This window comes from Sciurus carolinensis, chromosome 5 (genome assembly GCF_902686445.1).
Source record: "Sciurus carolinensis chromosome 5, mSciCar1.2, whole genome shotgun sequence".
In the NCBI taxonomy this organism is placed as follows: domain Eukaryota; kingdom Metazoa; phylum Chordata; class Mammalia; order Rodentia; family Sciuridae; genus Sciurus; species Sciurus carolinensis.
The window spans coordinates 61,384,547-61,528,725 of record NC_062217.1 but is presented as its reverse complement, the minus strand read 5'-3'; the positions used below and the strand labels follow the sequence as shown (position 1 = coordinate 61,528,725).

General features: G+C 33.5%; 1 long non-coding RNA gene and 1 pseudogene across 1 annotated transcript; both read right to left on the bottom strand.

Moving 5' to 3' along the window:
* Positions 1-42,215: 42,215 nt before the first annotated feature.
* LOC124985038 (WD repeat-containing protein 20-like) lies at positions 42,216-43,977 on the bottom strand (annotated as a pseudogene).
* Positions 43,978-48,320: 4,343 nt separating this feature from the next.
* On the bottom strand, positions 48,321-123,842 carry LOC124985039 (uncharacterized). The gene is made up of 5 exons (XR_007108787.1): positions 123,440-123,842; positions 68,981-69,092; positions 68,451-68,624; positions 51,271-51,383; positions 48,321-48,706 (listed from the first exon to the last, which is right to left on the bottom strand). It is a non-coding gene; the product is annotated as an uncharacterized LOC124985039 (long non-coding RNA).
* Between the last annotated feature and the right edge of the window lie 20,337 nt (positions 123,843-144,179).

The following is a 144,179-nucleotide window of genomic DNA, read 5'->3' as shown; positions in this document are numbered from 1 at the left end:
TCATGCTGCACTTTTAGTCTTCAGAACTTTGAAAACAACTTTCTCTTGTTTATACCACTCATTCTGTGGTATTTTGTTATGGCAACCTGAGCAGACTAATACAATGTTTTAAGGTTACTTCTTCACTTGTGTTTACAGGGAATGGGAAGAAGCCAGGCTCAAAGTAAAGCACAGATTATTTATTTTGAACATAGTGAACACAGAGGCAATCACCCATTACCTCTATAGCTGATAGTCAAAAACAAGGAGAGAGAGAATGAACATGTACAATGAAAAATCCTAGCATGGAATATTACTCCAAATACCTTGCATGAATAATGAGCTGTCTGCAGTGATTTATTCAACAATAATTAATTTAAAAAATTGATATCATGATGTCTCTGTGCTAACTTTGTAAGTTCCTATAAATAAAAACAACAGAAAAACAATGTGGTCACGGTATTAAAACAAAGTAACACCAAAAATGCTGCAAAGTGCAGCACTATTATTAGAGAAAGATGATCAGTTGACTTTGAGGCAATTAATGATTTGGCATTCATTTTCAGGTCAGCAAATGAACCTTAAAAATTTCACTACTGAGAGGGTAACACAATTTATGGTGTAATTTTTTAGGATACATTTATTTCTAGTATAGTTAAGATTTTTCATTTTCTGACAGAGTAAGATAAAGAAATAATCTGCTCTATTTCATGGCAGAAGGAAAAGAAATAGGTAATTATTATTTATAGAGCACCTTATATCAGGCTAAACAATGTGCTAAAAATTTTATGTTTCAGAGTCAGTGTAATCTTACAAGCTAATATAGGTCATTACTGCTACTAATAACTCAGAAAAAAACTTAAAATTATTAAGAATCTTTTTAAAAAGCAGAAACAAATAAAAACCAAATGGAAATTCAGAAATTTTGAGCCTAAATCTTATAAATAATGTTGTGTATTGACCATACCAAATCAGTTCAACATAATTGTATATGTGTATCTAATTTAATGTGGAGGTCAGGTAAGTTGTTTCCAGCAATATAATGAACTAGCTACACCTAAAACAAAGGCAATAATAAATGTCTCATTTATAAACACCTGGAATGTTGCATGACAGCTAGCATTTTGAAGGAAAATGATTTTGTCTGTTTTAGTTAATAATGTGTACCTCGTTTCAAGAATTAATGACTGGCACAGGGTAAGTGCTCAGTAAATTGTTGTTGACTGAATAAATACATACCCTTGCTTTCTAGAAAGCAACAAAAATCTCATTAAATAAGGAGGAAACAAAAGTAGAGCAGAAGACTTGAGATGCAACAACCCAACCTTTGTGGTGGTGAATGGTGGGGAAAAAGTGTCAAGTTCTCAAGAACAGATAGGGTAAAAATGACAGCTCTTGGAGTGGAAATGAACAGTTCATAAAGAGATGCAGAGTTTTTGCTGAGACCATGCAGAAGGTGACAAGGCCAAAGGCCTACAGACTCAGCAATAGATGAGCTGGAATAAAGGAACTAATGAACAACAAAACAACAACACAAAAACTCTCAACCCAAAAGGAAAGAACAAGGCTGGAGATGTAGTTCAGTGGTAGAGTTCTTGCCTTGGGCCCTGGTTCAAATTCAGTACCACAGGGGAGAGAGAGAGAGAAGAAACAAAAGAGGAGAGAGAAGAGAAAAGACAACAAAATTTGTATGTTTTTGCCTGAGTTGCATGTACACTGAGGCAGGTTACAGACTAAGTGGGTGTTAGGGCCAGGAGATGTCCCTTCCATAACTCTTTAATTTTTGAGAAATCAAAGATAAATGTTAAATAATTTAACTTTTACTAATTCAAGAATTCATGTTATATTTTCAGGAAAACCCTACAAAAAAATAGAAATATAATTTAAAAATTCTCAAAACAAAAATGAAAGAATGAAGAATTAAGAAAAATTATTAAATCAATAAAACAAGTGAATTCATATAATAGACTCTCCAAAATATACCTATAAAATAATATGGAGTAAATAACAGGTGAAAGAACATGTACTTTAAATGACTATTAAATTCATTCAATTAATATGATAAGCGTGCATGTATGAACATGCAGATGCACAATAAATGAAAATTGGGATAGTAGCTACCTCTGGAGGGAAAAGATAAACAAAAAATATGCTTCTATTTTAATTGTAGGTACTAAAATTTTTAGCAGGGTTGGAACTTTAAAAATTCTGATTATATTATTTGTTAGAAATTTAATATAGTTGAAGTATGTCAGACAAAACCTTGATAATGAGAAACACAGGATATATTAATTGCATAGGTGAGGCTGCAAGGCTTTAAATTAAACACCTATGGCAGCATCTTTCAATCCTCAGTAAATATTATTTCCCAACTTCTTTTGTGTTATTACTCTTAATGAGAAATCCCTTCATTTTTCTTCCTTTCCTTTCTGCTTACATACTTTTCCCAATCCCAGTCTCCTTCAACAGGTTCTCTGAAATTCCCACTCTTAAGTTATGCAGAGGTGTTCAGCTTTGGCTCTGTGCCTGCTTGAACATGGGTGCACCCAAATCCACCACAGACCTCAGCAAACAGCCCCCTAAATTGGCAGGTCCTTGTTTCTACCAATACACACATGCATGCACACATGCTGTTATAGTTTGGATGTGAGGTATCTCCCAAAAGTTCATGTGTGAGATAATGCAAGAAGGTTCAGAGGAGAAATGATTGGGTTATGAGAGCCCTACCCCATTAAGTGAATTAATCCCCTGTGGGTAAATGAGTGGAAACTGAAGATAGGGAGGGTGTGGTTAGGGGAGTTGGGTCATTGGGTACCTTAGGGGTATATATTTTGTATCTGGTGAGTGGAGTCTCTCTCACTCTCTGCTTTCTGATTATCATGTGAGCTGCTTCCCTCTGCCACACTCTTCTGCCATGATGTTCTCCCTTACCTGGATCCCTGAGGAATGGAGCCTTCTATCTATGGACGGAGAGTTCTGAAACAGTGAGCTTCTCAAATGAACTTTGCCTCCTCAAAATTGTTCTGGTCAGGTCTTTCTGTCACAGCATCGAAAAAAACTGATGAAAACACATGCCCACACACACATTGGCAGACACATCTGCACTTGCACACAAACTATCTAAAAACAAATGCATATAAGAAATTTCTGCACTCATATATGAGTATATGTATATATACTGTACATATGTATAAATAGAAAATGAATCTGCAAAACAGAGGGATTTTGTTTTATTTTTATATTGTTCTTGGCTCCCCAGAATCAAGGGCATGCTTGATACATGGCAAGGCCTATCAAGTAATTGATCACTTGATGCTACCACTATAATCTGAATGACCAACAACTTGACATGCCTTCCCTCCCAGGTCCATATGCATAAGTACATCTGCAAGTCCTTTTGAAATATATGTACAGAGAATAGTGTCAGAGGAGGGAAAAACATTACAAATCATGGTAAAACTATAAAGGACAGGAAAAGTGCATAGATAAAATTTGTTAATTTCCACAGAGAGCAGGCTTCTTTAAATTTTGTTCAAAACAGTACTAAAATGATTTATGATTGAATCTTAAAATAAAGAGATTTGCATAATATGCTGAAGCCATGAATAAGGAGAGAAGCAGTCCATACATAAAGCAGGCTGTCGTAATGATGTTTGCTTTTTGATGTACATTCCTACTGAGCAATAATCATGTGGAGGTTTATGCCTTTGGCTGTTTTCCTGATTCTGGAACTCCAACCCTTACACTGATTGCCACAAACCAAGTACAGACCACCTACTGCTCTTATGTTATAGCAGTTTATTGCCATGTGGCCCTCGGATATCATTTTTGGTATTCTTTTGTTTGTTTTTGTGTTTGTTTTTCTCTGAACCTCAACCCCCAATTATCTAGTATAGGATTAGGCAAGTCGTTGTTACTAAATAGATGATGGTTGGATTGAGACGCATTTGCTAAACCTGTTGGCTTCCTTTGCCCAAAGGCTATCTACTCTGAGCACCATCTCTGAGAGGGGAAATACTTGCACAGTACATGTTGTCATTGAAGTAGCCCAGCCTGGTCATACTCTTCCAGCAGACCAAAGTTTTGAGCATTATTGGGTCTCCTTAATTTCCTCTAGAAAGTTAGTTTAATCTAATTTAGAATGTGAATAGTTTTATGAATTCTTTTCATCACATTTCCATCATTGCCTGTTTTTGAGGTTTGTTTTTATTATAGTTATTTCAAAAGATTAATAATCAGGTTTCATACAGAGGAACTATTTTTCCCTAGATAATTTTTACAAGTATGTAACAAAAAATTAAGAAATGCCAGCTGAATTTTAAGGTGTTTTGAAAAAGTAACACACAATATTCTTATCCATCAGGGATATGTTGCTAATCTATGAAGGTCAAAAAAAAAAATTTGGCTACAAAGCCTGGGAATATATTTTTGTATGATTTGAGAATATTGAGGAAAGTCAATAGTAAATGCACAAATTGACTTTTGGATGATGTACTTCAATTTTCTAGGTTTTTGCTCTTCATGTTCTTTGAGAAATGCCATTTTATGAACTGAATTTGAACTCAGAAGTTCAGATCATTAAAGGTTAGATCCTTACCCAAAGGAGTTTAAGAAAATATAAAACCTCTCTATTGCATATATCATAACTCAAAATAATAGGAAAATATTGCAATTTAAAGAAACTTCAATATCTCATGTCTTTTTACAAACTGCTCTTTTTATTTGGTATTTGTGTCTGTTAACTCACTTGAAGTATATTCAGAATTAGATTTAAAAATCTCAAGTAGTTTTTGGTAATTCCAACAGTCTCATATACCACTGTAATGAGGCCAAATAATGCAAAATAAATTTCATTATAACTCCATCTCTAACCACTATTTTGGGAGAAATGTAAGATGTGGGTCTTGCATACCATCAAAGACAGACATATTAATAGCTTTTGGAACTCAAAAATATATGATTTGTCTTTAAAATATAAATGCTAATGATTAACTTTACCTTGAGATTGTATATCTATGGTCTATTTTTCTTCAGCTAGGATGTCATCAATACATGTTCCTGTGCCCTACACCAAAATATGCAGGATTGTAAGTTGTCCTTAACATTTTCTAGCATAATAATATGTAAACCTTTTACGGTGTTGTGTCCTACATTTTGCCATGTGAAATATGGAACACCAGTGGATGGATCTGTCTTGACACACAGCAGCCTCTCAGTGGCAAAATAAGAAGCAATTTCTATTTCAATAATGGTGAAATTAATAATTGATACACACTAGAAGAAATGTTACAAAAATATATAGGAAATATAGGAATGGATAAACTAAGCATGAAGTTGAAAATAAATACTAAATACAGAATTTCTTCATTATGTTTAATAAGGCTCTCAGGATCCTTTGACTTCTCTATTTTAACCTCATGTCTTTTTCCCAGATCTCTCTTCCAAACATCCTATTTTTGTTCTGTGCATTTTTCAGTCTTCATTATTATCATTATTAATTTACAATTTATATATTTTGAAGATATAACAAGTCTTCTCTATATAATAACTTGTTATTGTGACCATAGATTTTAAAGTCTTAGTTCTTCCAGAGACATCCTAGATTGGAACAAATTTGTGAGTTGTTCCTATTTCTACATATGCAGCTGTACTATAAACTATAAGCTCATCAGTTACTATAGCAATTTTTCTCATTATTAGTTGAATTTCAGCTAACCTCTTAGTGCTGTGCTAATTATGACTTCTTTGTATTTTTTATATTTATCTTAACGGCATATTCCTTTAATATGGACATTCCATCTCACCCCAATTAGAATGGCGATTATCAAGAATACAAGCAACAACAGGTGTTGGCGAGGATGTGGGGAAAAAAGTACACTCATACATTGATGGTGGGGCTGCAAATTAGTGCAGCCACTCTGGAAAGCCATATGGAGATTCCTTAGAAAACTTGGAATGGACCCACCATTTGACCCAGCTATCCCACTCCTTGGCCTATACCCAAAGGACTTAAAATCAGCATACTACAGAGATACAGCCATCTTAAGTGTTTTGAGACACTGAGTAGGAAAAGTGATACATATACAGGTTCATGAAATAGTTGTGAGAAACCTGGAGAATGAGAACTTGTTGACCTTCTAAAATTATTCAAACTCAAAATCACAAAATGATTAAAATAGTCAAATCAAACATGAAGTGCCATGATCAGTTATATAACCCAGTTTGCAGATAAACAAATACAACATATGCAACTAGAAATAGGTGAAGAAACAAACATTAGTTTTCTTACATTAATAATGAAATCTTTACTTGAAAATTATCTTAAATTTTATGTTAAGAACTTTTTCATCAGTGTTAAGACAAATCGTCCTATATGACTATATATAGTTTAAAAATACTAAATATTAATTATGGAATTTCAATTTACTTACATTGTATATAAAAACAATAAAAACCAAAAAATTACTGGAAAAATTAAGAAAGAAAACATTTTAAGTGAAAAGAGTATTTTTTTCACAAAATAGCGAAACATTAACTTCATACTTACAAAAGAATATTATTGAGGCTGAACAAAAACAAAGCACTATGAAAAAGGAGGGAATGCTAACTTAGTGGTTGCATTCAAAGATAGGGCATCTGCTTTGAATGAAAGTACTAAAGATTTAAAAGCTTAAGCTGAGACTTCTGTGTATGCATAACATTGCCTGACTTTGGGTCAGATTTGTCTTAGGCAATATTTGCACAATGGAGAAGAGATTATCAGCAGTAGTACCTGACCATAAGAAGAAAAGGGAAAGGAAAAAATATATATATAAGAAAAACTGTGGTTTCTTATCAAGTTTATAATCTAAAGGCACCCTTCTCTGGGGAAGAGGGAAGGAATGTCAGAAACACAGGGGAGCTTTCTCATACTGTAGAAAGAGAGAAGATATTCAGCTGATAATCATCTGCAGATGGTTGAACAGAGAATCTATTCAGTGCTAACATATTGAACAGTAACTGCATGCATGTAGAGGGCTTCGTTCTAACCCCACAAGTGCCTGATCATAGGCATACACAGGCTCACACTTACGCCTGTGTAAACTCACTCACTCATACCTTCCTTTTTTTTTTGTAAATGGACACAATACCTTTATTTTATTTATTTTTATGTGGTGCTGAGGATCAAACCCAGTGCCTCACACGTGTTAGGCAAGTGCTGTACCTCTGAGCCACAAGCCCAGCCCCACTCATACATTCTTATGCATGCACAGTGTCATTCATAAATACTCATCCCATCCTCACATTCACACCCATTTCAGTTGTACTCCCATTTCTACACTGGTAGAAACACTGATCTAAATCTTACAGAAAGTCAAAATACTTGCTCAAAATTCCCCTTTTAAGAAAAAAAATCAATTATTAACATATGGATATTTAGTATTTACATTTGGAGAGGTTTTCAATTACAATATTTAACAGCAAACATTTTAGTCCATGTTGAGCCATCCCCATTTATTTAGAACACAATTCTATTTTCAAATTTGGCCAAACTTAATATTTTTAAGAATACAACTATTTATCAAAATAAGGTAGCTTTAACATTGGGAAAAAATACAATGTGTGCCTATTTTTCCCTCTGAGTCTATCATCCTCATGATAAAAACTTTTTCCCTTCTTTCTTTGCAAATTACTCACCTGATATACTACCACTGCCCATATGGAAAGTGCTAGATCTCTGACTTTTAAGAGAAGAAGAAACAAATGGAATAAGAGTGTTATGGGTCAGGCTATATGGGCAATGACCAAACAGACTCCATTTTACCCTGAGACTTCATGTCATGTAAGAAATACTTCTCCCACGATCCTGCTTAGCACATCCTGCCTAGAAACACAAATGTTTCTGTCCTTATACAATGTAACATTGTTCTCTTTTTGGTTCCCATTTTTCTTGTACAGTGCACCCATCAGAAAATGATATCTAGATGTTAGTAACCATTCTTTAACTTGTACTCAACTAGGGTCGTTTTGACCCACTTCCCCTTCTGCTTATGATTTTAGATCTCATGATGTTTGTTTGTAGTTTTGAATCATAGTAAGAGCCACTTATGATTAATGTGGTTTTGGACTATAAAGGTGTACTCTAACCCTTGGAGGGGGTCAAGAAGGTCTGCCCTTGTCCCACCACCTGGGGACCCACCAGCTGGTGAATAAGGATGGTTCCATCTCCTGCTTTAAGACTGACTCGGTGATTTATTGCGATCTCACCATAACAAGAGTATTCTAATTTCAAAATTGAAGAAGGAAGAAAGCACACTAAGGCTTACTGAGATCTATGCATTGTGAATGACCTTACTATAAATGTGATATATAAAGACCCTCATTTAGGAAGTTCTGCATTCTATTTTTGGTTCTGGCACAAGTAGCACTGCAACTTCGGATGCCTGTTAATTGCTCTGGCAATTACCTATTTCTTTAAGATTAGGTCTTGAACAAATTCATTAAATTGCCATTTCCAGATTTAAATATATATCAGGGCCTAGGAGTAACAGAACCTTATTTATATCTATTATGACTTCACTGTCAAAATGATATTACTGTAAACATTGTAATTTACAAGAGTGCCTGCTCACATGTTCTTTCTTAAGCACATTTAACATAGTTCAACATTTATTTTTCTTATATTTCAGTTTAAAAATAATTCTCTTTCTTTTCTTTGAACAAATGAAGACTACATGTCATTATTTCTAAGTACCTATCTCCCACTCAAATTCAAAACAAAATAGCTATAAATTTTAAGTCATTAAGTCCTACTTATAAAGTGTTTTCAACAACATTTAATTGATTTATCTTTATGTAGCAATATTTTTAGATCCCATGAAGATCTTCTATGTTTAGATTTGCCTGGTTAAAAAAGGATTGAAAATTTTTAGAGGTTTAGAGAGCCCATAGTGCCTTCCCCAGTTTCTGAACTGACAGAAGTGTCACACAGCTGGTGATCAAAATAGTAGCTACATTTTTGGTAAAAACTATACTGGACATTCTGTTAGGGATCAAGATCCAAGAGGGGATCATAAAACTTCTCAGCTGTTGGTACTCAGATGCTTGAGTCACTGGCATAGCCAGAATTGCACACCTCCCCTTTAGTAAAGCCCAGAACTGCATCATATAAGACCTTGCATTTATAGAAAAAGGAGTCACTCCAAAGAAACAGCACTCAGAACACCTGCATTACTTCTCCCTTGCTCATCAGTTAACCAAGGTGTACCACCAAGGGCAGTCATGTGACACAAGGCCTACCAGAAGAGAGCTTTAGGATATTCCAATATTCTCCGTTGAGAAGAGTTTCTTCTGAAGAAGCATGACCAATAAGTATCCACACATCTTGATTCAGGGGTCATGCCTAAAGTTAAAAACAAACAGCCTGAGTTTCCATTTAGTCACAAAAGGGAGAAAAGATTTCTCAACTTGAAGACCTAATAATATAAATATAATACTTTCCTCAACAATAAAGAAGAAAAAATGCCCAGTTTTCTGTGTTGTTGTGAGAAGTAATCATTTATTATCAACTAATTTAATCTACTTGATATCAAGGATGTAAATTTTACCCATGAAATGGCAATTAATTTTGAACAGGCATTTTGGCCTTGGTAGGTAGGGTCAGTCTTTGGTCAGAAGTACATTTTTAACTCTGGACTTTCTCTTTTCTAGTATTCAAATCATGAGCAAGTCACAGGACTTCTTAAAATGTTTTCATTGCTAAAATTGGTAAAGATTGAAAAACAAGCAAAAAATAATAATAAAAATCTAAACCATTGAAACCACTGAACAGCCTGATAAATATTAATGAAATTGTACTAATTATTTTCATGAGAAATGTCTTCAGATTCAGAAATCCACTTGTTGGGCTAGATATCATTTGTTCATTCAGCAAAATTCTCATACATTCTTAGATCAACTACTACACAAAAGGCACTATTCTAGGCATTCGAAGTACATCATGGAAATAAACATTGAACTTCCCCAGTGCTAGAGGAACTCAGATATCAAAGAGGCAGTTTTAGTTGTTAGCTGTTATAAGTACGAATGGAAATTGATGAAATGATCTTATTCCATTTTTCATATAATAGTGAAGATTACTTTGTGATAGTTTTATATTGACAGTTGCATTCTTTTCCTCAAATACATACCGGGTAGACAACATACACACACACACACACACTTATACACACACATACGTATAACTGAAGAATAAGACAAAAATAAAAGACCCTCCTTATTGTTTTGCTCACATATGAGTGATTTTGGGGAAAATTTTTTTAAAAATTAGAAAAATATTAGAAAAATTAGACCTGGCTAATACTTAGGTGAAAAGCTGTATTATGATTTGATCACAGGAAGATAATAGAGGTAAAAGACCTCCCTCACCCAAAGTGAAATTCATAGAATTAAAGTACTACTCAGACAATAGCAATGGCATTCATGCCCAGTAGAGATGCTCAGCTTGAGAGATCTCAAAAGAATTTAAGAGAATAAGAAGAATAGTGGAATGGATATCACCATGTAGAGAAAAAAAATAACATGGGGTATTGAAAAAAGGTCGTATCTGACAATAGCTAGATTGTATAGTACATATACACAATGGAATATTATTCACCATAAAGAAGAATAAAATGATGGCATTTGCAGGTGAATGGATGGAGTTGGAGAATATCATGTTAAGTAAAATAAGCCAATCCCAAAAAATCAAAGGCCAAATGATTTCTCTGATAAGTGGTTGATGATACATTATGGCATTGAGGGGCAGTAAGGGAAGAATGAAAGAAGGATGGATTGTGTAGACTTAAATGAGGGGTAGGGAAGAGGTGGAAGAAGGAAAGAGAATAGAATGAGACAAGCATCATTACCCTAGTAGGTGTATGAATACACAAATGGTATGACTCTTCTTCTTGTATAACCAGAGAAATGATAGTTGTACTCCATTTGTGTACAACGAATCAAAATTTAAAAAAAAAAATGTTTTCCCCTAAACTATGAATTTTATGTCTTCTAATTCTAGATTTAACTATCTATATGATCTTAAATAATTTCTAATATTAAAAAAAGGTTGTAGCTACAGGCAATAAGGAATTTTAAGAGTTGCAATGTGTTCTCAATTTTTACTAACTGTGTGCAATCCACAAACATCTGTTTCTATTCAATATCCTTTGCTTTTCCTATTTTACTAAGTTTTTAACAATAAGGGCAGTGGTTTCTAGATATGTTTCTTGAATACGGGATACCTCTTTTAGAAAATGCATTAAAATATACATTTCTCTTTACACATTGTACCTTGCTTACTAAATGTATTCTCAATAATTAAACAAATTTTAGTTATTAAATTTTTTATTTCTGGTTTTAGTTGGTTATTGTTTGTGTATTTGTTTAATATTCACAATTTTCTATTTTCATTTATTTTTTATTAGAGCTTTATAGTTACACATAGTAGTTGGGTTCTTCTGGACAAAATCATACATGCCTGAAAATCGATTTTAGTTCATGATCCCCACTTTTTCCCTCTCCCTTATTCCTCCCATCCTCCCTCCTCTCTCTCATTCTCCTTCCTCTACTCTACTAGACTTCCTTTCACTCATCTATTTGTTTATATTTTATTGGTTCTTTCCACCTATGCATAAAAGTGAAGTTTCCTGTGGTATATTTATATATCCACATAACATAATTTTTTAAAGAATTCATGCTGCATTGCCTCCCCTTACCCAACCCTCTATTCTACCTCTCAATAGCCTTCTTTTACATCACTCATCTTCCCTTTATCTTTATGTTATTCCTATCCTTCTCTCTGCCTTTCCTTTATTTTACTCTACCTTCCACATAAAAGGGAAAACATTCAATCTTTGAGTTTCTGAGTTTGGCTTTCACTTAGCATGATATTCTCTATTTCCATCCATTTACCAGGATATGTCATAATTTCATTATTTTTTAATGGCTGAGTAGAACTGCATTCACATATTTATGTATACATATATACATATATATACACACACACACATATGTGTGTGTGTATATGTGTGTATATATATATCACAGTGTCTTAATCCAATCATCTGTTGATGGACAACTGGGTTGATTACACAATTTAGCTATTGTGAATTGTGCTTCAATTAACATTGAGGTGGATGTATCATTATAGGATGCAAATTTTAGGTATTATTTAAATAATAATATCTAAAGATATTGGGAAAACACCAAGGGGTGGGATGAATGGGTTTTTGAGGAAACTCCATAATGCTTTCCCAAATGGTTATTCTAGTCTATAATCCCACTAACATTTATCAGTGTACCTTTTCCCCCACAACCTTGCCAGCATTTATTATTGTTTGAATTCTTGATGACTGACATTCTGACTGGAGTGAGATAATTCTTAATGTATTTTGATTTACATTTCCTTGCTTGCTAGAGATGTTGAAATTTTTTTCATATTTGTTAGCCATTTGTATTCTTTCTTTTGAGAAGTTTCTGTGTTATTTCTTTTGCCCATTTATTGATTGGTTTTTTCGGTGAGTGTGTGTGTATGTGTGTGTGTGTGTGTGTGTGTGTGTGTGTGTGCGTGTGTTAAGCTTTTTGAGTTCTTTGTATTTTGAGTTCTGGATATTAATCCCCTATCAGAGGAAGCACTGGCCAAGATTTTCTCCAATTCTTCAGGCTTTCTCTTCAAGCCTCAATCATTTCTTTTGCTCTGCAGAAGCTTTTCGTTTAATAGCATCCCACTTACTGATTCTGACTCATCAGTCAGTAGGTAATGTACCAATCTCCACTGCACTGAGAATTTCCTACTTCTCTCAGATTCTCTTCCAGTCAACTCCTCATTCTTCCCATCAAATTACTTGCTTATTTCTTATCAATCAGAAATGAAACTCATCTATGCCATATATAGGTTCAAGTCCATATCTATTTTTGATTTAACCTCGGAAGTGGAAGGGTTTATTTTCAATTTTCAATTTTATTTTATTTTAAAATTTTTATTGATGCATTAAAGTTATACATAACAGTGGAAGCAAATGTTACATATCTGTACATGCAAAAAATATAACAATATAATTTGATCAATTTCATTCCCCAGGTTCTCCCCTTTCCCTTTCCTCCTCCTTTCTTCCTCGGTCCCCTATTCCTTAATTTTGTTCATCTTCCTTTTATTTTCATGAGATCCCCTCCCATGTTTTTTAGACCCCTTTCTCTCTCTAGATTAAAAACATGAGAGAAAATATCCAACACTTGACTTTCTGAGTCTAGCTTAGTTTGCTTAACATAATGTTGTCAAGCTCCACTCATTCTCCTGCAAATGACATAATTTCATTTTTTATGGTTGAGTAAAATCCCACTGTGCTTGTACATCTAATTTTCTTTATCCATTTATTCATGGACAGAAAGTCTGGTTCCATAACTTGACTACTGTGAATTTTGCTGTTAAAACCATGGGTATAAATGTATGCTGACATTAATTTCTTAGGATAAATACCAAGGAGAGGTATAGCTGAGTCATATGGTAGTTCCAAGCCTGGTATTTTGAGACACCTGATTACCATAGTGGTTATACTAATTTTCAGTTCTACCAACTGTGTAAATGTGCTCCCCCCTTCCTCACCAGCATTTGTTATTTCATTCTTATGATTGCCAATCCATCTGAAGTGAGTGAGATAAAAATTTCAATGTAGTTTTGATTTGTATTTTCCTAAAAGTCAAAAATGTTGAACATTTTTTTCATTTATTTGTTAGCCAATTGTATTACTTCCTCTGAGAAGTGCCTGACTAGTTCATTTGCTCATTTATTGATTAGGTTACTTGATTTTTTCTTTTCTGCTGGTAAGTTTTTTTGTGTTCTTTATGTATTGCAGATATTAATCCTCTATCAAAAGAGATTATTTCTTATTCTGGAGTTTTTCTCTATACACTTCTAATTGTCTTGATTGCTGTCTCTGCTTCTGTCTACCTTTTTTAACCAATATGATCTCTATAATTATAATGTCCAAAGAGACAGTCCCAGGAAGAGATAGAATTCTGTACACCTAGAGATGTCATTGAGTATGAACAAAAACCTGGATTTTGAATGGAAGCTGATGTTAGTTAGCTTTCCATTGCTGTGAGAAAATATTTGAGAAAAGCATCTCAAAGGAAATAAAGATATTTTGTTTATATTTTCAATGCTGTATATACATGGTCACTTGGTTCAATTGTTTCTGGGTCTATGTGAGGCAGAACATCATGGCAGGGAGTGTGTACCAGAGCAAAGAGGATTACTTAGTGGAAGCCAGAAACAAGTGGAGAGGGAGGTACAGCCAAAATAAACCCTTCCCAGTGACTTTCTCAAAGAAGGTTCGTCATTCTAAAGCTTCTATCACCTCCTAAAAACAGTACCAGCTGGTATCAAATCCTTCAACACGTGAACCTTTGGAAGACATACCAGATTCAAACTATAACATTCTAACCCTGGACCCTACAGGCTCTTACCTATCTCATAATGCAAAATGCACTGTGCCCATCTCCAAGAGTCCTCATAGTCCTTATCAGGTTCAGTGCTGCTCGAATTTCTAAGTCCAAAGTCTCCTCTGACACGCAAGGCAAACTCTTAGCTGTGATGTCCTATGGTTTTAAAATAATAATAAAACAAAATAAAAACAACAAGTTGCATACTCTGAACATAAAATGTTACAGGATAAACATTCCCTTTCCAAATGGAAGGAACAGAATTCAAGAAAGGATTGAATAAAAACAAGACCAAACCGCAGCAGGGAAAACATGATATTGCTGCCTAGTATTTGATTTGTGTGTTTGCATTATTGGAGCTACAAATGCCTTTCTCTGTCCCACCCATGTGACCTTGTGACTGCAGTCCTAAAGACAACTCTCTTGGACTGACTGATTATTTCTGTGGCTTTTCTCAACACATTTCATATTCCTGGCATCTCAAACTTCTTGCAGATTCAACTTCACTATCTTGACTTTAGGCATCACCCTTTCAGGAGTGATCTTAAGGGACTCCGAACCTCCCACATAATGACTGGCCCTCCAGATCTTCCTTTGAAATCTGAATTGAAGCCTCTATGACTCCATGGCTCTCACATTTACATGCAGCAGATGATGCCCATGTCTTCCATCATCTTGAGCTGGACCCACTCGGATCATGACTATAATGGCACTTAAAAACAAATAAAAAAAGGTATATAGTATTTATCCATCTTCCTATCTATATTTTAGTTATAAACATCATCTACTTGACTTTGTTATATTTTCTAAATTTGAATTTTAAATGAGACTCTGCTGGATGACATCAGGTATAGCACTACACATTCTCATAGTAGAAGTTCAGTAAAACCTGACTGATTTGCTTTGCTTGAACTGCCCATCACTAACCACTCACTTTGGCCAAGATAATGTCCAGCTTATAAGCCCCTTCCCAGAGCCTGTGGTGGAGTCAATTCATCAGAATCATAGATACTACCAAGGCAGGAGGGTATAGATTACAATAAAACACCCTTTCTATAATATCATGTAAAAAAAAATTTTGAAAAAAATTGATATAAAATTATCCTGACAGCTTAACATAATTAAAATGCCAAAACTAAATACAATGATAAAAGGATATATTACATAGGATTTTGTTTTTAATTTGATTAAATATTTTCAATGTTTATGTGGAAAATAAAGTAGACAAAAAAATCTTGAAAAAAAGAGAAAATAAATAAAAAATATCAATATTGGACATTACAATTCAGCACAAAACATAATAGGAGATAATATTACAAATGAAGTTTTGATTAGTCATGAAAATTAAATGGGTGAGTAGATTTCTTCATCTGCAAGAATATCCATTCTTTTCAAAGTCCTATACTATAAAATAAATCTAGTATGATTAAAATAATATATATGAGACAATAGTGGTAGTAATTAATACTACTGGTATTGCTAATGATTATTTGTTGATTACATTCATGTTGTTCCAGGCTCTGTTTTAAGCATGTAGAAATCACAACAAGTATTCATCCAACCATTTTATTTTACAGATGAGAGAACAAGATACTGAGAAGTTAAATAACTTGTAAATATGAAGCTAGAATAGATATTGTACACTCATGACTTTTATGCTAATTAATATTTATTATTAGTCTATACAAATAAATGAAAATGTGATAACGTTTTAAAGTCTTAGACACATTAGGAATGTATATTATTCTAGAATTAGCATTAAAGGAAAACTGAATTTCTTCATTTTTATGAATTAAATTTAACTTGATTTGAAACCACACTTGAAGAAGTGATAGGATATTCATTGCCAGTGATTGTATAAAAGGGACATTTCTTTTACTAAGCTCAAAGTGAAAAGTGATGATCTCTGTATTAATTTTAATTATGGTGTAACAAATTATCAAAAGTTTATTTGGTTTATTAAGCAAAACACATTTCTCAGTCTTCTGAGGTATAAAGGATCATGGCTGTAGAGAATCCTCTGCTCACCATCTCATCAGGTTACACTCAAAATTTCATTTTAATTCTGTTCTTGTATTTGAGCTCAGGTACTCTTCCACACTTCCTCAGATAATTGACAGACTTCAGCTGATTGAGACTGTAGAAAAGAGGCCAATATTCTCTTCTGGGTGTCAGATGTTCCTGATGTCTGCCCTCATGTCCTAAATATGTGGCTCTGAAAACATTGTATCTCCTTTCCTTGACACCAGAAGGAGAATCTCTGGTGCTCTAATAAGATGGAATCTTATAATATCTTAATAACATAGTCTTAACTCACGTCATTTCTCAACAACCTGCTGACTACAACTATAACAGATGGATGCATAAAAAATCTGAATGAGATCGGTTGCTGTGTCCCAGGACATTACAACTCTTGGTGCTATACCTTGAAATTCATTTATAGCACAAGCAAGAAAACATATAAAGGTTTAGCTACAACTCTGAGATAGCAAAGTGGTATTGTCTCTTATTTTCTCTACTTTGTGACAAATAAAAGCCATTGCAAATTATTGAACCCCAGATTATCTTTCCAGGTAAGAAGGATATATAACCAAAAACATATACAGAAATAAAGTCAACAAACTTAATTACAATATAAGTATTCATATGGTAAAAGACACCATAAATCCTATTTTTTTGGGGGGTTGGGTACGAGGGATTGAACTCAGGGGCACTCAACCACCAAGCCACGTCCCCAGCCCCAATTTTTGTATTTTATTTAGAGAGGGTTTCACTAAGTTGCTTAGTGCCTCACTTTTGCTGAGGCTGGCTTTGAACTGACAAACCTCCTGCCTCAGCCTCCCAAGCTGCTGAGAGTAAAAACCGCTGGGATTACAGACATGGGCCATCACACCCAGCTCTATAAATACTGTCAAAATACAAATGGTATGCCATAGAATGAAAATATTATTAATGTACATGACAAAGAAATACAATGCAAGATATTAATGTAATGCAAACAGCTCTTATAAGTTAATAAATGCAACTCAATTGTAAAATAGTAAAGAACATAAACAAATAATTTAACAAATAATTGAGACAACAGAAAATGCAAAACAGCAATAAACATGTTGTTAAGATATTTAGCATTATTGCAAGTCGGGAAAATGCAAATTAAACCAGCAATGAAATATCATGTATCGCCTTTTCAGGGAAAACTTTGAAAAAACAGATATTCTTCTATACTGTTGGTAAAACTGTAAACTTCTGGTAAACCTGTAAATTATAATATTTTAGAAAATAATCTGGCAGAAATTACTGAAAATTAAAATGGGTACACTTTGGAACAGGTATATTTTTCTGTGAATTTTTCTGTACAACTGAGAGATATAAACATTCCTTACAATTAATAGAAAAAAATTAGTAACAATGTTGAAAACCCAAGTACATAAAATGGTTCATTATATATTAAATTCATTATTTATAACTGCAAACCATTAAAACATGACAAATTATATTTATATCTATATACTCTGATTTGGAAGGATGTCCATGACATATTTTAAGTCAAATTAATTCAGTTAAATTGTTTTAAATACAATCCCATATTTTTAAAATGAAACATATCAAAACAAAGCAAAATTTAATGTGTATGTGTTCCAGTGAAGGCACTACCAAGATATACAATAAAATGAATGATTTTCTTTCTCTTTGTCCATATTCAATCAAAATAAGTGCTGTTTTTTTTTTTTTCAGGAACATATTACTATAATCTAAATGTCACATATTGAAAGGTCAATATGACCTTAACCTAGGGAAATGTAGTCTTTAACTTACCCTTGAAACTCTAACTTCCATAGTATTTAATTTTTCCCTTCTTTCTCCCAAACAACAGTCTGATCACAATGTTGTTGGTTCCAAATTGATACCTAATTCTCTTTCTGCATTTCCAAGTTCATATTTTAGTTCTTTCATTGCTATCTAGTAAGTAGGTGTTGACTGTTTCAAAGATTACTAACTTTTGAAGGATACAAACCACATATATTTGAGAATGAAGATGAGACCAATAAATGCTGAGAATATTTTGTGAGACACAACTTGCTACTCCCTTTTTGTGTTTATAAACTTGAAGTTTATTTGAAGAAAATTTATTTGTACAGCAATGAGAAGAATTCCAGTAATTAGTACAAACACACACATAAGAAATATACTGCAAGATATGGGTACAAAAAGAATAGAGAAAAATCTTTTTAGTTTGAATCCATCCCATTCATTGATTCTTGCTTTGATTTCTTGTGCTTTGAGTCTTGTTAAGGAAGTCTGATCCTAAGCCAACATGATGAAGATTTGGGCCTACTTTGTCTTCTATTTGGTGCTAGGTCTCTGGTCTAAGCCCTAAGTCCTTGATCCATTTTGAGTTGAGTTTTGTGCAGTGTGAGAGACAGAGGTTTAATTTCATTTTACTGCATATGGATTTCCAGTTTTCCCAGCACCCTTTGTTGAACAGGCTATCTTTTCTCCATTGTGTGTTTTTGGCTCCTTTGTCTAGAATGAGGTAACTGTATTTGTGTAGGTTTGTCTCCGTGTCTTCCACTCTGTATCATTGGTCTGCCTGTTTATTCTGGTGCCAATATCAAGCCATTTTTGTTACTATTGCTCTGTAGTATAGTTTAAGGTCTGGTATTGTGATAACTCCTGCTCCACTTAATGCAGCCACATCAATATTTATAGCAGCTCAATTCACAATAGCTAGATTGTGGAACCAACCTAGATGCCCTTCAACAGATGAATGGATAAAGAAATTGTAGTATATATACACAATGGAAAATTATTCAGCCACAAAGAAGAATAATATTATGGCATTTGCAGATAAATGGATAGAACTGGATAATACCATGCTAAGTGAAATAAGTCAGTCCCAAAAAACCAAAGGCTGAATGTTTTCCCTGATAAATGGGTGATGATATATAATGGGGATGGGCGATAGTGGGGTGAGAGAAGAATGAAGGAACTTTAGATTACATAGAGGGAAATGAGAGGGGGTATGAAAAATGGTGGAACTGAGTCAGACATCAGTACCCTATGTACATGTATGATTATACAAACGGTATGAATCTACACTGCGCACAACCATAGAAACAAAAAGATGTACTCCATTTGTGTGCAATGAATCAAAATGCAGTCTGTAAAAATTTTTTAAAAATTAATTAAAAGAAAAAAAAAAAAAAGAATAGAGAGAATGATTTTGATTCAAAACACTGTCAAGGCAAAGACCCAGGACAGCATTAAGGGGCCAAAACCTCGATTCTTACTTTTTATATTTCAAGTGGTCCATTCTTTCCCTAGTAATCTGTGTTTAATCTGTATTTTCAAATAGTATTGAAATAAGAGTTGATCATGATGACATTATAATTCTGAAAGCAGTTTTCAGAACAGCCATTTAGGGAAACAAAATAAAACTTTGATTTTTCAGTCTTCTGTTTTTACAACACTGTTTTAAAATCTAGCTTCTTTTGCCAGGACACATTACGCTCCTATTCACAAGTTTCTTGTTACTGTTCTTCAGTTTTCAACACTATATTATCATCAATGTAAACCTAACAGTCAGATACATATTTTTCTTTTGCTCTTTTCATACTGCCCTAATCTACGCAGGCTGCCATAATGAAATACCATAGACTGAGTGGCTTGAATAGCATAAATTTATTTCCTCAAAACTTTGGAGGTTGGAAAGTCCAAGATCAAGTTTCAGGCAAGGTTTGGGTTTAGTTAGGGCTCTCTTCCTAGCATGCAGATAGCCTGCTTTCCCCAAGCTGTCTGCATGTGGAGAGAGAGAAAGGGGTGGGGGAGATCATCCTCTTCTTATAAGACACCCAATCTCTTAGATTAGAATCATACTCTTTCCATCTCATTCAGCTTTATTTTCTTCCTCAAAGTCTTATTCCCAAATGCAATCACATGGAATTAAGACCTTATCATGTTCATTCTGGGGGGACACTATTAAGAATTACTTGAGTAAATATTTTCAGAGGTCAACCAAAATAACCTGGAAGGAACATAAAACCTAAAGAATTGAGTAAATAATAGCAACTCTTAAAATTTGAAGAAAATTTGAAACAGTTCTGTTTTCACATCACATCATTGCTAATAAATTTGCTGCTCTATATTTACCATCCTAGGACCTGTTCGAGAGAATAAAAAATGGTAGTATATAGCATAGGCCTAGTTCTTGAAGTCATAGCATGCTTATAAATCCCTTAACTTCATAGGAATTCTTTGGTTAATTTAATTTAAAGTACCAACTTGATTGGGTTAAGGGACTCCTCCAGATGGTTGGCAACATGAGAATACATTTGGAAAGATTATCATTTGAAGCAGTAGACTGAGTAAAGGAGATCTGCCTTCCTCAATGTGGGCAGGCATCAAATTGAACATAAAAGCAGAGGAAAAGACAAACACATTCTGTTTTCTGGAACTGGAATTTTCATCTTCTCTGCTCTTGGACATCAGAGCTCAAGGGTTTTTGAACCTACAGGGGCCCTATAGGCTACGGGACAGATTCCAGGGGTCTCTCAGGTTGTCAGGTCTTTGGCCTCAAACTAAGAATTACAATATCAACTTCCCCTGCCTCACGGGACTTTGCACACATTCTGAATTCATTTTTGTATAGAGAATCACATTACAGACTTTCCTGCTTCTCTGGCTTTTGGAAGACATTGGAGGAACTTCTCAGCCTCTTAAATTGTATAAATTCCCACTTTCTATACCCTCATTATCTATCTATCTATCTATCTATCTATCTATCTATCTATCTATATATTATCTATCATCTATCTATGTGTCCATCTTTCTCCTATTTGTTCTATTTTTCTGGAGAACACTGACTCATATAGAGATCACTACTGTATCAGTCATCTGTGGCCAAAACAATTCTGTGTAATAAACAATCACAAGATTTCCTTGTATGCAATCACAGACAATTTTTTCTACTCACAAGTCAATAGAGTGGTGGTGGTTTTTGCTGAGTGAGCTGGCCTGCTGGAGCCCATCTGCAATAGGCATGTTCCAGCTATTATTCAGTCCTACTGATCTTAAATGAGCTCTCTCACATGTCTGAGGCTTTGTTTAGAAAGTTGGACAGACTTGGTTCTACTTGGTGCATTTTCTTTCTTGTACATGGCTTTCAGGATTTGGTCTCAAGATATAAAAGCAGAAAAGCAAAAGAGAGAGTGGAATCAAGGAAAGGTCTTCTAATGATTAGTCTCAGAACTCAAACATCATTTCCTAATAGTCTATTATATAAAACAAGTTACAAGGTTACTCCAGATCCTAAGAATAAAGAAAGAGACTGGATCATTTGATGTGAACAAATACAAAGTCTCATTGCAAACAATGTGGACACTAGAGTTGGTTTTTGGATAGGTAGAAAATTAGGAACATTTTGGTAATTAGTCTAGAATATGCAAAAAAAGAAAAGGAAACAAAATTTGATAATTAATTTAGGGGGAATAAGAGAAATTCCCAACTATATCTAGAAAGCTGCCCAAGTTGGTAAATCACAGATGCTACAATAAACTAAGAGAGCTATTTACTATCTTAGTGTTCTTTTGTTGACTATGAATATAGTTATTTCAAATTGTCCCCCATGCAGATGCACACAGTTCCATGTTTCCAAGTATTTTCAAGTATTCTAAAACTGCCAGTAATCATGGTAAAATAGATACTGACAATGTAATATTCACAATTATTTAACTTTGCTATATTTTGCTCTATTTTTAAAATTTTACTGGTGCATTATAATTATACATTATAGTGGAATTCATTGCTACACAGTCATACATACACACAAGAGAATGATGTAATATGGTGAATTTTGATCCCCAGTACCTCCTTTTGTCCTCCCTACTTCTTCCTCTGGCTCCCCTTTCTCTATTCTCTATTTTCATTAGATTCTCTCCACCCCCTTTTTGCTCCCTAGCTTCCACATTTGAGAGAAAACATGCTACCCTTGACTTTCTCACTTTGGTTTAATTAGCTTAATAAAATGCTCTCAAGTCAAATCTCCAATTTTTATAACTCCACCCTATTCCAATCTACCATAATTTCTCACCTGGACTCAGCACTTGCCTCCTAAATTTAAGTACATTTTACTACACTGGAGTCAGGGCAATTGAAAGAAAGATGAGATGGAAGAAGGAGGAAAGGATGGAGTGGGAGAGAAGTAAAGAGAAGAGAAAAGAAGAAAATATATACATACATGAGAGAATTAAAATAGGGTCTACCACATCTAAATATACCCGCTTTTACATAATGTACTTAATGAGCTGTGTTTTGTTTCAGTCACTTAAAGGGGATGTATTAACACTTTGATTAAGATATTCTGTTCCTTCATTTTAATTAACATATTCCACTCATTTTTCAGATTTTAGATATATCTGTGTTTTCTTTAATCCTTTTGAATTGCTAGAATAGAAACCATTCTGTATTTGTGCACTGATCCCCACTTTTACTAAAAAATATTTATTACAGTATGAAATTATAATTTTGTATACTTCTTTAATGTTTGCTTACTACCATCACCCTCTCTAAACATGCTGTATACTGTGCACCCTTCCCTAAAAGAGATGAAAAAAAACTGTTCTGCTTATCATTTTATATGCCTAGTCAATGCCTAACACACAGCAAATACTTAATACATTCACTTCCTGGATACATAAGTCAATATGTGTATACTTAAACTTCCAAGATTAGCAATAAATTATTCTTTTATTAAAATATGGACTTTCAAAATGGTAGAAATGTTTAGCATTTGCCAAATATCTTATACTCTGGACAGTCTCTGAATGGAAGATGGTTACCCTAAAGAATCACACTGGATTTTTAACAAATTAGATATAAAACTTGTTCTATTAAGTGACTGAAAACAGAGGATAATTTGTTGCAAAAAGCATAACCCATCTTATCTTGTCAAATACACATATTAATGTTATTAGCAAGCTAGTTAATATTCAAGTATGTATAAAAGATTCTCTCTTTTTTTCTTAAGAAAGAACAATATCCAGGTATATGTAAAGTCTACTTCAGCATCCTTCATCTTTAAAGATTAAAACATAATATTTAAAAGAATAATAAATGATGTATGCAGTCTAAACACATTTTCTCTGAACTGAGTAAACAGAGGTGACTGTGATAAAGAGGTATTACTGTCAGTCATTAGACCAAATTTGCTACATTTGTTATATTCAGAGTCATAAACTCATTTAAAATCTACATTATCACTAAAGTCTACATTTTTTTCTAAAGTTATTCAGGTAGTAACTCTTGGCTTTCTCTTTGAGGAGAAGTTGATACTAATCAGTGTGAGCTGTACCTTTCACTTCTTCCAGCCAGTGTTATGCTCTCTGTTATATCGACTATTTACCTTCTCCAACTTAGGCTATTTGTGTATTATCATATTCTTTATTAAAGAACCTACTGTTTTCCTTACATAATTCTTTTCTTAGCTAACTAATTCTCATTTTAATCAATGTGGGTATAGGGAAAATCTCTTAAATGTCCCTTCTTTAATTTTTATATGATGTATTTTAATATTTGGTACAAAAACCAAATAGGGGAAGATGATTTCTTCCCCTGTTTGGTTTCTATTGTGTCATAAGATAGAAAAGTTTGCCTTCTGTAGCATATATATAAAATGTTCCAGAACTATTTACATTTATGTAACTTTTATTTCACTGTCCAACTTGAATTCTGAAACGCAGAATATCTACTTTCATGGCGTGCTTTTTCTGAAATAGTTAACCCTAATTATAATTTAGAGGAGGCAAAATTAAGGTTTAATTTTTAGTGTTTGGTTGTAGTGGGCTAATCCCTCATGTCCTTTTGAATGATTTTGCTTGTGTATTAGCATGGCATTTTATCTAGCTAGGGAGAGGACAAATTTAAAATTGGGTTTTCATAATTCTTATAAGGTGTTTAACATGTCAGTGAACTCTTTATATAATCACTTATAACTTTAAATTTTATTAGTAAAATCATAATTCCAAATAATAATTTTAAGAGTTTTTAAAATGTGGTTTTGTGACTGACAATAGAGGACTATAAATTTACTGCCTCCAATTTTGATCCATAATATTCAGAGACACAGAGGGTTTAAACATTCTACTATTTTCATATGATTAGTAATGTTACAGCCAATGTTTTTTAAGCTACTTAAATATATAGAAGGAAAGAAATGTAAACATCAAAATGTTAAAAAGTCCACTCCATCAGAAAAACACTCTACGTTGACATATAAAGGATAAGTCTTTGAAGTGAGAATTTATTAATAGCTCTCTTGTAAATTTATGTCAAATATCAATATTAAAACAGATAGACGTATTTAACTAACACTCAGAGACAAATGTGCTCTTTAATAGTTTTTGGAGCTATTAATTTTAAAAAATTGAATATAAACATTTCTATTTCTAAAAAACTATGTGGTGCATATAATCATTATTAAGACATGAACTCGGGGTTTTCAAGATGGTGGACTAGAGGGCAGCTGCATTTCATGTCGCTCCAGGACTCAGGATTCAAAAGAGGAGATAGTGAGTGACTTGGGACCAACTCAAAGCCGCAGGGTGAGTCTCTCCCGTTGCGGAGGCGTCCCGGATGGGGCAGTAACCCCAGAACGCAGGGAACTTTGTGACGTAGAGTTGCCCGGCGAGACGCCCCTCTCCCCTCTGGAGCGGTAAACACGGACAGCGGGGAACTTTGCAGAGGAGGCTGCGCAGCACAACGCTTGGTTTCGGAGCAACCTGCCGGGGCTCCGGGGGCTGCCAGAGGAAGAGCTGGGCGGTGAGCTGTTTATACTCAGCAACTTCCTGAACAAAGGGGGGGGGGGGCTGTACTGAGGAGGTGGAGGTGCGCAGTGAGTTGCTTGATCTCCAAGCGCCCACACAGAACACCAGGTGGCTGCCTGGAGGAAGAGGCGAGCTGCGGGTCACTGGGGCTCGGAGCATATGTACGAGGCTCCAGGTGGCTGCTCAGAAGAGGGGTCACATAGCCAGGCAATTAGGTGCAAAGCATGGTCTGGTCCGGGGACCTAGGCACCTTTTGTTGAAAGAGCTACACAGAGACAAGCTGAGGGGGGGAGCGAAGGTTCCAGGACTGCAGGGAGCTTCTCTGAGGAGGGGCAACCTAAGGAGACTCGTCTGAGAAGGGTGAGGCTCCCAGGCCCAGGAGAGTAAAATGCCAGGCTTCAGCAGCTGCCCAGAAGACGACCTGCATAGGCAGGCGATTAGGTGCAGAACAGGGTCCCAGGTCCTATGCGGCTTTTCGGTGGAAGAGCTGCAGAGACAAACTGAAGGGTGGAGCAAAGGTTCCAGGACTGCGGGCAGATTCTCTGAGGAGAGACAGGCTAAGGAGACTCGTCTGCGAAGGGTGAGGCTCCCAGGCCCAGGAGGTAGGTCCGGGCCCCTGAGAACGTTGCCTGGGAATGCTGCCCTGCCCAGGCGGTAGTTGTGGACTGAGGGGAACCTCTAGGAGGGGAACTGACCAGTGAGACCTCCCCACCGGGTGAGTCTTCCCCGCTGGGTGAGGTTTTCCCACAAGGACGGTAAAACCAGAGACACAGACCCAAACAGGCCTTGCCACAGCCCACAGCCTAGTTCCCCTTTGGATGACCATTGGTCAACAAGTAGAGGCACCTCTTCCCACTAGCAGGGAATATACCCCACCTGAAGACCCCACCCCTAGAGAGGCAGCTTCCTTGGGGAGCACCGCAGTATCAACTTCCTCTAAGATTTCAGGCTACTGAAGGATAAGAGGGGATACACTAGCAATCTTCAGGGACATTATAAGTCAATAGAGGAAATCTGCAACATCTCAGCAGTCCACTGATACCTGAACGACATGAGAAAACAAGGGAAGAAAATGCCTCAAACAAATCTGGATGTTACATCAAAAAATCCAATGATAGCATGGCAGAAGAAATGTCAGGAAGGGAGTTCAGAATGTACATAATAAACATGATAAGGGAAGCAAACAATGAAATGAAAGAGCAAATGCAGGCATTGAATGAACGCACCAATCGACAGTTAAAAGAGCAAATACAGGAAGCAAAAGATCATTTCAATAAAGAGTTAGAGATATTGAAAAAAAAACCAAACAGAAATCCTTGAAATGAAGGAAACAATAAACCAAATTAAGAACTCCATAGAAAGCACAACCAATAGGATAGAACACCTGGAAGACAGAACCTCAGATATTGAAGTCAAAATATTTAACCTTGAAAACAAAGTCGAACAAACAGAGAAGATGGTAAGAAATCATGGACAGAATCTCCAAGAACTATGGGATATCATGAAAAGACCAAATTTGACAATTATTGGGATTTAGGAAGACTTAGAGAAAAAAACCAAAGGAATGAACAACCTATTCAATGAAATAATTTCAGAAAATTTCCAAAATCTGAAGAATGAAATGGAAAATCAAGTCCAAGAGGCTTATAGGACTCCAAATACACAAAATTACAACAGACCCATACCAAGGCACATTACAATGAAAATACCTAACATACAAAATAAAGACAGAATTTTAAAGGCTGTGAGAGAAAAGAACCAAATTACATTCAGGGGAAAACCAATGCGGATATCATCAGATTTTTCAATCCAGACCCTAAAAGCTAGAAGGGCCTGGAAAACATTTTTCAAGCCGTAAAAGAAAATGGATGCCAACTAAGAATCTTATACCCAGCAAAACTTACCTTCAGATTTGACGATGAAAGAAAATCCTTCCATGATAAACAAAAGCTAAAAGAATATACAAAAAGAAAGCCAGCATTACAGAACATTCTCAGCAACATATTCCATGAGGAAGAGATGAAAAACAAAGAAGTATATCAGCAAAGGGAGGAGCTATCCTAAAGGAACTCTCAAATAAAGAGGAACCAAGTCGTGTCAAAAATAAACAAATAAATGAATAAAATGAGTCAAATGACCGGGAATACAAATCTTATCTCAATAATAACCCTGAATATTAATGGCCTGAATTCATCAATCAAAAGACATAGACTGGCAGATTGGATAAAAAAGAAAGATCCAACAATATGTTGCCTGCAAGAGACTCATCTCATAGAAAGAGATACCCACAGACTAAAGGTGAAAGGATGGGAAAAAACATACCATGCACATGGACCCAGCAAAAAAGCTGGGGTATCCATCCTCATTTCAGATAATGTGGACTTCAAGCCAAAGTTAGTCAGAAGGGATAAAGAAGGACATTTCATACTGCTTAAGGGAAGCATAAATCAGCAAGACATAACAATCATAAATATCTATGCCCCAAACAGTGACTCACCCATGTATGTCAAACAAATCCTTCTCAATCTCAGAAACCAAATTGACCATAATACAATAATACTAGGTGATTTTTACATGCCTCTCTCACCACTGGACAGATCATCCAAACAAAAATTGAACAAAGAAAACATAGAACTCAATAACACAATCAATAATTTAGACTTAACAGACATTTATAGAATATACCATCCAACCAAGAGTGAATACACTTTCTTCTCAGCAGCACATGGGTCCTTCTCTAAAATAGACCATATATTATGCCACAAAGCTAATGTTAGCAAATACAAGAAGATAGAGACACTTCCTTGTATTTTATCACATGATAATGGATTGAAATTATAAATAAATGAAAGAGTAAAAAACAGAAATTACTCCAACACCTGGAGATTAAACAATATGCCATTATATGATGAATGGATAACAGAAGATATTAGGAAGGAAATTAAAAAATTCTTAGAGGTAAATGAGAACAAAGAAACATCATATCAAAATCTCTGGGACACTATGAAAGCAGTACTTAGAGGAAAATTTATTTCATGGAGCACATTCAATAAAAGAAATAAAACTCAACAAATAAACGACCTAACACTACAGCTCAAAGCCCTAGAAAAAGAAGAACAGACCAACACCAAAAGTAGTAGAAGACAGGAAATAGTTAAACTCAGAGCTGAAATGAACAAAATTGAAACAAAAGAAATAATACAAAACATTGACAAAATAAATAGTTGGTTCTTTGAAAAAATAAAATTGATAAACCTTTAGCCACACTAACAAAGAGAAGACGAGAGAAAACCCAAATCACCAAAATTCGGAATGAACAAGGAAATACCACAACAGACACGATTGAAATATAAAACATAAATAGAAGCTATTTTGAAAATCTATACTCCAACAAAATAGAAAATTTCAAAGATATCAACAAGTTTCTAGAGACATATGAATTGCCTAAACTAAACGAGGAGGACATACACAATTTAAATAGACCAATTTCAAGTAATGAAATAGAAGAAGTCATCAAAAGCCTACCAACAAAGAAAAGTCCAGGACCTGATGGGTTCTCAGCCGAGTTCTACAAAACCTTTAAAGAAGAGCTCATTCCAATACTTTTCAAAGTATTCCATGAAATAGAAGAGGAGGGAACTCTCCCAAACTCATTCTATGAAGTCAATATCACCCTGATACCTAAACCAGACAGAGACACATCGAGGAAAGAAAATTTTAGACCAATATCCTTAATGAACATCGCTGCAAAATTTCTGAACAAAATTTTAGCAAATCACATACAAAAACATATTAAAAAGATAGTGCACCACGATCAAGTGGGTTTCATCCCAGGGATGCAAGGTTGGTTCAACATCAGGAAATCAATAAATGTCATTCACCATATCAATAGACTTAAAGTCAAGAATCACATGATTATTTCAATAGATGCAGAAAAAGCATTTGATAATACATAGCACCCCTTCATGCTCAAAACACTAGAAAAAATAGGATAGTGGGAACGTTCCTTAACACTGTAAAGGCCATCTATGCTAAGCCCATGGCTAATATCATTCTTAATGGTGAAAAACTGAAAGCATTCCCCCTAAAATCTGGAACAAAGCAGGGATGCCCTCTTTCACCACTCCTATTCAATATCGTCCTTGAAACTCTAGCCAGAGCAATTAGACAGACCAAAGAAATTAAAGGGATACGAATAGGAAAAGAAGAACTCAAACTATCCCTATTTGCTGGTGATATGATTATATACTTAGAGGAACCAGGAAATTCCACCAGAAAACTCTTAGAACTCATAAGTGAATTTAGTAAAGTAGCGGGATATAAGATCAATGCTCATAAATCTAATGCATTTTTATACATAAGTGATGAATCTTCAGAAAGAGAAGTTAGGAAAACTATCCCATTCACAATAGCTTCGAAAAAAATAAAATACTTGGGAATCAATCTCACAAAAGAGGTGAAAGACCTCTACAATGAGAACTACAGAACACTAAAGAAAGAAATTAAAGAACACCTTAGAAGATGGAAAGATCTCCCATGTTCCTGGATAGGCAGAATTAATATTGTCAAAATGGCCATACTACCAAAAGTGCTATAGAGATTCAATGCAATTCCAATTAAAATCCCAACAACGTACCTTACAGAAATAGAACAAGCAATCCTGAAATTCATCTGGAAGAATAAGAATCCCAGAATTGCTAAAGCAATCCTTAGCAGAAAGAGTGAAGCAGAGGGTATTGCAATACCAGAACTTCAACTATACTACAAAGCAATAGTAACAAAAACGGCATGGTATTGGTACCAAAACAGACAGGTAGATCAATGGTACAGAATAGAGGACATGGACACAAACCCAAATAAATACAATTTTCTCATACTAGACAAAGGGGCCAAAAATATGCAATGGAGAAAAGATAGCCTCTTCAACAAATGGTGCTGGGAAAATTGGAAATCCATATGCAACAGAATGAAACTAAACCCATATCTTTAACCATGCACGAAACTAAACTCAAAATGGATTAAGGACCTCGGAATCAGACCAGAGACCTTGCATCTTATAGAAGAAAAAGTAGGTCCAGAGCTTCAACATGTCGGCTTAGGACCAGACTTCCTCAACAGGACTCCCATAGCACAAGAAATAAAAGCAAGAATTAATAACTGGGATAGATTCAAACTAAAAAGCTTTCTCTCAGCAAAGAAAACTATCAGCAATGCGAAGAAAGAGCCTACAGAGTGGGAGAAAATCTTTGCCAATCATACTTCAGATAGGGCACTAATCTCCAGAATCTATAAAGAACTCAAAAAACTCAACACCAAGACTACAAATAACCCAATCAACAAATGGTCTAAGGAAATGAACAGATACTTCACAGAAGAAGACCTACAAACAATCAACAAACATATGGAAAAATGTTCAACATCTCTAGTAATAAGAGAAATGCAAATCAAAACCACCTTAAGATTCCATCTCACCCCAATTAGAATGGCGATTATCAAGAATACAAGCAACAATAGGTGTTGGTGAGGATGTGGGGAAAAGGTACACTCATACATTGCTGGTGGGGTTGCAAATTAGTGCAGCCACTCTGGAAAGCAGCATGGAGATTCCTTAGAAAACTTGGAATGGAACTACCATTTGACCCAGCTATCCCACTCCTTGGCCTATACCCAAAGGACTTACAATCAGCATACTACAGAGATACAGCCACATCAATGTTCATTGCTGCTCAATTCACCATAGCCAGATTGTGGAACCAACCTAGATGCCCTTCAGTTGATGAATGGATAAAGAAACTGTGGCATATCAATAGACTTAAAGTCAAGAATCACATGATTATTTCGATAGATGCAGAAAAAGCATTTGATAAAATATAGCACCCCTTCATACTCAAAACACTAGAAAAAATAGGGATAGTGGGAACATTCCTTAACATTGTAAAGGTCATCTACGCTAAGCCCATGCCTAATATCATTCTAAATGTTGAAAAACTGAAAGCATTCCCTCTAAAAACTGGAACAAGGCAGGGATGCCCTCTTTCACCACTTCTATTCAATATCGTCCTTGAAGCTCTAGCCAGAGCAATTAGAGAGACCAAAGAAATTAAAGGGATACGAATAGGAAAAGAAGAACTCAAACTATCCCTATTTGCTGATGATATGATTATATACTTAGAGGAACCAGGAAATTCCAAGAGAAAACTTTTAGATCTCATAAGTGAATTCAGTATGCACATAAATCTAAGGCCTTTTTATACATAAGTGATGAATCTTCAGAAAGAGAAATTAGGAAAACTACCCCATTCACAATAGCTTCGAAAAAAATAAAATACTTGGGAATCAATCTCACAAAAGAGGTGAAAGACCTCTACAATGAGAACTACAGAACACTAAAGAAAGAAATTAAAGAACACCTTAGAAGATGGAAAGTTCTCCCATGTTCTTGGATAGGCAGAATTAATATTGTCAAAATGGCCACACTACCAAAAGTGCTATACAGATTCAATGCAATTCCAATTAAAATCCCAATGATGTACCTTACAGAAATAGAGCAAGCAATTATGAAATTCATCTGGAAGAATAAAAAACCCAGAATAGCTAAAGCAATCCTCAGTAGCAAGAGTGAAGCAGGGGGTATCGCAATACCAGATCTTCAACTCTACTACAAAGCAATAGTAACAAAAATGGCATGGTATTGGTACCAAAATAGAAAGGTGGATCAATGGTACAGAATAGAGGACATGGACACAAACCCAAATAAATACAATTTTCTCATACTACAAAAAGGGGCCAAAAATATGCAATGGAGAAAAGATAGCCTCTTCAACAAATGGTGCTGGGAAAATTGGAAATCCATATGCAACAGAATGAAACTAAACCCATATCTTTAACCATGCACGAAACTAAACTCAAAATGGATTAAGGACCTCGGAATCAGACCAGAGACCTTGCATCTTATAGAAGAAAAAGTAGGTCCAGAGCTTCAACATGTCGGCTTAGGACCAGACTTCCTCAACAGGACTCCCATAGCACAAGAAATAAAAGCAAGAATTAATAACTGGGATAGATTCAAACTGAAAAGCTTTCTCTCAGCAAAGGAAACTATCAGCAATGCGAAGAAAGAGCCTACAGAGTGGGAGAAAATCTTTGCCAATCATACTTCAGATAGAGCACTAATCTCTAGGATCTATAAAGAACTCAAAAAACTCTACACCAAGAATGCAAATAATCCAATCGACAAATGGGCTAAGGAAATGAATAGACACTTTACAGAAGAAGATCTACAAGCAATCAACAAACATATGGAAAAATGTTCAACATCTCTAGTAATAAGAGAAATGCAAATCAAAACCACCCTAAGATTCCATCTCACCCCAATTAGAATGGTGATTATCAAGAATACAAGCAACAACAGGTGTTGGCGAGGATGTGGGGAGAAAGGTACACTCATACATTGCTGGTGGGGCTGCAAATTAGTGCAACCACTCTGGAAAGTAGTATGGAGACTCCTTAGAAAACTTGGAATGGAACCACCATTTGACCCAGCTATCCCACTCCTTGGCCTATACCCAAAGGACTTACAATCAGCATATTACAGAGATACAGCCACATCAATGTTCATAGCTGCTCAGTTCACAATAGCCAGATTGTGGAACCAACCTAGATGTCCTTCAATTGATGAATGGATAAAGAAAATGTGGTATATATATACAATGGAATAATACTCAGCCATAAAGAATGATAAAATTATGGCATTTGGAGACAAATGGATGAAATTGGAGAATATCATGCTAAGTGAGATAAGCCAATCTCAAAAAACCAAAGGAAGTATGATCTCGCTGATAAGTGGATGATGATACATAATGGGGCGTGGAGGGGTTATTTTTAGGGTTAGAGTTAGGGTTAGGGAGGGGGACAAGAATGGAGGAAGGAAGGACTGTATAGAGGGAAAAGAGGGGTGGGAGGGGTGGGGGTTAGGGAAAAAATAACAGAATGAATCAACCAACATTACCCTATGTAAATTTATGATTACACAAATGGTATGCCTTGACTCCATGTACAGAGAAACAACATGTATCCCATTTGTTTACAATAAAAAAAAAGACATGAACTCAAAGCATAGTCAAAAAAAAAAAAACTCCAAATATTTGTCTATTGCAACATTTGGCCTCTTTGAAAAAACTAAATTGGAAATGAAAATGATATAAAATAATAATATCTAAGCATCTCAAGAGAAAGCTGTCTACTTGGAGATTTGCATCTGTTTCTCCAAGTGCTCAGTTTGAGGAATTTCTAATAAAAAAGAGGGGGGTGGAAATGGCAGTCAGTGAACATAATGCCAGTGAATCCTGTTAAGTACAATTTCGTCCCATTCAGAGTCAGTGAAGTATTATGTTATCCCACAACCTTATACTGCCATTAAGTTGTTTTAAGTTTGCTTTGCTTCTAGTGTGCCTTCACCCACAACATTCTTGACAATTCTGAGGACCAATTAGGACTCAGCAGAGTCCTCAATGCAGCCATAGCCAACTGTTCAACAGTTATTCAACCCTGCTGATCTTGAAGGAGCATGATCATATATGCAGGGCTTTGGCAGAAAAAAACTTGGACAGACTTATTTAGTTCTGCGTGATACATCTCTTTGCAAATGGCACCCAGTCTTTGGTCTCCAGATAAAAGCAGAAGAGCCAAGAGAGTAGAATCATGAAATGTTTGTAATGATGAGTCTTAGAACAGACTCACCATTTCCTAATAGTTTATTATGTTAAACAACATAGGAGGCCAGTCCAGAGTCCAAGGGTAAAAAGAAAAAATAATCATTTGATGTGAGCAACTGAAAGGGAATTTGCTCCTTTCAAGCCATGATCATGTATCTGCTATACACTCAGTCAGGTAATAAAATCAACATGCTATTACAGGTTATCTACTTTCTCCTACTGGGAAATCATCTTCAATTTGACATCATTTTCACCTATATAATTCAAAAGATGAAAAACAAAGGTCCTCAAATATCGAGATGTTTTCTTACGTGACAAAGTGACCTCTAATCATTTATTACTCAACTTTCCTAATGTAGATGAGAGTATCAGTATGTCTATAACATAAATATTGACATATTTAGATCCAAATGCATAGGGACTTATGATTACAATTTAAAAATAGTTCCACTTTGACAGGTGTTCTTATGCAGACAGAAATGGTTGCAGTGGCTCTGTCACTTTACAATGCCAAGCTTTGGCAGGTATGAAACTTCAGGTTTCTCAAATAAAGAATAACAATATCATTACTACTGATCACATCTCAAAGTGAGAATCTGATTAGAAAATCTACACACACACACACACACACACAAATGTATAAAATTTATCTAAAACTTGTAAACTTAAAACCTTCAAAAATGCATTGAGTTTTGTACCAGGCTTAAAACTTAAAGGAAAAAAATATTTTAAGTTCTTGATATCATGATTATATACACAGAAAATATCTGATAGTCACTAGTTGTTTTTTTTTTTTTTATCAAACCATCACATAATATCATGTAGGAGTCCCCTCGAAACATGCCATTTATGTGCTTCCCTACCGACATGGTGCCTTTAAGCCAAAATTAAAACTCTTAAGGAAGATATTTAGTATAAACTGATCTTTTCAATCAAAGTAAAAATTAGCATACTATGCATCTGTAAATTGAAGCACAGGATGGAGGAAACACGATAAGTTTTATAGAAACAACTTTATTTTCTAAAAAGCATTGAGTTTTTCGAAAGATTAAGAACTATACTAGTTCTAATATAATAAGAATGAGGCTAATAACTATAGCAATAAAAAAATTATAACTGACCTTTATTGAAATCTTATTATATGAGAGACACTCAGCAAAATACTTTAAATATTTATCTCAGTGATTTGAGGAGAAATATGCTATTATTATTATCATCTCTAGTTTGCAGATGAGAATAATGATAGCTAATAATTAAATTATTTACCATAAAACCAAAGCTTTATTTTGTATGAATAAGACAATACCCTTTTTCTACATGGATATTTAGTTTTCCTCATTCATATCAACTCTTGAATTTTTAAAAATTTCTCTAGTTTGTTGGTTGGAGAAAGTTTTTAAGTTGTGCTAAGTTTTACTTTTTAAAATGCCTTTATTGTAAAATACAATTTAATAATTAAAAATAAACTTTCTGTTACACAATGATACCTGTTATTTGTTGGAAAAAGGTAATTAAATTGGGTACAGTTTGCAAATATGTGACTTTTTACCTGAGGGAACTCTCCAGTGGGCCTAACCAGGAAAGATGGAAATAAATCAGAACATTGCTATCTCACCAGCATTGGGAATTAGAGCATTATATTTGTGAACTGCACCTCTGACTAGCACGGGAAATATGAGAAAAAAATGAACTACCAAGGAAGAGATACAAATTTTCTATACAAACTGTCCAAAATCTTTCCCCGGTCATACATAGTCATCAAGATGTTCCATTATATCATGGACCTTGAAATCAGACCAGAGACCCTGCATCTTATAGAAGAAAAAGTAGGTCAAATCTTCAACTTGTTGGCTTAGGATCAGACTTCCTTAACAGGACTCCCATTGCACAAGAAATAAAAGCAAGAATCAACAACTGGGATAGATTCAAACTAATAAGCTTTCTCTCAGCAAAGGAAACTATCAGTAATGTGAAGAGAGACCTACAGAGTGGGAGAATATCTTTGCCACTCATACTTCAGATAGAGCACTAATTTCCAGAATATATAAAGAACTCAAAAACTCTACAAGAATACAAATAACCCAATCAACAAATGGGCTAAGGATATGAACAGACACTTCACAGAAGAAGATGTACAAGCAATCAACAGATATATGAAAAAATGTTCAACATCTCCAGTAATAAGAGAAATGCAAATCAAAACTACCCTAAGATTCCATCTCACCCCAATTAGAATGGCAATTATCAAGAATACAAGCAAAAATAGGTGTTGGAGAGGATGTGGGGAAAAAGGTACACTCATATATTGCTGGTGGGGCTGCAAATTAGTGCAGCCACTCTGAAAAGCAGTGTGCAGATTCCTTAGAACACTTGAAATGGAACCACCATTTGACCCAGCTATCCCACTCCTTGGCCTATAACCAAAGGACTTACAATCAGCATACTACAGAAATACAGCCACATCAATGTTCACAGCTGTTCAATTCACAATAGCCAGATTGTGGAACCAACCTAGATGCCCCTCAATTGATGAATGGATAAAGAAACTGTGGTATATACATACCATGGAATAATACTCAGCCATAAAGAATAATAAAATTATGGCATTTGCAGGCAAATGTATTCAGTTGGAGAATATCATGCTAAGTGAGATAAGCCAATCTCAAAAACCAAAGGATGAATGATCTTGCTGATAAATGGATGATGACACATATAGGGGGCGGGAAGGGGGGAAGAATGGAGGAAGGAGGGACTCTATAGAGGGATAAGAGGGGTGGGAGGGGAGGGGAGAGAGAAAAAAAATAACAGAATGAATCAAAAACTATTACCCTAGGTAAATGTATGATTACACAAATGGTATGCCTCTACTTCATGTACAAACAGAGAAACAAGATGTAGCCCATTTGTTTACAATAAAAATGAATTAAAAAAAAAGATGTTCCATTATACTAAACAGACATCAGTAAGCTGGAAGACTAAACCAATGGAATAGAGTTTCGTTACATCCTATTACAAGAGAGGCAGAATTTAGAGCTTAGGTCTGGTCAGATTTTCTGCATGATAATAAATATCAACACTGTTAAGAGGTAGATTATAGCTTTGTCCTAAATATTATTCATAATGACCAAGATATGAGCAAATTTTACTAAAGAGTCAATAAGCAGAAAATTATGGCATAATTTTCCAAAGGAAAAAACATATAAATTATCTCCCGAATCAACCAAAATGTGGAATATTCTAGAAACATTAGAAGAGCAATTATAAAATAATCAAGTCATATGTGAACTTATAACAAATAAGTGAATGAAGATGATGTAGAAACACCTAAAAAGAGGTAGGTAGAAATTGCAGAAATGAAATATGATCACTCTGAAGTTAAAAACTTGAGAAAAAATGCATTGCATGACCTTAACAATAGAATAATCATTGCAGATAATCAATTAATTTAAAAATAGATCAAATGAAAAATATAAAGAGATTCTTAAAACATTTTACCCACCTCTGGGGTGATGACCAATAGTTTAAGATGTGTGCAACTGGAGACACATAACTAAATTAGAATTAATAAGACAGTAATACATTTGAAGAAATAATGGTAAAAAACATTAAATCTAAAGTGAAATCCCCACTGAGCCCAATACAGTATAGAGAAAATCTATAGCATATCAATAACAGTAAAAATACAAATGACATCAGACATAAAGAGCTGAAAATGAAAGAAAACGTCTTGAAACTAGAGAACGGTGACAGTAATGATGAGACTTATAATCAGAAATCACAGACAAGGAGATAATGGAAAGACATCTCTAAATTACTGAACGTTAACAAAAGAGTGGAAATTCTCAGTAGCTATTTCTGTTTATTCAAAGAGTTTTTAATTGTTAATAAGCACATTTTTATTCTATAAGAATAACTTATTTGTTATTATTCAAAAGTGCACTGTTTAAAATGTACAAAATAGTTGGCACAATTCCTTGTGATGTATAAAATAATTGCTGTTCAATGCTCGTGTTCCCATTACTTATGTCATAAAAACACCTAGTTTTATCCAGTGATTTCATCATCAAATAATTGTAGTAAAAACAAACAAACAAAAAATTTAAAAATTCTCTTACATTTAAAAAAAAGTCAGTTTCACACTAGGGTTCATCATCACAATATAGTCAATACCTTTAAGCTCTCCTTGGTTTCTAATCATTATGACGAGTCTTCAAATACTTATTTGTTTTTCCTCAAAAGTAAACTGTAAATGCATATTTTATTTTCTTTTTACTTAGAAAGCAAAAGTGATAAGTACACCTCAGATGACTCCAAAATCCCCTGGAACTACGTTCATGAACTATTAATTTACACATATTGCTCCAAATTCCCATAACATATCCCATATCTCCTATTTGGGGGAGAGAGTGAAGGTAACATGGATTGAAATCAGGGCCATTCAACCACTGGGCCACATCCCCAGCCCTATTTTGTATTTTATTTAGAGACAGGTTCTCACTAAACTGGTTAGCGCCTGGCTTTTGCTGAGGCTAGCTTTGAATTCAAGAACATCCTGCCTCAGCCTACCCAGTGACTGGGGTTACAGGCACATATTTATTTTTATAACACCATGTGTGACCTGTATAGATATCAGAGATATAGACTCAAGTATATAAATAACATTTCAGAAAAATTTAATTTTTTGTGTATTAGAAACAGTTAACAGTTCTCTATTCCACAGACACATATTTGCTCACACTTTCATCAATTACATAATAATGGGTTGTCTGGGAAGCTGAGAACCAATTGTTGGCATGTCTGAGCCATCTCTAACACGGAGGTAGGCCCCTTGGCAAACTCTGGATGTAATCTCACTGATCTGAGACTGCTTCATTGCCTTGACAAACATCCTGCTCAAAGAAAATTCTGTGATACTGCAGAATTTATTGGCTCAGACAGCCCTAGGTTTAAACGCAACTCCTTGGAGGTAGAGTTACCACTGCCCCAACTAGCCTTGTGGCACTAGCTGCCTGGAGGAGGAACAATTACTGTGCAAGTGATAAGTACCCAATCAGGCCAACTTCTACACACTTTCTTGCTTCTTGTTTACCTTGAAGAACCCCTCCTCTCGACAAATTCCTTTGGTGTGTTTCACTATAAATAATGCATTCCTGGACTTTTTGCCTTTGTTAGGATCAGACCCATCAGGTCTTTTCCACCAGTACAGAACCCACTTTTAATATATTTCTGTGTCTTTTGTGTTTATTTCTTAATACTACGTTTCCACACTTTTTATTTCCAGCTGACCCATACCTTCTAGGGTTACTTATTCCCTCCCCATGTAGGTCGTAGCTGAGAGAGTTGAACATTGTTATGATGTGTCACATGTTATGAGTGTTTATTAACTCATAATTGGTTTATTACTAAACCAGTCTATTTTGAAGCTTATTGTTATGAAGAGTGTTGATCCTAAATCATATTGATCAGCACATTTGAAGCCAACCAAAGCACATGCAAGATAGCTGACTCAAGAAGTGCCAGCATACTTAAATATCATATGGAAAGAATACTCTGAGAGGAATGGACTAGGAATGGTCTAAATCATTAGGGAAAAGCTAAAATTTCTTCTATGAAATATGCATTTTAAATGTAATCCACCAAAATACAAAGCCTTGACCTTTCAACTGAGAGGAAATAAAGTCAGAATACAAAAACATATCCTATATATTACTCACCCTATCCCAATTTGTCATATTCACATGGCAGTCTCTGAATCTGGAGAAACCAAGATCTAATATGGTTCTGATCCAATTGGCAGTTCTTAACTAATAAAATCCCTTAATATTCAGGATACTATTCATGTGGACAAAAGGGTTAATAAAAAGGTTGTTTATGGAACACTTTCATAAACTAATGCCACTCTTTCAGTTCCTTGGGAAATTTTAAAAATTATGTTTTAAAACCACATAGCAAATATAGAGGTCAGATTGTTTATCTTTACAGAGAACTTTTGCTAAATGAGTCCATATTTCTTAAGCACATGGTTGGACAAATTATTGCAAGTGTAAAAACTCTGACTCACTGCAAGTCATTATGCATAAAGTTTTTTGAACACAGGCACTTTAATTTTTTACACATTGCCTATGGATACTTTACGTTACAATGTTAAAGCTGAGTAGTTTCATCAGAGTCCATGTGGATTACTTTTTTTCTATGGATACCCATCCAAAAAAACAGAGATGCAAAATATATTTACTGAATCTCTGCATCCAACACAGTATGCCAATATTTAGGAGCCACATAATGTTGGAAAAAAGACTTCTCATTTCTCATTTTGATATGTAGTAGACTTCACTGTGCTAAAGAACCTCTGACCTACATATTACTAATTTTTTCCCCATGTTAGAAGAACGTGTTATTTGGTTGGTGAATCACATATATTAGCACATATTGCTTCATTGAATGGGGCTAATCCACCAACCATCTAGATAATTTGCATCTTCAATTTTTCTCTATTTTAAATTGTTTTCCTTCTGAGTGCCATATTTGTGAGTGAATATTCATAGATTATTGTGACTGCTCTGCAATCCCTATATTCCTGAGGTACTATCTTATAAATTTGACTAAAAGACTGATAATTGTCTGCAACACTGTTTGTTTCTCTTTTTCAAGAAAAGGCTTTGAAAAACTTAATCAGTAATAAAGGTAATATAGTATCTCTTACTTTTTTCAGAATGTGATCAGGACAGAGGATATGATTTATTTTGCAATAATGAATCTAAGCACTTCAATGTATTAAGTGACATGCATGTTGGTGGAACTTTCAAATTATTTACCACTTTTTTGAGAGAGAGAAATTGACACATGGTGTGACATAGTAAGAGAGTTCTCTCAAAAGTATACAATACTAAACATGCATACTATGGAATAAGAACAAGAATTGGAAAATTCTTGGAAGAATGTATACATTTAATGTGACTTAAGAAAATCCTTCATAGATAAGACAGGTTGTCTATATTGAGAAAATAGAGTAGAAATAAATGCATCAGAAATTCAGCCAAAGTAAACTACTAAGAAATATATCCAGCTGTGAATGAGTATCATCTAGTTGAGTGCAATATGTAATTGAGGAAGGGGATAGACTGGAGAATTTGCATGAGCAAAAATAGAAGAAATCAACTGTTTAAATAGAGAAAATCATTTCTGTTAATTGTGCTCCAATTTTCCTCTGGAAATCATTCCTCTTGACATTTCACCCTTAAAAGTAAATTTAATTCAGATGGACCTCTATTACCATTTCAGCAATGTAACAAGTGCTTTTGAGCTTATATTCCTAAGCAAAGCAATTGGTTCAGAGTATGGTCTTTGACTCATTTAGAAACACTGGGACAAGTCCCCCCCCCCTTGGACTTTGGTAGAAATCCACACTATTCCTCATAGGACTTTATCTGAAAATATTTAATTTTTGAGCTAAGTATGATTTTCTTGAAACCACCAGGCAATGAGAATTGAAGTAGAACAAGGGAAACCAAGTTGTGAAATGAAACATTTGATTTAATCTAATTTCTAGGTTAATTTGTACCTTAAGTCAATTCTATATCTTTAGTGTATTTTTTTGAAAAAATATGTTTATTAAACAATTTTAATTGTCATAAAATGACTAAAATGGATTTTAAAAATTAAGGCTATTCTCTTTCAGTGGATTGCCAGAATAATGTAAAAATAATATCAATCAACCCTGATGAACACTTTGTTCTAACATTAAATTTCATAGATTCCTAAACATTTTATGATTAAGATAAAAAACTGGATATAAATGACAATTGATGGCTATTGGTACTGAACACACACTGGTCAGGCTTACAATAATCTACTTAAGTAGTTAAGCAAAAATATACCAGTTAAAACACCAATTTTAGCATTTTAAAGTCATTGTCTGCCCCCTCCCAGTGTCATGATTTACCTAAAATTTAAATAGTCTGAAATAGGAGTGCTAATCTTGGGGCTCTATATACTCCCAAAAGGATGACTGACTCATCTGGCAGTTAGTTTGATTATACATTTTTTAAATGTGCTAACGTGAATTATCAAATGATTCAGAATTACATTCCATGCAGTATCCAGAATTATGGCTCTGGTTCATTTGGATTTTCATTACGAATAAGAAGTGTCATTCACATTCATTGTACATCCGACTCCTTCCACAAGGAAAACAAAAAACAAAAAAATCACTACCTATTCAAGTTCTAGATCTAGTGCAGGATTAAGGATTAAAACTTACCACTTTACCAGGACTTCCCCGTGTGCAAATAAATGCCTCCTGACAAGCAGCGACTATACAGTCTTCAAGAAAAATTAATAGTCTTTCATGTGCCTTTTACAGATCAGCGTCTCTAACAAGGGAACGTCTTCCATTCCAGGACACAGGGGCGTTCCCAAAATTTTAGCTGGGTCCGCTTTGGTTTTAGTAACTAGATTCAGTTTGTCACTGCTCTTGCTAGAAATGTTAAGTTTTCGTTTGTGGTCTTTCTCCTGGTGCCTCTCCTTGTGGTTGTGCAGCACAAGAGTTGCAAATTTGCTGACACCAGAGGCAATGGCCCCATCCAAAACGCTGCTTTTGTTGCGGGTTTGAAGACCTGCGAGTGGGTAAGGCTGTTGGACCAAGGCAGCAGAGGAGGCACAGAATTCCCGGGCGCTGTGACACTTCCCAGTACTTTCAACAGGAGGACATGTGTTATTCATTACATTTGTGTGTGTCCTTGTTCTTGAGAGGGGTTGGTGAGGGAAAAGGTTGTCTTCCATAAGGTCCCATAAACACAGTGGTGTGTCCTGGCCCACTGAAACCAACCAGTCGGTAAAGGTCCGCTTGGACAGCAGGGACTGTGTACTGTTTGCTCGATCTCTGTCAAAATGAAGAAGGTCCTGGAAATCCTCATCACTGCCACTAAACTCCATAGGGTCACTTTCTTCTATGCTAGTAATAAAGGGATCGAATGACACAACATCAATCCACGATTTGTGCCGGTGGCCTTTAGCTATTACTCAACAGTCTACAAAGGACCAGACTGTCATCAAGTAGTCCTCTCCACCTGTCACAATATTCTTGGTGTCTGGGTTCCAGCACACACACACACACACACACACACACACACACACAGAGACACAGCAAGTCCCTCTAAGTATCTTTTCATCATTCCATGCAGCTCCACCGAGTCGAAATCGAACACCCATAGAAACCCGCCCTAGCTCACGCTTGCTAAGAACTTGACATCTGGGAAGAAAGCAAACTCCTCTCGCCCACCATCCATTTAAAGAGAGGGTTCCTCGTGGATTTCCTCCTGCAAGTGTGCACGGCAAAGCTCTCTCCTGCTTCAGAAGCTGGTAGTGGGGGGGACAGTGGTGCCACAAGTGTGCTCCACATTATAAAAGTACATGTTACCATTGGAAATGGCTCCAGCAAAAAGTCTTTCCGAACCGGGCACCCAATTTGACACAGGTTACACACGCCTTGGCTACTAGTCTTTCCTCATTAAATAGTTGCTAGTTTCTTTTTTGATTGGGTCTATAAGCTGGACTTTGCCTGGGGAAAAGCCCACAAGGAGAGAGACACTTTTCGTTGTGGCTGTTAGGTGGTTGAAGTCATGAGAAGGAGACTGTGTTCCTTTGTAAATCCTTTTATCTATTGGTTTACTCAAGTCAGCAGTGGTTATTGCTCGGTGGTAAAGTGTGTGCTCAATATGCACAAGGACCTGGGTTCAATCCCTAGGATATCTGCGGACTCCCTTGCAGATACAGAAGTAGAGCTTCCAAGCCGTATTGAAGCAAGAGCGGTCACCGTTGCCAGACTGGTCCTTGAGGCTGATCATTGAGGTTGACCAAGGAGACCCAGACAGGGTCGAATCCCTGCGAGCCGAAGGGCACCTGGCTGGCCGGCTGTTCTCTGAGTGTGGCAGTAGCTTGTGCAGACTATCCCAGGTGGTGCATTGGATCTTAATCTCGTTCATTTCCTTCCCTCCTCCCTCTGCTGCCAACTTGAAAAGCAACGACCATCCTGCCCTAAGTGCCCGGATCACACCCACTGCGCAGGCGCGGTCCCCGCACTTCCTAAGTCTTTAGTTCTGTGCACAAATTCTTTTTATTTTAGTCAGTTTGTATTGGATCATGTGGTCAGATTTATTTGAGACATTTAACATTTAACAGTGTTCTTCCAAAAATTGGGCAATGCAAACTTAAAAAAAAAAATCATAAATATTAATCTGCATTTTTATGGTTTAGATATCAGGTGTCCCCCAAAAGCTCTAGTTAATGCAGGAATATTCAGAGTAAAACAATTAGATTATGAAAACTGTAACCTAATCAGTTCATTCTAGTTTGAAGGATTAACTAGGTGGTAACTGTTAGCAGGTGGAGACTTAGCTGGAAGAGGTGGCTCACTGTGGCATGCCACGGAAGCATGCATCTGCCCTACTGCCCCTTCTGTTCCCTGTCTCTGGATCCTTACTACCGTGAAGGCGATGAATTTTCTCCTTTGGACGCTTCCCTGATGATATGCTACCTTGGGCCCACAACAGTGGGGTTGACTATCTAAGAACTGAGACCTCTGAAATTACGAGCTCCAGTTAAACCTCCTCTAAATTTTTCTTGTTAGGTGTTTTGATGACACTGACAAAAAAGCTAACTAAAACATGCTTTGATTGAGTTGTTAATTATCTCTGTGATATTTGAGTCAAAGAAGGGAAAGTGAGAAAATAGTGACAATGAAATAATGTAGAAATACAAGGACAATTTTAGAAAATGGCACATTTAACTCTTTTTACCATGTTAATTAATGATAATAGCAGAGAAAATAATGATCCATCAGAGTATCCAAATCCTAATCCTTGAACCTGCCTTATGAAAAAACACAGGACTGTGTGGATTTGATCACCTCATGGAAATTGGGATGAGGAGATTGGTTTGTACTGTTTAAGTGAACCCAATCTAATTACGTGGCTCTCTAAATGTGAAGCTTCCCTTGCTAGTCACAGAGAAAGAAGTCTTGAAAAATAGAGATGTTACCTTGCTTACTTTGAAGACAGAGGAAGAGGTTGGAGGACAAGGAATGTGAATGAACTCTAAAAGCTGGAAAAGACAAATTCTTCCCTGAGCATCAAGAGAGAAGCACAATCTACCAATGCCAAATTTTACTAACATGACATTCACATCAGAAATGAGACCAAAATATTATAGTTTAAGATATTGGTGTTGTTTTAGGTCACTAAGTTTGTGGTAATTTGTTATGGTTTTATTACAAAATGCACAAAATAATTATTCTTTTTACTCATTTCCCTGTATTCTTCTCTAAGTCACAAAAACAAACTTCAGAAAAAGTTCATAAGTTAATATGCTTTAGATAAGATACTCTAACCCACTACCAAGAATAATATAAACCCAAGAACCAGAAGAACATGATGCAAAGAAGTAAAAGGTAAACAGGTGTTGATTGTAGTCTTGGGATAGTGAATAAAAAAAATGGAATATAATCAGATTTAAAATCTTGATTATCTGTTTTATTAATTTCAAAAGTAAACTTCAAGGTCAAAAGAACTATAGCCTTTTTCCTATATTAGTCCTCTAATCAACCATCAGTGTGCTTTGCCATATGCCTGCACTCAATACCCTCATCCATCATATGCTAGACCATAAATGGATCACTGAGCAGCAATAAAAGTTCTTTATGTTTAGCACTGATAACTAGGATTTTAATTTCCCTTCCTTTTTTTTTTTTTTTTTTTTTTTTTAGTAAGGTGTGGAAGTCAGCTTGGGAGTTTTCCAGATGTTGCCAAAAGGTCAAGGTATTCTCCAAGTAGGTATGTAGCATTTGCTGATAAATAACCCATTGGCAAACTCAACTCAAAAAATCTAGATTCAGAAGGATCCTCCAAACTAGCCCTGAGCAAAGTGCAAACAACCAGAAACAAGTATAGATGGTCCTCATCTTAAAATGGATGATTCAACTTGTAATTTTTCAACTTTATTGTGATGTGCAATTGATATACATTCAGTAAAAATAGTACTTTGAATTTTGAGCATTGATCTTTTCCCAATAACAAAATGGGGTAATAGTACTTTCTGGGTTGTGGCAGCAGCAGGAATCCCTACTCTCCATCAGCCAAGCAATCATGAGGGGAAACAACTTATTCTGTACTACTATGTTTGGAAGGTTAGGTATATTAAATGCATTTTAACGTAGGAAACTTTCTATCTGCAATGAATTTTTATGGACATAACATCACTAGAAGTCAAGAACATATGTACATAAAGGGTAAAATTTGGTTTTGAATAGTAGAAAAGCAACAACCATCTACTTGGACAGAAGACATTTCCCCAGCATCTCAAGATAACAAACATTATTGTATACAAGACTCCAGCTATTTTCTTATCACTAGTAGAGCTGGATACCATTTTAGGCTGAAAAGTACAAGGAATAGAAGACCACATAAAAGGAGTCTTCAAACTTAAAGATCTGTAAAAAGAAAAAAAAAAATCAGAAAACAGTCAGTGATGTCTCTGTGAATAATATCTAAGTCTGCCAATCATCTCTGTCATTATGTTTGAAAAGAAGTACATGTATAAATTAATGGATATTCTAGTAAAACTTTAATTAAAAATAAGAGGCAGGAGATGGACAAAAGTTTCTCAAGCCCTAAAGAAGAATATGGAATAGTTTTTAGATATTTAATGACTATTAAACTATATAGGACAACTTAGTTCCCTGTACTTTGCTCCCTTCTAGTTTCTCATTAATTGATGGGTCAGGAATAAAACTAGAATAAAAGGACATGAAAAAAATGGATTTTCACTATAAATTAACTTTTTGTGTTGTTATGTAACTGCAATTTTTTTTAAAAAAAGAGGAAAGGATAATATGTGAATCAAGAGATGCTATTACAAATGTGGAACTCTCTAAAAAAAATAGGTATCTTTCAAATTTAAAAAATTAAATAAATTGCTGAACCTGTTTGAATTTTGAAGGTTGGTTCAGCGGTAGCATTAAAAGAAAAGATTGCTCAACAAATGTTGAAAGTGTCTCAATAATGGACTAAATGTTGTAACGTTTAGAACTAAATCCACAGGTTTCAAGTTCAAGTCCAGAAATGTTTGGGAAACCATATATAAGAGCTGATACCATCACAAAATTAACACAGAGTATGGTATTCATTATTTCAACATCTGTCAAACAGGTGTAACATGCGAATCATATAGGACTTGAATGAGGAAAAAATACTCTGTTGAATTATAGAATATATTTATCTGAAAAGAATATCAACTTCTTTAAAATTATTTTACTTTGCCAACTGCTACCTAACACACGGTTCTCATCAGATTTTGCTGAAGAAAAAAATCTCAATTGCTTAAAAAAGTAAGCATGTGCTTCTTTATCCTGTTCTGAACATCAGTTAATGTCTCTGTTTTAGCATGATGTTTTATGATGACTAAAAAAATTCACACAAAATATACACTCCTCAGTTGCTGTCATACAGTGTCATTTCAAAAAACAGAGTCAAAATACAAAAAAAAATGAAAAAAATTAATGCAAGTTTGTCACAGAGAATTTAACACATACCTTTGATATCATTACATGTTATTAAATAAACAGAAAGAGCAAGTTTGACAGGAGATGTGCCATCAATTTAGTGACTCCATTACAGGATATACAAAAGAAACAGCATTATAATAAAAATCTATATAGTTGGTAAAATTAACCTATCATTAAAATGAGTTTATATTATTTCCCCTCAGTAGACATTTATGTGAAAATATCTGACTCACAACCATTATTAGTACATCTTGAGGGTAAAAAATAACTGTGATAAAGAAAATGCATTCTTGTCAAGTTCTCATGGAATATGTGAAACTTTTCTTTTTATAGGGAAAAATTTTCAATAAAGAGCACTACAAAATTCCAATGAAACATCATACTACACTTCAAAAAGTATTTTTAGCTAGAATAAATGCATTCATTGAAATTATGAATTTGAAATAGAATATATTTGAACAACGTAAGCAAGTAAATGTAAAAAAAGTAAAATTAACATTATAATATGAAATAAGAAGTTAAATAAAAATTTTAAAGAGAATTTTTAAATCACTATTATTAAATGAATAGCTGATTGTTTTAAAATGTCAAGTAGATAAAATTGTAAGATTCCAATAAGAAAAATTAGAAAAACTAAAATAAGTTTCTTTAGGAATTAGAATGTGGAAAATTTTGTGATATTAAATTTTCTTTTAATGCTAGATATAAATATACACAGATAGGAAGGTGGAACATGGTTGAATTTGATATTCAGTTTATTATTTTCTAAGTTTATTTTCTCCAAACTTAATAGGTTCTCATGCCAGTGGCTCTCCCAATGGTTAAATACAGTCTCTTCCCTTTTTCTTCTGGTGTGAGATGACAGATAGAAGGGCAAAATTCCAGTTCAGGGCAATCAGATTTCTTTTCCTAGGGAATTGATTCTTGAGTTGATAGGTACAAAGAATGCGTTTGGCACTTAGGTGCTTTAGGAACGGTCCTACACAAAATCCCCAGGAGCTCCCATGGCTAAGGTCTCAAGGTTCTATCTGAAAAATATGTTTGTTCACTACTTCTTTTAAGTTTACAATCACTCCAGTCGCCTTCCAATGCAATCTTTTTTTTTTCCTTTTTCACTCAAGTGAGCCAAAGTAAGTTGTTGTTGCTACCAAACAAAAGAAACTGTCGCCAGAGATCTGTGAAAGAGATGAGAAATATCAGACTGCAAAATCGAACTGCTTCTTCTTATTTTTCTAAACAATTCAAAATAATAGGATGACTATTTCAACTCTCAAAAGTTTACCTTAAGTAAAGAATAAAATGTAGGGCATTCATGTGCTCTCCTGAAGGAATTACTGCTTATGGTCGTGGGGCTGAGACTGGCAAAAACCACTTTAGAAAATAAAACATTCAACAAAATACACCTACAACTAAATTCACAAACGTGTTAGTTTTCTCTGATGAATGTTAAATATCATTCTGGAAAGGATGGGAAATCAAATGATGATATGTCAGAGGATGTATAATGCCAGAATCTTAGCCCTGTTCTTTTCCTGTCTTAACTTCTGAAGTCATCACGGTAGTCCCTCCCACACTGGAAATCACAAACAATTTACTTCGTTCTTCAATTACTTTTTTCACTGAATATTAAGCAGAATTATTACTTAATTATGATCCTGAGGGTGAACTGAAATACTCAGAAGGAAGGAAAAAAGTTCACATTCAAAAAAGATTCATGAGATTTTCCTAAATCATATGGTTAAAAAAATGGGAAATTTTGCAAGCGCAGTATTGATGTTTGATGAAAGAAGATGCACAGCTTGACTTTTTCTTCTTTTTAAATCAGGGATTGAACCCAGGGATGCTTAACCTCTAGGCCACATCCCCAGACCCTTTTTTATTTTTTTATTTAGAAATGGGTTCTCACTAAGTTGCTTATGGCCTAAGTTGCTGAGGCTGACTTTGAACTTGGGAGCCTTCTGCTGGGCCTCCTGTGCTGTTGAGATTACAATCATGGGTCATCACACCCGGCTGATTTATTTCAGTCCTATAACTGTGCATTCTTACATGTGTATGTATTTTATACACACACACACACACACACACACACACAGATTCTGCATTTAATAAGCTATCTTGATATCTGGAAAGTCATCTACAGTTCTTTCGGCTGGCTAAATTAGATAACACAAATCTTTTCCAAAATCTGACTGATGCTGTCTATGTGACATTGAAAAATTTTAATTAATATAAGTAGATGACTGGCAAATCTGATGGTAGGATTATTTTATTTCTCTCATGCAATGTTTTCTTTCTACCCAGAATAATTTATGTTCTTCTCCAGTTTCTGATACCTGGTTCTCTGTCTCTCCCTGTCTCTGTCTGCCCCCCCCCTTTTTTTATCTCTATCTCTGTCTCTCTCTCTTTCTCATAGATGCACATGTATCAATTATAATATAAATTTATAAGAATATTTGAAAGTTGTTTTGCCAGTTTCCCAGTTTCCTCTTAGGAATGTGATGGAAAAGCCTATGATCCAATGGGGATTTATTATCACCTTCGCTAAGTTGCTTATGGCTTAAGTTGCTGAGGCTGACTTTGAACTTGGAACCCTTCTGCTCGACCTCCTTTAGAAATTCATCTTCCTTTAAAAATCCTTAGCTACAGGAGTTTAGGCTCCTCAGAAATGAAGTGTGTGTGGTCATCATAACCTCCAGTTTACCCACAGTAATCAGTACTCAAGGAGTAGTATGGTACAAAGAGTTCTATGACAATCAACAGATTTGCAGATATTAAATTAAAAATCAGCTAAACTACTGGAGTTATAAACCAAACAATACTAAACTGCCCAAATAGTCCTCTTTTGTCTCAATTCACATGTAAAAAAAATAAAAATAAAAAACTCTCACAAAAGTCACGTAATTGACTTCATTTACTAGTCCTGTGGTTTACTTTCAGTCTGCCTTGATGTGCAAGGCGCATTTTAGGAAAAGCACTAGAAATGTCATGTGCCTATTTTTAACTTACTCATATTTCCCATAGATAAGTGTATTAAGAAAACTAAAATATCAAGAGTTTGAGAGAAATTGCTCTAAATATAATTACTGGACACCCAGAATATTTTTATGTGTCAATGAGAGTGAAATTTGTGAGAGAAAAACTTATAGACTCTGTTTCTAATTTTTGATAATTCAAGTGGTCATTGAAAATATAACAAATGTGAATATTCTAACAATGGCTCCTTAGCCTCTAAAACACGTTGTAATATAAAGAGACAGCTGAAAGTCAATGGAGGATTTTGTTCCAGTCAAATCATCATTATCATCATTAATGTCATCATCATATTATGTTTCTTGAGGGAATATAAAAGGTTATTTTAATCATCAGAGTGTGGAAAATCACTAGCACAGTTTTCTCCATCATAGTTCAATTTCTCAATATCTGTTGGTAAAATATTTGAATTTTCCTAAAGAAAAATCTAACTTGGTGACTCAAATGAGACTGTTGTTTGAAATATAATTGATAATATGATGCTATAGGAAAAAATAATGACCACCCCATATTGCCCATTTTCTAATCCCCATAATCTGTGAAATTATTACATTATGTGACAAATAGAATTTTGCAGATTGCTGTAGTTTAGATCTAGAACATTGGTCAAAGACAATTGTGTTAAAGACTTGGCCCCATCCCATAATTCTCTTAGAGGAACCTTTAAGAAGTGGACTTTGTGGGAGGATCTAGGTCACTGGCAGCATACCCTCGAAGGGTAGTGTGGCATCTTGATCTCTTCCTCTTCTCTTTCTCTTCTTTGCCATGAGGTGAATGGTTCTGCCACATGCTGCTTCAATGATATGCTGACTGGAAACAAGTCTAGAGCAACAAGGCAAATCAATCAAGAACTGAAACCTCCAAAACTCTGAGACAAACAGTTCATCTGACACCTCAATTTTAGTCCAGTGAGGTCTATTTTGGATTTGTGACTTACAGAAATAAAAGATAATAAATATATGTTGATTTAAGTCACTAATTTTGTTTTAATTTGTCACAGCAAAGAATAGGAAAGTGTCACATATGGCATCTGAAGATAACATTTTCCATATAGGGAACAAAATCTACAGGAACCATTTGATTTTCTTGCAAACAAGAAAGAACAGATATTACTGTACTACCTCAGTGATAGATCAGTGCTTACATTTTTCTTACATATTATGTCCTGCTGTGTCCCACAGCCTCCAAAACTCCTTCACCATCCCAAGGAGCATCGTCCTAACCTACCAACCTAATGCTATCATGTTGCTAGGCCCTGGAGAGCAGTAAGGATCAATATCAAAAAACTTGATACTTTTTTTCAAAACCTATGTATGTCAAAGAATGAAAAAGATGTCTTATGGAAAAGAAAAGGCCCACTACCTCAATCATGTTGTTGGTACAAGAGTGACAGAATGACATAGGACATATGTATTGCTGTCTATCAATTCTCCTATGGAAGAACATCAATTTTGAAAACTTTGAAGGCAGGCTATAAAATATTTCTCAATGGAAACCATTTTCTTAATACTGCAAATATCTTATCTTTAAATTCAGCCCAATATAATAGAAAGACCTTTCATCACTCTGTGCTTCAGACTGTCTTTGAAATTATGGCCTTACGATATGGTCAATCCTAATTTGCAAACTGTGGCAGATGGTAGAGTTGAACAGTATCAAACAGGAAAATTATAAAAGACAGAGCAAAATGTTTTGATGAAAGTCATGTATACATCAGAAAAAAATCTCTTCTATTGAAAACAGATCTAAAACTACTTGGGATTTTATATATATATATATATATATATATATATATATATATATATATATTTGAATATATATAAATATTTGGAGATATATATGTATATATATAGTAGTTTTAAATCTGTTTAGATATATATATTCAAATATTTATATATATTCAAATATATACACATAAGTGCATACATATATGTATATAAATTCTTAGGCTTTTCTTTGAACTGCTCATCACAGGATAATGGTATCTAATCAGCATTGTTATAATGCCAGGTAACCTATAAAAAGCACATGGATTCTACAAAGTCTGAAGATATGAATGTATTTTTATAAGCTTCCTCTCTGATATGCATACCCTAGCAATGTGGTTACTTCCTTGGAAATGCACATCAATGGCTCAACTTCCATGTTTAAAGATGATTAAAATTGAAAGGTCTTTTTAATGATGACTGGATGAGCACACTAGATAATTATTCTGGATTTGATTTGCATCCCTTTATAGTCCTGGCCTTGCAGATTGATTAGATGTCACTGTATGATGTGGTATGTGCCCTGAATTGATGACCTGTATTTAGTACTTTATCTTTCATAGTTAGTGCCATGGTCAGCACTCTTAATTTCAGAAAACAGAATACAGCAGCTATGATATGTTAAGGATAGAAATTATTACAGGTTAACAGGAAGTTTAAAGTTAATCAAAGTGTTAGAGAACCAGATATTTCCAGGAACAACTCCCAGAAATATATTGCACAAACAATTACAAAGACAGTAGCTGCTACTGCTGACACCAGACCCACAGAGCCAAAACATCGCCCTTAACATGTCCTGAATGTTTCTCAAATAATTAACTTCCACATGATGGTATTCCTGGAGGCAACACAGGCTTTTAAATTTATTTATTTTTATTATATGTTTCAAGGGTGAAATCTAGATTATGTCGAACTTTCGAAATGTAGGAACTCAGTGTTCAGATACCAATTTGTAAATACCATTCACCAATGAAAACAGCCAGACATTCTTGAAGAAATAGCTTATTTATTGTCAGGGTAGGAAAATATAAGAGGAAATGGAGCATCTTATATTGTCAGCAAAGAAGAAAATACAGGGGTGGAGGAAAGAAGTGGAAGGATGAATGAAAACAGATTACCTGAAAACCTTTCATTGATTAAAGCTGAAAATATTTGAGCAACAATTTAAACAGTGTAATATTGAATTCTAACTTAGTATATGAAACAGATACATTAAATCCTTAATGGCACGGGTTGAATAAACAAAGAGAAGAAGAACTATTTCTTAAAAATTATATGTAAATACTTCCACATTTAAGCCCAATCGCCCTAACTTTGAGTATGGGTGGGACTTAACTTACTTCCAAAGAATACATATAGAAAGAGCAAGTAAATTTACAGTGTTGAAAACTGTCAAGCACTACCTTAACCAAGTGATTAAGGTTAACATCACCAATAATAAGTCATATTGATAACTTGAAATATCATGAAAAAATTATAAAAAATGGATCTGGAGACACAAGGTCACAAGAAATGATGAAGACTGAAAAGACTATGATAGGCAAGAGGAGGCTACAGAAAGATCCTAGATTCAACATTGTTTTCTGGCTTGATCATGAAATAGCAAAAGTATGTTAGTGAAAAATTGGTTAAATCTTGATAAAGCATGGAGATTAGATGATAATTTCTTAGTTTTGGTGTGTTCCATGGGAACATATAATGTTAACCTAGAAGGCAATAGACTAACTTCAGGGAAAACTGATGGCAGCTTGCAAAAGAACTCTACATCTTTCAAAATTTTTTGTTAAGCTAAAATGATTCAAAAAATTATTTTTTTTTTGAAATGCAGAAAAATTCTTCAAAGATTTTGTGCTGCCAGCACGCTACTTGAACACCCTAAGTAATAGATGGATCTAGAGGGAAAATATCTCATGCAAACTGGTCCACATTCTATCTGGGGAATCAGAAATTTGAAAACAAAATTAAAGACAGGAAATTGGAGTGAATTAAGATTGTGGCACCATTTTCCAGTGACTGAAGCTCCTGGAATTACTTTTTGTTTTTCCTCAAGAAGCTTGTTTATTATCATCGTAATTCAAATAATTGCACAAATGGTCTCCTCACTCATTCATATACTACTGAAAAAAACCTAACTTAATTCATACTAGTAAAAAAACATTTTAAAAGCAACATAACTGATGTATGCTAATATGAAGTACTTTCACACAATTTTGCCTCTACATGTCTCTCTGTGTATTTATGTACAGTGTCTGATTTTCATAATAGGATATAGAAACTTTAAAGAAAGAAATAGAGTTTTTCCTTTTCTTTCAATACCAAAAAATTTTAATTCCCTGAAAATTCCAAAGTACTTTCCTATAGAATGATGTGGACCAAAAATCTTTGGGGTTATAAACACTTAAACATTATTTTAGCTTAGCTGATTATTAATTTCCTCATTAGATTTTCTATTTATCTAATTTTTTACATATATTAATACATATAATACTGACACATTGAGAATTAGATTTCAATATAAAAGTTTGGGAGGAACACAAAAGTTCCGACTAGAGCAATAGGTAATCCTTTTTTTGCTCAAAATTGTCCTTTCCAATTGCCTTTATTGCCTTCTTTAATACCTGTAAGAATTTCCTGAAAAGTAACCAAGTATGGTAACACATGCCTGTAATCCCAGTTACTTGGGAGACTGAAGCAAGAGGATTAGAAATTTGAAGTCAACCTGAGACCCCCCCGTCTCAAAAATAAATAAATAAGTAAATAAATAAATGAACAAAAAGGACTGGTGAGGTAACTTGATGGTAGCACACCTCTGGATTCAATCTCTAGTAGTCCCCCCGAAAAATTCCTAAAAATTAATAATGATAATAATGGATTTTCTGTATTCTGTTAAAAAATCTGAAATTTTAAAAAATGTGTTCATATGAAAGAAATTTTTCCTTAATACTCCTTAATACATAGAAGGTAGAATTAAGGAATAACAAAAACATTTAGCACTTTATAGTGTGTTCAAATGCTGATAGAGAAAATAGGACCCAAATAAATTGCCAACTTAAGGAAGTTATTCTCATTTTTATAGATGGTTTTACTGAGATATATCTTACGTACTTTGATTTTACAATGCAATAGAGCTTAGTATAATTGAAGAATTATGCAACTATTACCACAATGTAGTTTTTAGACTATTTTATGACCCCTAAAATAAACCCTGCTCTCATAATCACTTATTCCATGTTATCCTTTCCCAATTACTCTAGGAATTATCTTTCTGTGTCAATATGCTTACTTACAAATAACATTTCATAAAAATGGAATTATTCAATCTACACTCTTTTTTATTGACTTCATTCACTTAGTTTTTCAATGTTTATTGATGCTGTAGTGTGTATCAATGATTCATTCATTTTTGAATGAGGAATAATATTCCATTGTATGGATATATTTTATTTTGTTTTTCCATTCATCAGTTCATAAACTTATTATTTGATACATTTTCACTTTTAATTTTGTATTATTTTTATTGAGATAATCTCACCTTATACATTCAATTAGAAATTTTTGTGTGGACAAATATATTTTTTTTCTTTAGTGTATATATCTAGAAGTGGAAGTACTAGTTCATATAACAACTCTGTTTATTATTTTGATGAACAAAAAACTGCTTCCAAAATTACTTCATCATTTTACATTTCTACCAGTGGTCAAATAATTCTGAAATGTATCTTTCCTCTAGATTTTCTAAATTTTTAGCCTGTACTTTTTCACAATAATTTTTATCCTTTGTATTTTGGTGGTATCTGTTGTAATGTCTCTTTATTCATCTCTGATTTTTTAAATAAAATTTTCTCTCTCTTTATCTCTCTCATTCTCTCTGTTAGCCTGGATAAAGGTTTATCAATTATATTTTTCAAAAAATTGACTCTTCATTATTGTTTGGTGTCACATTTAGTCTCTATTTTGTTAATTTCTGCCTGGCCTTTATTATGGTTTTTTTTATCTACTAATTCTGGGTTTGTTTTGTTCTTGCTTTTTGAGTTGCTTGATTTGCAATGTTAAGTTGTTTACATGAAATTTTCCTGTTCTTTTCTTCCTTTCTATTTCTCTTTTCTTTCTTTTTAAATTAGCATCAATTGCTATAAATTTGCTTTTTAGTTCTTCTTTTGCCATATCCCATACGTTTTGTTATATTGAGCTACCATTATTTCTTTGAAGGAATTTTTCAATTTCTTTTTTGATATTTTCTTTGATCTGATGGTAAATCAAGAGTACACTGTTTAATTTCCAGGTATTTGCATAATTTCTATAAATCTTTTCTGTTGTAAGGTTTTCACTAAGAATAAAGCAATTGGTACAACAAGGATTCCCTTAACTGTGTCTTGGTGCCTTTCTCTTGCTGTTAGAATTCCTTCTTTGGCTTAGATTTTTGGTAATTTTACCACAGTATGCTGCCATGGTGGGGACCTTTTTTGGTTAAATGCTGTGGGTTCCTCCTTGATCTATTTGTCCATGTTTTTCTCAAAATTGGGCAATTTTTACTATCATTCTTTGAATAAGTTTTCTCTTTAAAGAATTTCTTCCCTTCTAAAAACTCCTATAATTCAGATATTTTTCATTTGTGTCATAAGTCTTGTTGGCATTCTTCATTACTATTGTGACTTTTATTTGTCTAGGATAATTCAAAAGACTTACCTTTGAGTTTGGGATTTATTTTCTACTTTATTCTGTTTTCAAGGTCCCCAGCTCCGTATTTTATTTGATTTATTGAGTTCTTCACTTCTCAAATTTCTTTCTCTTTCATGATCTCTCTTTGCTACTTTTCTCATTAATATAATACACTGTTTTTCTAATATTGCATGGTCTGTATTCTCTTGTGTCTCTTTGAGCTTCCCTACAGTCATTCTTTTGAATTCATAAAAAAAAAGGCATTCCATTGATATCATTCCCTTTGTTGTCCATGACGGAAGTTACTGTGTTCCTTTGGAGATATCATGTTACCGTGCTTTTTTTATATTTCTTGGGTCCCTATGCTTATAGTTGTACATCTGGTGCATAAGTTGGTCTCTGCAAATGTTATTGGATGTCTTTTTTAGTAAAACTTTCCTCTAGAAAATGGTTTAACAGTGTCAATTTGGTAGGCTACACTGGCTTTGGTTCTATAGGTGGGCTTCATAGTATTGTCTTTCTATTGCTTCCTTAGCTGTAATCCACATCAGTATATTCCGTGGTGTGGAACACCTACCCTCAGTCTGGGCAGTAGTGCACAGGCCAATACAGTGCCTGTGGTTTTCAAGTGCACATCCTCAGTATTAGTAATAATGAGTGGGTGCGCACAGTGGTAGACAGTAGGAGGCTGGCATTTTGACATGGATTTACATTGAATTTTTATATTAATTTGGAGATATATTGTCATTTTAACAATAGTAGTCTTCTAATCAATAAACATGATTTTGCATTTAAGTCTTCCTTAAAATTTTTCAATGAATTTTTTTCTAATTTTCCATGTACATTCTTACATTTATTTTGTTAAACTTATTTATTTTAGTGACATCAGTGCCATTAAAAATATAATAAGTAATATGTCAATGATTATTTTTATTTCTATTTTATTTTTAGTTTGTTTGATATTATGTGTGAAAACATAATTTTTATATTGATATTGTATCCTGTAAATTGCCAAATTCATTTATGAGTTCAACTTTGAGTTATTTTCTAAGGATTTTCAATATACCATATTTGATCATATACAACTAGAGATTTATTTATTCCTTTCCAATCTAGTGTTTTTTTTCTTTATTTGCCTAATTGCCCTGTCTATAGCCGCTAGTATAATATTAAAGAGAAGTATCAAAGGTGGACACCCTTGTCTTATTCTTAATGTTGGGTGCAATCATTAAGACTTTTACCATAAAGTATCACGGTAACTATGGAATTTTTGCCCTTAATTAGGTTGAGAAAGTCCCCTTTAGACCTAGTTCATTAAGTATTTGAATAATGAAATGACATTTTATTCTTGCAATGCAATGCTATTTCTGTCTTTATTAAGATGATCTTGTGTTTTTTTCTACCTTTTTCCCATGAGTTATTATATTAATTGTTCTGAGTTGTTAAAACAAGTTTGCATTCCTTGGACAAATGCCATTTTATCATGGTATATATTCCTTTTAGTGTGCTGCTAGATTGAGTTAGTATCTTATTGAAGATGTTTGTATCAACATTCACAAGAAATATTATGATGTGGAGTTCTTGTCTTGTGGTATCTTCTATTTGGGGCATAAAAATAATACTGGTCTAATATAATGAATTTTAATGTTTCTTTTTCCTTTTCCATGATTTGAGAAGTTATTTTATGTGCTTTTAGAAAAGCCACTCTAGACCTCCTGTTGTTGCTATTTTCATGATGTGTATTTTTGTATTTTTTACTTTAACCTCTTTGATGTTTAAATTTCTAAGGGTTTTCTCTTAGAGGCAGCAGAACTGATTCTTATGTTCTGTGTGTGTATTTGTGTTTAAACCCAATGTGACAATCTCTGCTTTTTGATTATATAATTCATTCATAATTAAATTGATATTGGGTTTATTGTTATTAGTTTGCTTTGTTCTTTTTTTATCCTTTTTAACCTACTTTAAAATAAGTCAGATATTTGCAGCTGTCACATTTTAATTACTTTCCTCATTGTTTTAAGTACATTTAAAAAAACATATATATATATATTCCTACTAGTTGCTATAAGGCAACTATGAATGTTACCTTGTCAGACTCTCCTTCGTATTGATACTAACTTATTTCTAGTGAATGTGGGCAATGTATTCATAAATAGCTCCATCTTGACTTTTGTGCTAATATTTTACACATATTATTATTAATTTATATGAACTTATTCTTTTAAAGCAGTTGAGAGAAAGGATATAGATAAACTATGTTATATTTGCTTATTATTTACCTGATTGTCTTCACGTCTTTATATGAATGTGTTAACATTTCTTTACTCTCACACAGCCTTGTTTCTATGTAACTATTTTGTGTATTAATGTCAAACATATTGCATTTACCTAGAAGTCCAATAATGCAATCATACATGTATTGTTTTGTGCCTCATGACAAATTCATTAAGAGAAGAAACGTAATATGCAATTCTTCTGACTCTTACATAATTACCTAAATTAGTTACCTTTATCACAGCTCTTTGTTTTGGTTTTGGCTTTTGTTTTTTTCCTGGAGAATTCAAATTACTCTCTGGTAACTTTTAGTTCCAAGGACTTCCTTTAGCATTTCTTACCAGATCTATTGGCAGCAGATTACCCCAGTTTTTGCTAATTTTGATTAATTTTATTTCACCGTGGTTTTTAAATCATTTTATTTGGATTGCAATTCTTAGTTGATCATATTTATTTTATTTTATTTCATCACTTTGAATATGTCATTTCACTGCCTTCTGGGGTTTCTAATATGAAATAGCTATTAGTATTGCTGAGGCTATTTGTATGTGATAAATCATTTTCTGTCTTTTAATGATTTTCCATTTAGTTTTGTCATACAATAGGTGTGTCTGGGTGTAGATCTCTTTGTATTTACCTTGTTTGGAGTCTTTTAAACTTTTTGTTATGTAGATTGTTTTTGTTTTTCATCAAATCTGAAAGGCTCTTCCCATGTTATCCTGTTTTGTTTTGTTTTTATTTTTTAATTATAGGTAGAGACAATACCTTCATTTTATTTGCTTATTTTTATGTGGTGCTATCAAACCCTGTGTCTCACATGTGCCAGACAAGCGCTCTACTATTAAGCTACACCCCCACTTCCCTTATCCTGTTTTTGTTGTTGTTTATCCTTTTCTCCTCTTCTAGAATTTCCTATTTAGGAATGTGTTCCACATTTCTCTAAGCCTCTGTTCATTTTCTTTTAGTTCCTGTTCTTGGTCACATAACCTGCCTAGATCTATCTCTAAATTCACTAATTCTGTTGAGTCGCTCTAGTCGCTCTGCTATTTTGCTTATTATATTTTTCTATTTGGTTCATTTTATGTATTTTTTTATTGATATTCTCCAGTGGAGACATTGCTATTGCTATCACACTTTTTGTTTTAAATATGGTTTTATTTAGCTATTTGAACAATTTTATTATAATTTCTTTAAATTCTTTACCTAAAAAGTTCAACATCTTGACCCATGGAAAAGCATTTTTTTTCTTATTTGCTTTTTTACCATGTATGAACCATATTTCCCATTTTCATGTCTCATTTTTTTAAAATAATTTGGACATTTTACATAACATTTAGTAGTTCTAGATATTCATCTGCATTAGTACATTAGTGCTTCATATCATTCATTGCTTATTTGATTTATGAATGTATTAGGGAAATTTCACTGAAAGTTATTTGCTTAGCCTTATGGTTGATGTGACTCTTTGTGTGAGATGCATATAACTTTGAGACTATTTTCACTTTTTAAGAATTAACTAGTTTACTTTGTGCTCATCCAGTACCAGTAGCACAAAATTTTTCACTCAAGTTTTTCCTCAGGTGATATAATCTTGAGCATGCACAAAACTTTATGAACCTGCAGCAGCGTTTTAGCTGGTACACCTTTGACTATCTCTTTTATGGTTCCTCTAATTACACGCCTGGCTCATCTGCTTTTATTGGTATTAAATCCAGCTGTTAGATTCAACTATTTGAGAACTGATTGCTTTCCTGTTTTTAAGATGCCCTAAGGTATACAAACTACTGCTCAGTCTAATTCAAATAAAAAGGGCAACTTGGTTGAGGCAGGGCATCTTCAACTTGGAAGCTTGCTCTGGACCTGCACTGTTCAGAATCTATGATATGGAGCAGGAGTTGAAGAAGGGGATCATCTCTACAAAGCAGGAACAGTACCTTTGAGGACTGGGAAGGAAATGAAAATCTTTACTGGCTGCTACGATCACTCATAGTAGATAAGACCCCTGGACATTGTGATCCCTTATGATGTTCACCAATTAAAAACTAAAGACAATGGTATTTACCATTCAGAGACTTTATTCCACAGCAAAGAGCTATTTGGGAGTGAGGAACTGTGCACTTGACCAGCTGTCCCACCTGGATCTTTCCTATGTGGCAGGAGTTGGGGGAAAGACAAATACTACCTGACTTGTTCCAACCCATTGCACAAGGATATTCTCACTGTCAGTTGGACATTTGAACTTTGGGACTTGTGAATCCCATTAGCAACAAAAACATCATATTTTTTTTTACAAAAACATGCAGAGGGCAATATTTACCAAAGATCCATAGGTTCTTTGCTGGTTTTTAGAATAATGACCAAGAACAAGCTCATGTAAATGTTATGATTCAGGGTGAAAATTGTGACAAAGGAAAGATACAAAAAATAAGAAGACAATTTGAAAGAGTCTCCAGATATCAAAAGAAGCTGATTAATGTTGGGACATATGAATGTTTAAGCATGGAGAGGTGCAAACTTTCAATTTTGTTTTTGGATCCTAGATTTAAATTTAATGCCAATAAAATCTTTTTTCAGACTACATGAGGTGGTGCCTGAAATATGTTTTGTTGTATATTTCTATGATATTAATTTTCATTTTTACATGTACAGTGGAAAAATATTTGCAGATAAAAAGTTCTATATATCAGTCAGAAGCATAAAAGTGATCAATGAAGTTAGTTTTAAGAGAGATACCACAATTTGGAAACTCTGAGGCATCTCAAAAAGGAATCTTAGAAAAAGGATATTGATGAAGTTTTGGGGCTAAAGTGTGATAACAAAATGATCTTGTTGTTGATTACAAAACTGTCATTTGGACAGTTTTTGAACTGATGATGAAATTACCTTTAGAACACATGGATTTACACAGTTAATATAACATTTTCTTAGAAAATATGTAGCTAATGAACTGAAAAGCATTTGAGCTTAGTCTTTGATAGAAATCATAGTCTTATAGCAATAGTTCTCCTGTTTTTTCAAATCAGAATGCAGTTCATTTTGAAAAGTTGTGGTTACTAGTATTTGTCTCAATTTCCCCTGAGTTGAGTCTCAAGGTCATGAAGGACACATTGCACTGTATCAACACCAACAAATACAAAAGATTCAATTGAGGTAAAATGTAATTTGTATTCTGTAGAAACAAATCTGCTATGTATGCTAGATGCTATTCTATTTGATACTAATGTGTTTTTAATCTGTGAGAGTCCTTGCAATTGTATGTTGCCATGATTTAGGATAGAATTAACCTAAAGCAGTGTTGAATACAGTAAAAGTCTGTTTTGCTAAATTACACAAGTCATACAAAATGACTTTTAAAACGAATCCTAGAAATTCTTCCAGTATCTTTCTTGTACTATTTTCAAATATGACTAAGCAATATACAATCTATATCAATCCTTTATTTACCTTGCAATCCAAGTTGCTTGTTGTCTTATTATGTCTTTTTATTAGAGAAGTCACATTAGCTTTATTGTATGTTAAGCATGTTACAGCTAGCAACTTTTATTGATTTACATGATTCCAAGCTCAAGAAAGAATGTATTATTCTCATTCTGGCATCAGAAGACATGTTTATACTTATTCTGGAACAGTGACTGATATCTAATTAATGTTTATTAAGATTTTAAATGTATATATTATTGCAAGATGAGTGAATGAATGGAAGTGGTCAGATGAAAGGCAATGTGAAACACATCTTCAAAATGGCAAAAAAATGACCTGAAAATAGAAATAATAGATACTTTACTAAATGTTTATTTGATAATGGTCTTTAAACTGTATGGTTTATTTAAGCCTGTTAAATTAATTTGGAAATCGTTGTACTCATAGACCATAACATATCACAAAAAAAAAGAAAAGGAAAATATGCCACTTTTTCTTTGAGCTAAAGAGAAATTATAACTAATCCTTAAAACCATTAATAAAAATATGTGTGTAAATATTTGAATAATAAATCCCTGTTTATTTTGGATTTCATTTATTTGTAAGAAAAATTTTTAGAAGAAGCTAATTTCCAGTTTATATAGAAATTATCATTAAGAAGTCTATATTTTCTTTATAAAAATGAGTTTTGCAATGAGTTTTTGATTCTTTGAAAATCAGAGATTATGTAATGTACCATTCTTCCTGTTTTGCGATTTTGGTTTACTTTGGTAAATTGGATCTGTTATAAAAAATAATATATACTTAAGGCATATATCTTTTACTCAAACATAGAGTAAATTATATTTTATAGCTGAATAACTATTATGATGCACAAAATAATATTTTCCTGATATTTTACTTGAGCACAATAATGAAATCCATGCTTACTCATGAATATTTCTAATTGTTATCATTTTAAATCACAAAAATTCTGATAATTTTGTATTTCTGATCATTTTACATTGCAACTTTCTCAGTAATGTCAGCATGATTGTAACACATCCTAGAAACTTAATTTTGTTCCAGCTGGAGCATAACCTATTTTTCACACACACATTACAAAACTCATTAAGAGAACGCTTGAACATTAGGATGCTCTAACTTCTTGATTGCTTTCTCAAGCTCATGGTCATATCCACATATATTCAATAGAAGCTTATTGTCTGAGCTCAAATTAATTTAAAAATAAAGTCACATTGAATTATTTTATATGTTTCAAAGTTCTTTATTTATTTTATCAACCAGAGCAAGTCTGCTGTTTTGACCATGATGCCATTTGTCACACACTGGTATTTCTGAGTTGAAGTTCTAATCTCCCTACTTTTTAGTTCTCCCCTAAATACACTGATTTAGCTCTAGTGCAATTGCTACTATATATATCAATTGCACTAGATGATGCTTGGGATCACTGACATTCACTGTCAGAGGAGGAATATACAGCCTCCAATCCTCCCTAAAGTGAGAACTGAAGGAACTCAAAGCTTCTTTTTAAATGCTTTCAATATCTGCCAATTAGCGGAAAATATATGCATAATATTTACCCATCATCATATAATACCCTACATGAAATTATAACTGTATCTTCTTTCATAAGCTCTATAAACATCATCACAGACATGGCATTAGTATACAGAAACATTAATTTAACATTGTTACATTTTAGACAGGACCTTCTTTTTTTGTTCCTTTATTATTTTTATTATTTTATTTGGATATATTTATGACAGTGTGATAATTTGATATTTTTGTATATGATGAATAAAATATAAAACCAAGGCAATTATCATTGCTATCTCCTTAAATATTAAAAATTTTGGATTAACATGTAATAATTGTACATATTTTCATGTACAACATGATATTTCAATACATGTATATACCATGTACTGATCAAATGAAGGCAATTAGCATTTCTATTTCCTTATCATTTCTTTATCCTTGGAGTACCCACTTTGCTTTGTTCTTGTTGCTTATGTTGTTATTTCCCTACAAGCCTCTGTGGAAGATATTCTTAAAATCATTATTCATATCTAAGGAAATAGATGCTCAGAGAGGTTAATTTGTCAGAAGTTAAATTGTAGCCAGGTGCAGTGGCACAGGCCAGTAATCCCAGTGGCTGGAGAGGCTGAGGCAGGAGTTCCCAAGTTCAAAGTCAGCCTTAGCAACTTAGCGAGACTCTAAGCAACTTAGTGAGGAGGCCCTGTCTCAAAAAAATAAAAAAAAGGAAACAGGGCTGGAAATATGGCTTAGTGCTTAAGTACCCCTAGGTTCAATACTAGTACCAAAAGAAAAAAAAAAATTAAATTGCTGATTCAAGCTAACGTCAGGGTTTGAACCTGGTGTCCTAACACTAGAATCTGCGGGTTTCAAGTGTATCAGGTACATAATGTTGACTGTCAAGAGGGCAAGAGGCACCCATAACTCTCCTTGCCATCTGCTGACCAGAGAGGTTGGGCAAGACTCTCTTCTGCCTGGAGGACAGCAGCCCTGAGTGATATTCAGAGATTCCTGTGGTTAAAATTGTCCTCCTATTAACACAGTGTATAGCTTTTCATGTTTTTCCTCTCACGGGTCAGCATCTAACATCCTTTGACTTCCTCCTTAGGAAGTTCTTCCCCATAATTAAAAATCTTTTTACAGAAAATTGATCCAAACACTGTGTTCTCAGCATACTGTTTGGAGTTTGATATTTATTAAATTATGCTACCAACATGATTTTCACAGATACACAATTCCGCCACAGGTGAAATAACTTACTGCTGTGGTCACAAAATTAGATCTTATGGGCCTAACTTCCTATTTGAGGCTTTCCTGTAAGAATATATGAGATATCTGAATTTTTACTCATTTATTAAAATTCAAAGCAACCGCATTCAAACTTCCTCTATTTCTTAAAAGTAGGTATATTTTTAAAAAGGATTTTAAAGTGCTAGTCAGAAAATACAGAGAGAAAAATGCTTTGTTCCTCACTGAATGGATTGATAATCCACAAAACTTTCAAGTGTTTAACATTCAAAATTATTAATGATATAATAAATATTAAGGATATCAAAATATTTAAACATAATGTTTCCTGCCATTTGAATATTTGTTTACTTTCGTCACTCACTTTTGAAAAAAGTATAGAAAAATTAATAGAGAATATATATATATTTTCAAATTGCTATTTGTGAACTTGATTACATATATAAAAAGATTTACCTGTTTGCTATAATTATTTTCATAAGAAATATAATTGATTTTATATTTCAAAACAATGAGATCATATAAGGAAAATTAAAGTGTTGAATCTCTTAATTTGTCTTTTCAGAAAACTTTTTATTTTTTCCTTTATGTTCTCTGTTCTTGTTTAGTTCATACCCATTTTAATAATCAGTGCCTAATTACATATATTACTTAACAGTCACAAATATCTCTCTGCATGTAAAGTCATCTTTAAAGCACAGAACAGATTTATGAAGCTTTAAATAAGCACTAGGGACCAATCACCAATTAAGCATATACAACAGAGCTGAATCTATACTACCTATTGTATATATATATGTTGCTTCAAGCATGTAACTAGAAGTACATATCAGTGTGAATTATTGGAAAGAGTACTTTTTTGCCATGTCAACGTTAGTCTCTTTATATGGGATCTTATTCTCCTTTTATTGCATTTTTCTTTCACTTTTTTAAGTTTTGATAATATTTGTTGCTGCAATATAAAACTGGGCTTTTCTTTAAAATCACTGTGCATCATGTACACAGTTAAGACTTATTGTATGTTTTTGAAAACACTGAAAAGAAGACAAAACTAAAATTCAGATATCAGGGAGAGAAACATCCCATGGTAATTGAAAGGCGTAGGTTCCCTTGACATAGATGAAATTCAATGGCTAACTCTTTACTTCATTAAGCTGTGGAAGAAACAGTCAGACTTGGATGAAGAACTGAAAGTGATATATTTTAGAGATAATTTTAAATAGGCACAATTCTATGTAAGCTGTATTTATTCCAAGGTACTGAAATATTTACGTGTTGTTACTGCTGTCAAGCAGCTTGCTACAAGTGAATATTATTTAGACATACAATCATTGATATTGGGTTATCAAGTTATTGTGTAGATTCCGAAAGCTGAAATTCTTTTACTTTATTATAAGTTGAAGTTGATACATGTGGACTTTCAGATAATAAACCTCACTGTGCTCCAATAAGAATATGCTTTAACTGAGCCTCCAGGGATCTAAAAAGTTGTAAGACACAAAAGGAACAGGGATACTTGAGATGTCACTAGTAGAGGATGGTTTACTTCAAGTGTCTGTTGATAACACCCCATTAAGAGGTGGGCAACAAGAAAGCAAAATGAGAGAATTATCGCAGGAAGAAAGAAAAATGAAAAGGGTAAGAAATATAGGGGAAGGAATTTAATTATTTTACTCAGTTTAAGAGGTGAGTCTAAAACAGAATTATAAACTCATAGTTTGAGTTGAAAGTCAGATTACTGCAATAACAATCATGGTTATTATTATTAATGACTTAATAGACATTGAAAGACTGCTTAGATCTTTTAACTGATATGTGATATTATGAAAGCATCCATGTTGCCATTTATCTGCTTGGACAAAAATAAACACATATTCTAGAACATTCAATCTCTAAATTTAAAAACATTTCAAGAGATTAAATAGTATAAATAAGGTCAATATTTTTAAAATATCAATTTTAGAGATAAAATAGTCATTATACAATTTATTTTGATGAAATTAAAGCAGTCTTAATATTTTTATTCTTAGTGAAAGGTCGATGGATGTATTATATGGGAAATCCAAATATATTAAAAACAAAATCTCCATTGGATCAAGTCACAGTACTCTAAATAATAGGGAGTTGTATAAAGTTCTTAAAATGTATGTACAGTTTTAACTTATGTGTCACAAACCACATATTATTATGAAGGGCTGTAAATAAGAAAATTCATCAATTAGAAAAATATAATACTCTGCTTCTATTGGGCAATGCTAAAAGAATCACTACACAAAATACCATGTTTACATTTAAATATCCCAAGTATTATTTCCCCTTTGTAAAAAATTGTCTATATTATACTTTTGACATGTGTGACTTCTTTCTCTCTAAGGGTTTTTATGCCTCTCACATGTATATTAAGCAAGAATGTGAGTTTTTTTTTTTAATATTAAAGATTTCATGGCCAGTCTAATAACATAAAAGCTTTGTCCTAATTACCCAAAATAGTTTTCATAATGTTAACATTTGAAGTCTAATTTAATACATTTTAGTTTTAAAAACTAACACAGTGGTTTCTGTGTAAGATTATCTACAATATCAACAGTAAGACCCTCCCATTATTCTAAGTTTAATTCATAATTATTTGTACTAATAAAGTATAATAATTATTTTGATTTATGTGAACTAAATTTATATTATTACAATCATGACACAAAGTTATAGTTCACTATTTTCTGAAAGTTTTGTTTTCTTTTCTCACCTCTTCTTTTTGTAAAGCATAAACTTGTTCATTTGTGTGTGTTTGTATAGGATTATTTGAATTATGCCTTCATAGGAAGACAGGGTGTTATGGTAACAAGGTGACATTTTAAGGAGTGTATAAATAGAACTCTGATTAAATTCTGACTCTTCCTTTTAACAGCTGCATGACCCTGAGCAAGGAACTTGACTTCTCTGAACCTTCAATTCTGTCTATGTAAATGGAAATAAAAACACTTACCCCAAAGGTGTGTTTCCAAGGTAAATGATGTGGCATAATTAAAGCATCAAACAGAGTACATTAGTAGTGAGCATTTAGGAATATGAGTTCATTCCCTTCTCCTTCCTACTTCTGTATAGTCAGTTCTAAGATAAAGCAGGAGATTTGTTGGTACCAAAGAATTAGGGCAGTGACCTGAAGGAAACATATATTTTTATTTTACATTCATCATTATGCATATGGTAAAGACTTTTTTTTAAAATGTCTTAGACTAAAAGTAATGTAATTAAACATCTAAATTCTACAAGTTTTAAGTGTATCTGTTGTTCTAAGAAAATTTGATATTCTTTGACTCAGTATAATGGAATGTCACTATAAATTTAACTGGAAAAATTTTCCATGAAATCTTTGGAATGTGACCTCTCAGGGTACAAAACTCCAGTCTATTTATTAATCTTGAGACTATTAAAGAATGTGTTAACTTTTTGTCTCTGTCACCAAAATACCTGACAAGAACAATTTAGAGGAGGAAAAGTTTATTTCAGACTCACAGTTTCAGAGGTTCAGTCCATGTTCAACATACTCCATTATTCTTGGCCTGAGTTGAGGCAGAACATCATGGTGGAGGGGAGGAAAACTACTCAAATCATGGCATCTGGGAAGCTGCAAGAATTAGGAGTCAGGAATGAGATACAATCCCAAGGACATGCCACCCACCAACTTAGTCCTTCCAGTCATGCCCCACCTGCTTACTGATACCCAAAAGTCCATTCAAATTATTAACACATCAGTTGGATTAATCCACTGATGAAGTTATAGTCACCATCATTGTCTTAAAACCCCACCTCTGAACTTTGCTGTGTTGGGGACTGTGCTCCAAAATATGAGCTTTTCAGGGGATATTTCTAGTCATGGAGCAAATTTTTATATGTATTTCAAGTTATTATTTAATTGACAAAGTATTTAGACTTGAATTAATAAATCAAATGCCCATGTAAATAAATAAATCATGTTTTACCTGCTACATAATAATATGTAATATTCTGAATGGTTTGGAAACCTTTGATATAAGTCAACAATGTAGATATTTTTAACCTTTGTCAAATTAAAACAAATCCAGAAATAGAGAGGCAGCATTTTAATTTAGAAATACAGAATATTTCGGTAAGGAGACTACCAATCTTAGAAATCTAAAAGTATCACAAATTCAAGCAGAAAAAATTTAAATGAGTGACAAATAAAAGCAGAATATTTGGTAGGGAAGATAGAAATGACCAATGGGTTTTTTATGGGAAAAGTTTTGTTATAGTTACCTGATTCTCATGAAAGCAGATAAGGAGACTGTGATTTAAATTTTTGGTGCTGGATAAGACTTGGGAACAAACAGAGTTCAGGAGTCCATAGGAATGAAAATCTGACAAAAGTTTTTTAAACAAAACTGACAGAAAGTAGTAGACAATCTTGAATACCTGGTACTTTTGTTTAAGATACTGTGAGGGCTGAATTTTGTCCTCCCTCTCAATCCACACTTTGAAAGCATAACCCCTAATGTGATTATATTTGGAGATAGGGCCTATAAAAAGTTAATTAAAATTAAATGAAAATAAACCTTCAGAAGAAAAAAATAATAAATTAAGTTTTAAGCTTGGGACCCTAATCCAATAGAATTAGTGTCCTTCTAAGAAGGGAAAGAGATCAGAGGTTTTTTTGTGTGTGTGCATCAAAGAAGAAAGGCCATCTAGAGGTTATTGCAAGAAGATGAGTGTAGCCAGGCATGGTGGTGCAGGACTTAATCCCAGCAATTTAAGAGGCTGAGGCAGGGGGATCACAAATTTGAGGACATATTCAGCAACTTAGCAAGGCCTTAAACAACTTAGTAATACTATGGATCCAAATAAACAATAAAAAGTACTGGGGATGTGATTCAGTGATAAAGAATCCCTGGGTTTGATGATCATGGATTCCAGAATGATTAGAAAAATTAATTTCTGTTTTCAAACTAATAATTTAGAGATACTTTTTTATGGAAACCTAAGAAAACTAAAGTTTGGAAAACTTGACAAATACAAAAAATAAAAGCTTAAGGATTTCTTTTCCTTTTATAATCTACCATAGGAACATTAGAGAACATGACAAAATCTATCTTTGATAGTAAGTTCCGTGACATACCACACAGTCACATTACCATTACAACTAACAATTTAATGAACTATTTAAATCTCATTTTTTGTTTCCAAGTACTGATCTCACATGACTACACTACAATTGCCTTGCATGATATGATAACGAGAGGGTACATTCTACCACAGTGCTCAGCTCAGAGCATTAAACTGGAATGGGTGCAAAGGACAGTGTTGCTACTGCTCTGCAATTTACTCTATTCAGTAGAGACTCTGCATTTCTTGCAGGTTGAGGTTGAGAGAGACTTCATTCTGTTTGAAAAGGGAGTAATAAGTATCATAGCAAAGCTGCTTACACAGAGGCATATATCTGTTTTTACTTAATCTTTGTTTATTTAGGGAGGTTCCAGGAGGAGCTAATGGGAATTCTTGGGGAGGACTGAAAACACCCCTTCCCATTCACACTAGGCTTTGATATCCCAATGATTCCAATTATTTAATTTTTCTTTATGCTTTAACTAAATTTAAAATTTTGTTTCTTTAAAATTATAAAGAGCATATTTTCTTTACGTTTTCTGTTTGTAAGACAGATAAATAAAATTTCCTGTATTAGACGTGAAGTATTGTTTTACACAATTTTAAGTGAATAGTAGTAGTATTTAAAAGAGTTCATTTATACTCTTTTTGAGTAAAGAGTAAAATTAGGAATTGTTTATGATTGCTTATTACTTTAGATTAAAATAATTTTTTGTGAGAATGAGATTAAGGAGTATAGAAGATCATGATAGCACATATTTTATTTAGAAAAATCAGCATTTGCTTAAGACCTGAAGTGCTGGGTCATGTGTACTTTCCTTTCTATTTCAATGAGCATTTCCATTTGTGGAATTTCTTAAATGAGAAAATCAGTCATCTGATAATAGGAGTTTATTGTGAACATCAAGGCAGCATACCAGGTCAGAGAGAAAAAAAATAAAGTCATAGGAAATAGGAATTTTTCATCTAAGACAATAATATGTCAAGATTCATTAACTCAATAAAAGTTATTTACTTTTCTTCGGAAAAGGACATAGATACATAACTATATTAACATACATTGCTGCAAATTCATACACTCTGGAAGCCCTAAATTTATAATTATTTTCAATCTTGTCATTTAAAATAAATCTTACCTATGTTCCAGGAAGTATAAGAGAATATTAAAAATTAAACATTGGGTTACATTTATTATGTGTTATTTTGCCAGAATGAGAGTAAACTGGTACTTCATTTGAAATTTCATGCAATATCATTTTAGTCCAAAACTAACATCCAAAATAAACTTTTATGTGTTTTCATCAGTGGAAGTTGCTCTACAAAATTTTTAAAAAATAAACATTATTTGATTCAGAAAAAAATATGTAAAAGTTAATCACTGAAACAATATTGATTAGAGAATAGAATTTGTACACAATGTTACTTGAGCTGAAACACTGCATGTGGGGGAGCAGGTATATAGACTTTTGCCTGTTGTATATGCAGAAGCTAGAGTGATTCTTTGAGCATGTAAATGAATTGTGTCATTCATTTCTTTATAATTCTCTGATGGCTTTCAAATGCACATGGAAAAATGATCTAAAGTTTTCACCAGTGCTAAACAGATAACCTAACGCCAACCTGTTCTGGACTTACTTCTTAGTATTCTTTCCTCTTTGCCATGTCGCTCCACACTAACATTTCAGTGTTCTTAAAACACTCCAAACTCTCCACAGTTCGGGACCTCTGCCCTTCATGTTTTTATTCCCTGGAAAGCTGCTCTGTAGTATATTACTCATTTTCTCTCTTGATGTGTCTATGCACATCTTACCAGAGATGTCCCTCTCACTACGTAATATAAAAGAGCATCACAGTATTTTCCACTTCCTGTATTATTTTCCTAACTTTTTTGATGATAAATTTTGCAAAAGCTTTTAGTCATATTTGAAGAATAAGGAACATAAGATTTGTTGGAAAATTTTCAAAATTTTAAACTTCACTACTAAACCAAAAGATTTATCAATATTTAAAACAGCAACTAGAGGACTGGGGATGTGGCCCAGTAGTAGAGTGCTTGCATGGCATCCATGAAGCCCTCCATTCAATCCCTAGAGAGTCAAAAAAATTTTAAAAATAATAATAATATCAAAAAATAATTACTAGAAATGAACAGATTTTCATTCAGAAAAACAAAAAAAATTGTAGTAATTAAACTGAAATCCTGGAAATCCTGCTTTATACACACACACACACACACATACACACACAAGCTCCTTACAATCAGCACACTTACTTGAAGTTTTTCTTTTGTGTCTTAATACTTTTTTGTTCCTGAGTAATCTTGAAAAGCTTGAAAAAATGTCTTCACCTCACCAGATCAAATAATAGAAACTTGATTCATATTAGAGAGAGTAACATGAATACATTTTATCAAGATTGCAGGACTTCGTACCTAAAGAATATTGGTAACTGTGTTATATATACACAATGGAATATTATTCAGCCATAAATAACAATAATATTATGGCATTTGCAGATAAATGGATGAAATTGGAGAATATAATGTTAAGTCAAATAAGCCAATCCCCAAAATACCAAAGGCCGAATGTTTTCCCTGATAAGTGAATGATGATATATAATGGTGGTGGAGGAGTAGGGGAGAGAGAAGAATGGAGGAACTTTAGATTACATAGAGGGAAATGAGAGGGAGCAGGAGGGTATGAAAAATGGTGGAATGAGACAGACATCATTACCATATGTACATGTATGATTTCATGAATGGTATGAATCTACATCATGCACAACCATGGAAGCAAAAATATGTACCCCATTTGTGCACAATGAATCAAAATGCAGTCTATAAAAATAAAAAAATTAATAAAAAGAATATTGATACATCATTGTTGTATATTCTAGTGTTAGAAAACATGACACTGCATTTCATATTTATTTTTATTTAACATCCTTACCAAAGTTTTTATGTCATTTATAGTTTCAAATCAATGAAAAATTTATGAGCAACATACATCTTAAACAAAAACCATGACAAAAGCTAGCAAATCACTTACTAATATAAGAAGATGCACATACATTTTAAGTCTTCATCAGTACACATAGTCAGAAACTGTTGACTTACCTATTTGTACAAAATTGAAGTATGGCTTACAGCTACCTATTTGAAATGCACTTCAGGTGCCAAAACATCCAGCATGTTTTAAGATACTGCTAGATAAAGAGTAGCTAAAACTTCAAAGCATCTTAGTTTTCTTTTTGACTCTTTACATTCTCTTTGAAATACAGGGCAACATTTTGTACAGAACAGGTATTCATTAAATATTAGTTGTACTGAATTAAAAACAAATGTTATATTAACAGATTTATAACATCCAGATCAAGGAACCTGTGTCTGCTAGTATCTAGAGCGAGTAGACAGTTGGATGTCATATTTAATAATGATGACAAATTGAAATGCATACAAAAAAGTCAACATTATGAATATTCTGAAAACTGAATATTTTGAAAGATCCTAGAAAATACTAGGTAACTTTAGACTGGAAATAGATTTTGTGCATAGAGTGGTTTAAGTATTTTCAAATTAATATAAAAAAACCCTGTGATACAGAAGAGAGATTTGCTTTATTAAGTTTACTTTTACTAGATCCATGTCTAATTTCTGACCATTAGAAATGCCCAAAGCAGAACTGTCTGCTTTTTATGGAGGAAATGTCACATAACTGGAAAATTCAAAGCAGAGACAAAATGACTTTATGCCATTGCAGAGAGGATATTGGATTAGTTTGGAAATTATAATAGGTGACCTGAAAAATGACTTTCAAGTCTATTATTTTATAATTATATTATAAATTGTTGAGTAACTGGAATGTTAAGATGCTGAGGAAAGAGACTCGAAGTTGTTTTGATCTTGGCAGTTTCTATATTCATTGATTTTTAATCTTGTATTCTCACCTGCCTCATAATTAACCCCTTTACTCTAGTGCCATCTCTTATCTTTTATTACTTTTAAGACCCTGAGGAGCCAACAAAAGTGGGAAGGAACATTTCCACTCATATACCTAGGAACAATCATGAAACTCAAATCATGTCAATGATACATTAATAAAAATTCTACTAGTATACTAGTAATGTGCTACTCTGCATAGCACATTATGATTTTTAATATGGGTTCACATTTAAAAAACTTACATATGGTAGTGGTAATACTGTATTTTATAATACTAACTTCATGTATTAATTGTTCCTGGATTCATTTTTACCTCTTTCTTTGCATAATGAACTGTAATACATGCTCTCAGAGGGCCTGTGATCCTCCCACACTTTCTTTGATGAGAATAGAAGAGAAAAGCTGCTAATTTGCACAGAAGTCAATTTTCGTTTCACCCCTAAACTTGAAAGCAAAATGCTAAGATATTTTGAAGGTTTTCCAGGTTATACTATTAGTATTTTGCAAAGCAACAATAGAAGATTTAAAATTAAATATCTTGGGAGGGAAAAGATCAGCAATTTAACTTCAGTGAAATTGCTTAGAATCAATTTCTAAAATGATAATTTAACAAGGATTAAGATAATAATTGTTCTTTGCAAGCAAAAATAGTTTAAATGTTACTTATTTTCTATTTCAAGAAATATGTTTATATATTACTTAAATTTCTAGAGTAGTTTGTTTCCAGTAAAATCTTTTCATGTATTCATTCATTCATTCACTAAAATTTTTTTTTTTGGCATGGCATCTCTATTCAAGTCATTGCTTTGGCATTAAATTATGAATAATACACAGGGAATAATAGAAAATAAACAGATCCAGTTGCAAAAAGAAATCTTAAAATATTTATGAAATCAAAAAGACCAAATTGGTAGGGATATGAAATATAGCTTTGGAAGCATTTGAAATGAGATGGTTATGGTAGACAGAACAGAGTCAAGACTATGAGAAACATATCAGGGCGTGGAATTCAGATTTGAAAGTGTTTTAATCAGTAATGTAATGTGATTTTTATGTTAGATCACTGTATAGAATGTATCAGTAAGGAAATTTTCACAGACTAATGATATTCTGATGTAATAAAGAGTTGAACTATCTCAACTTTATGGAGAAGGGTGTGCAGAGTGACAGGAAAGAATACTTTGATGTTAGGGGTCAATAGCGAAGGCAAGAAAATTTAAGAGACCAAGTCTGGTAAGATGATAATATTTTGGATCAGGGAACTGAAAGTGACAGTGGGGATAAGGAAATAACACAGTACAGCAATGTCCAATAGAAATGTGTTGTCAGCTGCTTAAATTATTCTACATTTTCTTTTAGCTAACCCAAAAAAGGAAAAAGAAATAAGTGAATCAATTTTAATAATAACACCATTATATTACACTAATACATAATCATTTCAGATGTAATTAATATAGAACAGTTATCAAATGGATATTTCAAATGTATTTGTTCACAAAATATTCAAAATTCCCATCTCAATTCAGATATTAAATTGTCATCAAAAATATTACATCGGGGTTGGAGATATAGCTCAGTTGGTAGAGTGCTTGACTCACAAGCACAAGGTCCTGGGTTCAATCCCTAGCACCACAAAAAAAAAAAAAAAAAAAAAAAAAATCAATATTTCATTTAATAAAATTTAGTTTGAAAATACAATCGACAAATAAATGAAAAAATGTTCAACATGTTTAGCAATTAGAGAAATGCAAATCAAAACTACTCTAAGATTTAATCTCACCCCAGTCAGAATGACAATTATCAAGAATACAAACAACTTAATGTTGACGAGTATGTGTGTAATGCAAATTGGTGCAACTACTCTTGAAAGCAGTATGGAGATTCCTCAGAAATCTTGGAATGGAACCACCATTTGACCCAGTCATCCCACTTCTTGGCCTATACCCAAAGGACTTAAAATCAACATACTACAGTGACACATTCACATCAATGTTTATAGCAGCTCAGTTCACAATAGCTAAACTATGGAACCAACTTTGGTGTCCTTCAACAGAAGAATGGATAAAGAAAATGTGAACTATTACTCAGACTTGAAGAAGAATGAAATTGTGGCATTTGCTGGTAAATGGATTGAGTTGGAGAATATCATGCCAAGTTAAATAAGCCAATACTAAAAAAACCAAAGGTTGAATGCTTTCTCTGATATGTGGATGCTAACTCACAATAGAGGGGGTGGGACTAGGGAAGAACAGAGTTACGTTAGATAAGATAGAGGATAGTAAAGGGAGGGGAGGGAGTATGGGGATAGGAAGGATAATAGAATGAAACAGACTTTATTACCTTATGTATGTATATGACTGCATGAACAATGTGATTCTACAAAGTTCATCACTTGATAAATAAAGTTCTATATTAATGTTCCTTCATGGAGTCAATGCAAAATTTGTTAAAAATAGAATTATTTTTAAGATAAAATGTATTCATATATCCTAGCTCTCCCAAACATGTAAATGCTTTTCAATACCTGAAAAAGAGTACTCTTGTCAGGCATGGTGGCACACTCCTGTAATCCCAGTGGCTTGGGAGGCTGAGGCAAGAGAACCATGAGTTCAGAGTTCAAAGTCTGCCTCTGTAACAGAGAGGCACTAAGCAACTTAGTGAGACCCTATCTCTAAATAAAATACACAAAAAGGACTGGGGATGTGACTCAGTGCTTGAGAGCCCCTGAGTTTAATCCCCTGTACCAAAACAAAAAAAAAAAAACAAAATGAAAAGAGTACTCTAAATGAGTATCCATTTAAATACATTTAAATTTAAATTAAGGAGAATCATGAAATTTAAAATTCAACACCTCTGTTGCACTATATTTCAGTTGCTTGATAACCCCTTGGGATTTTTAGCTATCATTTAGTATAGTACAGATCTGAAAGATAAATAGAAAAGGAAAATGAAATCATTTGTTACATTGTTAGCATTGGATATTGTAGATAAGGGAGATAGAATAGAAGAATATGAGGATAGATTTCTAACTTCAGCAATTCATGGGTAGTGGACTCTTTCAGTGAGATGGGGAATATAGTAGGAAGAAAAGTTGACTGTGCATTGAATCATTGTCCAAATAATAAATACTATAATTGTCATTGCATTTCTCCTTTCTAAGATTGCTCCCCCAACCTTCTCTTTTGCAAATAAGTGAAATTGCTAATTCTTCCTTTTGCTGGCTTCCCATTAGCATAATCAGTTCTTTCTTTTCCTCATTCTAGAATATTTTCCATCAGTTGATTTTCACAAAGCTTTATTTCATAAGGACAACATTTTATGATCTTAAATCATGAATGATATTCAGAGAATTAACTCGCAGCAGTGTATTTAAGCATATGATGTCTTCATAGACAATTTATGGATATTCATGTACCTTTATCCGCAGATTTAGCAAAATTAATATGAATCAAATTGGTGAGCATAATTTGTAGGAAGAGACAATGAATGTAGGTTAAGCAGTTCATATATTGATATCTATGAGTAGTTTACATTTCAAGCTTATAATTTCTTTTCATCATGAAGATAACAAAAAACAAAGGTAATTAATATTGATAATTACAAATGCAAAACACTAAAATAAGTTGTAATAGTAAATCCTTGCACCAAATGTATATGATTTGCAATTCCAGTGATGAAAATAAGACTTTTATTAAGACTAAAAGAAGTAGTGTTGGAATGGTTGACTTCAAATTATACTATAGTGTTATAGTAACAAAAACTGCATGTGTTGATATAAAAATAGACACATAGACCAATGGGGTAGAATAGAAGACACAGAGAAAAAATACACATCTACAGTTATTTGATCCTTGACAAAGTTGCCAAAAACACACCTTGGAGAGAAAACAGCCTTTAAACATGCTTTGAAAAGTGGTTGTCATATGCAGAGGAATGAGACTAGATCCTCATGTCTCATCCTGCACGAAAGTCAACTTGTGCAACAAAGTGGACCAAAGTCCTAGGAATTAGACCTGAAAAACATGTAGTGTCAACACGCCAGCATACAGACATAAACAATGAATTTCTCAATAGGACTCTAAACCTCAGGAAAATGCCAGGAGTTAATAAATGAATGCCATCAAATTTACAAGCTTCTTCACAGCAAAGGAAAAAAGAATATGAAGGGAAAATCTACAGAATGAAAGAAAATTTTGCTGGCTATTCTTATGACAGAAAATTAATATTCAGAATATATAAAGTACTCAAAAATACTCAATCCTGAAAAGACACTCCAATTAACAAATGGGAAAATGAACTAAACAGAAACTTGTCAAAATACAAAATATATATGGCCAACAAAACTATGAAAAAAAGTTCAACTTGTAACAAGGAAATACAAACAACAATTACACAAAGATTTCATCTTACTCCAATTTAGAATGGCAGCCATCAAGAATATAAATAATCACCGAGGTCAGGCACCATCACTGGTCGGTCGCAGTCACAGAGCTAGCCGGTGGGCACCCAACCTGCCTGCATTACAGAGTTAGCTGGCAGGCAACCAACCCACCCAACCACCAGGTTGAAGTCAGACACCATCACTGAGTGACCCTACCCGACCATCACGCCGAGGTCTGTCGCCATCGCGGTACAAGCCGGCAGCCCGCCTGCACCCAAACTAGCCAGAGGCTTCTTTATAGGCTGGTGAAGGCATTTTGAATTATTCCCGAGGGCGTGGCCATCATCACTGGAAGGGCAGCTCCCTACAGGAGACTAGAGGACCATTAACAGGACCCAGGAGTCAAGAAGAGGAGGAATTGAGAGACTCGGATCAATTCAGAGCCACCGGGTGAGTCTCTCCCACTGGGTGGGCTCCTCAGATGGGGCAGTAGTCCCAAAATGCAGGGAACTTCATGGAGTAGAGTGGCCCAGTGAGACGTCCCCTGCTGGAGACGAGAACCGAGTCAACTGGGAGCATTGCAGAGGAGGGCTGCCCAGTGAGAGGTTTCAATGTAGAGTGAAGATCTGAGGCCCACGCAGTAGCTCTGGTCTGCAGGGACCATAGCAGAGGAGGGCTGCTCAGCGAGGGAGTCACTCACAGGGCCAGGCTCCCCAGCCCAGGCAGGTCAGGACCCCAGGGAACGTCGCAGAGGAGAACTGCCCTGTTCAGGTGGTAGTTCTGGACCAAAGGGAACTTTTCAGAGGAAAGCTGCCCAACGAAACTACCCCACCAGGTGAGTCTTCCACACTGGGCAAGGCTTTCCCACCAGGGCAGTAGAACCAGAGACACAGGCCCAGACCAGACATGCCCCAATCTGTAGTCTACTTACCCTTTGACTAACCATTGGTCAACAAGTGAAGGCGCCTCTGCCCACTGACAGGGAATATACCCACCTGAAGGCCACCCTGAGAGGGGCAGCTTCCTAGTGGAGCACCACATTATCAAGTTCCTCCAAGACTTCAGGCTACTGAAGGCTAAGAGGTGAGTTATTGGAAATCTACAGGGACAATCTTAGTCAATAGAGGAAATCTGCAATATTTCGGAGTTTCACTACTAGAGGGGTAGATACCTGAGCGATATGAGGAAACAAGGGAAGAAAATGTCCCAAAAAAACCTAGATGGTACAGCAATAAAATCCAATGACAGCATGGCAGAAGAAATATCAGAAAGGGAGTTCAGAATGTACATAATAAAAATGATCAGAGAAGCAAATGATGAGATGAAAGAGAAATGCAGGCTTTGAATGATCACACCACTCAACAGTTAAAAGAGCAAATGTGGGAAGCAAAAGATCATTTCAATAAAGAGTTAGAGATACTGAAGAAAAAAAAACCAGAAATCCTTGAAATGAAGGAAACAATAAACCAAATTAAGAAGTCCATAGAAAGGATAACCAATAGGATAGAACACCGGGAAGACAGAACCTTAGACATTGAAGACAAAATATTTAACCTAGAAAACAAAGTTGACCAAACAGAGAAGATGGTAAGAAATCATAAACAGAATCTGCAAGAATTATGGGATATCATGAAAAGGCCAAATTTAAGAATTATTGGGATAGAGGAAGGCACAGAGAAACAAACCAAAGAAATGAACAACCTATTCAATGAAACAATATCAGAAAATTTCCCAAATCTGAAGAATGAAATGGAAAATCAAATACAAGAGGCTTATAGGACTCCAAATATACAAAATTACAATAGACCCACACCAAGGCACATTATAATGAAAATACCTAACATACAAAATAAAGACAGAATTTTAAAGACTGCGAGAGAAAAAAATCAAATTACATTCAGGGGGAAACCGATACGGATATCAGCAGATTTTTTAACCCAGACCCTAAAAGCTAGAAGGGCCTAGAAGAACATTTTTCAAGCCCTGAAAGAAAACGAATGCCAACCAAGAATGTTATACCCAGCAAAAGTTACCTTCAGATTTGACGACAAAATATAATTCTTCCACGATAAACAAAAGCTAAAAGAATTTACAAAAAGAAAGCTGGTGCTACAGAACGTTCTCAGCAAAATATTCCATGAGGAATAGATGAAAAGCAATGATGTAAATCGGCAAAAGGAGGAACTACCCTAAAGGAACAGCCAAATAAAGGAGAAACCAAGTCATGTCAAAAAAAAAAAAAGAGCCAAATGACCAGGAATACAAATCATATCTCAATAATAACCCTGAATGTTAATGGCCTGAACTCATCAATCAAAAGACATAGACTGGCAGATTGAATTAAAAAGAAAGATCCAACAATTTGCTGCCTGCAAGAGTCTCATCTCATAGAAAGAGATACCCACAGACTAAAGGTGAAAGGATGGGAAAAAACAAACCATACACATGGACACAGCAAAAAAGCTGGAGTATTCATCCTCATATCAGATAATGTGAACTTCAAGCCAAAGATAGTCAGAAGAGGATAAAAAAGGACATTTCATACTGCTTAAGGGAAGCATAAATCAGTAAGACATAACAATCATAAATATCTATGCCCCAAACATTGGCTCATCCATGTACGTCAAACAAATCCTTCTCAATTCCAGAAATCAAATAGATCACAAAACAATAATATTAGGTGATTTTAACACACCTCTCTCACCACTGCACAGATACTGCAAACAAAAGTTGAACAAAGAAACCATAGATCTCAATAACACCATCAATAATTTAGACTTAATGCACATATATAGAATATACGATCCAACAAAGAGTGAATACACTTTCTTCTCAGCAGCACATTGATCCTTCTCTAAAATTGACCACATTTTATGCCACAAAGCTATTGTTAGCAAATATAAGAAGATAGAGATACTACCTTGAATTCTATCAGATCATAATGGATTGAAATTAGAAATAAATGACAGAGTAAAAAACAAACTACTCCAACACCTGGAGATTAAATAATACACTATTATATGATGAATGGATAACAGAAGACATCAGGAGGGATATTAAAAGTTCTTAGAGGCAAACAAGAACAAAGACACATCATATAAAAATCGCTAGGACACTATGAAAGCAGTACTCAGAGGAAAATTTTCTTCATGGAGTTCATTCAATAAAAGAAGTAAAAATCAACAAGTAAATGACCTAACACTACAGCTCAAGGCCCTAGAAAAAGAAGAACAGAGCAACACCAAAAGTAGTAGAAGACAGGAAATAGTTAAACTCAGAGCTGAAATCAACGAAATTGAAACAAAAGAAACAATCGAAAAACATTGACAAAATAAATAGTTGGTTCTTTGAAAAAATAAACAAATTTGATAAACCCTTAGCCACACTAACAAAGAGAGGGGAGAGAAAACTAAATTACAAAAATTTGGAATGAACAAGGAAATATCATGACAGGCATGAGAGAAATACAAAACATAATTAGAAGCTATTTTGAAAATCCATACTCCAACAAAATAGAAAATTTCAAAGACATCAACAGGTTTCTAGAGACATATGAATTACCTAAACTGAACCAGGAGGATATACACAATTTAAATAGATAGATTTCAAGTAATGAAATAGAAGAAGTCATCAAAAGCCTACCACCAAAGAAAAGTCTGGGATCAGATGGGTTCTCAGCCGAGTTCTACAAAACCTTTAAAGAAGAGCTCACTCCAATACGCCTCAAAGTATTTCATGAAATAGAAGAAGAGGGAACCCTCCCAAACTCATTCTATAAAGCCAATATCTTCCTGATACCTAAACCAGACAGAGACACCTCGAGGAAAGAAAAATTCAGACCAATATCCTTCATGAATATTCATGCAAAAATTCTCAACAAAATCTTAGCAGATCGCATACAAAAATATATTAAAAGATACTGCACCATGATCAAGTGGGTTTTATCCCAGGGATGCAAAGTTGGTTCAACATTTGGAAATCAATAAATGTAATTCACCATATCAACAGACTTAAAGTCAAGAATCACCTGATTATTGCAATAGATGCAGAAAAAACATTTGATAAAATACAGCATCTCTTCATGCTCCAATAACTAGAAAAAATAGGGATAGTGGGAACATTCCTTAACATTGTAAAGGCCATCTATGTTAAGCCCATGGCCAATATCATTCTAAATGGTGAAAAACTGAAAGCATTCCCCCTAAAAACTGGAACAAGGCAGGGATGTCCTCTTTCACAACTTCTATTCAACATTGTCCTTGAAACTCTAGCCAGAGCAATTAGACCAAGGAAATTAAAGGGATACGAATAGGAAAAGAAGAACTTAAACTATCTCTATTTGCTGATGACATGATTATGTATTTATAGGAAACAGAAAATTCCACCAGAAAACTTTTAGAACTCATAAGTGAATTCAGTAAAGTAAAGCAGAATATAAGATCAATGCTCATAAATCTAATGCATTTTTATACATAAGTGATGAATCTTCAGAAAGAGAACTTTGGAAAACTACCCCATACACAATAGCTTCGAAAAAAATAAAATACTTGGGAATCAATCTCACAAAAGAGGTGAAAGACCTCTACAATGAGAACTACAGAACACTAAAGAAAGAAATTAAAGAAAACCTTAGAAGATGGAAAGATCTCCCATGATCTTGGATAGGCAGAATTAATATTGTCAAAATGGCAATACTCCCAAAAGTGCTATACAGATTCAATGCAATTCCAATTAAAATCCCAATGACGTACCTTACAGAGACAGAGCAAGCAATCTTGAAATTCATCTGGAAGAACAAGAAACCAAGAATAGCTAAAGCAATCCTTAGCAGGAAGAATGAAGCAGAAGGTATCGCAATACCAGAACTTCAACTATACTACAAAGGAATAGTAACAAAAATGGCATAGTATTGGCACTAATATAGACAGATAGATCAATGGTATAGAACAGAGAACACGAACACAAACCCAGATAAAAATACAATTTTCTCATACTAGACAAATGGGCCAAAAATATGCAATGGAGAAAAGAGCCTCTTCAACAAATGGTGTTGGGAAAATTGGAAATCCATATGCAACAGAATGAAACTAAACCCCTATCTCTCAACCTGCACAAAAATCAACTCAAAATGGATCAAGGACCTTGGAATCAGACCACAGACCTTGCATCTTATAGAAGAAAAAGTAGGTCCAAATCTTCAACATGTAGGTGTAGGATCAGACTTCCTTAACAGGACTCGCATAGCACAAGAAATAAAAGCAAGAATCAATAACTGGGATAGATTCAAACTAAAAAGCTGTCTCTCAGCAAAGGAAACTATCAGTAGTGTGAAGAGAGAGCCTACAGAGTGGGAGAAAATCTTTGCCACTCATACTTCAGATAGAGCGCTAATTTCCAGAATATATAAAGAACTCAAAAAACTCTACACCAAGAATACAAATAACCCAATCAACAAATGGGCTAAGGAAGTGACAAGACATTTCACAGAAGAAGATCTACAAGCAATCAACAGGTATATGAAAAAATGTTCAACATCTCTAGTAATAAGAGAAATGCAAATCAAAACTACCCTAAGATTCCATTTCACCCCAATTAGAATGGCAATTATCAAGCATACAAGCAACAATAGGTGTTGGCGAGGATGTGGGGAAAAAGGTACACTCATACATTGCTGGTGGGGCTGCAATTAGTGCAGCCACTCTGGAAAGCAGTGTGGAGATTCCTTAGAAAACTTGGAATGGAACCACCATTTGACCCAGCTATCCCACTCCTTGACCTATACCCAAAGGTCTTAAAATCAGTATACTACAGAGATACAGCCACATCAATGTTCATAGCTGCTTAATTCACAATAGCCAGAATGTGGAACCAACCTAGATGCCCTTCAATTGATGAATGCATAAAGAAACTGTGATACACACACACACACACACACATACACACACACACACACACACACAATGGAATATTACTCAGCAATAAAAATAATAAAATTATGGCATTTGCAGGCAAATGGATGAAATTGGAGAATATCATGCTAAGTGAGATAACCCAATCTCAAAAAACCAAAGGACAAATGATCTCGCTGATAAGCGAATGATGACAAATAATGGGGGGTGGTAGGGGGCAAGAATGAAGGAAGGAGGGACTGTATAGAGGGAAAAGAGGGTGGGAGGGGTGGGCGGAAGGAAAAAAATAACAGAATGAATCAAAAATTATTACCCTAGGTAAATGTATGGTTACACAAATGGTATGCCTCTACTTCATGTACAGAGAAACAAGATGTATCCCATTGTTTACAATAAAAGTAAATTAAAAAAAGAATATAAATAATCAATGGTAGAATGGATGTTGAGGAAATGAAACTCTTTTATACTAATGGTGGGATTGTAAATTAGTACAAGAACTATGGAAATCTGTATGGAGTTTCCTCAGAAAAACTAGAAATTGAAACATCATATAACCCAGCTAGACCACTCCCCATTATTTATCCCAAAGGATCAAAATCATCTTACTATAGCAATACATGCAAACCTATGGTTATAGCAGCACAAATCACAAAAGACAAACTATGGAGTCAGTACAGATATCTGTCAGTGTATCAGTGGATAAACATGTGGTATACAAACATGATGGAGTTTTACTGAACCATAAAGAAGAATGAAATTATGTGATTTGCAGGAAAATGGATGGAACTTGAGAATAACTTGTAGTTGTACACAATATAACAACAAATATAAATAAACCAAACTCAGAAAGTCAATCAGGGATCCTATGTTTTCTCTCATGTGTGAAAGGTAGAAGGAAAACAGGGAAAGAAAGGTAAGGGAGCTGGTGGTGAGTGAGGATTTTATGAAAAATCAAAGGGAGTAAAGAGTTGGGCTGGGCATATTGCTCAGTTGGTAGAGTGCTTCCCTAGTCTGCCCAAGGTCCTGGGTTCAATCTCCAGCACCTTAAAAAAAAAGGGAGGGTGGTGATAGTAGAGTAGAGGATAAAGGACCAGGAGGAGGGAGGAAGTGAAAGAAAGGGAAAATATTGGGTAAGATATTGGCCAAATTATTATTGTTATATTGTGTACAACTATGAGACTATAACAATGCTACCATTATATGCAACTATAATGAACCAATAAAAATATGGGAAAAAAGGTAATATAGTATTCTCATATGCATTACTATACATATTATCATCTTAATATGGCATTCAAATTACCATTAATGAACCAATATTAATATATTATTATTAATAAAATTTCATCTTTTATTCATATTTAGTGTTACTTAGGATTGCCTTCCAATTCCAAGATTACATCCTGATTACCACATTCAGTCAGTATCCATTGGCTACTCTTGGCTGTAAAAGTTTCTCATTCTTTCCTTGTTTTTGACAACTTTAACATTTTAAGGAATACTGATAAGATATCTTGCATGCTGTACCACAGTTTCTGTTTGTCTGGTGTATTTCTAAGGATCAGACTTATGTATTTGGGGGTAAGTAGACCCCAGAGGTAAAGTGTTGATTTTATCACAGAATATCAAGGATGCACATACATTGCTGATGTTGACCTTAATCAATTGGATGAGGTAGTGTTTATCAAGTTTCTCCATGTAAAATCATACTACTTAATATTTTCAATACTGTAGTATTTTGGAAAGTATTCACCATGCATGAGTCCTACTATAATAGTAGGAAATTATGCTCTATCTTACTAGGCAGAAATTTATACAAAGTATTTGGCTTTCATATTCTTGCAAGATCTTTCTATTCTCTCCCAATCTATTTACTCAACTATTTATTTATTATTAGTATAGCCTCACGGACATTTATCTTATACTTTAGTCTATAATCAAATACTATCCAATTGTTCCATTTCTGACCACTGGGAACTCTGTTAGTTGATTCCTGTGTTCCTTTGACATTCAGATCATGTGTGCACTCACGTGTGTGTGTGTGTATGTGTGTGTGTGTGTGTATGTGTGTGTGTTTGTTTAGCACTTTCGCACTTTCTGGTACACAAGGTGCTCCAAGTTCTTCATTTATGTATTCTGCTTCTGACTTAGCATCAGTCATTTCTTCAAGGAACCCTGGTTCTTTTTTAATTGGAGGATGATATCAAAAAGTCACATTTGGTACAAGATGTTTTTGGTATTGTTAGGGTATTACATCTCTAGACCCTTTCAGTTGACAGAGTGAGAGAATATAGATGTATATACTGACAAGTGTATACACATTAATAAATATTTCTATACAGACCATTCGTTCATAACTTAAGCTACACATAAGTTCATATTCATATGTCAGATTCTAAAGCATTACAACAGAGATCATTTTGGAATGCTCCTTTTGCTTCTTTCCTACTCCATCAGTGATAACTGTGCTTTCACCAAGTGCTATTGATTTACTTACATTTTTCAATTCCAGTATTCAGGTACAGTACCCTCAGAGTTGCAAAGCTCCACCAGGAGACAAAAGTTAAGTGACTTCCAAAATTACTAAAATCAGATTCTTTCTATGATCCACCTCATGAGGTCTCTCTATATATTTGCAATACATTTTCTTTGAAATTTACAGTTTTGACTCATGGCACATTCAAGAATGGATTCCATAAACTCCCAAATAAATTTTTGAAGTTTGCCTATATCAAAATTCACTCCAGTTGCTGTAAAATTCTACAGGTTTTGTCAAAGGAATAGTGTTATGCATACACCATGACAGTACCGTGCAGAAGAATTTCAAAGTTCTAAAAAAGTTCCTATGTTTCAGCTATACATACTTACCCCCACACTAAACTCTGTCAACTACAGCTCTATTTACAGGCTAATAGTTTTGCTTCCTCCAGAATGTCAAATAAATGGAATCTTTAAAAATACGTCTTTTTTAGATAGACTTCTTCTTCTTAGCAATATGAATTTAAAATATATTTATGTCTTTGTATGGGTTAATACATCATAAATAAATTTATATATTTAAATAAGCTTTGTGGGCTGGGATATGGCTCAGTGGTAGGGGACTTGCCTCACATGTGTGAGGCACTGGGTTTGATCCTCAGCACCACATACAAAACTAAATTTAAAAAATAAAATTATAAAAAAATAGTTTTGTGCCTCATGTCATTAGATGATAATCTGTAGTATTGCACTATGTATATGTACCATGATTTATTGATTCCTTTACATAGTGAAGGAATATTGATTGCTTACATTCTAAAAGCATATGAATATAGCTGAGAAAAACATTTCAATATGGGTTTTTTTTTGGGGGGTGAACTTAAGTTTTCAAATTAATTTGGTAAATAGGAGCATGATTGCTAGATTGTATGATAAGACTATGTTTAGCTTTGTAATAAACTGTCAAAACTGTTTTCCGATGTGGCTCTACCATTTTACATTTCCACTAACAATGAAAGAATCTCCTTGTTACTCTACATGTTCACTAGCATTTGACAATGTCAGGTTTTGAATCTTAGTCATTTTAATAGGTACATACTGTTATCATCTCACTGATGGTTTATCTTTTAATTTTCTAAAGACAAGTAATGTGGAAATCATTTCATATACTTATTTGCCATCTATATCTTCTTTGGTAAGGTGTTTGATCAGAACATTGACAATTGTGTGTGTGTGTGTGTATGTGCGTGTGTGTGTGTGTGTGTGTGTGTGTGTGGTGTTTATTTACCTTTGGTTCAGTTTTAAATGTTCTTTTTTAATATACTTTCTATTAAAGTCTTTATCAGACTAGTGTTTTGCAAATACTTCGTCTTAGTACCTCAATTTTTATTTTCTTAATAGTGTGTTTCATAGAGTAAATGGTTTATCCTTAATAGAGTCGTGCTTTTGGTATTGTTTCTATAAATACATTGCCAAGTTCAAAATCACCTAGATTTTCACCAGTTTTCTGTTGGAAGTTGTATAATTTTACAGTTAGGTACATGATTCATTTTGAATGAAAATATGCAAAAAGTATAAGGGCTGTTTCCAAGTTCAATTTCTCTATTGAATTGGCTTTTTGCTTTACAAAAAAAAGTATGATAATATTTGCTTTATTTATGGAATCTCTGTTTCAATTCACTGATCTGTATGAGTGTAATTTTGCCTGGACTACACTCACCTGATTATTTAAAATTTATAATGTGCTAAAAATTATGCAATCTGAGTCCAATTTTTTTTACTTCAGTATTATTTTGGCTATTTTAGGTCTTCACCCTTTCCATATAAACTTTAGAATCAGTTTGTCTATATCTACAAAATACCTTACTAGGATTTGATTGGCATCATGTTGAATTTATAGATTACATTAGGAAGAACTTACTTTTGAACCATATTTTTCTTTCAATCTATGTATATAAAATATTTCTCCATTTATTTAGACCTCCTCTTACAACTTTTATTACTATTTTTTTCTGCAAATTGAATCTGCACACATTTTGTTAGGTTTCTAACTAGGAATGTCACTTTTCTAGTTTGTTCTATTGTAAAGAATCTTTTTTATTGTAAAGAATCTATTTGTAGATAACTGATACAAAGGAAAATAATTGACCATATAATATTGATCTTAAATCTTAAATAATGCAGCATTCCTACATTCAATTATCAGTTTCAAGAGTTTTCTAATAGATTCATTTGAATTTTCTACAAAGAAATATATATATGTGTATATATATGTGTGTATATATATGTGTGTATATATATATATAAAGAAATATATACATATAAAATCTTTAAAATCACATTTTTTCTTCCTTTCTAGTGTATCTGTTCTTTCTTTTCTTTATTCTTATTTTTATTTTTGGTCTCATTTTACTAGCTACTAGCTGGGACTTCCAATACAATATTAAATAGATTTCATTATGGAGAACATGTCTTTTTGTGTGTGTGATCTAATGGTGAAAGCACCCAGTCTCTAAAAATAAGTTTTATGTAACTGCCAATTTTTACAGATGTTATTCATCCAATACAAAATGTCCCTCTTTTCTCAGTCTATTGACAGTTTTTATCATTAGGGGTGCTGTGTTGTGTTTGATGCTTTTTTTTCACATCACTTTACATTGTCATTGTCATATAATCTTCACTATGCTGCTATGATACATTATACCGGTACATTTTTTAATTCTAAATAAGGCTGGTATGCCTGAGGTATACCTAAATTAGTTGCGTGTCTTAACTCTTTGTAAACATTGTGTCATATGATGTATTAATATTTTGTGGAAGATTTTTACATCTGTGTTCATTAGAGAGAGATAGGTCTGTGGATTTCTTTTCTTGAAATATCATTATTTGTTTTGGATTTAGGGCAACTCTGGTCTTGTAGAATGAGTTGTGGAATGCTCCCACTGTTTATAATTTATGAATGAGATTATGGAGAACTGCTCTAGTACTTTCTCAAACGCTGTGAAAAGTCAGGAGAAAAACCCTGGGCCAGGTTTTTTTAATAGGACAGCTTTAAATTATTGATTCAATTTCTTTTACAGGTTTATGGCATTCATTTATCTATACATGCATAATTAAATGAACTTTTGTTATTTGTCTTGAAATATACATTTAAATATACATTTAAATATGCATTTAAATATGCCTTTAAATGTTCCTCTAAACACTGTCATCACTGTGTCACACTGATTTGGCTACAATTTTTTTTTTCATTTATTACAAAATACTCATATGACTCTTGAAACTTCTTATTTGAATTATGGGATATTTAGAAGTATACTGTCTAGGTTCCAAATATTCTTCATAATATTGATCTCTATTTTAATTTCCCTGCAGACTGAGAACATAATTTTTGTGAATTTTTTTCAATTGGTTAAGTTGTATTTTCTGACACAGAATGTGATCTCTTTGGTGAATGTTCCCTTTGAGACTGGAAAAAAAAATATGTATCGTGTCTTTTTTTTCTATTGGTGTATACTATAATCAATAGTTAAAAATCAGATTAAGTTGATTGATGGGCTGATCAAGTCATCTGTAATCTCATTTATCTTTTTCCTACCTCATCTATAAATTACTAACAGAGGAATCTTGAAGTCTTCAATTATATAAATAGATTTGTCTACATTTTCCTTCAATCTCTTAGCTTTTGCTGCATGCATTTTGACTCTAGTTAGATGTAAATGTGTTTAACACTGTCATGCCTTCCTTGTGATTATGTCCTTTATACTTGACAAGATCCCTAGTTCTGAATCTGTGTGGTCTGAAATTAATAGTTAAAATAACTTTTATTAGCATTAGTAAAATACATTTTTCTTCATCTCTTTGTTTTAAATTATTTATAATTTTTCTTAAATGGAATTTCTTATAGAAAAAATGACAGTCTTTTAATTTATTTTTTAAACTTTCTGACAATCTATTTCTTGTAGTTGATATATTTTGATAATTCACACATATTATGATTATTTGCACAGTTGGGTTATTCTCTACTGTGTTTGTAACTCACTTCTATAAAATGCATTTTTCCTTTTTTTAAATTTTGCCTGATTTTTCTGCCTTAACTTGTTTTATCTGGACAGTTTAAATGACTTGACTTTATCTGTTCTCAGTGTATAATTTACACTTAAAAAAAAAAAAAGACTAGTTTACTTAAGAGTTTATAACATATGTTTTTAATAACGAACACCATTAGGTAGCACAACATTCCCAATTGTTTTCTCCCACTGCTGGTGATAGTATTAGCATTAATTCCTTTTATTAATATTTATATTTACTGAAGACATTTTAATATTATTACTTTGAACAACATCTGTCTTTCAAGCAAATAAAATGTTGTATGTTAACATCATTTATTTCTTCTGCAATGGGTTTTTCTCTTTTAAGTAAATAAGTTTCTACCTATAGCACTTTTCTTCTACACGAAGGAATTCTTTAAACATTTCTTTCAGGACATATTTGCTGCTGATGTCTCTCACTTTTTGTATTTTCAAGATTTTTTTTCTCATACTGAAGAATATTTTCTGGAACAGAATTCTATATTGGTATTTGCTGTTTTCTGTTTTCATTTCTATTTTTAACTGACACATAAAAACATAAAAATTGTACATATTAATGAGGTAACAAGTGATGTTTTGGTACATGTATTCATTATGAAATATTTAAATCAGGTTGAACATATATATCTCCTCAAACATTAATTATTCATTTTTGATGAATACCTTAAAAAATCTTTTATCTATGCAGTATATAAATGTTATCTATAGTCGGTAACACATCAGAACTTTTTGCTACTAAGTGTAACTTTGGTTTCTACATGTTAACTATTTTTTTCTACTCTTTTTACTTACATGATTTCTAAATAAAAAGAAAAAAAGCATACTATAATTTTTACCCTTGTTCCTTTATGGGTAGTTTCATATGTGATTTTTTTTTCAGATTTTCTTCTTTAATTTCTCTTTAATTGCAGATTCAATATGATATGAATATGTAATTTGTTTGGGGTCTTTAGGGAATTTTTTTAACCTAGGTGTCTATCTTGGTTGCTGTCCCCTGGCCTTCTACAGTCTGGATCTCTGTGGTCCTTTGTCATTAATTTTGGAAAGTTCTTAGCCATTATATCTTAAATTGTTTCTTCTGCTTTCTTTTTTTCTTTCTTATACTTCTCGCACAGAATGCCCTTCTTTAATCTCCTTTCTTTCTGCATTTCAGACTGAGACATTTTTCAACTTACTTTTAGGCTTGTTGATTTTTTTTTTCTCTTGGCTGACATTTTCCATTTCTACAGTGGTATAACCGCATCTTCCAAACCCTACACCTGTCCTTGGCTGCAACCTTCCCGGTATATCTCCTTAAAGATGTGACTCTGGTTGAGATTTTTGTTTGTTTTTGTTTTTTGATTTTTTTCATTGTTGTTCTTTGTTTTTGTCTTCCTATGAGGCAGTCAGAACAAAGAGTGAGAGTAAGAGAATGAAGAATCTAAAAATATCCTTGAATATTTTTGTTGTGTTTTGTTGTTTTTGTTTGTTTGTTGCATGGGAAAAATGTATTCCAAGCTTTTGACATGTTGAAACTGAAACCAGGGATCTAGTTCATTCATTTTCTGTTCTGCCTATTTAATTTATGTTTGTCCCAAACCATATTGTCATTTAGAATTGTGACTGGATCTGGGCTTTGTATTGCCATATATGTATTGTGTCTACTTTCCTAATAGGGTCTCTCTTAAAATTCCATGTCTTCTCAAAAGCTTAGTATCCAATTTCCTAACATTTCGGCCATGATATTCTGAGAAATTCTTACTATTCCCTAAATTCCTGTTGCTGCTGTTGAAATCTCTCTTTTTTCTTTGCATTTCACTGCATAGAAATCTAATCCTATCAGTAATCTAAGCAAGCAAACTTTCAATTTATAATTTATTCAATGTGAATGAAATTGGTTCAATACATTTACAATTGTATGGCTAAGTGTGTCTGAATGTGCATGCATACATAGGAAATACACCAATGACATTTAAAAAATACAATGATGAGTATTCTAATTTCATTCTTCATTACACAAATTCTTTTCTTTTTATTTTAGAATTATGAAAACAAGTAGTAAGACATTGCATAATTTGGCTAAAGAGAAGATACATAAAATTTTAATTTTCTCTTAATATCTTGAAGATTAAGACTGATAGAGATAATTTCCTACATATAATTTAAGATCTGTCATGGCTGTTTCACACAAAAAATGCATCGTTTGTTGCTATTTGAGTTTTACATGACAAATTTTATGATGAATTTTGCTGAACTTAACCCATGAAAGAGGAAAAAGTATAATTGCAAATAATTTGTTGCTTCTTCACATTGTAATCTTCAACTCATTCCAACAGTTTCTTGGGCAGATGACTTCTGTACCAAGGGACAGAGCTTCCATCTACCCTCATCTCACCACATGTGTTTGTCCACTATGTGACAGTAAGAACAATTTCTATTCTACAGTTCATGAAAAGCAACATGTTTAGACAGCTGAGTTAGCTGATGTTCTCATTCCAGTTTGGAATTCCTCAGTTTGGACATCGTAAGCAGCTGTCCAACTGCCTTGCTTTGGTCTCAGTAAGTGTCCAACAAATCTATCTGGAAAGCGAGTTAATGAGCTAGTCAAAATTAAAGATCTTTCTGAGAAAAATTGGAACAGTTATTTATTTCTTTCGATCATTGAGGATAATTAACATTTCATTTCATACTATTTCAGAGTTTCAGATGGTTCATTGCTTATATATGCAGGCTTTATAAATGGATGACCTCTGGGATGTAAAGACAGAACATTAATTTTTTGCCCAAATTAAAAAAAAAAAGACTTTGCCTTCAAATCATCATTTGAATTTCAGATTTTAATATAAATTTAAATTACTAGTTTTCATCTCTTGACTTATTTTGATAAAAGTTTGTACATCACAATGAATGACTGAGGACATGATGTCAGCATAGTTTCTTATATAGTCCCGATCATTCTACAAACTTTAAATTTTAGTACAACTAAAAAGTATAAAATTTGCCTTCACTTTCAGCATAGGCACTGATTATCTATTTTAATACATAGGCATCATTAAAATTAAGCAACAGATGGGCACCCTATGGAAACATTTTGAACTCTGGAATCCAGTAAGTCACCCTAGTGCTGGCTTGTGGGCAAGTAAATCATGTCAAGAAAGTTAAATGCAACTTGCAGTTAAATACCAAATGTTTGGTCATTAATAGTTCTGCTTTAACTAACAGGAAGTGTTGAACTCCTGTTCTTCCATTGATAATCATGCGAAATCAATTTTTCATCTTAATTTTGCAATTTGCAATTGAATAATGTCAGATTTTAAAACTCATGATAAATCAATGCTATGGAAAAGGAAGATGGCTATATTTTCTAACAAAATATTGAGAGAAGTGGGTTGAATTAAAATAGAATTATGTGTTCAAATACCTTTGTTTTTATAGGAGATCAATCACAGAAACAAAGAGGTAATTATCACTGCCCCACATTCATTCAATTATATATGAGCAGCATGTGATAGAAAGGTGTGCTGGATTCTCATATATTTTTCTCACTATATCTCATTACCTCCTCATATCAAAAATGGATTTGAAGTCAATTTTACCTTGTAGTCAGAATAAATCAAAAATTGTCAACTACCTAATGTTCATGCTAAATGTTCCCAAAGGATTACTCTGAAGCTAAATTTTTTCAAGTTCTTTTTGAGAGTAAGTAAAACATTATTAACTCTGTTTGATTTTTCTTCTGTTTGATGCTGAGTACTTTTCTAATTAATGAATATTCATAATGAAAATTACATTTGAATAGTTACACACACAAAAATAAGGTCGACTGAAATTTCACATTTTTTAAGTTGTAAGAAATAAGAAATAGTTGCCTCCTACCCTCAGAAACTCAGACCATTTGATGTGAACAATTTGGAATACATCTTCACATATTTTATTTTCTTTAACTGACTTAACTCCTTCCTAGTTATGGTCTTTCAAATGTTACCTCACAACCATCAGCAGAAATCAGAAAAGAATCAAGTGCTATTCTTTGAAGAACAAAGATAGACAGAATCCGAATCCATAGGCAGTAGCCTATTATATTATTCTTTAACCATTCATCCTATTACTCATTTGTCAGAGAATATTCAACCCAACTAGTGACCATTTCTACAGTAAATCATCTGAATCTGCCAAAAATCTTTACACAATGCAAAAGAAGATACAGGTTCTGGTGTTGCATTATACACCCAGTTCTAGACACAGATCCTGACATTTAGCCCTTCCTGCATTAACACTGAATGACTCCCTTTTACCTGGTCTTGAGAGCAGAGCTATAATATTTACTCTGGTATTTTCCATCTGTGTGATTGAAATGATTTTAAAATCAACTCTATTATTTATAAATAGAACTCTCAAACATATCCTAAGCCTAATGTTTTACTACTCTATCAGGTTCCTTTTCTATTTTTAATCATGAGAAAATTATTTGAGTCACCAACAAAGCTACATGACATTTGCTATTTGACGTTTCCAAACTTTTTGGTCAAGATTTTGTCTTTGATTAATCAAACTACCACATATTGACATTATACAGATGAAAGACATCATCAATAGGTCAAATATTTGGAAATTATTAGGAGCCAAATAATGGAAAAACATTTTATTTTTTCCTCTGAGAAGTAAAGACTTATTGCAACAAGTTAACTAAATTTTTACAACTTTAAATAAAGATATCTTCAAATTCAGGAAATTTAATCATAGGTACCTAGAAGTAGAAAACTATACATTTCAGAATATTATCATTTAAAGTTGACCGTGATCCATGTGTTAAAACTTGATTGTATGATTTAATGCCTCAGAATTAATGAAGCATATGGACTGCACTTTTCACAGATAATAAAATCTCATTAACATTGAAGAAATAAAATTTTGTAAAATGTTTTTCTTGTTCTTTTCCTTTACTTGCTTTTTTGTAAAAAAAATGTTTTTCCTTGATTTTGTTTCAGGGGACACATTAGCTCTTGACACATCCAGTTTATTGCCATGTATACTACATTATATAGTTATTAAGCTTTATTGAAAATATTTTTGAGACTCCATCGAAAGTTAGTGAGAAGATGGTACACATCAATGATAAACATGGAGTTCCCTACCATTTTTGTTATCCAGAAGTGGTTAAGAGTGTGGATTTTAAACTGCCTGAACTGAAATTCCTGGTCTCTGCTATAGAGCTGGCCATATCTGGTACCCAATTTCATTATCTCTAAAATGGTACCAATAATATCCAATAGAGCCTTTTATGTAAGCTGTACATTAATTAAAATATAGAGAGAGCCAATAAAAATCTCAAAAGCAGGGGCTGGGGAGATAGCTCAGTCAGTAGAGTGCTTGTCTTGCAAGCACAAGGCCCTGGGTTCGATCCCCAGCACCCCCCCCCAAAAAAAAATCTCAAAAGCATATTCTATCTTCATTATAATAAAAAATTGTTCATTTTTTATATATGTTTAAACACCACAAAAACTAAACTATGAAAAATGAAAAAATCAATAGAGAAAAATATTTCAAATTAATTTTCATTAGCATTTTCTAATACTCTCGGGTCTTAAGTTTTTATGTTGAATTAACATTATCTTGTATTATGTACAGATTTTCCTTCCCCTTCTAGTAAAAAACAAAAAACAATGGCTTACTCTAAGAAGATGCGTGAAAGACTATTAGATAGAACTTTGGTTAATTTGGGCATTTAACATTCTCTGGAGATGTTGCGGAGCCTCCATGCTTCCAGAGGGAGTTATAAATATGAGGATACATCATGCATAGGCACCAAAGGATAAGAAATAAAGTTTATCACTCATAATAAATAAAATTATTCCACAAGAATAACTGCAGATTTGGTCTGGAATAAAACAGTAGGTTCGGGGTTATCAGCTGGGGCCTAGATGAAGGATCCATGTGCATATTCCTCTTGAGTTGATTCAGGCCCAGGTTCAGCCACAGATTAGCACTGCCACACCCTAAATGGACTCAGCACTGCACAGCAGCTCCTCATCTACAAATATGTGGGGTCACTTTTGCATGCTATCATGGAATATCTCTGCCCTGATGCTGCCATCTTTAATTGGGGCAGTTCCACCCTGGGACACTGCATTATCAAGTACCTTTCATGCATCAGGTTATTGAAGACTGGGAAGTGAGGTATCGGAAACCTGCAGGGACACTATAAGTATATAGTGGGGGGAACTGCAATACCACACATCCACACTACTAGAGGGGAAGATATATGAACAACACAAAGAAACAAGAGAAGAAAATGTTCCAAACCAAGATGCTCTACTAATATAATCCTGTGAAAGCATGGTAGAAGAAATGTCAGAAAAGGAGTTCAGAATGTACATAATTAAAATGATCTGAGAAGCAAAGAATAAGAGTGCAAATGTAGGCAGAGAATGAATGATAACTCCAATAAACAGTTAAAAGAGCAAGTGTAGGAAGAAAAAAATAATTTCAATAAAAAGAAAGAGGTTCTAAAAAAAAATCCTTGAAATGAAGGAAACAATAAACAAAATAAAAAACTCAATGGAAAGCATCACCAACAGATTAAATCATTTGGAAGACAGACCTCAGAAAATGAAGACAAAATATTTAATCTTGAAAATAATGTTGATCACACAGAAAAGATGGTAAGAAATCATGAACAGAAATGCCAACAATTATGGGATAATATAAAAAGAACTAATTTAAGAATTATTGGAATTGAGGAAGGAACAGAGATACAAAACCAAAGGAATGAGCAATCTATGCAATGAAATAATATCAGAACATTTTCCAAAACTGAAGAATGAAATAGAAAACCAAATACAATAGGTTTACAGGACACAAAATGTACAAAATGAGGACAGAGCCACACCAAGGCACATTATAATGAAAATGCCCAACATACGAAATAAAGACAGAATCTTAAAGGCTGAGAGAAGAAAAGTATCAGATTACATATAGGGTGAAACCAATACAAATATCAGCAGATTTCTCAGTCCAGACCATAAAAGTTAGAAGGGCTTGGAACAACATGTTTCAAGCTCTGAAAGAACATGAATGTCAGCCAAGAATGTTATACCCAGCAACATTTACCTTCAGATTTGATGATGAAATAAAATCCTCTCATGATAAACAAAAGTTAAAAGAATTTACAAATAGAAAGGCTGCATTTACACAACATTTTCAGCAAAATATTCCATGAGAAGGAATGAAAAACAACAATGTAAGTCAGCAAAGAGAGGAACTACCCTAAAAGAAAAGCTAATTAAAGGAGAAACCAAGTCATGTTAAAAGACAAAAATAAGCCAAAATGACCAGAAATACAAGTCATATCACAATAATCACCCTGAATGTTAATGATCTAAACTCATCAATCAAAAGAAATAGACTGGCAGATTGGATTTTAAAAAATCCCAATAATATGCTGCCTTCAAGAGACTCATCTCATAGAAAAAGACACCCACAGACTAAAGGTGAAAGAGTGGGAAAAAAAGTACCATGCACAGGGACTCAATAAAAAAGCAGGGTTTTCCACACTTATATCAGATAAAGTTGACTTCAAGCCAAAGTTAGTCAGAAGGGATAAAGAAGGACATTTCAAACTGCTTAAGGGAACCATAAATCAACAAGAATTAACAATCAAAATATTTATGCCCCAAACAATGGCACATCCATGTACATCAAACAAATCCTTCTTAAGTCCAGGAAAGCAAATACAGCACAACACAATAATACTAAGTGACGTTAACACACCTCTTGCACCACTAGATAGATCTTCCAAACAAAAACTGAACAAAGAACCATAGAACTCAATAACACAATTAATAATTTATTCTTAAGATACATATATAGAATATTCCATCCATCAATAAGTGAATATACTTTCTTCTTAGCAGCACATGGATCCTTCTCTAAAACGGACCATATGTTATGCCACAAAGCTACACACACAAAAAAGCTACACACAAAGCAAATACAAAAAAATAGAGATACTACCTTACATTCTATCAGATCATAATGAAAGAAATTAGATATCAATGATAAAATAAAAAATAGAAAACTACTCCAACACTAAATAATATACTATTGAATGATACATGGATAGCAGAAGATATCAGGGAGGAGATAAAAAAAAAATCTTAGAGGTAAATGAGAACAACAATACAACATATCAAAATCTCTGGGACACTATGAATGCAGTACTAAGAGAAAAATTCATTTCAAGGAGCACAATCAAGAAAGAATAAAAAGTCAACAAATAAATGACCTAACATTACATCTCAAAGCCCTAGAAAAAGAACAGAACAACACTAAAAGTAGAGGAAAACATAACATAATTAAAATCAGAGTTGAAATCAATGAAATTGGAACAAAAGAAACAAACAATAAAATTGACAAAACAAAAAGTTGCATGTTTGAAAAAATAAACAAAATTGATAAACCCTTAGCCACACTAACAATGAGAAGGAGAGAGAAAACTTAAATTACTAAAATTTGTGATGTAAAAGGAAATTTCATGAAAGACACTATTGAAATACAAAACTTAATTAGAAGCTATTTTGAAAATCTATAATCCAACAAAATAGAAGATCTCAAAGACATCAACAGGTTTCTAGAGACATATGATTCACCCAAACTGAATTAGGAGGACAAACACAATTTAAACAGACCAATTTTAAGCAATGAAATAGAAGAAGCCATCAAAAGTCTACCAACCAAGAAAAGCTCAGGACCAAAGGAATTCTCAACTAAGTTCTTCAGACCTTCAAAGAAGAACTAATACCAATACTCCTCAAAGTATTCCATGAAATAGAAAAGGAGGGAATCCTTTCAAACTCATTCTATGAAACAGGTATCACTTTGTCAAAAGCAATGACACATCAAGGAAAGAAAATTTCAGACTAATATCCCTGATGAGCATAGATGCAAAAATTCTTTTAAAAATTCTGGCAAATCACATACAGAAACATAATAAAAATATAGTGCACCACAATCCAGTGGGTTTTATCCCAGGGATGCAAGGTTGGTTCAACATCTATAAATCAATAAATGTAATTCACCACATCAACAGACTTAAAGTTAAGAATCATACATTATTTCAATAGATGCAGAAAAAGCATTTGATAAAATATAATACCCCTTTATACTGAAAACACTAGAAAAAATAGGGATAGTAGGAACATATCTCAGCATTGTAAAGGCAATCTATGCTAAGTCCATGGACAACATCATTCTATATGGAGAAAAAACTGAAAGCAGTTACTCTAAAAACTGGAACTAGACAGGGATGCCCCCTTTCACTACTTCTATTCAACATCATCCTTGAAGTTTTGCTAGAGCAATTAGACAGATCAAAGAAATTAAAGGGACACAAAAAGGAAAAGAACTCAAACTCACTATTTGTCAATGACATGATTCTATATATAGAGGATCCAAAAAATTCCACCAGAAAATTCTAGAACTAATAAATGAATTCAGCAAAGTAGCAGGATACAAAATCAAAACTCATAAATCTAATGCATTTCTCTTCATAAGTGATGAATCCTCAGAAAGATAAATTAGGAAAACTACCCCATTCACAATAGTCCCAAAAAACATAAAATACTTGGGAATCGATCTAACAAAAGAGGTGAAAGACCTCTACAATGAAAATTATAGAACACTAAATAAAGAAATTAAAGAAAACCTTAGAAGATGGAAAGATCTTCCATGTTCTTGGATAAGCAGAATTAATATTGTTAAAATGGCCATACTACCAAAAGCCCTATACAGATTCAATGCGATTCTAATTAAAATCCTAATGACTTTCTTCATAGAAATAGAGAAAGAAATTGTGAAATTCATTTGGAAGAGTAAGAGACCAAAAATAGCCAAAACAATCCTCGCAGGAAGATTGAAGCAGGAAGTATCACAATACCAAATCTGTCAACTATACTACAGAGCAATAGTAACAAAAATGGCATGATATTGGCACCAAAATAGACAGGTAGACCAATGGTACAGAATAGAGGACACAGAGACAAACCCACATAAATACAATTATCTCATATTAGACAGATACCAAAAACATACAATGGAGAAAAGATAGCCTCTTTAACAAATGGTGCAGACAAAACTGTACCTCCTTATGCAGTAAAATGAAATTAAGCCCCTATCTCTCACCCTGCACAAAACTCAACTCAAAATGGATCAAGGACCTAGGAATTAACCAGAGACCCTGCACCAAATTGAAGGAAAAGTAGGACCAAATCTTTATCATGTGGACTTAGGATCAGACTTCCTTAACAAGACTCCCAAAGCACAAGAAATAGAAGCAAGAATCAATAAATGTGATAGATTTAAGTGAAAAAGCTTTTCCTCAGCAAGGGAAACAATCAACAATGTGAAAAGAAAGCCTACAGAGTGGGAGAAAATCTTTACCACATGCAGTTCAGATAGAGCACTAATCTCCCAAATTTTTAAATAACGCAAACAACTCTACACCAAGAATAAGAAAAACCCAATCAACAAATGGGCTAAGGAAATGAGCAGACACTTCACAGAAGAAGATTTACAATCAATCAACAGACATGTAAAAAATGTTCAACATCTCTAGTAATAAGATAAATGCAAATCAAAACTACACTAAGATTTCATGTCACACCAATTAGAATGGCTATTTTCGTTAAGTTTCCTGTATACTTCACTTGTTTCCTATAAATGGTATAAAATCACCGTGTTGACTGGAGTCCGATCTCAGAATCTGTTCTGATTCTAGGATCTGCCCAATTTGCAAGTCATTTTTAGTTGTGTCTTTTTTCTCTTTGATCAAATAAAACTCTTACTAAATTTAAAAAAAAAAAAAAAAAAAAAAAAAAAGAATGGCTATTTTCAAGAACACAAGCAACATTAGGTGTTGGGGAAGATGTGGGGAAAAGTCACATTTGTACATTGTTGGTGGGATTGCAAATTGGTACAGCCCCTCTGAAAAGCAGTATGGAGATTTCTTAGAAAAATTAGAATGGAACAACCATTTGATCCAGCTATCCCACTCCTTGGTCTATAACCAAATGACTTAAAATCAGCATACTACAGTGACACAGCCACATTAATGTTTACAGCAGTTCAAATAATAATAATTGGATTGTGGAACCAGCCTAGATGCCCTTCAGTAGATGAAAGGATAAAGAAACTGTGATATATATACATACAGTGGATTATTATTCAGCCATAAAGAAGAATAAAATTATGGCATTTGTAAGTAAATGCATGGAGTTGGAGAATATCATGCTAAGTGAGATAAGCCAATCCCCAAAACCAAAGGCAGAGGTTTTCTCTGATAAGTGGTTGATGATACATAATGGAGCCGCGAGGGAGTAAGGGAAGAATGTAAGAAGGATGAATTGTGTAGGGGAAAATGAGGGGTGGGGTGGGGATAGGAGGAAGGAAACACAATGAAATGAGAACATCATTACCCTAGGTACATGTATGATTACACAAATGGTGTGACTCTACTTCATGAACAACCAGAGAAATTCATTATGTACAATGAATAAAAAAAAATTTAAAAAAAGAAAGTAAAAAAAAAAATTCCACTTGCATCAAGTTAAGAAGTCTTTATGCTTTGTTATCAGCTCTCCCATAGGTGTACTAAAAGGAAAATGATGGGGTGGAAACTGAAATCTCTTAGTAGCCAAACATTTAAAATGGAGTTCTTATAATTTACATGTTTATTTACATTTTTATTATAGACTTGTACCATGAGTGTTTCATAGTCTAGAAATGAAAAATAAGGAGGTAAATTGGTACTTACCATGAAGGAATAGTGAAGATCTAAACACAACTTATATCATGTGAGATGACTTTTTTGAAAGTGGCTCTGAAACAAGCAAAGTTGTGACTATTCTTAAGGTTAATAATAGAAACACAAATGACATGAATTTTCTATCTAGGGTATTGGCAAAACTAAATTATTCAAATGAATAAAACTTCAAGGTCTTGTATTGGTATTGGTGGGGGAAAGAATAGTAATTCGTTCAGTTGATTAAAATATTGAGTTTTATTTTAGTAGCAGTAAGCAGTTATAAACAAAAAGGTAAAACACTATAAACGATAGCAGAAACTAAAAAATAAAATTAATAAAAGATCCATATTATACTGAAATTTAGAATAAATCTTAATAACATGCAGGGTTCAAGAACTAAAATAAACCCCTGAACAAATGAACTCTTCATGATTTTGAATATAAGATTTAATGTCATAAAACAGAGATTATCTCATAATTAACATAAATTTAAAAATTTAAAATATGTTTTAACAAAAATATGCTAAAGTTATTAAAACATCTCAAAATTTGGTAAAATCTTAAAATTAAAGTACAAATTAAGTAAAATAATCCTTCATTTTTTTTAGTATGTTATTATTCAGAAACAAAATAACAAGTATGTTGTCAAGTTATGTAGCATTACTACATTTTAGGAAAAAAACTGTGAAAACAATATGAATGCTTGCAGTAGAGGGACAAGTGACTAAAGAAAATAATGCTCACCTTGTCCTGTATTATGTGTATGCATGAGTGAATTAGATCTTTACCTTAGGATTTGTGTATAATGTACATTTAAAATAAGAAATCTTAAACTTCAAAATATTGTTTATTGTAGATCTCACATATTGTAAAAACAAATAAATACAAAAATGCATACCTAATTGTGTGTTTTATAAACACGGAAAAATGTATGAAGCCATACATACTACTTTACTTTGTTTTCCAGTGGGAATCACCATCATACACATCCATAAGCAATTAATTAAAAAGAAATAACTATGGGCAATGGCAGAAAAATAAGTAGAGGGAAGGAAGCAGGGGGTGGGACTAGGGGAGGGCAAGGGGAGGTGCTGAGGACTGAATTAGAACAAGATATGTCCCATGTTTTTACAATTATGACACATGGATTCTACTGTCATGTATATCTAAAAAGAAGCAATAAAGTAATTTTTTGAAAAATCCAGAAAATGAAGGAAAATAGTAGGAAAAATACTTCTCTATATATTTTGAATTACTTAATTCAAAATTTATTAAGGGGAAAACACATAGGTATAGGGAAAACCTTTATAATAATAAAGACTACCAGACTGAAATATTCAACAGCCTCTGAAGAAAGCCTTAATAATGGAAATCAGAAAAAGGACAAATAAGTAGTAAAAACATTCAAATCTTTATGTAATATGCTCCTGTATTTTTTATGATGTTATACGTGTACATTTACATACTTTTAAAATATCACAAAATTCATAGGATGAATTTTTGCATGTATAATTGATTCCACATCAAATTAGAAAGGACAAGAAAAATATTTGGGTGTAAAAATTTTCAAATTTTATTATTTATGAATGAGTTCTGGTATAATCTATAGTGAGCTCTCACTCATGTCCTGTGTGTGGAGGAAGTGGGTAAGCATTGGAGGTATGGGTTGGAAAAGTAGTATTAGAAATAAAGTATAAAAGTATAAAAATAAAGTATAAAAGTTGAGTTGAAAAAGTAGTATTAAAAATAAAGACAAAAGGTGAGAATGATGTGTTGTATTCAAACTGGGGGTGGGGCTTACAGTTGGAACAGACTTGATGGGTCTGACCCTAACAAAGAGAAGAGCCCAAGAATGCTTTATTTATAGTGGAACACATCAAACAGATTCAGTAAGGAGCTTCTTCAGGAAAACAGGATAACAGTGGAGAAAACAGATTTTTTGGGACATGGCAGATTACACCCATCTTCCAGTGACTGTGAGCTAAGCAAGGGGCTCAGCATGATGTGCGCTTTCTCCAACTGAGGAATTTCCCTCAGGAGTTCCCAGAAAAGCAGCCTCCTTCCCTTATAATGGCTCAAACAAATCCATAGTTCATATACATCTTCCAACAGTGAGCAGATTGACTCAAGTCTCTAGTTTCTGTAGTCATTTAAAGGTGTGCAAAACTCAAAGATCTACTGGAACAGTTGTCTAGTTGGTGGAATAAGCAAGAAACTTGTTGCCTGAAGAAACATGTAAAATTCCTGCAGGAAATGAAATCAGATAAGAAATAAAAATTATATATTATAACTTAAAAATTTCTAAAAATTTACAAAAGAAAAAATTCTACAGTCATTGACATACAAAAGAATTAGACATCTTTGAATGTAATGAAATGAGAGCTGAAATAGGTGAAAATACTATGATACACAAATGTGAAGTGTCTATTCTTGTCCTACTTCTTCAAGTTTTCGAAACAGTAATTAGTATAATTGAATAAATGTTGCCATGTGGTTTATGATCACTGAAACTACTAATGCACAATTTTTCAATTAAACTTTTCTTTGGTAGAAATATACTAAATTCTGATGTGTGAATTCACAACCCCCCACCTCATCATTCATTTTAAGCAACTCCTTATACTTCAGTTAATGCATTAATAAGTGAATACAGTTTCTATTATTTTAGCCTGAGCACAAGATCCACTCAGACTAGGAAATTACTTAAGTTGTCGTCTTTTGTCATAGATATGTACTCAGCTATTGGATTTTTAAGCTGTTGTAACCAGGAAAACAAAATTATCAAATGATAATTTTGGAGTGATGTTTGAGATAGGATAATTTATACCAAATAAATACAGGTTTATTGAGTCATTCTTTTTTTCAGATTATGAAAATATAGGTTTTCTTCATTGAGAGATCTTAAATCAGTGTATTTGATTGTTTGGAGTTTGACAAAAATTCTCCCATGTAAAAAAGAATAAACTAATGAATATAAATAAGTATAATGATTTGAAGCCCAAACTGGAAGGAACAATTCATGCCAACCTATTTTGTATTTATAGAACTGTTTTATATAATTTTATGTAGAATCCAAACTTTGCCTATCACTTTGGTTTTACTGTTCAAGTAGACTTAGAAAGGTTAAAAAAATAAATAAATAAAGGCTGAATTGGAGCTTTTATAAAAATAAACCATAGCAATTTACATTGCAGACTAAGAATCACATAAGCAGTATTCCATTTTATCATTTTCCTAAATTTTCCCTTGAAAAAGTCAGATGCTATAGCATAATTTGTTCCTATTTTTGGACTATATGTCTATAACATCTTGTCAAATAGGCAAAGGTTTAGAAATTTGAATTGTGTAAAAACATTTTCAGTCTCTGGTTGCTGCAACTTCTCATGAAATGTTGCTGCTTTTAATTTCCAATGACACTTTACAAGTTATTTGCGAAGCTTGCACATTTGAAACAGCATCTCATTAAGTAAACTGCCAGTACTAATATTCTCTATTTATTTGCTATAAATTTTTGCATAAGTAGTAGACTGTAACTCATATTGATTTTTGTGTTTAAAGATGTGAAAGATAAAATAAAATGAATAGGCAGGGTATCAGATATAAAATTTAGTATTTATCATAAATTCAGGAAGAAATTGAATATTATCTTGGTGACATTGAAAGTTCTACTATCCTAGAGAACAATTATACTATTGCTCTTCACAATTTCTTTCTTCTAAGGTATAGCTTTGATGTGATTGTAAGTTAAAGATATTCTCTTTTTGAAATACAACTTGACCTGGAAGAAATCAAACATTTCCCATGTACCATAGTCTCCAATCATATGTGACCTATTTCTGTATCATTTTTAGTTTGAAGTTATGCAGAAAATCACACTGGAATTGTTTAAAAAGATGATAACCATCTCTTTATGCAAAATCTTTTTTTGGTGTTACAGTAATCAAAAGTGATTCAAAGCTTGTCACTTAGAAATGAAATAATTGAAAATGCAGATAATGAAAAAATTACTTGTGAATTCCTTTTACATTTGTTTAATGTATGTATGAGTTTGGTCCTCAAGGACTTATAAAATATCTTTATTTTACAGTCCACAAAGGATGCAGATAATTTTCAACATAATAGTAAAGATTCTACTTTATCAAAGAATAGTCTAAACGTCTGTGATAATTAAACAAAACATTCAGCTTTTCTTAAAGTGCTTGTACCAATGGTTATTTTTAAATAATTAAATATGTAATCATACATATACATAGGATAATACTGTCAGCCTTAGTCTACTATCTTTCCTTCCTTCACCCCCTCTCACCCCATTTTCCTCTATATCATCCAAAGTTCCTCTATTCTTCTCTTACCCCTGCCACACCCCCATTATGTATCATCATCTACTTTTCAGAGAAAATATTCAATCTTCTTTATTTCCCTTAGCATGATATTCTCCAACTCCATCCATTTGCCAGCAAATGCCATAATTTTATTCTTCTTTACAGTTGAGTAATAGTCCATTGTGTATATATGATTACATGAATGGTGTGAATCTACATTGTGTACAACCATAGAAATGAAAAGTTGTACCCCATTTGTGTACAATGAATCAAAATGCAGTCTGTAAAAATAAAAATTTTAAAAAATTAAATATCTAAGTGCATCGTTGTACAAGCATTTAACATGACATTATAATTAAATCAAAGATACTTTTTTTTACACTTATATTCTACTATGCAAAATCTACTTAGATATAATACCTACATCTGTCTTGCAGGAAAATTTTCCTGGTGCTCTTAGCTGGACCCACTTCTCCCCTTTCTCCTTTGCAGTTCTCAAGAATAACTGTGAAAAGTGGCAGAAATGTGATGTTCTGAAAAGAGGAGGAATTCACTGACCAGCCCAGGCTTTGCTCTAGTTTGCTCCAGTCCCTCCTAGAAACAGGATGGATTCAACATTTTGCCCAGCTATCATGTTGCCCTGGAGTAGAAAACTCAGAGCAAGCTGTTTTCCCAGGTACCTCCGATGTGCTGCAAGTGAAATTCCTTCTGTCCTCAGTAGCTTTCCTGAGCCTTGATGCGTGTGTCAAGGTGGAGAGGGGAACAGCTCATCCTAAATCCTAAATGTCTACTAACTCTTGCTGTCTGTCTATAAGTAATAAACCACTTCGGGTTATTTCTTGTGTATTCTGTTTCACCAATTGTGGGAAATGTGGGAAAGTAGTAAAAGTGCAGCCTAAGATACAGTTGGCTGAAATGGTAACTAAAGCATGGGAAACCTGCTTCATGTGTCTAAATAGCATTTCTGCATGTGGCTTGCATGAAAAGATCATGTGTTTTACACAAAATAAATTTTATTTTTTTTAAATTTAAAGCTAAAATCTTAGCATTGTTTTCAGTGTTTCCAGATAAATATAAAATATTTGTTATTATCCTGTTATATATATATACACACACACAGCCAAAAAATAAAAAATAAAAAAACAACAATTGCCTTTGTAATTTGCTGGGAACTTCTACTGTTCTGTTCCTTCTCTCAGGGAATCTTCCTCTTCAACTCTTCGTGTATCATTCCCTTATTTACCTCCTAGTCTTACTACATGCTTGCATCTCTTAATAAGATATTGTTTCTTTTTGTTCACTATAAAAATTTATATATTACATAAGTATTATATAATGTATTTACTTCTGCTTTTTCAATAATGTTTTTCCTCCAATATTATAATGAAATCAATCAACTTGTTTCATATCATTTTAATTAATTTCAGGTATTCTAAACTATTTCTTCAGAATCATATTTTGTAGGATCAGTTAAGGTTCTACAATTTACTCATTCTCTGTTCATGAATACTAAATTGTTTGGATTTCTTTGTTTTTCATCCTTTTCTTGTGGTACATGTCAAAAAATTTTCTCTAAGTTAGATAACAAGGGGTTAAATGGCTACCTATATAACCTGGATAATGTCAATCCAAATTATTTTTAAATACTTAGGTATATAATTATGCAGAGTTGTACAGCAAACAACCCCTTATTCATGTTCCATTGGTGCTTCCTTCACAAACACTTGATATTAACAGAACTTTATGTTTGTCAGACTTCCATGTATTAAATAATTCCTCTCTATGGATGTATTTTGCATTTCCTTAGTTACTTCATAGGCAGCTCATTTTTTCTCTTTTCTCAAGTATTAAACATTTTTTGTTGTTGTTGTTTTGGTACCAGAGATTGAATTCAGGGGCACTTAGTCACTGAGCCACAGCTCCAGTTCATTTTTTGTTTATTAAGAGACAGTGTCTCACTGAGTTGCTTAGTGCCTCCCTCAGTTGCTGAGGATGACTTTGAACTTGGAACCCTCCTGCCTCAACCTCCCAAGCTTCTGGGATTACAGGGGTGTGTCACTGTGCCAAGCTGTATTAAATCTTTTGACCATCTTCCTATTTGCTCTTTTACTTTTTTTGTTTTCATTTTACTTCATTTTACATATATCTTGTTTTACTTACAGCATTTCTGTATATGGTTTGGACACTGTCTAGATGACATGGGTATTCCAAATACTGTTCAGACATCTGTAGTTCATCTTTTAAATTTACTCAATAAAATCCATGGAATAATGTTATATCTACTGAGGATAGTTTTAGTTACAATTATTTTTAGAAAAAAATTTTAAATATTTATTGTCAAAAAGTTTAACATAATTTCTTCTAGTACTTTTTTAAAATTTCCATAACATTTCAGTTCTAATTTTTTTTATTCTTTAAATTTGTGACTTCTCTCTTAGACATATGTTTTACCCCCTGACCCTCTGTTTCCTTGTTTTTACAGGTTTTCACTTAGACTGTTTTGTATTCATGTGTGTAAGTGTGTATGCACGTGCATATGTGTGTATGAGAGAAAGAGATACATTGTGTGTTACATGGTGTATAGTATGTGTGTGTGTGTAGTGCATGACATGTTTATGTGTGGTTTTTATGTGTGATATGGGGTGTATGTGTAGATGATATGGGATGTTGTGTGTTTTATGGATGGTGTGTGTGTGTGCGTGTGTACATGTGTGTGCGCTGTCTTTATACATTTTAGAATTAAATATATGGGAAAGATATGAAGCCTCCTTGTGTTGTGCTGTTCCAGAGTGCTCAGGTTGTAGTGTGAATTAGGCTAAAAAGCTGATATAACACCTTGTACAGAGTTGTAGCATTATGTAATATGAAACTTGGTAAACTTTAACATATAATCATTTGCTGATTAAATGAAGGGGGAAAAAAAAACATATCTAAAGATTCTTGGACTCTATAAATACTGACCATGAAAGTACTCAGCCAGAATTTGTCCTTAGATAGAATGAAATTTTGCCAGAATAAAAGCTAATTAACTTGGGTTTACTTAAAGGAAAATACAAAACCTATAATCAAAGTGCAAACCAAAATTGCTCAAAATTGCTTTAAATAGCAAACTATATTTTAAATTAAAATTAATATGCACACAAAACTCACAAGACATCCACACCATTATCATCACTGACTGAGTTTTTATTGTCATATTGGTCAAATTCAGGGAGGGGTTTTATGCATTCCATGTGGAAAAGAATGTATGACCTGGTTCAACATAAAAGACATTTCTCTTATCACATAATGAGAAAATATTGAAATGCCTCTTTCATTATGAGTATGGTGTATGGGAAAATATAAACATTATTGTGACTTCCAGAATTAGACATACACCAGAAATAGAATCATACATTAATATGATTTTCTATTTTGTTATATATAATATTTTTGTTCCTTTAGTCTCTTACCTCAAACTTCCCCAACTTTCCATCTCTATAGTCTTTCAGATATGGTATACAAAGACAACTTCAATGTAAAATGCTGAAAGAACTCTAGAATATTAGCAATCACCATGTCATCACTTAATATGAAATTCTGAGGGTAAATTTTAACCTTTTCATCTTCTAAATTGTAACTTGTCTTATTAAAAACAGTTTCTTCCTTTTTTTCTTTCCTGATTAACACTCTTGTTGTTATTTAAAATAAGAAAATGTATCACATCAAACAATCCCAAGATCCTCACCCTGTACTTTCAGAACACAACAGGACAAGGGAAAGTGATATTATCACAAAGGGTGACTGCTTATATTCATTTATTATGCAAAATGACCCTGATGATCAGTTTCTTATTGAAAACTGTAAAAGGAGAAAAGGTTCAGAATGTCATAAAAATGAAAAAAAAGTATTTTCATGAATTCATTGACCTTTCCATTAATATCATAACACAGCATAATCACTAAGGCTTTTAAATTAGCAAGGTAGCTCAGTACAAAAGGATGGCTTGAGAAATCTCAGGGGCTTGTGTTGCCAGAACAAGGCTCTGACACTAAAAGTAAAAGGGTAAATGAGAATCATGTTTAGCAATGACCTTTAGGTCCCACAGCTGCTTATCACGTACCTTGTCTTTTTGCCTTACTGTTGCACTTTAGCTTATTAAAATTAATTGTGTTCTATTTTAGATGTTAAGAATTTTTAGTTCACGACCTTTGCTGTTGAATATATGGTAGTGTTTTTTTCTTTCTGTCATTGTTGACGTATGATGATGATAATTCCAATTATATGATATAAATAAATATAATAAGTAAAAGAGAGCTTGTAATTTTTGTTAAAAATTATAATGAACTATAAAATGAATAAGAACTGAAAAGTCACAAGTTCCAAAAAGGAAAGAATTTTGGTGTAGGAAAAATGAAATAAACAAGGTTTATACAACAAATATATTTCCTACAATTGCATTTAAATGAATTTTTATATATTTGAAATTATTTTTCCTATTGATATATACCATATGCCCAGAGAAAAGTCTTTGCCTATTTCATTAACATTAATAGAAATATTTTGTAGTTTATTTCTTGATGTTGCTACCCACAGGTAAGTATGTGGTTATTGGGAAATATAGTATTGGATCTCTAGTGTTAATGGACAGTGTGCTTTATTCTTTATAAGGAAATGACTAGCCCCTCATTCACCCATCTTATCAGATGAAGTTTTGATATTTAGCACCTATTTATTTGTATTTCTTCTAACCATATACTAACAACTATATGCTAAATGGACCAATGAGATTTTTTCAAAGATAAAGTTTGTTGATAAGAGATGAATATATTGGTTTGAACTCTGTCACACACACACACACACACACACACACAACACACACAGACACAGTGTAGTGTATATGTGTGTTTGTGTGTGTGTGTATACACACTATATATATATAAATATATATATATATTTGCTCTGCATATATATGATATAAGGAACTAATTATTTAATACTCTCAATATTTATAATAGTTAGGAATCATATTTATTTTTATTTTGCCTGTCAAGAAATTAGTCAAGCAAGTTTTGTTCCATGGAAAAATGCTAACTTGGGAGTTGGGAGACAATTTTCCTCCTAACTCAGTATACCTTTAAGCATATGAGTGAGCTCACAACAGAAAATGAACTCAGCAAGCATAATCAGAGACTCTAAGGGAACCAAAGGCATGTTTACTTCACAATCAGTAGGTGGCAGAGTTGGAACTGAACCCCAAACATTCTGATAGCAAAGACTGATTCTTAAACTCTACACTTCCTCCAAACTGTCATTGTTAATTTATGAGTCACACTATATAATTCTGTTTGCTTCAAACTAAAGACCAAATTTATTAAGAGAATTTTTGTTTTTTATCAAAAACAATCCTTCTGTAGCAGGGCTGCATCTTCAAACACATAACATTAAAGTCTTAATATAACTGACATAGAATTTACATACTTTTAGATAGAAGAAACAAGAGAAAAATGAAACCAGCAAGATGTAGAGAATGTAATATCATGATATAGAATTACACGGGAGTTTAGTACTGATAGTATAGTTAGAACAAAAAACTTAAAATATGACATTTAGCTGATTTCAAAAAACCAGGGAATGCACTCTGAAGCACACCAAGGAAATAATAACTGGGGGAAAGATTGAGCAGTTGCAAAGCCCTGAGCTGAGAAATCAGAATTTGGAAAGTTCAAGGAACTGAAAGGACTCTGAGCAAGTAAATTAGGAAGACAGAGAATAAACTGAGGTTGGAAATGTAGGCAGATACTTCAAGAACATGAGAAGACATTTGATTTTATTCCAAAGTACTTTGGAAAACTGAAAGATTTTGATTATTTCATTAAAACTATTTAACATTTACTATGAGTAAGACATAGTGCTGAAGTTACATAAAGGATAAAGAATACTGGTATTGGAAGAGAGTAAAATGCTTTAATAGGGCTTTTAGGATAGAGTACATCAAGAACATGAGAATTGAGAATAAACTTGAAGCTGGGGTTATGGAGATTTGGGGACTACAGGCAACAGGAAAGCCCAATGCAGAGCTTTCAAATGAGAGGATACATAAGATGTATTCTGAGATTAGCAAAAAAGTCTGCCATTTCTAGAGCAGTAGAAAGGGGAAGTAACAAACGAAGAAGTTAGAGGGTAATGAGAGAAGGAAGAACAGTGGGTCAGGTAGAGCTTTATAAGTAATTAGCAAAGATTAGCCTTTAACTCTGATTGTCATGGAGAACTATTAGCAAGGTTAGAAGGAAAAGGTAAAATAGTCTGATATTTTTAAAGGTTACACTGATCACTCTGAGAAGGAGAAGGCAGAAGACAGAAGACTGGTTAGGACTTGAGAATCTGGTCTCAATGAAGGTGACTAAGAGCTGTCCAATTTTTAGCAATTGAAGATTGACTCCAAAGCATTTTGTCATAATTTAATGCAGACTATGAAAAAAAGAAAGAGGTCTGGATTAATATTATTATTATGTTAAAAACCAAAAGAATCTATTTTTCATTAACTTAGTTACAAAAAATATATACTCAAGGAAGATTAAGCAGTTCATGCAAGACAAGGAGTTTGGTTTGGGCATGTTAATTCTGAAATATTTGTTAGATATTTCAGGAATATGTAAATTATGAGATACCTACTTCTGTCTCAGGAAACTATTAAATGAATTGGTGGTTATATGAACTCAGGTGAGCAATCATGAGGACATACAAATCTGACAGTTTCTATCATACAGATGTTATTAGAAGCTGTACAGTAATTGAGATATTTCTCTAAGGGAGTGACTTCCAATAGAAAATGAAGATCCTGGGGACTCCTTCAGAAAGAAAGAGAGCAGCAAAGGAGATTGGGTGAAGTTACCAGTGAGGTCAAAAGAAAACCAAAAGTAAGAAGGATCATAAAAGAAAAATGTATTATGAAGAATGCGATAAAAACCAAAAGACAAAGCAAGCTGAGAATTTGAAAAAGACCATCCAGTTTTGTAGCATGAAGTCCTGCAGTGACCATTATAAGAAATCATTTTATGAAGTCTTAGAATGTATTTTAGAGAATGTGAGGAGAGAAATTGGAAGCAACACAGGGAGAAAGTATGATATTTTCCAGTTTTGTTTTAAACAGAGGCAAAAAATAAGGAGATAGCAGATGGAAAAATTTGGAACAAAATATCTTTTTTTCTTATATTTGAAAATAGGTGAATTTATAGTGAACTAAGAGGTTGATATAACGATTGAAAATGCCTTGAAGGAGTAATTCAATGATAGGAAAGTGGGGTGAATTTCCAGAGAGATATTTTTGGTAGGGAGAGGGGATGATAGTTGATATAAGTGCTGTGAGCCTGATTGACTTTAGAGAGAGTAGCTGTCAGATTACATAGACATGCGTTTTGGTAGGCAGGTGGATGTAATGATGGGGTTGAAGCTAAATTCTACTCAGTTGTCTTCAGTTTTTACAAAGAATCAAAGTCATTAATAAAAATGATTTTATGGAAAAGGCATTTGAGGTTTAAGGAGGAAAGAGACAGTATAAAATTCCCACTTAGGAGATTAGGAGAGTAAATGGCATAAGAAATTAATGCATGGAGATGAACAATCTCAAGAGTTTGCTTCAAGTTTATAATCATTACTATAAAATGAGACCAGTCATCACAGTTGCATATTTCTCTCCATCCACATTTAGCTGAATTGATACGAACATGGAATAAGTGGAAAGGTTGATCTAGTTGGGGAATGGTTTTGTAAAGAGGAACAAAAATGCAAGAGACGAGTAAGAATGTAGAGTGTATGAAAAAGTGATTTTTTTTTTTTTTTTTTTTTTTTTTTTTGGTGCTGAGGATGGAACTCAGGACCTTGCGCTTGCAAGGCAAGCACTCTACTGGCTGAGATATCTCCCCAGCCCTGAAAAAGTGATTCTAATGACTGATTATGAACTTAATTTAGGTTATCAAGAAAGAGAACATGAGGGAATGAGGGAAGTGAAAATATTTAATTTGGAATGAAAAGACTTTTAAAATATTTAGATAGACTGAGAAACAATGTAGTGATGGGAAAACCAGTACATCAAAAAAAAAAAAAAACTGAAGGGTTTGATATTGTATGTAACGGCAATCTCCAGCGTATGCTACTGAATGTGACTGAGAGAGACCAAAGAATGAAATAAGTAGAGGAAGGAATTCACAAGACTGAATGGTCAGGTGTTATACAGAGAAACTACTGTAAAATCAATAATTAAAATTCATTGGAGCATTGAATAGCCCATCAATTTGGCTTTAAAATGATTGTTTTGAAGAATAATAGAATAGTAGCAATGGAATGGAGAAGACATTAGAATGCAGGAGTGGTGGGGTGATCTGGAGTCCAGCAGTTTCCATTGAGCGCTGATTAAAAATTAAGTCCTGATTGAATCAAGGCAGATAAAAATGCACTGTTATGGGTCAGAGCATTTGGAATGTCTGGAAATCTCTCTTGACTCCTGTCAATGGAGAGTAGAAATCCTGAGGTTTCAAGCTCTTAGTTTCAGGGGTTGGTGTTCTCTTTGGGTGCACATACTTTGAGAAGTGGTCTTATCCAAGTGTGTATGAACTGCTTGACCCCTGTTGGTGGGGATGAGGAATGTGGTATTAAATCTGGTGGCATACCAAGTCAGACATCATAAGGATCTTACAAGTGCAGAGGCCTGCAGTTTATGCAGATCCTACCCAACCAGCAGAAACAGAGAACCAAATTTCACTTCAAACTCAGTTTTGCTACTTTTATAAAATATAATAGGAATTTATTTAATTTTTGTCAAATATAAACTACCTACCCAATAGAGGACAGATTGGAGCCGGAAAGGAAGAAAGAAAGCAGAGAGATTATTGCATTTGTCTGAATGATGGCTTAGATTATGGTGCTAAAATGAAAATAGAAAATGATGGGTTGATTATTTATATGGGCATTCCTTTCTTTCCATAGTAGAGCAGGACCCAATAGATGGTCGTGCAAACTGAAAATGTACATACTGATGTTAAATAGGATAGTTCATTATTACTCTGTCAACCTTTAAAATGTTCATCAAAACGAACACTCTCATATTGTCAGTTATAAGTGAAAAAGGAAATAAAAATAACAAAACTAACACACACACAGACTAATTTAAACATTAGAAACATTGAAAATATTTATTTGTCAAAGATAGTAATATGAATAGTGTTTGTCTTTTCATAGTATGACTTTTGACATTGAGGGAATATCTACTATAAACCCTGTTAAATTATCATATTCTCTTCTAAATTTGTATCAGCATGCAACATTTTATCCTTTGCACTTTCATTGTTATGATTCATCTCTTAAAGTTTTTCTAATGTGAAGTTATTTCGCTGGTGCCACCTCTTCTGGGATAACTCTATCTTTTTTTAACACAACCAACTTCCTCCTTTATGTCAATAAATTCATCTGTAATAAATTCCTCTGACTGCACATCCATAATCTCTCTGACAATGCAATGTCAACATTCCTCATCAGCATCTCTTTCATAATTTGTCATATTTAATTTTACTTTCAGCACTTCCACTTTTCATTTCTTTGCTTCATTTTTCTCTTTACTGGCAATTTTTCCATTATCGATTAAAATAATATCACATAAGTTTATCAGTAGGAGCCAAGGAGGCAACACAACTGTATACTTTGCTGTCTGGGTGTGAACTGACTAACAAATGGCACTGACTGATCACTGACATTGAAAGATGCTGACTGATTAGTCACTCAATATGAGGCACATCATGATTTATGTACCAACTTGTGGACTAAAAAGCTAGCAGCAAAGTTTATAAAATTACTCATGGCTATTAAGCCGTGGTAAGTAAGCTCATGCATATCAAGATCATGCACTTCAGAGAATGTCTGGACATACATGTCTGTGTGTGTGTGAGTATTGTGCATATTTTATAGCTGTTACTGTTGTTAAAACCAGCAGTATAACTGAAATGGAAAAGTCTGGGCAAAGTTGGGATTAAACTATCAAATTCTGTTTGGGGATAGTAATAAACAATAGTAGAAATACTGAGATAAAAATAAAAATCTAGATGTCTTAAAATGTTGTCTGAATAACTAAAATTAATTCAGAAACAATTTAAAGGAAGTTTCCTGGGAAGAGAGTGGAAACAGAAGAATGTCAGAAGTGAATGCAAGAAACTGAAATATTAGAAATCTATTTAAGGAGCAGAAGCTAGCAAAGAAACTGAGAGGTATTAGTCAGGGAGGCAGAAGAATAAACAAGAGGAAGAATATTTTAAGAAATCACAGAAATAAATGAAGCAGAGTTCCTTCCCTTAAGGTGCTGTAGTGGGAATGACAATCATACACATACACACAATTCTTACAATTTTTATAACAGGATTATATTCTAGCTATCAGTCCATAACAAATTAACATAATTGAATTTTTGTACTTTTCACTCAAAGATCACCAAGTATTGATGCTGGGTATTTCTATCAACTTTGTGCTCACATATGAGACAATGTGTAGAGGGACTGAAATCTATGTGTAAAATACACAAAACCCAGAAACACTTTAAAGAAGAGAGAAGTCTATGACAATATATAGCATTTCCATCATATTTTAAAGATAAGAAAAGATTTTGAAACCCTTTAAGGGCTATAAGCACAGAAACACAAATTTTATGCATACTGTATGAAGTTAGGTTAGCTTCTAAAATATGAATTTATTTATTTGTCTCCAATTTAAAAACTCCAATAGAAATACACGTGTATGTGTGTGCAGGTGCGTGTATCTCACCACATACCAAGAAACTGAGTAGTATTATGGATATCATGTAAAATTTAATTCTATTTCTCTAATATGTTTATTTTGTTTTTGAGATTTTCTTGGTTGGGCACCTTGTGTGATTGCTATAACCACTCTAGAATCCATTTCTGCATACAATACATCTAGAGGAAGAAAAAGTCTCAACTTCCCCTCATATTTTACTGAGTTAATTTCATTATAGGTCATCATCAGAGGTAAGCTGTACAGAAATTGGCTTTAGGTAGGATCCTGAATCATTCACAAACAAGGGAGATGAGGTTTGTGTTTTAAAAGTTCTACATTTGGAGAACTGTGACCTCACGTGCATGGTTGCTTCACCATAAGAGATAGGTAGAATGCGTGTTAAATTAATTATTCCACAACATTCTCTATAATTGAACATATGGCTTCACCTTAAGCTGTACCATTAATTACCACGTGATGAAATGCTGTGACAGAGTGTCACTTATAAAATGGTTGCGCATGACTTAAGCATCTCTCTACTGTTTTCTTGATTCAAACTCCTTTTTGTTACATTCATGTTTTAGTCAGCTGTTTCCCTGCTATTCCTAAATGATCTGACCAAAACAACTATAAAGGAGGAAAGGTTTATTGAGGGCTCACAGTTTCAGAGGTCTTAGTCCATAGAAGACTTGCTTCATTCCTTGGGGTTCCCGGTGAGGCAGAAAATCGTGGCGGAAGAGGGTGGTGGAGGAAAGCAGCTCACATCATGAGGAAGCAGAGGGAGGAAGAGAGACTCCACTCTCCAGATACAAAATATATACCCGAAAGCCATGCCCCAATTTCTACCTCCTCCAGCCACACCCTACCACTTCATTTAATCCCATCAGGGATTAATTCACTGTTTGGGTTAAGACTCCTACAACCCAGTCATTTCTCATCTGAAACTTCCTGCATGGTCTCACGTGTGAGCTTTCTCATGGACACATCACATCCAAACCACAAAATTCACAGCAGACTTCAAGTCCTCCAACCCCTTCTTATATTCATCCCTTCACATACTGCTATTTGTTCCATCTACCTATAAAACAATTTTTCTTTATGTCATTTCCTCATCAGCTATTTAAGTTTCTCTCTCACTGCAATTTTTACATCTCCTCCAAAGCAGTTATGAAAAACAATGAACTAATGTTCATGTAGCCATTTGATCAATATTTGTATAACCTGATTTATTTTAAGCCTCATGAGGGCAAGGAATTGTCTATGTTCAGTGCTGTGTGCTCCTTTCTATCACAGGATGGTTGGCACATAATTCAGATACAATTGTGGAAGGGAGAAAAAAGGGAAGGCAGGGAGGGAGAGAGGGAGGAAGCAGCATTGATTTGCCATCCTACTGACCCTACTGCCTTCAGGGAAGATCACCCTTAAAATGGCAATGTACTAAAGCCAGATGTTAGATTGTTCTGCCATATGTCCTCATAGCACCCCATTCTACTCATCTCCTCCAGTGCATTTTATGTTCATGCAGAAGGAAATTAGCCCAGTGTCATTTACCAATTTATTCCCAAGGCCTAGCACCGTGTCTGACAAAAAAATAAATAAATATGGTGAATTGATTTGAATTAGTAATAAAATGTGATTTATAATCTTTTGTTAACTAAGTGATTAAACTGCCTTCTCTGAAATGAAATTCTCAGTTAAATATTATTCTTTGGCCTCTTAATCACATGGGCTCTCATACTTTATATTGGTTGATTGAATAAATGATGGGTGCTGTGCATTCATTCATTGCTGCTGCCAAAAATCATCAAACTGCCCTTTTACCCACTCTTTGCTTCTCGAACCTTCAGAAAGAAGTACACACAGAACAGCTTAATCAAGTTTCCACATAAGAAAATGGGGACTTAATTTGGCATCTTTGTGCATATAAACAAGTAGGTTCTTTTAATCTACTTTTCCTTCATCTGACACATAAACTTTGATAAATGGAGCAGTAATTTTAGGAGATTATGACATTCATTATCCTTTTTGCTTATCTTTCATAGCAGGCTTTTTTCCTTTTTCAAGAGATTTTCCTTGTGGCAAGGCTGTTTATTTCTCACAGAGTTCTTTTAAAGCAAATGTCATGTGGGGATAGCACCAGGTAACCTTAAAGCAAGGCTTTTTTTTACCACAACTTTATTTTATGGAGTGCTTTTTGCGGCAAAGCCATCCCCAAGCACTGTCAAAATTGGAAACAAAACAGAAGTCACACAGTCAGAAAAATCAATGATCTTTCAAATAATCCAAGATTAAATCAAATCAAACTAGCTTTAAGCTTAAACTCTAAAGTGGGCAGGAGTTGGCGCACCTGAGAAGCCCATAAAGACCAAATTCTAGACATTTGGGTTGTAATGGGAGGTATCCTTTGGGTAATAATTAATGATTTATCCAAAGCCTAGGAAACATGTAGAATCAACTGACAGAGCAAATGTTGAAAAAAATATACTAAACCAAACTAACAATTTGAATTAGAAACAATATAGAATCTAAATACATTTGACAATCAACTGGATCATGAGCCTTGTTCTTGAATAGAGAGTTACAAAGATTGCCTCAGTCATAAAGAGCTTCAACTTTCATCAGTCAAAAACAGACTTGCTCTACATAGGATGGGAAAAAAAAAAAAAAAAACCAAGAAGGAAGAACATTACTGAAAGCTACAGATTCGTTCATATGGTATAGACCTCTCTGAAACCAGTAAAATAGAGATTTTTAGTATTCATTCTACCTTTACAGCTAAATGTATTTACCACATAATTCAGAGGAATTTTAAAAATACATATTGGCAATATGCACTGAATCTTTTTTAACTTTATAGCTAGTCAAGCATTTGATCTGCTTTAAATCAATGCAGGTCACTGGTAATTTAATTTTAAAACAAGTAGACTATGTCTACTAATATATTTTGCTTCCAATGGTATTTTCTATAATTATGATATGATGACATATAGCTTATTTCATGTGTGTTCATATCATATCAAAAAATCCATGAAAATATAAATAGAAGTATTTATTTTCATGATATCATTTAATGCCAGCATCAATAATTCTGTATTTTTCATTTTGTATATCTTTTTATTTATTAATACTTTCTCCTGAGTTAGTGTATTCTTTTCAGTGAAGACATGAATTTGTTGACTGAACTTTATGTAGAACTAAGTAACATCTTTAGAGAGTAAATTTTATAAAATAAACTACTGTAAAGAAAGCTATATATATATATATATATATATATTTTTTTTTTTTTTTTTTTTTTTTTTTTTTGGTCAGGCTGAATAATGGCTGCCCCATGATGTCCAAATCTTAGTCCCTGGTATCTATAAATATATTAGTTTAGAAAGCAAAAGTACTTAAGGCTCTCATTGGAGAGATCATTCTTGAGTATCCAGGTAGGCCCAATTTAATTGCAAGTGTTCTTATAAGATGAGGCCAGGATTGTGAGAGAGAGAAATTGGAAGATGCCATATTGCTGGCTTTGGTAGTGGCAGAAAGCACCTGAGGCCAAGGAATGCAAATACCTGGCCTCTTTAAAAGTTCAAAAACACAGGGAAACAGATTGTCCCTTCAAGACCTCAGGAACAATGCAATTCTGCTGATAATGAATCAAGTTAAATGAAACTGATTTCAGCTTTCTGACCTCCTGAATATAATGAATTTATGTTGTTATTAAAACAATAATACTGTGGTAATTTCCTGAAGTTTCAATAGAAAGTTATTGTTTTATGTTTAATAAAAATAATTTAAAATAATACAGTATCAATGGCATGCTTGCTAAATGTTAGGCACTGCATTTAGCACTTTTCATGAGCTATCTCATTTCATCTATTCAATAATGCTGAGATACCTATTATTACTAATCACTATTCTTATTTTACAGGAACATGAGATATATCTAATTGAGGGAGAAATTGTATTTAATACCAGTAAAATTAATAAGTGAAGTTATGGGATTGTGCCCATAATAATCTAACTCTTCCCTGAAAAATAATTTGAAAGTAGAAGAAAATTCTGATGATCTCGTCTTATCCTAAATACATTTGGCTCTTTTATTAATTCTATACATTTTTCTTAGAACTGTTCTTGTGAAAAATATGTCCTGACCAAGAGGATTGCATGACTCATTACGGGGAACTGAATATAGCTCCCTTTTTATTAAAACACAGTCCACAGGAGACAGTCAGACACAGTGGGTGTCTCAGAACAATCATCCCTTCTTTTGTCAATGTTTGTCTTCCAGGCAAGTACCACACTGGAGCCATATGATACTATACCCCTGGATATGGTTGATTCACTCATGGGACTCTGCATCAAAACTATTCAGACAGTTGCCTGTTTCTGGGAATTCAAATTGTTATGGTAAATGATGTCCTTCATCTCTCCTGGACTGAATGTTCCTGATGCATGGACACTCAGGGGTACTTAATGCTTTTCCCATAAGGACCACAGAAATAGAGAAGACTCTTCTGCAAAAAGTAAGAAAATAATTGAATGTATATATAAATAAATAGTTTTGACAGGTGGCGAAAGCACTAAATTTTTACTAGGCCCTAGTTCCAGTATATATCACACATACACACACACACACACACACACACACACACATTAGTACTCTCTGTTGCAACAATGTTTTACTAAATGGGCTCTTCCACTTAGATTGTTTGAGATGTCTTCGTGGCTCTACAGAAAATTTTTAGGTAATTTTGCTTCAGTAAGCTTATGTTTCTCATAAAAAAATTAGGTTTATATTAAGTATTGTGCCATATTCTAGACACAATAATAAACCATCCTTGCCTTCAAAGAACTTATTTTTTATGTAGTTGATTAAGACACAATTTGAAAAGTCAATATTTGATGTAACACAAAGAAAATGGCACTTACTAAGAAACTTTAAGCCACCAATATGAAACTGTGAAATATCAGAAAACCCACCTTTAATTCTTGCCAATTGTCATTTTCCCATGTTGCTTTCCTTAACGAAGATATGCAGGGTACAATTCTAGGACAAAACATGCACCAAGCCTCCTACTCTGTGCCATAACTTATTCCCAACGTAATATAGTCAATCATATTCACTCATCAGTTTTCCAATTATGTTTCTCCTATTTGATTAATTTCCTCATTAGTGTAATAATTGATCATAAAAAATCATTTTCTTACCTCATTACCACAACATAAAACTTCTGCTTCTTCCTTATCATTATCTTCCTGTTCAGCCTCTAATCAATTTACCCTGAAAATAAATGTCCTAGAAAGACTGACTTCATATATTTAAAAAACCCACAGATGATTTGTCATTTTGTTCCATTTTCTATGATTGTTTTATGGTCATCATGACTCTTTCCTCAAGTTCTCCTTCTCCAGGTTTATATTTTCAATGTGCTCTTCCTTCCAAGACAAAGGGTGAAGTTTGAGACTAAATTTCAGCTTCAGGCTTAAAATATCATGATGTGTTCCTGTGGACTGATGAAAAGAAAATCCTCTTCCTTTATTGTCGCGTTCCTTCTGCCCGCAGAGAGAGACACGACACATCAGTTGTTCATCAGAGCTCTTTATTCTTCTCTCTTCCTCCTCTGATCATCCTCCGATGATCCCCTCTCATCTTTACCAGGCAGTTACAGTCATATTTATATGAATCATGAGCCAATCAGGTTACAGAGCATGTGGGGAGAGCATGATAATAATGTAATACAATAAGCATGATAACAATGTAATACAATAAGGGCGCAGCGGGCATGAGTCACCTTGTCCAATCAGAGTAGTCCATTCTGGCACTGGCTTAGTGCCGGGGCAACTTCTTTAAGCAGTGTCAGCTGTTTGTTGCAAACCAGTCCGCCCCGGCTCAGCGCCAGGTTGCCCCGGCTCAATGCCAGGTGCTATATTGAAGTCCTTGATGTTGCAAATCAGGAGCCCCGGCTCTATGCCAGACGCCACACTGAAGTCCTTGAAGTTGCAACCCAGGCTGCCCCGGCTCAGTGCCAGGTGCCGTTTGTTCCTCGATGTTGTAAACCAGGTTGCCCCGGCTTAGTGCCAGGTTCCGCACGTTCCGCACTGAAGTCCTTGATGTTGCAATCCACTGTCTCGGCATTAGGGCCACACTGAAATCCTGAAAGCCAGGCTAGGATGGGGTCTGCAGCCCCCAACACTTTATGTTTTCAGTTTCAGCAGTTCTTGGTCCCATCAGCATAATAAACATTTTTCCTCAAAGTGGCTGTAAACACGTTTCCAAGCTGATGGTTGTAATCTTCATCTCTCTGGGCTTTTACTAATTTACTTTCAATTCAACTGTACCTATTGCACTGTATCCCTCATTTAGATCGCACATCATGGGCTGGTTTGCATCCAACTCGTCTGTTCCAATGTTTTCTCCACAACTGATTCAACTGTATTTATGAGCAGATATTGCCTTTATTTATCAATAGAAATCTACCAATTTACAAAATGGAATATCATGGGTAAGCAACAATTATTCTAATAGAACACTGTTTTTCTAAGATTATGGCAGTTTTCCAGATTATTGTGTCTTGCCTTTTCTGCTTTATCTTCCTTAATCTCTCCTTGCCTCTCATCTGTTCTTACAAACCACCTTAAAATGTGTCCACATAAAGCAACACCTGGAATAGGAGGTTATTCTAAACATTTATTTCTCTTTTTGTAAATAAGACCAAATCAAATCTTGTCTGTGATTCCTTTATATAAAACAAAACTTTATGGTCTGTGTATAAATGAAACATCTTGTTTTTAAGAAAATGCTTTATTATATTATACAAGAAAGTAATATGGTGCTTGATTTTCTTGGTTTAAGTTCAAGTGTATTTTTAATGTTACTTTAGCTTCTCTGCACAATGTCTTTCCCATCACATATTGGAATGTACTTCAACATCTGGAATTACATTATTATATGTGCATGAACAGTATAGTTTTGGGTTGGGAGAGACTAGGCTTGCAAGATTTTGAGCCCATCTCATATTGTAAACTATGTTTGTATAATGGACAAGTCAAAAGATAAATTTTGTATACACTGGGTGGTCCTTAAAAGATAACTTACATAGTGAAGTAGTTACCTTGCTCAGTAAGGAAATTAGAGGTGGGAAGTAAAGTATTGATTAGCATTAATCTTCTGGCCAATTTCTATTTAAATTCACACTACTTTAACCTCCACAAATTGAGCTTCAACTTGAAGCAAATGATGATGTTAATGTGAACATATATATGCCTATGAAACAGCAACTCTACTCCTAAGTATATTTCCAAAGGAAGCACATTCATATGTCAACCAAAAAATGAATTCTAAGCATCTCTATTTAGAATAGCCCCAAACTTAAACTACCTAAATTCCCACTAAGAGTAGAAATTATGATTTATAGAATGAAATACTCTATAGTAATAACAATAACAATGAACAATCCACTACTACACTCAATAATATTGAAAAATTAGATACCTAATATTGAATAAAAAATGTCACACATAAGAATACATATATCTTGTTTGAATCCCTTCATATTGAGTTTTAAAAAAGAAAGTAGACTCACTGTATGTCTGAAAACTATATAACAGTCCTTGGGGAAGTTACTTGCTGATTTGGAGGTATCAAGAGAAGGCTCTGGATGTGTTTCAGATGTGGCTGATAATATTCTGGTTCTTTGATCTGAACTACTGCTCATTTGAGTGTGTTCAGTTAGTGAAAATTTATCTAGTTGTACAATGATATTTGCATGATTATATAAATGTATGTATAGTTTCACTGTATTACAATAAGATTTTTAAAAATACTAGTGAAAAGCTAGAATCTGCAGATTATATTAGAATTAAATATTTTCATAGGTTTATTTTGATTCTGTGTAGCAAAACTATAAAGTACTTAATCTATTTTTCCATTTTCGAGGTGCACGTCAAGTTTTATAACTATTATGTCATATCATTCACTTCATATAATTCTTATATGTTTCAAGAAAAAATTATGGGCATTTTTTTCAGACAATGATATAAAATGTCACTGCATGCCAAGACCACTACTATCTGCTCTGCATAAAATGAAGACCTACCTCAGTTTTCATTTGCTATGTGCAAAACTTATTCCTATGCACCACAGAGCAGAAACTACTTCTTGCTTGGTACGCTGCATAAGATGTTATTACCTCTGAAACAGCTTTTAAGGCATTGTGTGGGGATGAGCTCTTCACAGATCTGACTTCCTACAAGATTGTGAGTTCCCATAGCAAGGATATCCCTTTATGCATTCTGGTTTCACAGGACTTAGAAAATATATACCACATATGCAGAAATCACTTCAAAAATTTGAAAACTATATAGAAAATATGACAAAACTACCCCAAATTAAGCTGTATTAGCAAGAAACAAAACACTGCCATCAGACCTTTGGTGGCTCTTTAATATTCGATTTTTATTTTCCCACTGTTCTCATATCATCAGTCCACAGAGATAGAATTTCTGGAAAGCAGTGGTAAAGAAAAATTGAGGCTGTGCTGTAGAATGGATGCTGTGGAAGATATTGTTTGTCAAGTTATATGTTGTCTTCTATGTTATTACTCACACACAACACCATCTCTGACTTCAGTCATTGCAATACTTAACCTCTTCCTGACGACAGACATATCTTAATCTTCTGGATATTTTAAATAATGGTATTAAAAATATCTTGCTCTGTGCATTTTCACGTTTTAAAAAAAGACACTATAAATTGTAATCCCTCTCTAGCAAATGTTCAAGACCTTACTGAATTTATTTTATACAAAGATAGCCCCTTGAGTGAATCTGGAAATAAAAGCCATTTGCAAGTTAACTCCACTTCACTTCAAGGGATAAAAAGCTTTTAAATTATTAAATTGGGATTAAGTAGTGGTATCTAAAAGGGAAGACATACAGGGTGTGTTTCAATAAAAAATGAAGAAAGAAATATTTACAGAAACTAATAATAATATAAATAACTAGATCCTGTTGATTGTTCTTTCTCTCACATTTTACATTACTGATTTCTCTTAATTCTCAAACCTAAATATTTCAGGGCCTGAATTTTTAATAATGAATGTGTGGCCACATGTTGACAGGTCGAACATCACAAGAATATTTGATGTAGTGTGACTGTAGTTCTTCAAACTGAGATGTACAACTTCTATAATTCCTATTTTTAAAAATTTCATCTTTTAAAAAAGCATTTATGAAAATATCTTATATGGATTTTTAAAACCAGTGTGGGATAGGAGGCATGAAAATAAAATATGTAATACACATACTATGTACAAACACAAATGTGCACCCCCTTCCAGGTATACAAATATCAACTTGACCAAATGACACCTTGAATAAATGGTTAATTAATGAGAAAATAGGTCAATTATTTCTGTTCTTAGGTTTTACAGAATTATAATTAAAATTTAACTGAGAGTTTTTTATGAGAAGACAAAGTTTAGTCTACATTTCATTTAGAAAATGTGGGAAATATTTATTAGAATTTCTCATTTGCAATTACAGAGAAGTTAAAAATAGTGAAATAATGGTTTCAAACAGCCAGCAATGACTTTTAAAATGATAATTTCAACATTAGAAGAATGAAATTTGGTAGAAAAATTCTAAATACAATTTCACTAATATATAAAAACTTTATACTCCCAATCTACCAATTTTCCTTTTAAGAGAGAAATCAAAGAGAAGGATAATTTGAACAAAGTTTTCTTCACAGAAATATGCCTGGTTACCTATATTATATAACATGAAAAATTAGAATCCACTTTAACAATGGACCTTAAGGGAATATTAAAGTAAAAACTGGTATGTACAGAATATATTTAAAGTATGTCTGCAAACTGCTTTGATTGGGCAGGGAAAATTCTTACATTATTTTAGCTCTAAAATAGAATGTGAAACAGTGCACACCATGTGATCTCAATGAAAAGAATTCTATTGTAATTCAGCTTTATGTTACCATATCAAAATATTTGAGAAAATTACCTTGTAAAGGTAATCAATTTAATCAGTTCACAGTTCTGGAAAGTCAATTATTTGAGTGGGCCTATTGCATAGGTTTCTGGTGGGGGCATAATGTACAACAACAAATTCATTAACCAAGAAAGAGACAGTAATTGATGGAGATGTGTCTCCAAAACATTAAGGATCTACCAGGGACAAACCCCCAAATATTCCATCTACCAATAGTGTTACTTCAGGGGTTGAAACTTCAACATATGAGCCCTTGAGAGACACTTATCCAAACCAGAGTAGTTATCCAGAAAGAAAAAGAATGGAAGGAAGATCCACGAAAATAAAATAAAATATGGAATACACATTACTGATAATCTTTCAATGATGGGCTGACTCATTATAACATTTTTCCTCTTTATACATAATAGTGAATTCCAAGTTTTAATGATGAATATGTATTTTTATCATAATTAAATTAAAAATACAAAATTTATAATTTTAAAGCTTATATTTAAATCCTGTCTGTAATTAACTTAAACAATTGATTTGGAAATGCAATAGAAGTATTAACCATAGTACAATAAAATATCATGTAATGTAGTATTGATAACATATACACAAAGTATGTTTTCTTAAAAATTACTAATTTTGCTAGTGACATGTTAATAATGTAGAGGTTCAAAAGTCTATATATGGTACTTAGGAAAAAAACGACCTTAGATTTTGAAAAATATGTATGATTTAAAAAAGAAAAAGGTTGAGGTTATTTGTATACAGTTTAGGAAATTAATTTTTCCAAGGTTCAGAACTCAATTAGTAGAAACTATGATCTTGTGCCCAATTTTTGTGGAGGCATGAGAAAGTGGGTAAACTGAATGAAATGAAAAACTATAACATTGGAGCTCTAAATTTTGGGATTGGACAAAACAAGATGCAATTATATTGGGCCAGATTTTTAAAGGATCATAAACTCAAAGAATGAAAGCCCCATGTGATTCTCAAAACTGCCTTAGCCACTCTTATTCAGCAGAACACGCAGAGCTTTGGATTTCTAATGGAATCAGGTGTTTCCTGAGAAGAGGAGTAAGAAAAAAAATTAGATAGGCCAAAGACAAAGACTACGGGAAAACTCTTCAGGTATATATAAGTCGTCATGACCATGAGTCACCATTTAACATTATTTTGTCACACTAATCTTTTTTTATTCTGTTTTAGGCCAAATAACACTTTGACTATTTCACCTTATTTGACAGAAATAAACAGATCTTTAGAAGTATTTTCTTAATTGTTGTTATACTACAGACCATATGCTAACAAGAAGTATCATATTGCTTATCTTGAGTATTACTTTACATCTTCTCTTTTCCTAGGAGCAAACTGTTTGACTTTTTGATTTTCTGCTAGATAATACAAACACTTAATTTAAATTGATATAGAAACTAATCATGTTAGAAAAAGATCATCCAAAGTTGGAGTATTCCAGGAACTTTCACCGTGGGGACTAGGATTACAACTTGGAACTAAAGGATGGAATTAAGAAGCTGGAATTACTCTTTATTTCAATTATTCAATGGAAAGAATTGAATTTGGAGATATCCTCTTCTCTCTGAACCAAGTGAAGGCAATACATATATAAGATTTTTATTTTCTGAGTAGCTTAAACTTCAAAAAGGATTTGAATATTGAATTTCCTACAAAATATTAGAAATGGAAAGCTAGGTTTGTCATCTTGCTTTTCCTAGTAAGCCGCAATGTGTTGCATATTTACAACAAGTATTGTGTTATCTACCCACGAGATGTTTTATCATTAGTTCTTACAATAAGTGTTATTTTTCCCCCGATCTTATAAATACATAAAATGAAAGTCAAAGAGTTTTAGGATTTTTCCTTGTCACCCATTTATTTTTCTTTTAATCTTCACAGGTGTTTCTTCTTCTATTTGTTCGTTTTAGTTATTCTTGAAAGTAGAGTATATTTTGATATCCTTATACAAATATGGAGTACATCTTATTCTAATTAGGATCCCAGTCTTGTGGTTGAACATGATGTAGAGATTCACTGTGGTGTCTTCATATATGTACATACAAAAGTTATATCAGAATCATTCTACTGTCTTGCTTCTTGACAAGATGTAAGAAAGCACTTTTAGCTTGTAGGGTCTATAATTTTTCAACTTTAACTAGGCATTCCCCCCTCAAACAAAAGACTTACATGAATACATATTCCATTTCACCTATCCAAACAGATAACTTGATCGAAAACAAACACAAAAGCTCATATTTTCAAATAGAATTTTGGAAGCAGAGTCTCCAAAAACAGATAGGTTTGGTACCAACCATAATCAAAATGTTTGTTTGTTTTTAATTTACTTTCAATGATCATCATGAATATTTTCAAATTCACTATTTGAACTGGGAGGGATCTGCACATGTCCATCACCTTGGGAACACTAAGTAACGTGCCTTGGCATCCTCTGCCAGTGTTGTCAATGGAAAAAAAACAAAGAAATAAACAAAACAACAACGACAACAACAAAAATAAGCCAGTTTTGTACTATGGAAACCAACAGTTTAATATATAAATTAGGACTAACAGGAAGATCTGGTAATGAGAAAGGCAAAGAAGTCATAAACTCTTTGCCAAAGGCTAGGGAAAGTGCCACTACAGTTCAGGGAAATGTATTCTGAAAAACAAATTTTCAGAAAAAAAGAAATATCAGGATGTCCTATTGTTTTCACTCTGAACAGTGATATAGATGATTCTCAGGAACTTGCTAAAAAGCCATAATGAATCTCACATTTACCCAGATGTCTGTCTACAACTTACTCTAAAAGAAAATGACTTTCTTTTTTATCTTCACTATTTAACTCAGGTACCTCTTTTTGGCACAGTATGTCCTACAGTTATACAGGGAAATAATTTCTGTTAAGTGTAGTTATCAGCTTCTATTCAGTGAATAGAGGGGACTTCAGATGGAGGTAGTGATGATAGAAATTGCCAATTCAAGCACAATCTCCTTTGGATGTCTTCCAATTTAAATATTTAAATATAGGGTTTCCTGTTCTCGACACATCTTACATTGAATTGTAGGGGAATGGAATAAAGGAAAAATAATTAATGTATATCAATATGTACACATCAAAGCACAGAATAAAAAGTGTATAACTACTGCATTTCTTGAGCTTGCCCTATAGCCCAAACAGATATTGATGACTTCTCTTCTCCCTCTTTCTACATTCTCTTTGTTCTCAACCATCATCACACTGGTCGTGGATATTTTTCTAAAGGGAGAAGAGGTGACCTAAATTGTTATTTTAGAAAAATCCATGCCATTAGCGGTCTTATATGCATTCAATTGCTATATTCTTGTTTACATTTGCCAATGGACTCAGGAATAATAAAAAATGCCCTTGCATCCAGACATATTCAGTATTACCACATTTTATAGTAGCAATCTTATAGCCCCTGGATAATCATGATCTATCATAACCAACCAGTGTATTAAATCCTTTATGTGATTGTCAGTCCTAAAGTGGCCAAGGGGCAATCTTCTTCCAATTCTATGCAGTTTGTGCTAAGACTCCTGCTAAAACTATTCTGTCTTTGGCCAACAGAAAAGCCCAAATTTGCAATGGTAGGAAAACAAACATTTCACAGTGAATTATTATAGATACTAGTAACCAAAGTCACTCCTATTTTGACACTTTGGCTCCACGACTTACACACTCTGGCCATGGGAAAAATCATACTATATACTGATAACTAATTTAGAGTATAATACAACTTGGAAAAAACTACCAGCTTAACATGTTGCTACTCAGCCAGTTTATAACTGAGCAACTGAGTTTCTAATTGTCATTACATTGCTCCATTAGGCCAATGGTAGGATAATGGATAACCCTGCGAATAAATCTGGTGTGTTCTGTGACATTAAAGATGTTATCTTATAGTCTCACTAATGGTGGGATAGAGAAATCATTGCAGACCAGGAAACAAAATTCAGATTAAACACTAGAGAAAAAAAATCACTGTTCCTGCCATGAAAGATGATACTACCCTAGGCTAATTTTTTTTGTATTTTTTTTGATAATCAATTAACTATATATTTGTTGGTCTATTAAAATAGACTTTAAAAATTATTTTCATTAGTAATTTGCATTTTACAACATATACTTCCTATAATTTTTAGATTTATGCCTAAATATTTAGTGTATTATGTTATTATAAATGCTACAAGGCAAAATTTTTAAAAATCATCCAAAAGTCTAAATGACTAAAAATATAATTACGTGCTGTTATAGTTTAGATATTAGGAGTCCCCCAAAAGCTCATGTGTGAAACAAGGCAAGAAGATTTAGAGGAGAATGATTGGGTTATAAGGGCCTTAACCCAATGAGTGAATTAATCCCCTGACTGGATTAACTGAGTAGTAACTGAAGGTGGGTAGGTTATGGGTGGAGGAGGTAGATCATCAAGGACATGCATATGAGGTATGTGTTTTATATCTGGTGAGCGGGGTCTCTCTCATCTGCTTCCTGATCATCATGTGAGCTGCTTCCTTCTGCCACTCTTCTGGCATAATGTTCTACCTCACCTTCAGCCCTGAGAAATGGATCTGGCTATCTATGGATTGATACCTCCAAAACTGTGACTCCTGAAAGTTCTTATCAGGTCTTTTAGTCACAGGAGCAAAAAAGTTCACTAAAACACTTGCAGTTTTAATAGACTTACTTATTAGTTATAGTATACTTTTTGTAGATTCCATCAGATTTTCTATGTGTATGATCATATTCCCCTATAAACAGAGACAGTCACATTTATATTAAAAAACATTTCAAGAAAGAATACTTTTTATGTATACATAACTATTTACCAATTTTCTTGTTCCTCCTTTGATCTTGAAGAACCAAGTTCTCTCTCCAAATTTAAAAGCTTCCTTTAGGATTTATTGTAGAGTTCAACACATATATTATTTTATTTAATATTGAATTTATTTCACAGTTTTTTTTGAAGAAACAATATAGATACTGTGATCAATGATACAGAATTGTAGCTTATCAGCACTTTTCTTTTTGGCAGTTTAAACAATCTTTCAACTGTCTCCTCATCTCTTTCTGATGAGAAATCCACAGTTATTCTAATCATTATCACCATATATGTAGTCTATTATTATTTTCTAGAGTCTTTCAAGAAGTTTTTTCTTTACTTTTGTTTTACAGAATGTTGATTTTGATTGGGAAAGCTGATGTTCTTTGAGTTTACCTTGTTTGAGTTTTGCTTCCTAAATTGAACTTCTTGGATCTGTAAAGTTGATGTCTTTCTCCAACATGTGAGTTTTCCATATTTGGAGGGTTCTAGAACCAATACTCGATGAATCTGAAGGGAATCCATCTTAGTTTTGTCATATTATTTCAACATAGAGTTCATTTCCTTATTTTCATTTTTCTTAAAAGTTCTAAATTATGAAAAGGTTTATTCACAAATTCCTTACTCTTATTGTGAGGTGACCCTTTAAAATTCTAAGCCTGTGACCAAAAGCATTGACTTTGAAAAATTTTAACTATGGAAAAAGTCTTTAGCATATATAAATCATTATTAATTCTTTGTCTTTTTAAATCTTCTACTAAATAAATACTATATTTCATTTTTGAACATTACATAAAGGTGTCTATAATATGTCATAAATATAATGCTAAAAAATGAGAATAATGACATAAAACGTGCCTTGATTTTTTTATTACAAAAGTCAGTACTATGAACAGAAAAATAACTTTTTTTTTTTCTTCTCTAAGGCATTTTCTAGTTAATCGCCTGCATTCTCACATTGTAGTGCTGAGTCCAGGGACGATAACTGAAGATCTCTAAAGCAATTCTGAGAGATTAAAATTTCCTGAACAAATGCGTCCATTGAGAAACTTATATCAAGGATTCTAGAAATCTATTGGATAACGCCTGCCTCTGTAATTAAGTATTTGTCCCTACTGGCGAATCATTAGCCAGCATATTGAAATTGCGGCTTCCATGCCAAATAATAGTTTTTGCCGATGAGACAGATCCCATGCAGTCACTGTTATCTCCCCTTAAGTTCTCACCTGGTGTGAGTGTGGCTCTGAGCAGCTGCCTGTTCTTCCTAAACTCTGTGCCGATCAAATCATCCCTGGTATCCATCTGCACACCTGCTGCATTCAGAGCAACAAAAGTTAGTGAATAATGTTGATTATTGGCCAAAAACAAGTAAGAACATAATTTTGCTCTAGGATAAAATGTGATTTGGACACAAATGACTTTTATTCTCTGGAAGCTTTCTACTCTTTCCTCTGCCTTAACCGCAATACTTTCAGCCTGCCTCTTAATTAAACCACCATTTTGTTTTTGAGAGTAGGAGAAAGGACAAAAGGCCTTTGCTGGAAAAAGTGCTTTGCTCTTTTCTGATTTGCCACAATCCTAATAAGAAATATGAGGAATCTTCTGGGACAGTGTGTGACAAGAACAAGAAAATTCAATTAGATTAACTTGTACCCATTTCCGGAAAATACTTGGTAAATCTGAGTAATATAGGAAGTTTATCTGATGCCATAGTTCCTATTTGATAGTATTTAAATAATTCATTCCATTCCATCATATAATTCTTTCTGGAAACATTTATTAACAATTTTAAATTATGTTTAGATATTCAGGGAAGTGAAACAAAAATGAGTTTCACACAAGCAAAGACATATTGAAACTGAGAATTCGGTTGGAAAATATTTCTGTATTTCCCCATACAATTGGAGATATTTGAAATATGCTAATGCAAGCAACCTAGATGTATGAAATAAATCCTTTTTCCATACAAAATCTATTTTATTTGTTTAAATTGAAAAAAAAATGAAAAGTCAATAGAAATGATAATACCAAGCATAGGGATATGATAACTGAAAGTCTTGCCTCACTATTTAAATGGGTAGATAGAAATATATAGAGATAGATATATCCATCCCTATAACCAATGGCAAACAGTATTTACAACTATACATGTGCTCTTCTCAGACATTTTATCTGTGTTGCTAATAATGTATATATATATATATATATATATATATATACACACACACACACATACATATATATATATAATCCTGTAATCTTGATTTGTGACTTGTTATTATGCTTACTAGAGTGCCTTGGTGCTTTTTAAAATAAATAAGTCCACATATCTAATTCTTCTTAAACACTACTGTGGGCCACTGCTTATTCAACTAGTTCCATAATAATGCACGTTTATTTCCTTTGTAAATATTCAATAATATAAATTATTGCAACTACATATGTAATCATAATATTTTTGTGTGTATAATTTTGATCATAGCCTATTTGCACAATATAATACTAGAAGCAGAAGTGGAAATCAATTGGTATGTCAATTCATATTTTGAGATACTAATAAATTGCACATTGTGGATCTACAATTTTAAACATCCATCAGCACTACTTATATATGTTCTTTGCCAAACATGCTTATATTTAGTGGAACTGTTGAATAGTTCATTATTATTAATTTGCCTTTGCACTAAGAGTTAAAACATAAATTTATGCCAGGCATGACGGATGGTGCAAGCTTATAATCCCAGCAATTTAGGAAGCTGAGGCAGGAGGATCAAAAGTTCAACACCAGCTTCAACAACTTAGAGAGACCCTAAACTACTTAGGAAAACCCTGTCTCAAAATTTAAAAAAATTAAATTGTAGCTCAGTGATAAAGCACCCCAGGATTCTATCTACAGTACTTAAAAATAAACAAGTAAATAAATAATTAAATTAAAAGCATAAATTCATATTTCTCTAGAATACTTTTATTTCTTCTGTGAATTGATTGTCTTGATTTTAGCCTATTCATTATTATTACTATTATTGGAAGCATTTTATACATTCTTTATATTTATTTTCTTTTTATGCATTTTTTTTATTTTCTAATTAGTTATAAATGACTATAGATGCACTTTGATATGTCATATATAGATGGAGGATAATTTCTCATTCTTCTGGTTGTACATGATGTAGAATCCCACCAGTCATATAGTTATATATGTACATAGGGTAATCATGTCTAATTCATTCTACCTTCTTTACTACCCCCACTCCCCCTCCCCTCCCTTCAATCCCCTCCCTCAACCTAATCTAAAGTAATTATTCTTTTCTAGCCAGCCCCCGCATTGTGAATTAGCATCCACTTATCAGAGAAAACATTTGACCTTTGGTATTTTTGTTTGTGTTATAAAAAGCGTATTTACTGTGACTCTTCTGCTTGTTATTTTTAGCAGTTTTTATGTCAAAAGTCTCAAATCAGGAAATTATTCCATACAAAAGAGCCAAATGGTATTAATATATTTCTTGGATCTAGATTCTTTCAGAATGTTTTCTCCACCCTCAAAATACACAGATATTTCTTTTATTGGGACTTTTTTAGTTATTTCAAGGTTAATGTTTAGAATTTTATGCTATCTGGAATTTATTGTACAAAATGAGAAGACCTGATATTTTAGTGCAAAGTTCAGATTCCTAGCCCATTATGTTAATATATTGGTTAAATATTTTCCCTTTGATTTGAAAAGTCATGATATTAATATATAAAATAAATTCCATCAATATCATAAGGAATATTGAGACTTTTAATTCCTTTATTAATTTATTGGTTATTTCCACTTGCTGTACCACTGTATCTGAATTTGTAATTTGATAAATGGAGGTCAATACTTCTCTCATTATACTTCTTACGGAAGTCTATTATGAATATGTTATCCTTAATTATTTCCTAATTTCAATGTTATATTGGTTTACTGCAGAAATCCAAGAAGTAAAACAATATTTCTGATTCAGCATTTGAGTCCTACTAATTTTTTTATTTCAATGTCTTTATAATTGAATTATGCCATAAAGTATTTAAACATAACAGCATATTTTTAGTTACATAAGTGGAAATATTTGTGGCATGCTCCTTTTTACGACTTAGAGAGGGATTTTTGAATGACCTTCCTGTACTTGCTCAATTTATGAGTAGTAAATAGTTTTTTTTTTCAAAATAAATGGCAGGTTTTCCATCCAAAGAATTCCACAGTGTATCACCACACTAGATATGAGAGGTCTGTCATAATAGAGATCTATTCCCACAGAAATCTGAGAAATAATGTAAAACATATCCCATGTATAACACATAATATTTATATACATGTCTAGATATATACATATATATTGATATACATGCCTAGAGATATACAAATGTATACATTCTGGTGTCTGAACTTCTATCATTTTGTTTATCTATATTTGTACATGTATGAAACCATTTTGCAGTAAGCGTATATGTATAAGCCTTTATGTATTCCAAATTCCTTTTTGACACTTTAAATATCATTTCATTTATTTGGCTGAACAGAATTCATCACTAATAGCTCATTTTTTTGTTATATACTACTTGTATTATATACCACCTTTTTAGTATATACTGTTTAATGTTATTTGAAATTAAATTATGACTGAAGATACAGCATATTGTCATAATTACTATAATTTACTTATTTCCCTATAAGGTGAATACTTAAAATACTTTGGTATATAACTTCAAAATTGTGAACATTTCTTAGCTAATATTATGTGATTATGAGGGTATAAAGATATTTTTAAAATTATGATTTGTTTATTTTGACTTTCCTTGCTTCATATTCCCTCATATTCTCTATTCTGGATGCTTTGGAATTTTCTCAATTTTAATACTTGGTGATTATATTAAAAATAATAAAACTCAGGATCTATATAGACTATTGAGCAAGTTTTACTTAATTTATTCCTCAAACTAATTAGATTCCTCAAATCTAGGTATTATTTCAAGTTATTGCACAGAATGTGCCCTGTGCTTTCATTCAGTCAATCTGGTCATTTTACTATCCACAACAATTTATACTTCCACAGTCCTCAACAAAAATTCTTTAAGTTTTTGCCCTTTTCATCTTCTTTTCCCTCTTTTTTAAACCACATTTTTATTGGTGCATTATAGTTATACATAATGTTAGGATTCATTGCTACATATTTGTACACACCACAATATATAACAGTATAATTTGACTTATATTATTCTCTAGAATTTCTCCTTTCCTTCCCCCTTCCCTTCCCTAGTCCCTTTCCTCTACTCCATTGATTTCCATTTGACTTTTTTCATGTTTATTGGTTCATATTATTGATACACAAAACTAGGATTTATTTTGACATAAGTATAAATGCATGGAATATAACTTGCTCCAATCCAGCCCCAAGTATGTCCCAAACCTTCCTCTCCTACTCACCAAGTTCCTTCTCCTCTACTTTACTGATCTTTCTATTATTTTCTTACATTTGTTTGTCTGTTTTTAATTAATGGATACATATAAAGGTGAGATTCACCATTATTATTTTCATAAATTTACATGAGAAAGTTGGGCCAGATTCACTTCACTGCTTTCCCCTTATCCTTCCCTCCTACTTCTCCCTAATCCCCTTCATCTCTTCCCCTGATTTTTCTTTTACTTTCATGGAATCCCCTGCCCCAATTATTTTTTTCTTTCTCCCTTCCCACTTCTCTCTCTCTCTCTCTCTCTCTCTCTCTCTCTCTCTCTGTGTGTGTGTGTGTGTGTGTGTGTGTGTGTATTTTTTTCCTCTTAGCTTCCACATATCAGAAAAAACTTTTTCTGTGTCTGGCTTATTTCACTTAGTCTCCAGTTCTATCCATTAACCAGCAAATGCCATAATTTAATTCTTCTTTATGGCTGTCTAATACTCCATTGTATACTTACATATCACATTTTTTTATTCATTCATCTGCTGAAGGGCACCTACATTGGTTCTATAGCTTGACTATTGTGAATTGTGCTTCTATAAACATTGATGTGGCTGCATCCATATAGTTGCTGATTTTACATCTTTTTGATATATACCAATAAGTGGAATAGCTGGTCATAAAGCAGTTCTGAGTATTTTAAATAATCTCTAAACTGCCATTCAGAGTGGTTTCACTAATCTGCATCCTACCAACAATGAATGAGTGTACCTTTTTTTCCACATCCTAGCCAACACTTACTATTATTTGTAGTCTTGATAATTGCTGTTCTGACTGGAGTGAGATAAAATCTCAACGTAGTTTTGACTTACTTTTCCCTAATTGCTAGAGATGTTGAACAACTTTTATTTATTTGTCGGCCACTTGCATTTTTTTTTTCTTTTGGGAAGTGTTTCTTTAGTTTTTTACCCATTTATTAATTGCTTGTTGTGTTGTTAAGTTTTTTTTAGTTCTGCATATATTCTGGGTATTAATGCCTTACATAAGTAGTGGGTGGCAAGAATTTTATCCCATTCTATATTCTCTCTTTTCACACCTTGATTTTTTTCTTTGCAGTGCAGAAGGGTCTTTAATGGCATCCCACTTATTAATTTTTAATTCTTTTTATTGTGCTTTAGGGACCTTTTAAAGGAAGGTGTTTCCTGTGCTAATACATTTGTGTTGGGTCTACATTTTCTTCTAGCAGTTAAGGAATTTCTGATCAAATTTCTAGGTCTTTGATCCACTTTGAGTGGACTTTTGTGCAGAGTGAGAGCTAGAGGTATCACTGCCCTCCGCCGGCGGAGGCAATGATAACGCGTATGCTTCCTTTTCACACGAACAAAAAAGCCCAAAAGACAAAGACCAATGAACGACGAACAATGAACGACGAACAATGCCCAACAAACAATGCTCTTTATTCGAGGAAGTGTCTGGGTTATATAGCAAGCATAAGCCAATCAGAGTCAGCCTGAGATCAGTCTCTAGGCAGTTACAAGAATCACCTCATATACAGCAGCCAATCAGAGTTACTGAGCATGTGGGGAGAGCATGATAACAATGTAATACAATAAGGGCAACAAGAAGGCACGCAGCGAGCATGAGTCAGCAGTGTTAGCTGTTTGTTGCAAACCAGGGGCCCCAGACTGAGGTCCTCGATGTTGCAAACTGGGCCACCCCGGCTCAGTGCCAGACTAGGGTGGGGTCCGCGGTACCCCGACAGCGAGGTCCAGTTTCATTCTTCTACCTACGGATATCCAATTTTCTTAGAATCGTTTGATAAAAAGTCTGTCTTTTCTTCAACATATGTTTTTGGTACCTTTGTCTAGTATCAGATAACTGTATTTATGTGTAGATTCATACCATTCGTGTAATCATACGTGTACATAGGGTAATGATATCTGCCTCATTCCACCATTTTTCATACTTCCCTCCCTCTCTTTTTCTTCTACATATTCTAAAGTTCCCCATTATTCTCTCATTCTCCACCCACATCCTCATTATATATCATCCTCCACTTATCAGGGAAAACATTCGGCCTTTGGTTTTTTGGACTTGGCTTATTTCACTTAGCATGATATTCTCCAGTTCTCCTATTCTCCAATTTTAAATATGGAATCCTGTCATCAACAAATAAGGATTATTTATGTTCTTCATTTCCTATTCCTATCCATTTAATTTCTTTGTCCTGTCTAATTTCTCTGGTTAGAGTTATGAGGACTATGTTGAGTAGGAGTGGTAAAAGAGGGCATCCTTGTCTTGTTTCAGTTCTTAGAGGGAATGCTTTCAAATTTTCTCCATTTAGAATGATGTTGGCCTTGGGTTTAACATATATAGCTCTTACAATGTCGAGGTATGTCCCTACTATCTTTTAGTTTTCCAAACTTTTAAGTATAAATGGGTATTATGTTTTGTCAAAGGCTTTTTCTGCATCTGTTGAGATAATCATATGATTCTTGTCTTTAAATTTATTGATGTGATGAATTATGTATATTGATTTCCATATGTTGAACCAATCTTACATCCATGGGATAAACCCCACTTGATTGTGGTGCACAATCTTTTTAATATGTTTTTGTATGAAATTTGCCAGAATTTTATTGAGAATTTTTGGATTCATGTTCATCAGGATATTGATCTGAAGTCTTCTTTCTTTGATGTGTCTTTGTCTGGTTTTGGTAGCAGGTTGATACTAGCTTCATTGAATGAATTTGGAAGGGTTCCCTCTTTTTATATTTCATGGAATAATTTGAGGAATATTAGTGTTAATTCTTCATTGAAGATCTGGTAAAACTTGGCTGATAATTCATCTGGTTCTGAGCTTTTCTTTGTTGTAGAATTGGATGGCAATTTCTATTTCATTGCTTGAAATTGAACTGTTTGGATGAATAGATAAAGAAACTGGTATATATTCGCAATGGAATATTACTCAGCCTTAAAAAAGAATGAAATTATGGCATTTGCTGGTAGATGGGTGAATTTGGAGGATATTCTGCTAAGTGAAATAAGCCATTCCCAAAGAACCAAAGACCAAGTGTTTTTTCTGGTGTGTAGATGCTAATTTACAATAAGTGTGTGGAGGGGATAGAGGTAATTAGGCTAGAAAGAAGGAAGTGAAGGGAGGGGCATTATATACAACCAAATGAATTAGCAGTTATACTCCATTTATATGTGATGTGTCAAAATTCATTCTACTATCATATATAGTTAGAACAAATAATATAGATATATATATATATATATAAAAGAAAAAATAAATTGATCTTTTTAAATTGCCTATGTCCTTCTATTTCAATTTGAGTAGGTCATATATATCTCTAGAAATTTGTCAATGTCTTTAAGATTTTCTCTTTTATTAGAGTAAAAATTTTCAAAATAGTTTCTAATTATTATCTGTCTTTCAGTAATGTCCATTTTGATATTTCCTTTTTCATCACAAGTTTTAGTAATTTGAGTTTTTTCTCTCTCTTCATTAGCTTAGCTAAGGGTTTATCAATTTCATTTATTTTTTCAAAGAACAGACTTTAGGTTTTGTCAGTTTTTGAATTCTTTCTTTTGTTTCAATTTCATTGATTTTTGCTCTAATTTTAATTATTTTCTGTCTTTTACTGCTTTTAGTGTTGACTTGTTCTTCTTTTTCTAGGGCTTTGAGATGTAGTGTTTGGTTATTTATTTGGTAATTTTTCTATTCTTTTCATGAGTGAGCTCAACGCAATCAATTTTCCTCTTAGAACTGCCTTCATAGTGTCCCAAAGATTTTGATATGCTGTGTCACTATTCTCTAAGTATTACATCTAAGTATTTTTTTTATTTCATCCATGATTTCTTCTGTTATCCATTGCTCATTCAATAGAATATTATTTAGTCTCCAGGTGTTGGAGTAGCTTCTATTTTTTAATTTTATCATTGATTTCTAATTTCATTCCATTTTGATATGATAGAATGCCAGGTTTACCTTTTTTTTTTTTATTTGCTAAGAGTTGCTCTGCAGCCTAAGATATAGTCTATTTTAGAGAAGGATCCTTGTGCTTCTGAGAAAAAGTATATTCTGTCATTGATGAATGAAATACTCTACATATGTCTGTTAAGTCTAAATTATTGATTTCATTATTTAGTTCTATATTTTCTTTTTATAGTTTTTTGTTCAGAGGATATATCCAGTGGTGAGAGAGGTATGTTAAAGTCAGCTAGTTTTATTGTGCTGTGATCAGTTTGATTCTTGAGATTGAGAAGGGTTTGTTTGATATATGTAGATGCTCTATTCTTTGGGGCATAAATATTTATAATTGTTTTTTCTTATTGATGTATAATTCCTTTAAGTAGTATGAAATGTTCTTCTTTGTCCCTTCTGATTAACTTTGGCTTGAAGTCCACTTTATCTGATATGAGGATAGAAACCCATTCTTGTTTACAAGTTTTATGTGAGGGATATACCTTTTTCCAGCCATTCACCTCCAGTCTATGGATATCTTTGCCTAAGAGGTGAGTTTCTTAGAGATAGCATATTGTTGGTTCTTATTTTTTAATCAAATCTACCAATCTATGCCTTTTGATTGATAAGTTTAGGCCATTAACATTCAAGGTTAGTATTGGGATATGATTTGCATCCCCTGTCATGTTGGTTCCTCCTTTATTTTTGGAGGGAGGGAATACTAGGGATTGAACTCAGGGGCACTTGACCACTGAGCCATATCCCCAGCCCTATTTTGTACTTTATTTAGAGACAGGGTCTTATTGAGTTGCTTAGAACCTCACTTTTGCTGAGGCTGACTTCAAACATGCGATCCTCTTGCCTCCGCCTCCCAGGCTGCTGGGATTACAGTCATGAGCCACTGTGCAGGTCTAAATTAGTTTCTCCTTTGATTATTGCTTTAGTGTAGTTCTTCCCATTGCTGGTTTTCACTTTTATTTTCATTTCTTCTTGAAATATTTTGCTGAAAATGTTCTGTAGCACAGGTTTCTAGTTGTGAATTCTTTTAACTTTTGTTTCTCATGGAAAGTTTTTATTTATCATCAAATCTCAAACTTAATTTTGCTGGGTATAGTATTTTTGGCTGGTATCCATTTTTTTTTTCAAAGCTTGGTATATATTAATGCAAGACCTCCTAGCTTTGAGTTGTCTGGGTTGAGAAATCAGCTGAGATTTCACATTCTTAATTCTTTCCTTTACCATGCCAAAGTTTTTTAGTTTCATGCATGCCATCTCATTTATTACGTATTTGCATTATTTTCTGAGTTTTAGGTATTCTATTGAGAAAGTCATTGCTTCCACCTATACGGTGGGGTGTTGATCCTTCATTTTTCTTGTAGGAGTTGCATAGTTTCTGGTCTAATTCCTAAGACTTTCATCCATTTTGACTTGACTTCTGTGAAAGTTGAGAAATAAGGGTTCAGTCTCATTCTTCTACATATGGATAACCAGTTTTCTCTGTGCCATTTATTAAAAGTCTATCTTTTCTTCAAAAGAAATATTTAGAAGGACTGTATCTGATTGGGTTTGTCTCTGTGTCTTCAGGTCTTTATCATTGGTCTATGTGTCTGTTTTTATACTAGTGCCATGCAGTTTTTGTTACTATAGTTCAAAATCAGGTCTTGAAATATATTTGAAATCAGGTCTTGTGATGCTTCCAGCATT